Below are 144,179 nucleotides of genomic sequence, written 5' to 3'. Positions count from 1 at the left end.
CTCTCCTGCTCCTACCCCCTTTTCTTTATGAGCTTTTAAACTAGGCATTTTGTTTTCCTCCTCTTCTCACTACACTGACCATACAGTATAGTCGATATAGACAGATGTTAAAGCAGGGAAAATGGAAAATACTGTCACTCTTATGTACCAGGAGCCACTGAATACATTGAGCTTGGGTATAAAATCGCTCCTAATGACCCTGGTCCTGTCCAGTGGGGCTCAGGACCCAGGCAGACACAAAGAGGTCCAAAGCAATCAAATAAAAGTGGCAGCTACAAAGATCTCTGCCTGGAAGGGCTGAGGAAAGCTCCCCAGGGGGAGCGATTCTGAGGGAGAAAATGCTACCCCTTCTCTGCAGCTCAACACTGAGCATCACAGAATTGCATCCAGTTTTCTTTGGGTCGAAGGCAAGAGTCCAGCTAATCACCCAGTGTGATCACCCGAAAGCAAAACTTGGGATTCTTTTGGCTTCTCCTCCAGGGCAATCCCGTGGGAAGCCACGTGCCCTAAAACACTGCTATGAGGGCCTGGGAGTGGAAGGCAGAAGGCTGAGGAGTTGCTCACACCTGGATGGATTTTTTACTTTTCAGCATTGAAACTTCCCCATGTCTGAAATTCCAAGGGAGAATATAGACATCTTAAAGGCTGTGATGGGAGGTTAAATTACAGACACTGCTTCCCCAAGCTTGAATAATCCTGCTGTGAGGTGGGATGACTTCCCTGGCTGACAGAAGCTGAAGGAAAAAATGTCATCATCACTGCAAGCAACACATCCCAGCACTCACATTTCACAGTCCATCCCTCCTCCCTAAACCCAGAAATACTCCTTTCTACAAGTGAGGTGACATCTATTTTTTGTGACGGGTGCTCATCTCTTTTTGTTTCAATTTTCTGTTCATTTCTTTAGTGTTTAGGTTTTTAGTTTTTTTTTAAACTGGTCGATTAAAATATTGTCTGTGTGGTTTATTTCTGAGTTGTGGATTATTTAGTGCTTTACAAATGGTTGTCCTTTTGTGTGTTTTAGAATGGTGATTCCAGCTCTGATAGTGACCTAAGTCTGTCTTCATGTTTTTTCTTAACCACAGCAGTGGCTCTGATGATTCAGCTGGAGTTGGAGAATGTAGCTTAGAGCAGTTCCCCTGTTTCTCCAGAGATGTCTGAGGTGCTTCCACGTGAATCCAAATTCAATACGTACTGGCTCTACTTTGGAAGATCTTATGAATCAGAACTTGGAAATGGACCCTCTTCTGATGTGATGACTTGTGCAGTCATTGCACAGTTCTAGTTCAGAGCTATGAACTGAAAGTTACCAGAAACGTGTTCTTGTTATAGTCCTTTCTGTGAGTTTAGGTTTTGCTATGTAGGACTATATAAGTTCTCCATAGTAATTGAAGGAAAAGGATTATCCATCAGGAACTACATTTCCCAGCTCCCTTGCACCTAGAGAGGATGATATGACCAGTGGTGCGTGAGTGAAGGTGATGTGTTCCACCTTGGGTCCCAGGTTGTCAAGCTTACCTATGTGCCCTCCTCACATTTTCTTCACTCATCTTTGGTGAAGATTGAGAGATTTTCAGGTTATTTGTTATGAAGTTAACACAGCCCGATTACTTGTCTACAGATGGGTCAGTAACATCATTTCACATTTTTCTTCACACACCACCACTACCACATAGAGGATAGACTTTAACATAATCCAGTGTTCAGGAGAGTTATTGGGAGGTTTTCACCAAGTGAGCAGGAAGATGTCTAAGAACATTATACATCTTATGAGAGCAGAAATTGTGTTTATCTCGTTTCCACCATTTTACTAGAGCCTACTATAATGTAGGTGCTGAATAAATATGTATTGTTTGAATGATGCATTAGCCATTAGTTGCTAGGTGGGATAACTACTGAATAACAAACATACCTAAATTTTTAGTGGCAGACCACATTAGAACTTTACTTTTTGCTTATACATCAGTTCAGTGTGGTTCTTTGATGGGCTACTTTCCACGTGGAGATCAGAAGAGCAGCATTTTTGCCCATTCGGGTTCTAGCCTGTCACAGAGGCTTAGAGTCCCACTGCTGCATCTCTTTTTTTTTTTTTGGACAGGGTAACACTTTATTTTGAACTTTCATTATGACTAGAATTTCATTGGGTTGAATATAAAGGAGATATTCAGGAGGACAATTCAGAGCTGGAGGAAGGCAGAGAATTGTAAGCAATGGGGGAAAAATACTTGGATAAGAGATTGGACACATGGATTGGGATCAATAGAATGCTGGTGTCTTCTGGAGTGTTTTTTTTTTTTTTTTTTTGAAGATGTGATAACGCTGTACCTTTAATGGCATAGACTTGAGCTGTCCTGCCCAGGACTCCCTAACAGGGGCTTTTTTTTTTTTTTTTGTGGTACGCGGGCCTCTCACTGTTGCGGCCTCTCCCGTTGCAGAGCACAGGCTCTGGAGGCGCAGGCTCAGCGGCCATGGCTCACGGGCCCAGCCGCTCCACGGCATGTGGGATCTTCCCGGACCGGGGCGCGAACCTGTGTCCCCTGCATCGGCAGGCGGACTCTCAACCACTGCGCCACCAGGGAAGCCCTAACAGGGGCTTTTTATGGCCTAACCCTGACAGACTTCTGAGTCAAGCACAGTAGTTTAGAGTTTTCTGTTGCTTGCCGCCAAGTGCAGCTGTAACATACACTTTCCATCACACGATGCACAGAGCTGCCTCCTCCATCACTTGCTAATCTTGCTGCCAAGGTGATGAGATAAACGAAATCCCCCAGGAGAATGCCAATGTCATGTTGCTTAAGAGTGACACTAATGCTACAAAAGTCTTTGTACAGGTGAACCATTCTAGGACTATCCTGAAGTGTTATTATGAAAACATATTCTGAAAACACAGAAAATACCACACATGAACAAAATAATGTCCAACATGGTTTCTTTCATGGACTATGTAAAAAATCATTTAAAACAAAAAATTCCCATTTTAATTTTTATTTATTTATTTATTTTTTTACTCCTTTCATTTTTTTTTAAAATAGATCTTTATTGGAGTATAACTGCTTCACAATACCGTGTTGGTTTCTGTTGCACAACAAAGCAAATCAGCCACATGCATGCACATGTCCCCATATCCCCTCCCTCTTGAGCCTCCCTCCCACCCTCCCTGTCCCACCCCTCCAGGCGGTCACAAAGCACTGAGCTGATCTCCCTGTGCTATGCGGCTGCTTCCCACCAGCCAACTCTTTTACATCCGGTCGTGTATGTATGTCGATGCCACTCTCACTTCGCCCCAGCTTCCCCCTCCCACCCCATGTCCTCAAGTCCATTCTCTACGTCTACCTCTTTATTCTTGTCCTGCCCCTAGGTCCATCATTACCTTTTTTTTTTTTTTTAAGATTCCATATATACACGTTAGCATAAGGTATTTGTTTTTCTCTTTCTGACTTACTTTACTCTGTATGACAGACTCTAGGTCCATTCACCTCACTACAAATAACTCAATTTCATTTCTTTTTATGGCTGAGTAATATTCCATTGTATATTTGTGCCACCTCTTCTTTATCCATTCATCTTTCGATGGACATTTAGGTTGCTTCCATGTCCTGGGTATTGTAAATAGAGCTGCAATGAACACTGTGGTACATGACTTTTTGAATTATGGTTTTCTCAGGATATATGCCCAGTAGTGGGATTGCTGGGTTGTATGGCTGTTCTAGTTTTAGTTTTTTAAGGAACTTTCATACTGTTTTCCATAGCAGTTGTATCAATTTACATTCCTACCAACAGTGCAGGAGGTTTCCCTTTTCACCACACCCTCTCCAGCATTTATTGTTTCTACATTTTTTGATAATGGCCATGCTGACCGGTGTGAGGTGATACCTCATTGTAGTTTTGATTTGCATTTCTCTAATAATTAGTGATGTTGAGCAGATTTTCATGTGCCTCTTGGCCACCTGTATGTCCTCCTCGGTGAAATGTCTGTTTAGGTCTTCCAGCCATTTTTTAACTGGATTGTTTGTTTTTTGGATATTGAGCTCCTTGAGCTATTTGTAGATTTTGGAGATTTAACCTTTGTCTGGGGCTTCCCTGGTGGCGCAGTGGTTGAGAGTCCACCTGCTGATGCAGGGAACACGGGTTCGTGCCCCGGTCCGGGAAGATCCCACGTGCCGTGGAGCAGCTAGGCCCGTCAGCCAAGGCTGTTGAGCCTGCGCGTCCAGAACCTGTGCTCCACAACGGGAGAGGCCACAACAGTGAGAGGCCCACGTACCGCAAAAACAAAAAAAACCCAAACAACCCAAATCTATGTATTTCTTTCAATGTGTTTTGATTTAATTAAAATGGCTACCTGCAGAATTTTTCAAGGTTTAAGTCTTTCTTCATTCAAAATATCTTAATGGAGTAGCTACTATGTGCAGGGTACTGAGCAAAGGTCTGCGTGAGAGCTGTTACCAAAGGAGAGCCCTTTCAGAGGAAGACCAGGCAAAGATACTGTTAGGACCTCACAAGGAAGATGGCACGTGCCCCGAGACTCCTGAAGTTTTAGTCCTGGGTCTTGTGCTCGGACGCCATTCCTGCTCTGGCCACAGCAAAAGTTGGTAACTAAGCTCTTTCCCACTGATCGCAAGGACTGCCTTAGAAATCTTTACAGAACCCTGCTCCACATCAAACCTATCATTCACTAAGCACAAAAGTTGAAACTTATTTGGAGGCCAGATTCATCAGACCTCCTCATTATTAGGCTCAGTGAAGACACTTATTCATAATTTCAGTACTGATTTAGGCCAAGAATCTGAGTCTCCTGATCTCTGTGCTTTTCCCTGTGAAATGTTACATATTAATAAGTAACAGGTGAATGGTAGTGATATAGGACTTTAGAAGAGGAGAGAAATATGCCTGGAGATTGAGAACCCTTCACAGGTGGTACAGGGCTTGGAAAAATGAGAGGCAGTGAGAAAGCCATGCCAGGACCCAGAAAATGCATGAAAAAAAAGGACTGAGAATAAGGACAGAATTTGGGGGATACACAGGGTATATAGGCACCTACAAGATAAAGCTTCAAGGCTATCAGTAGACTCCCCTAACCTTAAGAAATGTGCTCACTAGCTACTGGTACTTGAAAATCAGCCATTTTAAACTTTGCACATCACCACTTGAAAAACAAATGACCTTGGGAAAAGCAACACATGGAATTCCTTCATTTTACAAGTATTTATTGAGCAATTAGAAAATGCCACATTCTAGGTTAGCTGGGCACTCAATGAAGGGGAAAAAAAGGCTTAGTTCCTGGGAGGCGCTGTGGGGAGGCCGACAGATGTCACAGGCTTTGTGAAGCTCAGGATGAGCATACTCCTCTCCCACCTTCTTTAGAATGGATTGTGCGTTAGGTGTGCATAGAGGAAAGGACATGAGCCTAAGTTGGGGTCAGAGGGCTGAGGGCATGGAAAGCCAAGCTGATACATTTGAACTTTATTTCATAAACCACAGAAAGAAGATAGGACTTGTGAATGGAGTCTCCAGGACCTCTGCTAAGGAAGGAGTCCCCAGAATGATCTTGCCCCAGTCTCTATTTCATTGAGGGACTACTTGACAGACAAGGCAATGGTTTGTCTGAGGCCACCTTGCTAGTGAGTAGGACCCCGGGCCTCTGATTCCTGGGCTTGCTGTACTACATGGTTCACATTAATTCCCAAATGCCTGATGGGTTGGAGCTAGAATTACAATGAGGGGCAATGTGACCTAGACAAAGCTGGTTCCTCACCATCATTGTCTGTTTATTTTATTTGCTTTCTATGTTCCATCACAGCAAACAAGGACTACAGCCAGCATATGGACTAACACGTGAGTGAGCCACAAAGGGACTCTCATCACCCCAAGGTGACACTTCCCTTTGCCTCAGAGAACTGTTCAGTGGGCAGGGTGCTGGGCCTGAGCTTGAAGTGACCCAGCTGGATACAGAAAGATGATGCCATTTGTCATGAACATCAAGATGCTACTCCCTACTAGATGAGGGGATTCTCCTTAGCACAGAGATTCTGTGTTTTTGGTGAAGGTGAAGTTTTTTTTTCTTTTGGCCGTGCAGCCTGGGGGGTCTTAGTTCCCCAACCAGAGATTGAACCTGCAGCCCCTGCAGTAAAAGCGTAGAGGCCTAACCACTGGACTGCCAGGGAGTTCCCAGGGCAGTTCTTGAAGCTGGTTTGAAGGGAGACTTTTGTGCCTGTAGAATGTTATGTTCTTCCATTTCTCCCAGGGCTCTGGCCCCATGGGTCCCCCCATCTAGGGGTGTATCTCCTTCAAGGAGAATAAATTAAAAATAGAGCTTAGTGAAATACCAACCTGAGACCTTCAGGCAAAATTGAGAAATAGCAATGAGACACAAGTATATAGTTAACACAGTTTAATACAATTAAAAATTTCCTCCCTGGAAGAGAAGAGTCAATTACTTTTTTAAGCAGTAGGCGGATTCTGATGCATAAATTCACTGAAGCTAAGTAAGTGTTAGCTTCAGTGAATCAAATGTAGGAAGACCCTGAATGAAGTCAATAGGAAAGGATCACATTGTAATCTTCCAGAACATCGATCAGTGGCTCAAAGATGCAAGAATGGTGATGTGAATGGGGCAATAATGGAGTAGAGGGGAAGAAGGCAGACGGAGGCTTCCTGTTGACTCTGCAGCCATACAGAACCTGCCACCCAGGCCCTTACTTCATCGGAGATTTTGAAAAATGTGGCTGTCCTGAGATCTCTGAAGGTTTCCAGTCAAATCCTCCTGGCACCCTCCACTTTTGACCCTGCATTTTAGATGTTCAATTTAGACACCTCTTACTTCTAGTTTTGCTGCTGAACTCTTCACTCTGCCAATCCTGATAGCTTCTTAAGAAAGCCAGCTTGTGTTTGTTAGAGTTTTGTAAGATCACAGGAGAAAGAGGGCCCATCTCATACTCCCCAGCCCATGACCTGCTCTTCTGAGTGCTTGGCCCATGCAACATCCATCCATTCCACCTACCATCTTGTCTCCAATGAGCTACCCTTCCCAGGAGACAAGGGAACCCACAACTGTGGTAACAAGATGCTGCCTGGCTATAAGAGATAGGATGGTACACTAGATAGAAAGCCAAAGAAATTTTCTTTTCAATAAAGGAGGAAAAATTTACCTTCATTTTCTTCAATGTACAGCATTTACGCTATTTTCCCTACATATTTTCAGGAAAGACCCCTCCTGGGTGATGGTTAGTGACCTCACTCAGTTATTTCTAATCAGTGATTTACCCCAAAAGTAAATTGTTAAACAGATAAAACATTACTTTTCTGTATTGTCTAAATATTTTCAAGCTTCCTTGAAAAGCTGTCATATTTTAAATGGCTGATGGTGTAAGTGAATAAAAGAATAAATGAATGACATAAAGCCAAAGAATTAGTACTTCATCCACCCATTCTTACCTACCACATGGATTTGTAATTAAATACCCAAGGTGTTATTTAAGAAAGCTTTTAAAAGTGAGGTCAGTTTAGTTTTGTTTCAGGAATTTTGTTTGTTTATGTATGTATACATATATGTATTTATACTGAAGTATAGTTGATTTAGAATATCATATTAGTTTCAGGTGTAGAACATACTGATGGTTCAGTATTTTTATGAATTATACTCCATTTAAACCCCTCACTCCCCAGGGAGGATCCCCAAACCTGGGGTATCCCCCTGCTCTTCTGTGTGGGTTCTGACCTGATCGCTTTCTTCCCTCCCTCCCTGATTCCATGTGAATTTTTCTTTACAGCCTTGGCTGTATAGGAGTCTTCCAGTCTCCAGTTTGTTTTCAATGAGAATTGTTCCACTTGTAGACGTATTTTTGATGTGTTCATGAGGGGAGGTGAGCTTAGCGTTGTTCTACTCTGCCATCTTGATTTTTATTTCTCCTGTCTTTTTTCCTCCCCACTTCCAAAAGCACCATGACATGTATGATAAATATGCTCAATATAGAGAAGTCAGTCTCAACAAGAATCGTAGCTAATGTTTTTGTTTTCTGTTTGTCTGTGGTTGTTGTATATTTTTCTGTCAATATTATTTGAGAGCTTAAACCCTTTCAGTACTGACATTTGATCCACACTTCTGGATACCAAAAAAAGAAAAGTTTTCCTTAGTATTTTTTAACCTTGAGGTGCTTTATACAATTCAAATTTTAAATAACTTTTTACTTTAAAAAGCCATCAGAATGTGACAGCTCTGACCTCATATATTGGAGACCATAACCCACCTATGTAATCTATGTCAGTGATGGATTTTCCAAGGTCCTGGGGCTCCTGCTTTACAAGGCTTTGGGTGTCTTCAAAGAGTGGCTCATGAGATGGACCTAAGACCACCATAGCTAATGTCACTGCCATGGGGAACCACTAGAGTTTGGATTTATATGAATGGTTCCCCCTTTATTCCTTCACAATAAAAAGAGTCCCAGTAAGCCTTCACTCAACAAATATTTATTACTTTTTTTTTAATGAACATTTATTCAGAGCCTAGTTTGAGCCAGGCTCTAAGTTCAGCACTGGAGAAATAAGAATAAAAGTAGGGTTTTATAGGATTAATAGGAATTCATGTGGATTGGCTATATATTGACCCTGAATTGAACTACAGTCCTTGGCTAAACTGATGTCATCTGCCAAATTCCAACGTGATGGGTCTTTCTGGAGCTGGCCACTTATTTTTCCTGGTGTGTGAACTCCAGTTGAGTTATAAAAATCTCCATCCTTTGGACATGGGCTCATTCTTCCAGAAGAATGCTGTAGAATCCCAGAAACCTCTCAGCTGAAAACAATTTTTCCTTGAGAGGGCATTATTTCTACAAGATTATCACAATTGCTGTAGTTTTATTCTTTAGAAAGGCAGTGGATCAGTCTTTGTCCTCTTTAAACTTTTAAAGTGATAAAAATCATCTACAATCAGAGCTGTAGATGTCAAGTGAAAGCTTCACAGATAAAAATAGAAAACTTTTCTCCCCCTTCATCTCCAGATCCAAAGAGGCTGAGAAGTCTAGAAGCATCTTATAACCCACATGCACCTTCCATTGCAAAGGAGGTATGATTGCATAAAAAGAATCTGTCTCTTTGAAAATTCACAAAAAATCTATTTCTCTAGAAATGTCCTATGGCATATGTGTTAGGGTGGTCTGCCCTGGGAAGCAAAAGAGGTAAAGGGAGGAAAGGCTGATGAAACAGAGAGCAAAGAATAAGAACTGAAAACATGAAAAGATAATGACAAAAACAAAGAAGGGAAGTAATAGGGTAAATCGGTAACTACGGGGATAAGACAATTTATCCCTGTGACACCTACTATTCCTTGAACTTATTTTTTAATGCGGCAATACTTTAAGTGAGATAAAAAACACTTTAAATCACGTAGTGTGTTAGGCAGCTTCACAGAAGGCTTGCTTTTTGAGAATAAGGTAGCAAAACATTGTGGCAGAGAAAAGCTTTTATGAAAGGTTCCCTTTGTGTTGATTGAGGTTTGCAAATCTGCCCCTAACAGAAGGGTTTGCAATCGAATTATCTGCAATCAACTCACTGAGCCAAGAAATGGTTTCTTATTTCATCCTGATTTTTAAAAATTAAACCTAATGTTTAAACCCCAATCCTAGAATGATCAAATAAAGTTTGTCCATTGGTGACTTAAGGAGCAGAATTCAATAGCTGGGACTCAGCCATTGAGTCCCAGCTACAGTGAGAAATTAAAAAAAAAAAAAAAAAAAAGTCTGGTGGATTGGGTGAGGGATTCATTATTAATTCTAGTGAAAATAGTACTGTTTCCAGAATCGTTTTACAGTAATTTCAAGGAAACTAACTTTTTACAAATGGGTCATAGCACTAGAGACCCACATGTAATAGTTATGAGAACTAATGTGGAATAGGATATCGTTAGGAAATTCAAGCTGAACTTCACTTGGACAGAATGAATGATGCGTGAAAATGCCACAAAGGATGTTAAAGTTTAAAAACCTTTCAAAGATGCTATTTTTAGAAATATGAGAAAACTTGATTCTCCTTTCCCACCCAGGCCAGCACTAACTACTGTCCACTCTGGAGCACACTGGGAGGGTGTGTGCTCTAGTTATCAGCCCTAGTTATCTGGTTGAGATTCATCAAGCCTGTGAGTAACTAAAGGAGGGAATTGCTGCCATGCCCTGGAAGGACCACAAGAAAACCTGTTCACCTTGGTCACATTTTAATGGACACGAAGCCCAGCTGGTGGTCCCAGGGTCTGGGCTAAGGCAACATGTCTTGTTCTCCAGTACCAGCGGGCATCTTAGTCACATGGTTGGCCACATGTAAAGATGTCCAGTCTGATCCAAAGTAATTTACCCAAATCCATCCTTTACACATCTCCTCTTCCAGTCTGCTGACCTGGGGGTGAGGGGAAGCGGTACTGATCATGTTTCCAAGGCTTTATTTTTGCCTCTTGTAGTTTATTTTTCAGTGCCCCCTTCTTTCTTCAATCTTCCCTTTTATTCCTAGGTCCTGATTGTGATCCTTTCCCATCAGTTTCTCTGAATGTCCCCTGGGACATTTTACCTCCAAGGCTCTGGGTGACTCCTGTCAATTGTACCCCAGTCTCTAGATGAGCACATTCAGCCCCTGCCTCCATTTAGATGTGTGGCTTTATAAAGAAAAGAGGGTCTGAGAAATCTGGAGTCACCTTAAAATTATTCTTTTCATCATAGACAAGACAATGACCATGTAGCCTGTAATGCACCCATGAGTGTTCAGATTTGGAAGTTCTCCTGAGTCTGTCATCCTGTGCTCCTACCCACAGCCATGATCTTCTTAGATCTCCCCTGACAAAGTGTCACCTACTGCCCATGTGAAGGCCCCCGAGAGGATGAGGGACTTGCTCTGCATAGTGACACTCGGTGTGTGCAGGGATCTCTGAGATGTGAGTCCCCTCCGGTCCTGCTCTTTTCTGAGCCAGATCTGCCTCCCAGTATGTATCACTCCCTGGCGCTGAGCTGACTTTCCGGAGAGCTTGAGGAAATAAGTTCCAACCCACTTCTGAATAATCACTCTTCCCATATTTGAAAATCATAACAAAATTTCCCCGGTTTTTCAAACATCATTGTAAGTGTAGATTTGTTGTTCTAATGACAGCCTCCTAAAGATACGGGTTTTGTCAATGTTCCTCTTAAGACATTTGTTCCAGAAACAAACATGCTCCTTGTGAAGAGAAGAAGTGAGCAAATATGGCTTTGGCTCAAGACTCTGTATTTCATTTCTCATGGCTAGATTATGCATTGATGAAGGACACAGATCCTGTTTGATTTTATGTATGCATAGGGTTTAACACTGGACTTGACCTAGATTTTTTCTGAATAATTGAATGAATAAATAACAGTAACATTACTCTATTGACTTAATTTGCACTTGCATTTCAGCTAAAATGTGTACATATTTTATATTCATTAGTCCTATTATTTCAGATCTCCTCAACCAAAACTTGGGATATTGATTTCTTGGACCTAAGGTGTGGATATTCCATTTATTATATTACAGTTTATCATTTTAGATTTGATCTAATGGACTGTGTCTTTTGCTTCTGAATTCTTGAACACTTTTCAATGGCTGGACAATTGTGGGCTAGCTACTTCATGGTGTCCCTTTTCCCACCATTCCATTGAAGGAAGGAGGACCTGACACAGGTTATATTGCAGTGTGTTCCTGGGGAGATTTGACAGCTGGAGAACCCTGCATTGTCTTTCATTTTATTAGCCACATCCCCACTCTTGGGAATCCTACCTTTTCCTTATGTTTTCCATGTGCACCTACAAACAACACCTTCTTAAAGGTGAGTTCCAAACTCATTTCTTGGAGTTGCATGGTCATGTAAAGGTAGAAATTTGCTCTATTAGCTACAGCATAACTAGCAAAAGTGAGACCTAATGCAAAAAAGTCATGAGGACCCACAGACCACAAAATTGTGAGCACATTTTCTTTCCTGTGAGCAGGGGATTTAGACTTGTTTATGAAAGAATGTGGTATTGAGAGAGGCCATGATTTTTTTTCCATTTTTATTGAGATATAATTGACATATAACTTCATAATTGTTTAAAGTGTAAAACATAATATTGTATATGGTAATGTATATGTTGTGAAATGATGACTTTGGGGTTTTTTCTTCTCCCTCTCTCCCTCTCATCACTGGCAAGAGCACACGGGCTTCTCTGAAACTCCCAAGGCAGCTGCTGACTTGTATATGCGCCCCTGGTGGCTTACGGACAAGAAAATAGACTAAAACCAAGTGTTGTCCATGGACCAGAGGCATCAGCATCACCTGGGAACTTGGGAGAAATGCAGAAGCATGAGCTCCAGCCCAGACCTGCTGAACCCGAGTCTTGATTCTATCAACATCCACCAGTGATTTCCCTGCCTATAAAACTGAGAAGAAATTAAGCTATAGAAATGGGACCTGGAATAACCCAAGAAACTTAAAAAATACTGATACCTGTGTTCTGCCCCTATACAATTCTGACTTAATTTGTTTGGTCTGTGACCTGGCCAGTGGACTTTTTAAAAAAGAAGTCTCCCCCATGTGCAGCAAAGTTTGAGAACCATTGTCATCCACAGCATAGTTTCTGTAGACCTACACATTACCACAGGGGGTTCCCAAAACTCCTAAAATGCTGAGGGATTGAATCTGTGCTTCCTGGTAGCTTCCTGACATGAAAATGTACCAGTGTTGTGATTCACGATCTTGGCTGCATGTTGGAATCACCTGGGGACCTTAAAAAATACTGATGCCTGGGTCCGACCCATGAAGATGCTGAGCTACTTGGTCCAGGCATGAACACCAGGACTTTTAATGTCCTCCCAGGTGACCATAAGGTGCAGCCAAGACAGGGCCTCCCTGGACCAGATTCTAAAGGCCACAGAGCTCACATCACTTGCCCTGGTCACTCCTCCCTGCCTCCCTCTTACCGATCTCCATCCTCTGCTAAATTTTCACAGGGACTGACATGACAGACTCGAATGAAGAAACTGCTACAGAGACTTTGTCTCCATTTGGAGTAAGTTGGGCGCTCAGTTCATGAGGCCTGACGGAAGGCGTTGGCTGCCAGGCGTGGTTCCCACCAGCTATTTGACTTGTTGGTCATCCTATACATCATGCCCAGATTTCTTTCTTTTATTGACTGTCTCATATCTATACAGTCAGTTCTGTAACTGCAAAACACAACTGGCATATTAACCAAGGAAGAAGCCCTGTCTCGCTCCTGTTTTTCTGCTCTCAGTTAGGCTCTCTAGCTACGATCTGTGCGAGGAGAAGCTGGCAGGTTGTAGGGACTCAGCCTTTGTGTGTTTCACACCAGGTAATTGGTCTCAGATAGCAGCTCCTTCCTTTCCCATGTTGTGTCTAGGGAGCTACATCTACTCACCAGTGATCAGGAAGGAAGGGAATAGCTTCTCCACTCAGTAGATCCCAAAGAGGGCTTAAAAACGTCCTTAACTGAAGGGGTTTGGGGGATTACCCCAAAGGAGTAGAGAGCCGAGGTAAGAGGATGGAGGGTATGGCAATCCATCCAACACCCACTTCTGGGAAATGCACATGAAATAGCTAATACCCTGTAAGCCTCAGAAAGGAGTTATCAGCCATGGACCTCCTTGTTACTTGTTTGTTTTTTTCTTCCCACTTCCTAAACATTTTCCCCTAAACTTTTCCCACACTTTTTCATTCATGTCCCCGTTGTCCATTTTTTCTTTTGGGAACCACCAGATTTACCAAGAACATGAGGAAATCTTAGTCTCCATTTCTCTCTCCTTTTTTTAAAATTTTATTTTATTGAGGTATAGTTGATTAACAATACTGTGTTAGTTTCAGGTGTACAGCAAAGTGATTCAGTTATGCACATAGACATATTCATTCTTTTTCAGATTCCTCTCCCATTTATGTTATTACTGAATATTGAGTACAGTTCCCTGTGCTATACAGTAGGTCCTTGTTGGTTATCTATTTTATGTATAGTAGTGTGTATATGTTAATCCTAGCTCCTAATTTATCCCTTCTCCCCACATATCTCTCTCCTAATGTCCTGTAAGTTTTATAATCTTGGACATTGGTTGTCAGTCCTTTTTCTCCTCTGCCTGGTTGCTATTGCTCTGGTCTTGGTGTCCAAGACTCACACAGCAAAGAGGTTGATCTCAGCTCCCATGCATTCAGGGTGGGGAAGTACAGAAGTGGGTAGGGAAAGAATGAGAAAGTTGTTCTTCTCCAAGAAATGGATGGTTCTCTCCAGGAGTATCTAAATTCAAACACACCACATGACTGCAAAGTTTAATTTCCTTCCTGGATTCTCAAGTCTGGACAACATGAAGAAAAACAAAACAAACCCCAAAAAACCAACCAAACAAAAAACCCAGAACTGTTCCTCATATTAACTTTGACTCTCTTTCTTATGAACTAATAGCTTGGCCTTATAATTCCTAAGAAACCATTTACCACTTTTCCTGAGTTCTATTGAAAAGCATCCCAAATTACCATGACAATGAGATTTTCTAAACCCAAATCACAAATCCCTAAGCCCTGGAAGATGCTCAGTCAACACCACAGAATGTTAGTCATCTAGAATTTCTAACTAAAGGAAGGAATTACGTGCTTCAGATTATTTGGAAATTGTGAGATACTGAGACACAAACGCATCAGACATAAACAGATAACATTGTCAGTTTGGCTTAAAAATGAAACCTCTATTCCAAAATAATAACTGAGAAACTCTGTGTATGTATGTCTGTGCATGTTAAACATTGATACTCAGAAGCTATTTATATCAGTCATAAAACATTTAAAAAATATCAGTAAATGACCTATATCTTTCTTATCTACAATAGAGTTGGGATAAAATCTCAAAATGTAACTATTTTATTTTGAAGTTCTTTTTAGGTTGGTAATATGATTTTGTCCATTAATCCAAGCTTTTGAGACTATATTTCAACTTCTAATTCTAATATTTTGACATAGAACCACACTCCCAGAGTAGAAGAGAAAGAATTTGGCCTCAATTCTTTTCCTAAAAACATGACTCCTGGTTTCCTATTTCTATAATGGGATTTGGAGGGGAAAGTTTGAAAGTTACCATTATTTTCTTCTAGTGATCATATTTTATGTCACAGATATTTGTCAAACCTCCATTACACCATGGCTCCCTTTTTATTCTGTACATAATGAAAAAAAAATCAAGGGAGAATTGACACTTTCCATGAGTTTATCCTGAGGCTGGAATTCATGTACATCATATCAATATTTTAGTAGTACACTGGGTACAGTAAATTCCACAGCTGAGAGCAATGAAAATTGATAATGTTTCTGTTCAAGAGAAAGCTAAATGGGAAAAAATTGCTGTCTCTTTCTTTCTACAAGAAATCCTTTGATTTAATTTACATTCTTTGAGTATGACAATTTGTTTTAAAGGCACATAAGCATTTCCTGAATGACAACATAGACCCATTCAGCCACATTTTTGCTTCCTTCTTCTGGAAACAGGGGGCAAGAAATGAGGAGGCCAGCCTCCAATGAGATAGCACAGGAGTTGGTTCACCCTCCTCACTCCTGGCTGACTCCTTGCTTTCCTCTCCTTCCCTTTTCAGACTCAGTCTAATCCCCACCTTCTTCAAGGAGCCATCACCAGCTCTTCCTTCCCAGTTACTGTCTCTTCAGATAGACTGTAGTCTCTTGAAGTTTAGGGACCTTGTTTCATAATTCTCATACTCTTACAGTGTGTTAGGTACATGGCAAATTCAGTTGACTTTTGCATCCATTGAATCAATAACTCATTCAACACATGTTTGTGGAGAGTCCTCTGAATGTGAGGCATTCCTCTAAGTACAGTGAAGGCAACAGGGGACAGCACACTCACTACACCTTATTTAGTAGAATGGTTGAAACTTCAGGAAGAAGTATCCCTTAGGGAGCTGTAGCAACCAGCAACAGAAGATGTACCATCTCCACTTCTGTCCTCTAAGAACTCTTTACACTCAAGCTTCGCTGGGGGTATAAGTTCAGGCTCACAGAGCAGAAAGGTGCCAAGATGCTGAGACACAGCCTGGCATGTGGGTGTGGTCGTATCAGACCACAGTGGGGCAAGACACACTAGAAATATTGAGATAATTCTCATGGATGGAATCTGACTTTTCATTCTTGTGTCCTTTACATTATGGGTCACGTCGAGGAGGAATCAATCATGCAGGCACCTTGATTTCTCCCCAGTTGTGGTGATCACTCCTCTCCTTTGGCCCCAGTATTCAAATGTCAGCTCTGGGTAATGACAGGTAGAGGATGAGCACCTCTATGTCTTAGAGAAGGGCAACTTTATTAAAGGGGTTTCTAAGAGGCTGAGAGCAATTCTAGGGTTTATTTTTCTCAAAAACTATGACATTATTTACCATTTATCACTTGCAGTGTGCTAGGTATTTGTTTTCATTGTCTCCTCTTTATCACATTGTGGGGAGAAATTCTTACCTTGTAGGGATGGCCAAACAGAAGACATCCAACAATGGGCAGATCAGGTTGACATATATTTATTAGTCATATGTACTCACAGCCCAGGGAGGAGAACACTGCATGTGTGAAAAGTTAAATAGGGGCTGCGCTGAAGAACAGAGTAAACAGACAAGGGCTGTGGAGGCAGGCTTTGTAGTACCAGTGAGACCCGCTGGGACCTGGGACCTGGGCCCCTTGGCTGCAGTGCTTGCACCTGGGTAAACTTCTCCTCCAGCAAGAAAATACAAAGAAACTATGAGGGACTAAAAATAGATTCGTGCACGCACAGTTGGGGCAAATTATGGACAACAAGACACAAAAAGACCAAAAAGACCAACTGCCACTTCTGAAGAGCCGGAAGCAAAAGCAGGGCACTGCGCATGCCCCCTGCACACGACACCACCAAAGGGGGTGGGCAAACCACCTCCGACCTGACACCTGGACCCGCCCCTACTCTCACCCCATATAAGGAATCAGCTCACTCCCTTTGGGGAATGAGCAAGAGAACCTGTTACTTCTTCTCACTCCCTCCTGCTGAAGCAGGGACCCCAGTAAAGCCTGCCTGAATTTCTTGGCTGGCCTCCTCAATTTCTATTGATTAAGGAGGCCAAGAACCCTGGTCGTTATCACCAAGAAGGTGGGGAACCCCTGCTTCCCACAGGAAGAAGTGATTGGCTTGTTGGAATAATTCTGTGGGTTGGCAGGAAACTGAAGCCTGCTATTCAGGTGTAAGCAAGGACCGTGACAGGCTCCATGATAAGGAGAGTTGTTTGGACTGGGGAACTCATCCATGGGAGCAGGGTGGTGGGGAGGGGAATTAGTAGTTAAACCATTCATGCCCCTCCCAATTTCACCAGGTGTCAAAGCAGCACATAATATTGAAACTTACTTATTCTTAGGTCTTATATCTCAGTATAATAGCTTATGAGATATTATAGTAATATCTCATTTAACCTACATAGTAACTCCTGTAGTTACTCTTATTTCTTACTTTACAGTAAAGAACTGAAGTTCATAGAATTTAAGTCACCTCAGGTGACTTCTCAGGAAATGGAAAATCCAAGATTCAAAGCTGGATATTACACTATGGCTATGATATATGCAGTCATACAGCTTTGAGGGATTCTTTGCTAATAAAGAATACCAGGCCATACTTCCAACCAAGAACACATTTTGACACCATGATGTGAATGAGAAAGTGAAGGGGAGATTCTTGATGCTTCTGCCATGTACATCATGTCTTCTCATTGAGCTGAAACCCCAGTGATGGGAAGCCTTTGGATACAGTGAATACCTTGGTCCTTAGCAAAGTGCTAATTATCTTATAAAACCTCCATTCCATTCCCCACGGGTTCAGTGTCCTCTGAGTTTTATGAAGTTTTCAGGCCAATCTCAGGGAGACACTTTAAAATGTAGACACGTGACTTGGAATGATTCTAATCAACTTTATCTGTGGTGAATTTTGGAAATGAGCTAAACATTTACTGATATTCATACCTACAGTTATTTGCTTTTTATATGAGAATCAGATTGAACACAGTAGAGTGGCATTTTGATATTGATGAAAGGTTTACCCAAAGAATTTTACAAAGTAAGGGCATGGCTTTTTTCTATGCACAACACATGCATAGTTTATTTCCCCTTGAAATAAAATGTGTCCTCCAGTCTTAGAATACAGTAGAACTGACCTATTTCTCCCCACTGATCCTGGGGACCATTCACTTATAGCAGTAGGCAGATTCCTTGAAGGCACCTTTTTACTCATCCCTATTGGTGTACTTTTAGGGTTATTTCTTAGGGTTTGTAGTAGTCAGCTATAGTGACATAATACCACATAACAAACAACCAAAAAATCTGTGCCTTAAAGGAGAGTTATGGACTGAATTGTGTCCCCTTAAAATCCATATGTAGAAAACCTAACCCCCAATGTGATGGTATCAAGAGGTAGGGCCTTTGGGACGTAGGATCAGATGAGATCACGAGGGCCAAGCCCTCATGAATGGGATTAGTGCTGTTATAAGAATCCTGAAAGATCCTGGTTCTCTCTGCTTTCTGCTATGTGAGGATACCACGAGAGGATGGCCATCTGTGAACCATGAAGTGGGTTCCCACCCAACACCGACTCTGTCAGCACCTTGATCTTGGACTTCCTGGAGTCCAGAACTGTGAGGAATACCAAACTGTGTTTGTTTTTTAAGGCAACCTGTCCATGGTGCTCTGTTACAGCAGCCTGAACAGATTAAGACAAGGAGGAAACATTTATTTCTCTTGCTTTTAGTTCTGACCGTCAGCAGGGGTGACTCTGCTTTAAGCTACTGGATGATCTGCTTCAGGAAGTTGAGGGAGTCTGCTTCACGGGTCTTTCATCTTCTTTGGGCCAGTGGCTACCTGACGCATGTTTTTCTCATGATGAGTAGCCAGAGCACCGGAGGGTGAGTGCAAGTATTTGATGTCTTTTAAGGCCTAGACTCTAAATCAGCACACTGTTCATTCTTTCCAGAAAGAGGTAGTGCTGGGCACATGGTCGCAGATAAGATATGACGGTAGCATGGTCCGATGTACCACAGGAGTATTTGTTTTCTTCCTGTTGCTTTTTTAAATTATGCCTTCCGAATAATATATTATGTATATGAAAGGCCACTTCAAAGTGTCATTTAGTTGAGGTAGAGCTAAAACTCCAGGAAAAGGAAGATTAAAATCATACAGGACAGGGAGATCAGCTCGGTGCTTTGTGACCGCCTGGAGGGGTGGGATAGGGAGGGTGGGAGGGAGACGCAAAAGGGAGGGGATATGGGAACATATGTATATGTATAACTGATTACATTTGTTATAAAGCAAAAAATAAAAAAAAAATCATACAGGGACTGCTTCATCCCCCAAACCGCTTATTTTTCTTACTTTTGATTTTTTTTAGATGGATCACTAAGTTGTGTTTTGACGATATCTCTCCTGTTTAGGAAAAATGAGAAACTAAATTTACTGCATACTTTCCCAAGGAAAAGAGTGTGTGTTATGGCTAACAGCACCCAATCTGTCATGGAGAAGAGCAATTGGAACGTTAATAAATTGGGATTCAGCTGTACCCACAATGTAATACACTGTAATTGATTATCTTAAAACCTTTTACCTTAACTCCAGCTGTCAACTCTCAAAATGGTTGGCACTTTCTCAGTACTGACAAGTACTGTAATATAGGTGAAAATAAAATATTCCTGTAGTTATTAAATTGTATAGTCTGTTCCTTATGATGGACAAGAGTTATTAAATCCCGGCAGCTTGGTTAAGACATACAAATTGTTAACTTGGATAAAGTCCAATGTCGCTTAATTCACAAAATGTCCAGATAGGCCTCCCCATGACAGGCGGTAGCTAATTTCAAGAGTGACAACACAGGCTTGGAATGACGTCTACTGATACAAGAAGAGGCAGCCTAGCCTCTTCTAGTATGAGAAGACTGTGGTTATGGTCCCTATTCTGCCTAACTAAATCGTGGGACCTGGTGAGTCTCTAAAGGGTGTTGGGTATAAATCCTTATGTAGAGAATGAGGATAATAATTATGTATAAGGTTCTCAGGCTTAAATGAATTAACCCACGTGTTAATTATCATGAGGATGACAAACATGGAGACACGTGTTCGCCTGGCATGGAGCAGTACTGTGAGGCTACCGCTGGAGTCCGATCATGGTAGTGAAATCCCTGCTGTACCTTGGAGAAGTCGTGGTCTCAGTGTGTTAATTGCTCTCTCCATTGTGCTGTTGTGAACTATTATGTGAACCATAATAGTTTCTACTTCAGGGACTTCCCTTGTGGCACAGTGGTTAAGAATCCACCTGCCAATGCAGGGGACATGGGTTTGAGCCCTAGTCCTGGAATATCCCACATGCCTTGGAACAACTAAGCCCCTGTGTCACAACTACTGAGCCCATGTGACACAACTACTGAGGCTGCATCTACAGCCCCTGCTCTGAAACAAGGGAAGCCACTGCAATGAGAAACCCATGCACCTCAAAGTGCCCCCGCTCACCGCAACTAAAGAAAGCCCACGCGCAACAACACAACAACGAAGACCCAATGCAACCATAAATAAATAAATAAATAAATAAATAATTTTTTATAAAAATAGTATTTACTTCAGAAGGTTGCTCTGAAGAGTAACCAAGGAAGGCCAGGAAGTGTTCAGCATGATACCTAGCACATAGTAATTGTTTAATAAATGTTATTAGCTGGAAGTGATAAATTTTCATTACTTTATGGTAGATGTTAAATTTCTGCAACACAAAAGGGTCCCAGGGAGAATTTTCATATATTGAGTCTCAAAAACATTGCACTTAATCTTATTTTTTGGCAACTGGGATTACCTTTATAATAGAGCATTTTTTATTGGCCTTTTAGACTCCATGAGATGCCATTTGAGTGGCATGGGTGAGGTGAAGGTATAGGCATCTCATCCTCTACTCTCCTGAATGAAATATAGAGGTGGCCCAGGTCTCCCAAGAAGCAGGTCCCCACGTGTGTGGGAGGAGCTAAAAAGACAGAGATTCCAGCTGGTGGCAGCTCTCAGGTCAAGGGTTTGTTAGACAAGGAATTTAATAAACTGCATTAGCCGGAGCTCAGTCAGCTCCCTGCAAGGTGGCAAGCAGTTACAGCTCTTGATTTAAAGCCTTCATTAAGAGAGGTCTTCAAAGGAAATGAACTTCATCCTTTTATGACAACCAGAAGGAAAAATGTGAGACCATTTACTCTGCGATGCAGTTGAAATCAAACCTATTTTTGGCTACATCAGGTTGAACATGACAGTGAAATCATGTGGCCCAGCTAGGATCATTAGGCTGGTTTTCTGAGGCCTCTTCATTGATTCCATTATTTTCATGTATAATCATTTGACTTTAGGGTTGGAGCAGGACCCCAGCAGTAACAACTATGATGACGATAGTGACCATGATGACGGTGACCACGATCATCTCCCTAACGTCTCTCCAAGTCACTGAAACTCCACCTCCACTGCCACATCTCTGCCCAATTCATCAGTGTGTTCTACCTGGATCTGGTGCAATAAATACCTGGGCTTCTCATCCGCAATCATCCCACCCACTGCTCCTGACCATTCATTCTGACCACTTCTGCCAGGTATCTTCCAGAAACGCAAAAATTGACTACCCTCTCATCTGGCCTTGAATTCTCCAAAGGATTCCACGAGACGCAGTGGGAGTTTTCAGGACCTTCAAGATGGGAAAGGCAGAAGCCTAGTGGGTTTGGGGGATAGAGGCGAGAGATCATTCTGGAAAACCGGACAGAGGCGGCCAGGAAGGGCCATGTTAGCATTAAGGGACCTGGTCTTGCCATTGTTGAGGGGAAACAGGAAGCCATTACACGCATCTGCACAGCAAGCATAGTCTGTCCCTTTTCTGCATATGTGTACAGACAGAGAGGTCCAGAGCGAAGCTGAAAATATCAACAGGAGTTCTGAGTGGTGGGATTTGGACTACTTTATACTTTTTGCTTCATGTTCTTTAATATTGCTCTCATTTTCTACATGATTGTCTTCTCAGATGTTTAAACACAAGTTATTTTTATTTTGTAAGTGAAATAAACCCTGTGCCCTTTTGGCCATACCACAAGGCAAATTAAAACACCGGCTTAATTGGGCCTCTCTGCTCTTTATGCCTTCACAGCATCTGAATCTGGGGCACAATTCACTGTTTTCTAATGGGCTTCCTGGTGTCTAAGTTTCTTGCCTGTAGAAAAGTCTTTTGAGTCTCTAGCTAATTGGTGCCAGCTGTGTGCACCACTCACCAAAGGTAAGCCAACTCCTGTGACAGTGTCTGTATTGCTCTGTGAAAGGTAAGGGTCTTCATGTATGATACTGGTTGGAGTTTTCAAAGCCCCTCATCAAGATGTGATCATTGAAGTTGTAAACTGAGCCAGTTTACCCTGAAAATGACTGGAAAGGAATTGATAAAAAAAACTTTCCATTTTTAAATGTTTTTTTACTATAATCAATATTTTTTAATTGAACTATAATTGATTTACAATGTTGTGTTAATTGTTGCTGCAAAGTGATTCAGTTACACACACACACACACACACACACACATTCTTTTTTTTATAGTCTTTTCCATTATGGTCTATCATAGGATATTGAACATAGTTCTCTGTGCTATACACTAGGACCTTGTGGTTTATCCAAAAGACTTTCCACTTTTCAGCCCCTGCTCTTAAGGACAACTAGTTTAATGGAGTGGCTGGGATTTTTAACTCTGGGGAAATTTTCTAATGAAGCTTGGACAGGAGGTGGAATTCAGATGTGATTAAACAGGGGACACACAGATGATTATATCATTCTTCCAATTAAGTTGTTTTATCACCTATGGCCATTTTCCCCTTTAAAACTAGTCTTTGTTTTCTGGAAATGAAGCCAGCACAACCTGGTCACATATTCACTCTGTCTCTTGTTCCTGTACATCCACACGAAAGTCCTCATTTCTTAGAGCTGTTATACTTACTTTCCAGCCCTGTGACATGTCCAAAGGACAGAGGTAGATCCATTTCAAAAACCAAATTCTCCCTGAAAACTAAGGGCAACACAGGAAGATCCAGACAGGTGATGGCATACATTGATTGATTGCATGTCTTCAAATTTCTCATAGTGCCTCTCAAGAAAACCTTCAAATTCTCCCTGGGAATCAAGAGTTAATGTGATGTCTTAGCTTGTTAGGGCTGCCATAACCAAGTACCACAGACTGGGTGGCTTAAACAACAGAAGTGTATTTTCTCACAGTGCTGCAAGTCCAAGATCAAGGTGCCAGCATGTTGGTTTCTCCTGAGACTTGTCTCCTTGACTTCAGACGGCGCCTTCTCTCTGCATCTTCATGTGGTCTTTCTCTGCACATGCATCCCTGCTCTCTGTGTGTCCTGATCTCCTCTACTTACAAGGACAACAGTCAGATTGATGAGGGCCCATCCTAAAGACCTCATTTTAACTTAATTATCTCTTTAAAGGCCTATCTCCAAATGCAATCACATTCAGGAAATTCCTTGGTGGGCCAGTGGTTAGGACTCAGCGCTTTCACTGCTGGGCCCGGGTTCAGTCCCTGGTCAGGGAACTAAGATAATGCAAGGCGCATGGCATTGGCAAAAAAAAATAAAAATAAAAAACCCCACAGTCTCGTTCTGAGATACTGGGTGTTAGGACTTCAACATATAACTTTGGAGAGGACACCACTCAGCTGATAACATATGGCATCAGTTGGAAAGCACATAGGGAGGAAAAAAACAATAAAAAAATAAAGCACTAAAATATTACTTGTTGTCTTAAAATAACAGTAACAATGACAATATGACCTACCAACTTTGAGTAGAGATGAATATGGACTTTTTGATACACCAGAAATACAGCTACACGTGGAACACCTCCTACAGAACACCTACTGAATGCTGGCAGAAGACCCCAGACCTCCCAAAAGGCAAGAAACTCCCCACATACCTGGGTAGGGCAAAGCGGGGAGATTCCCGCACAGAGGATCGGTGCCGAGCAGCACTCACCAGCCTGAGAGGCTTGTCTGCTCGCCCACCAGGGCGGGCGGCGCTGGAAGCTGAGGCTCGGGCTTCGGTCAGAGCGCAGGGAGAGGACTGGGGCTGGCGGCGAGAACTCAGCCTGAAGGGGGCTAATGTGCCACAGCTAGCCGGCAGGGAGTCCAGGAAAACTCTGGAGCTGCCGAAGAGGCAAGAGACTTTTTCTTCCCTCTTGGTTTCCTGATGCGTGAGGAGAGGGGATTAAGAGCGCTGCTTAAAGGGGCTCCACAGACGGGCGCGAGTCACGACTGAAAGCGCGGAGCCCAGTGACGGGCGTGGGACGCTGGGACTGCTGCTGCCGCCGCCAAGAAGCCTGTGTGCGAGCGCAGGTCACTGTCCACACCGCCCTTCCGGGAGCCTGTGCAGCCCGCCACTGCCGGGGTCCCGGGATCCAGGGGCGGCTTCCCTGGGAGAACGCACGGCGCGCCTCGGGCTGGTACAACGTCACGCCGACCTCTGCCTCTGCAGGCTCGCCCCGCACTCGTGCCCCTCCCTCCCGCCCGGCCTGAGTGAGCCAGAGTCCCCGAAGAGGCTGCTCCTTTAACCCTGTCCTGTCTGAGCGAAGAACACACGCCCTCCGGCGACCTACACGCAGAGGCGAGGCCAAATCCAAAGCTGAGACCCAGGAGCTGTGAGAACAAAGAAGAGAAAGGGAAACCTCTCCCAGCAGCCTCAGAAGCAGCGGATTAAAGCTCCATAAGCAACTTGATGTACCCTGCATCTGTGGAATACATGAATAGACAACAAATCATTCCAAATTGAGGAGCCAGGAGTCAGTGCTGTGCCTCTGAGGTGGGAGAGCCAACTTCAGGACACTGGTCCACAAGAGACCTCCCAGCTCCACATAATATCAAACGGCAAAAATCTTCCAGAGATCTCCATCTCAACAGCAGCACCCAGCTTCACTCAACGACCAGCAAGCTACAGTGCTGGACACCCTATGCCAAACAACTAGCAAGACAGGAACACAACGCCACCCATTAGCAGAGAGGCGGCCTAAAATCATAAAAAGTCCGCAGACACCCCAAAACACACCACCAGTCGTGGACCTGCCCACCAGAAAGACAAGATCCAGCCTCATCCACCAGAACACAGGCACTAGTCCCCTCCACCAGGAAGCCTACACAACCCACTAAACCAACCTTAGCCACTGGGGACAGACACCAAAAACAACGGGAACTACGAACCTGCAGCCTGCAAAAAGGAGACCCCAAACACAGTAACATAAGCAAAATGAGAAGACAGAAAAACACACAGCAGGAGAAGGAGCAAGATAAAAACCCACCAGACCTAACAAATGAAGAGGTAATAGGCAGTCTACCTGAAAAAGAATTCAGAATAATGATGGTAAAGATGATCCAAGATTCTATTTCCCAGATCCAAAATCTTGGAAATAGAATAGACAAAATGCAAGAAACAGTTAACAAGGACCTAGAAGAACTAAAGATGAACCAAGCATCGATTAAAAACACAATAAATGAAATGAAAAATACTCTAGATGGGATCAATAGCAGAATAACTGAGGCAGAAGAACGGATAAGTGAGGTGGAAGATAAAATAGTGGAAATAACTGCTGCAGAGCAAAATAAAGAAAAAAGAATGAAAAGAACAGAGGACAGTCTCAGAGACCTCTGGGACAACATTAAACGCACCAACATTCGAATTATAGGGGTTCCAGAAGAAGAAGAGAAAAAGAAAGGGATTGAGAAAATATTTGAAGAGATTATAGTTGAAAACTTCCCTAATATGGGAAAGGAAATAGTTAATCAAGTCCAGGAGGCACAGAGAGTCCCATACAGAATAAATCCAAGGAGAAATACGCCAAGACACATATTAATCAAACTGTCAAAAATTAAACACAAAGAACTCATATTAAAAGCAGCAAGGGAAAAACAACAAATAACACACAAGGGAATCCCCATCAGGATAACAGCTGATCTCTCAGCAGAAACTCTACAAGCCAGAAGGGAGTGGCAGGACATAATTAAAGTGATGAAAGAGAAAAACCTGCAACCAAGATTACTCTACCCAGCAAGGATCTCATTCAGATTTGATGGAGAAATTAAAACGTTTACAGACAAGCAAAAGCTGAGAGAGTTCAGCACCACCAAACCAGCTTTACAACAAATGCTAAAGGAACTTCTCTAGGCAAGAAACACAACGAAGGAAAAGACCTACAATAATGAACCCAAAACAATTAAGAAAATGGGAATAGGAACATACATATCGATAATTACCTTAAATGTAAATGGACTAAATGCTCCCACCAAAAGACACAGAGTGGCTGAATGGATACAAAAACAAGACCCATATATATGCTGTCTACAAGAGACCCACTTCAGACCTAGAGACACATACAGACTGAAAGTAAGGGGATGGAAAAAGATATTCCATGCAAATGGAAACCAAAAGAAAGCTGGAGTAGCAATTCTCATATCAGACAAAATAGACTTTAAAATAAAGACTACTAGAAGAGACAAAGAAGGACACTACATAATGATCAAGGGATCGATCCAAGAAGAAGATATAACAATTGTAAATATTTATGCACCCAACATAGGAGCACCTCAATACATAAGGCAAATACTAACAGCCATAAAAGGGGAAATCGACAGTAACACAATCATAGTAGGGGACTTTAACACCCCACTTTCACCAATGGACAGATCTTCCAAAATGAAAATAAATAAGGAAACACAAGCTTTAAATGATACATTAAACAAGATGGACTTAATTGATATTTATAGGACATTCCATCCAAAAACAACAGAATACACATTTTTCTCAAGTGCTCATGGAACATTCTCCAGGATAGATCATATCTTGGGTCACAAATCAAGCCTTGGTAAATTTAAGAAAATTGAAATTGTATCAAGTATCTTTTCTGACCACAATGCTATGAGACTAGATATCAATTACAGGAAAAGAGCTGTAAAAAATACAAACACATGGAGGCTAAACAATACACTACTTAATAACGAAGTGATCACTGAAGAAATCAAAGAGGAAATAAAAAAATACCTAGAAACAAATGACAATGGAGACACGACGACCCAAAACCTATGGGATGCAGCAAAAGCAGTTCTAAGAGAGAAGTTTATAGCAATGCAATCCTACCTTAAGAAACAGGAAACACCTCGAATAAACAACCTGACCTTGCACCTAAAGCAATTAGAGAAAGAAGAACAAAAACATCCCAAAGTTAGCAGAAGGAAAGAAATCATAAAAATCAGATCAGAAATAAATGAAAAAGAAATGAAGGAAACGATAGCAAAGATCAATAAAACTAAAAGCTGGTTCTTTGAGAAGATAAACAAAATTGATAAACCATTAGCCAGACTCATCAAGAAAAGAAGGGAGAAGACTCAAATCAATAGAATTAGAAATGAAAAAAAGGAGAAGTAACAACTGACACTGCAGAAATACAGAAGATCATGAGAGATTACTATAAGCAACTCTATGCCCATAAAATGGACAACCTGGAAGAGATGGACAAATTCTTAGAAATGCACAACCTGCCAAGACTGACTCAGGAAGAAATAGAAAATATGAATAGACCAATCACAAGCACTGAAATTGAAACTGTGATTAAAAATCTTCCATCAAACAAAAGCCCAGGACCAGATGGCTTCACAGGCGAATTCTATCAAACATTTAGAGAAGAGCTAACACCCATCCTTCTCAAACTCTTCCAAACAATATCAGAGGAAGGAACACACCCAAACTCATTCTACGAGGCCACCATCACCTTGATACCAAAACCAGGCAAGGATGTCACAAAGAAAGAAAACTACAGGCCAATATCACTGATGAACATAGATGCAAAAATCCTCAACAAAATACTAGCAAACAGAATCCAACAGCACATTAAAAGGATCATACACCATGATCAAGTGGGGTTTATTCCAGGAATGCAAGGATTCTTCAATATACGCAAATCAATCAATGTGATACACCATATTAACAAGTTGAAGGAGAAAAATCATATGATCATCTCAATAGATGCAGAGAAAGCTTTCGACAAAATTCAACACCCATTTATGATAAAAACCCTGCAGAAAGTAGGCATAGAGGGAACTTTCCTCAACATAATAAAGGCCATATATGACAAACCCACAGCCAACATTGTCCTCAATGGTGAAAAACTGAAACCATTTCCACTAAGATCAGGAACAAGACAAGGCTGCCCACTGTCACCACTCTTATTCAACATAGTTTTGGAAGTTTTAGCCACAGCAATCAGAGAAGAAAAGGAAATAAAAGGAATCCAAATTGGAAAAGAAGAAGTAAAGCTGTCACTGTTTGCAGATGACATGATACTATACATAGAGAATCCTAAAGAAGCTACCAAAAAACTACTAGAGCTAATCAATGAATTTGGTAAAGTAGCAGGATACAAAATTAATGTACAGAAATCTCTGGCATTCCTGTACACTAATGATGAAAAATCTGAAAATGAAATCAAGAAAACACTCCCATTTACCATTGCAACAAAAAGAATAAAATATCTAGGAATAAACCTACCTAAGGAGACAAAAGACCTGTATGCAGAAAATTATAAGACACTGCTGAAAGAAATTAAAGATGATACAAATAGATGGAGAGATATACCATGCTCCTGGATTGGAAGAATCAATATTGTGAAAATGACTCTACTACCCAAAGCAATCTACAGATTCAATGCAATCCCTATCAAACTACCACTGGCATTTTTCACAGAACTAGAACAAAAAATTTCAAAATTTGTTTGGAAAAACAAAAGACTCCGAATAGCCAAAGCAATCTTGAGAACGAAAAACGGAGCTGGAGGAATCAGGCTCCCTGACTTCAGACTATACTACAAAGCTACAGTAATTAAGACAGTCTGGTACTGGCATAAAAACAGAAAGATAGATCAGTGGATCAGGATAGAAAGCCCAGAGATAAACCCACGCACATATGGCCAACTTATCTTTGATAAAGGAGGCAGGAATGTACAGTGGAGGAAGGACAGCCTCTTCAATAAGTGGTGCTGGGAAAACTGGACAGGGACATGTAAAAGTTTGAGATTAGATCATTCCCTAACACCATACACAAAAATAAGCTCAAAATGGATTAAAGACTTAAATGTAAGGCCAGAAACTATCAAACTCTTAGAGGAAAACATAGGTAGAACACTCTATGACATAAATCACAGCAAGATCCTTTTGGACCCACCTCCTAGAGAAATGGAAATAAAAACAAAGATAAACAAATGGGACCTAATGAAACTTCAAAGCTTTTGCACAGCAAAGGAAACCATAAACAAGACCAAAAGACAACCCTTAGAATGGGAGAAAATATTTGCAAATGAAGCAACTGACAAAGGATTAATCTCCAAAATTTATAAACAGCTCATGCAGCTCAATAGCAAAAAAACAAACAACCCAATCCAAAAATGGGCAGAAGACTTAAATAGGCATTTCTCCAAAGAAGATATACAGACTGCCAACAAACACATGAAAGAATGCTCAACATCATTAATCATTAGAGAAATGCAAATCAAAACTACAATGAGATATCATCTCACACCAGTCAGAATGGCCATCATCAAGAAATCTAGAAACAATAAATGCTGGAGAGGGTGTGGAGAAAAGGGAACACTCTTGCACTGCTGGTGGGAATGTGAATTGGTACAGCCACTATGGAGAACAGTATGGAGGTTCCTTAAAAAACTAAAAATAGAACTACCATATGACCCAGCAATCCCACTACTAAGCATATACCCCGAGAAAACCATAATTCCCAAAGAGACATGTACCAAAATGTTCATTGCAGCTCTATTCACAATAGCCCGAAGCTGGAAACAACCTAAGTGTCCATCATCGGATGAATGGATAAAGAAGATGTGGCACATATATACAATGGAATATTACTCAGCCATAAAAATAAATAAAACTGAGCTATTTGTAATGAGGTGGATAGACCTAGAGTCTGTCATACAGAGTGAAGTAAATCAGAAAGAGAAAGACAAATACCGTATGCTAACACATATATACGGAATTAAAAAAAAAATGTCATGAAGAACCTAGGGGTAAAACGGGAATAAAGACACAGACCTACTTGAGAATGGACTTGTGGATATGGGGAGGGCGAAGGGTAAGCTGTGACAAAGCGAAAGAGAGGCATGGACATATATACACTACCAAACGTAAGGTAGATAGATAGTGGGAAGCAGCCGCAGAGCACAGGGAGATCAGCTCGGTGCTTTGTGACCGCCTGGAGGGGTGGGATGGGGAGGGTGGGAGGGAGGGAGATGCAGGAGGGAAGGGATGTGGGAACAGATGTATATGTATGACTGATTCACTTTGTTATAAAGCAGAAACTAATAAAAAAAAATTAAAAAAAAAATTGGTGATTCCATACCCAGCACACACGGAATCTACAAATGGGGACGTGTAAGACAGTTGCCACAGGAAAGGCCACGGGATCAATGGTCTGCAGTCAAATCCCCATTCCTCCAGGCTTTAGGCATAAGGCCTTGAGCAGGTTACAAAAGTGTCTGTACTCCTGACCCTCATTTGTAAAACAGGGATGAACACACAGCTGCAAGTGTTAAGTGAGGTACCACGTAAGGCACGTGGGGACAGAACAGGACCAAAAATCAAAAGGACTTCCGTGAATGTGGGCTAGAATTGTTACTATTATTAAACAGACTTCTGCCTACTTAATTACCCAGTACACCCTGATTCTCACCGAGCTGCATCACACAGATTACAATAACCCCGATGTATTGCCCCTGGGACTTTTCCATTAAGACAGATCCTTCCTCTTCCCTCTGCTTTAGCTTGGGTGGAGGTGCAGAATCCTTGAGCTGAGCCTCCCAGGGCTGCTGGGCACAGGGAAACACTAACTTAAAAAAAAATATATATATATGGACTTTTTTCAAAACCCCCCAAAAGTCAAGTGTTCTCTTGAACCAGATCATTACTCCTCTCCTTGCAAAGGCGCTCATAGTTCATAAATGAGAGGTGGATAGAGCTTCCTGCAAGTCCCAGCTCTCACCTCTTAGCTGGAGACACCTTGGCAGGTCACTTAGCATCTCTAGGTCTCAGTTTCCTCATTTGGAAAGTGATGCTCTCATACCCTGTACCTCCTTCTTTCCAAGGAGGGTGAGAGAATTATATGAACAAAATCCATCTGGGGGCTGTGAGTTTGTGAGGCTTGAACTTATGTTTGATTCTGAATCTTGTTGATTCGGGCAGATGTAGTTTCATAGCAAAGGATGATTGGATATCACACATTTGGGGGACATGAAAGCAAAGGGAAAGAAATGATTAAAAAAATTAGAACTTAAGCAATACACAATAAGAAATGAGTCTAATAGAGAATAGACCGCTGGTTGCCAAGGGGGAGGGGATTGGGGGAGGGATGGAGGGGGAGATTGAGGTTAGCAGATGTCAGCTTTTATACATAGAATGGATAGACAAGGTCCTACTGTAGAGCACAGGGAACTATATTCAATATCATATAATAGAACAAAATGGAAAAGAATATTAAAAAAGAATATATATATATGTACAACTGAATCGATTTGCTGTACAGCAGTAAATAACACAACATTATAAATCAACTATACTTCAATTAAAAAAGAGAAAGAAATGAGTCTAAAACAATCTATACATTTGAGAGAAATGTAAAAGGTGGGAACTAAACATAAATGTTTTCCCTGTTTAATTACATCAAGGGTTTGAGGGGTCTTAAGGAGATACTTAAAATAAAAACATGCAAATAATAAATTAAAACCACTCAGAATAACTGACAACTTACATGTAACAGCAGGTCAAAATAAAGGAAATTAAACTGCAGCTAGATGGATTATGAGATCCTCTATAGTTACTAAATTAGCACGGATTTTCTTTTTTTTTTTTCTCTTAATTTCCTGGCACGTGAGGCAGAAAGGAGAACTTTATTATGGGCTCATATGACACTCACTCTGCATGAGAGGAGAGAAGTTGACTTTTTATGGCAGCAACGTTTTGAGAAGCACAAACTCTGATGACCCAGAGTGGGTCGCATGTTCTGGTGAGGGAGGGGCTGGGTGTTTACCCACCAAGTACCCAGGAGTTGTTGCTTGTGGGCCACTCCTAGAAAGTGGCAGCTCACTGGTGCCTCCAACCTTCTGTGTAAGTGCAAAGTGTCCTGTGGAAGCCAAAGAAAACCCTCTGGTGAATGCCTGCCAGAGCTTCCAGGGCAATTTGCCTGGTGCAGATGAATATGGTAGGACCAAGGGAGACGTGGCTCCACAAAGCAGGGCCTTGAGCACTACCCTGAACACCGTCCCAGCAGCAACCCGGTAACTGAGGGTCATCGTTCCCAGGACTGAGAGCTACACATGCATCTGTCCCACCAAGAACGTGGTTTCCTTTACGCGTCCCTGCGATTTCAGGGCTGGGCGCAGAAGGATGGGTGTGAAGAGGGAATGAACCGATGCGGTTCCCAAGCACAGGCTCTGCTAGCCAGCTGAGTGAAAAAGCTTGTTCCTTTCTTTTGAACCTCCTTTCTCCCTTGTGCCAATTAAGAAAAATCTCTTGCTGTATTCTCCTCCATTTATCCTCATGAAATTTGAAGTGAGACTTCATAAAATGAAAGGATGCAGCATAACTAAACACTGTGGCTAGATGACTAGACCTGGGCTCTACTATTGCACATCAGCTGAGTGATCCTGGGTCATTCTGAGCCTCAGTCTCCTCATCTGTGTCATGGGAGCAATGATAGTATCTACTTGGCAAGGCTGTCGTGAGGGAAGGTACAAACAGAACTTAGTACTATGCCAAGTAAATGATACCTGTAGTGAGGGAAAGGTAAAACTATTTGATGAAGGGTTCTCCTATTTTATAGAAGGTTCTTTATCTGTAACTTACACACAGGGATTCCTCAGTCCATGTTTTAATATGAAGATGAAATGTCTTGTCAATGTCAGTTAAGGTCCATCCTGTTTGTCCCCCCAGAGCCTTGCTTCCAGGTAGCACTTTCCCGAGTTTTCTTCACTTGCTCATTCTCCTCTTGTCACTGCAGCTTGTTTCTCAGAGAGCTAGGGAATCAGCATGATTGTCGGTGAGAATGAAAGACTTTGAGAGCAGACCAGCCTCTTTCCTAGATCTTTCTTCCAGAAGAAATGTGGACAACCCTAAGGAAGCTGGATTTGTGTAAATTAGCACCATCCTACTCCCTATGAGCCACTTTATCTTATTTTTTAAATTTTATGGAGTATAGTTGATGTACAAAGTTGTGTTATTTTCAGGTGTACAGATACAGATATATGTATATAAATGTATACATATACATATATCCATTCTTTTTCAGATTCTTTTCTCATGTAGGTTATCACAGGATATTAAGTAGAGTTCCCTGTGCTATATAGTAGAACCTTGTTGGTTATCTATGAGCCACTTCATTTTAAAATCTATTCAAGAAGCAATGCCATTAGCTCAACAGCTGGCTTGTTCATCTTTAGCCCAACAGCCAGATTTTAGATCACCTTCCATTTTGCAAATGCTCCTCTGAGGAAAAAACATAAATAAAATATAAAAGAAAAAGAGAGAATTTTGGTCCCAACCCCAGAGAAACCCACAATGTATTCATTTCAGGCTTAGCTTTCAAGGTCAGATCCAGAAAACTTTTTTCAGTTGGAAGCTCATACGGCCAGCGGCAAAGAAAGTAAATGCATCGATTCTTTTTTGAAAATAGTGAGCAAAATGCAGGGGATCCATCAGCTAAAGAAAGAGTACGGTTCACAAACTTGATCGACTCAGTTGTCATTAGTGGCAAGTGTAAATGTTTTCACTGAACTTGGGGACAGTCTTGAAAATACATCTAATAATTTCCCCGGAAAACCCAAACCTGGGCTATCTCTAGATCAAATGACTGACAGATAGATTTTGTTTTCATTGCTCCCACTGTCTCTTTTCCTGATGCTTTTGGGACCCAGTTCCCCATATTACCCCAGTGTGCAAGTGGACACACGCACGCATGCACGCACATGTGAGAGCGCAGACTTCTTAAGCGATTTACACCAGCTTCTGGTTCTTTTAATGTTGAGGAAGTTAGAACCATAAAGAGAAATGGATTTCCTTTTACTGTCACTCACCCATGAAACATAGGGCTCTATGTGGCCCTATGAGGGCTCTATGTGGTCTTGTGGCCTCAAGATCATAAATTCCCTGGGTTGGACGGAAAAGGAGTGCCTCCTGCTGTGTCTATGTGACCCACTAATTCATTTGGTGTATTTGGGACCATCCATATAATGAGTTTGGGCAAATGTGGGGTGAGGAATTCAGGTCTTCCTTTTCCCTAAATCCTACTTCACCTATCTGGATTTGGAAAGGGTTGAGGAGGGCATTTGCAAATGTGTGGTAAATGAATTAGCCTCGGGTTCACTTTGTCTGGGTCAGACCCAGCCAACTTGATGAATCTGTGGTACCACTTTGGGAAGCCAGGCTGACAATAGCTCTGGAAACAGAGTAGAACGTCACATAGGGGCAATCACTCCCCTTTTGCCGGCAGGGCTGTACTTGACCACCCTGGGTTTATGCTGTTACTCAAAGAAGCAAATGTTAATCATCTCTCCCTACCCAAGAAGGTGCATCAAGGTCATCTTCTCCATCTCTCCACGGGCAGGAAAGATCATGCACAGCACAGAGCACATTATCCAGGGCCTATTTGTGAAAGGGAAAGTAATCCTTTCATCATATCTTAACATTCATAGATATTCTTTATTACAACTCTGTGGCAATGTAGGAAACTTAAGTGCCTTCCAAATCCTCAGAGAAACTTTCTGATAGCCAATGATGTTTTCACAGTGTGTAATATTATGTTGTTCGGTTTCTTTGAAGACTGGGGAGCAGTTTATCAGGAGAGGCAGCCAGTGTCCTATTAGGGACACTGCACAGGTATTTGGAGATGTGAGCGCTAATCCCCAAGCCTGTAGGGATTTCAGTGTCAACACCTGAGAAATCAGTGGATGAGATCATCTCTAGGACTCTTCCATTCCTGACATTCTAGGAGTTCACCTATCTCTAGTAACGTGAACATTTAATTAAGCAGAATTTTCCACCCTCCAACTGTGCCAGACAAATGAGAGAACTCACTGTATAAGCCAATAAGAAAAACCTACCCACACCCCAGGCTGCCTTATGCTGATGGGTGTCAGAACAAGAATTATTGTGGGTAGTCAAAGAAGGACATGAAAAAGAACAACACGTACATGGCAGACTTTATATATCAGTGCCTTACAATTTGCCAATGCGTTCCTGAAAGTTAAATCTTCCATTACATAACTTTTTATCACTTTCTGAAAAATGTTTGAGTCAGGTTGGCACATTTTATGATTTGCCTTGCTTCAGAGATAAGCACTTTGTCAACAATTAGATTAAAATTCCCAGGTATTTTTTTCATTTAAAAGGTTGAGGTTAGGGAGGGGTAAATTGGGGGTCTGAGATTGGCAGATACACGCGACTATATATAAAACAGATAACCAACAAGGACTTACTGTATGTACAGGGAACTCTATTCAATATTCTGTAATAACCCAAAAGGGAAAAGAATCTGAAAAAGAATAGATACATGTATATGTATAACTGAACCACTTTGCTGTACAACTGAAACTAACACAGCATTGTAAATAAACTATATTCCAATAAAAATTAAAAAAAATACATGAGGGTAACTTTCTCAAGTTTCCCACTGGACATTGAGAACTATTGAGTTATTTATCTCTGTGTTATATATTGATACTTTGTGACAACAACTGCTGAGATAACCATTATTATTCAACAGCTGCAGATGTTTCAACCCATGTTAAATCCTGAGAGGAGGTTCCGAGACAACTGGGCTCCAGTCTAGGACTGTCTGAGACTGGGACTGAGTCCCTGCCCTGTCGCCTCTGCTGGCTGCATTGATGCTGTGATGCCCTTTAAGTGGCCACCTCTGACTGACCAAGATCATACAGAAGGGAGTCTCTAAGCCTGGGTAAGATGAGCTTTGACAGATCTATGAAGGCCTGTGAATAGTCAATCCATTCCTCTGGCAGATGCAAGAGAGAAATAAAAGTATTTCCTGCATATATATGTGGAACCTAGAAAAATGGTACAGATAAACCTGTTTGCAGGGTAGAAATTGAGACATAGATGTAGAGAACAAACGTATGGACACCAAGGGGGGAAAGCGGTGAAGGGTGGTGGTGGTGTTGTGATGAATTGGGAGATTGGGATTGACATATATACACTAACGTGTATAAAATAGATAACTAATAAGAACCTGCTGTATAAAAAAAAAAAAGTATTTCCTGCATACCAAACAAGCTTCCAAGACACTAAGCAAGCTCCTCAGGAAAAGCTTCACATTGTAATTCCCTTAGTTTAAGTTGAATTCTAGGAAGAAATTTGGTTTGGAAAGAGTGTTTGTTCATTCAACAAACTCCATATATTTAATGATAGAAAGTACATTTTCTGACTTGATCTGAGTTACTCCCAACCCTGTACATTGTAAAACTGTGTAACTCAAACCTCTCCTTTTTTTCCTCAATGCATTTTGTTGAGTATAAAGAATAGATGCTTATATATGTATAACTGAATCACTTTGCTGTACACCTGAAACTAACACAACATTGTTAATCAACTACACTCCAATATAAAATAAAAATTTAAAAAAAATAAATAAAGGTTGAAGTTAAAAGAGTGATGCCTAAGGAGAGAGCTGAGCAAAGAAGCTGTTATGTGGAATATTTAGAAGGGAATATGCCATGTGCCTCAGATAATAGTTCGTTTCAAAAACCTTACAGCTCTAAAATAAGTTGCGCTCCATGTAACAATGTAAACATGTGCAAGGGCTTGGAAATTAAAGAGCATGTTGGAATCAAAACCAGAGTGTGCACATTGGGCCTTTTTCTATATAGCCAGCCATGAGCTTGAGGAAGTTCTTTCCACTCCCTGGCATCATTCCTATAGGCTGATGGGAAGAGTATTTCCGTTCAGTTTTGGTCCTGAAGTGGTCTTGTAGCCTGTTATTTGTTTTTTTTTTTTTTAAATAATTAATTTTCTCTTCCAATGGTTTATATATTCCAATTCATGGCAATTTAAAACATTAGGTTTTTTAAAACACTTGCACTTATGGCACTGTTAACTAGAACTATACAGGCAGGGAAAGGGATTAACCTAGGATGCACTTTTAATTCTACGTACGTGGAGAATTACAAACTAAAATGTGGGAATTGAACTTGGCCACATCTGGACAAGACCAGCACTATATGTCAACACATTTCAGAGGTTTTTTCCCTTGACAGGTACTTTCACTCGACTAATGTAATTGAGCAGTAGGAAAATAAGCTCTTATTCCTAAGAATATACAGATTATTTTGGAAGAAGCAACCTGAAATGGATTTTGTGATTTATGAAAGATTTTCTAAAATGAATGTGATTCACACACTCAGATAAACACAATTAATTTATTGACTATTTTAAAAGGTTATCTTAGCAAAGCCTTGATTTTTCTACTCTTTAGGGTGAAAAAAAAGCATATTCTGTTAGTCATCTTTCTATGGTAATACTCACAGAGATGTATTATAAGGTTGTCCTCCAGGGGGTGTTAAATCTTCAGCAAAGCTCCAGTGTTGCTGAAAGGCGTTCAAATCCAGTTAGCACAGGCAGACAATGTGGCTTCCTTCTCACAGGGATGCAGGAGTTCTAGGGCCCACATCCTGAATTTCACATCTCAGGCTTCTACACGAGACCTCATACTTTTTAGTAAGGCTAACGCAGGCATGAAAAGCCGGTGGCCGTGGGGTGCGTGCCATGAGCCCAGCCATACTGCTCTGAATGTCAGGTGGCAAATCTTGGGCTGGCTGATCCTCAGGATTCACACTGCTAAACTTTTCAAGACACTATTGTTATGGATAGAAACCATGGTGCTTTCCAAGGGCAGAAATGTGATTCCTGAAGGCCCAAAGACAACCTCATATGAGCTGGAGAAGGCTATGTCCGTCAAAATGGCAAAGGACCCTTCCTTCCTACTTAATCCCCTCAAAGGGCTATTTTTGCTGTTATTTCTTAATGAAACCATCACTTGGGAGTCTGCAAACCTCTAGGTCTGGCGAACCAGCAACTTGAAGTAGTAGTAAAAGTCTACGACTGCAAAGCATACGGTATAGCAGCTAAGAGGTCCGTTGGTTCTGCAGTTGACTGACTGGGCTTCAATATCTGCAATACTTCTTACAAGCTTATAATACTTCTCTATAATAATTCTCATTCTGAATTAACTACTTAAACTCCTGCGTCTCTGACTTATCATTCACAGAAGACTATCTCATAGGGTAATGGTAGGATTAACCAAGACAACCCAAAGAAAGTGCTTGGTGTATAGTAAGTGTTCCATAAACAGTATTAGTTACTTTTATTCCTGAGTCTAGGGTCGAGTCCCCATGATGTGACTCCAGCCCTGTCTCTCGCTCCCTGTTACATAGACCCCTTCGTCCCCCACACCTCCCTACTTTTATCCCTGTGTTCTGCTTCCTTTACCTTCCTCACCTACAGCATCTGATGAGATGCCACCCAAGTCTCAAGAATGACCTTTAACTGCAGCTTAAACCCGAAGAAACACAATTCCCTCCTCCAAGCACCAAATGAGCTTTCTCCTATCTCTGAACAATATCAGGGACAGACTATCTTGATACACAGGTGTTGGCATTTGTCAAATATATGGAACTGTACACTTAACATGGGTGCATTTTTTAATATGTAAGTTATACCTCAATCAGCCAACCCAGTCAGAACATAATGAGAAGACCTCAGTCTTTGGAGTCAGGGAGACTTGGTTCAAGTTCGAGTTCTGATACTTTCTACTTGGCAGGTCACTGGACTTCTTTCGTGCACTGCTTCCTCCTCTGCAGATGAGGTGGTTGTCACTTTCTCCTCTGGGAGTCAGGGTTTGGAGTCATAGTATACAAATGCCTTGCACCATGCTTGCACACAGTTGATGCTACATGATTATTAAGACCTTCCTTTTTGGCATGGCTATTTCTATGTTGGCCACACACCTCTGTCCACCAGAAGGTAATCTTGAGGACAGAATATGTGCTCCTTTTTTTTCCCCATGTGTCTAGCATAGAGTAGACATAGTGTTTTGCTAAACACACCAACTTTTAGGTAGCAAACACCTAGAGACATCCCAACTTATGCCTCTGCAGGTTGCCACGCTATGTATTATCACTTAAGTTTGCTAAGGCTTAGTATTTTGAAGTCTGACAGATATTTTATTTGGCTGATAACTCAGCTATGGTGCCCCAGTGTACAATAGAACTTAATAACATCTCTCATTGTGATCATTCTTTAGGTTCACAAGAGTTGTTTGTTTCTCTTTAAAGCAATGGAATGACTGTACTGTTTTCTGGACCAATAAGTCACTCTGTTTTTCATGGTTCAAAGTTAGGCTTTTATTTGGTTTCAACTTAAAAAAATAAATTTCATTATTAAATACTGAGATGGATAGAACTAAGGTTCAGAGAAGTAGCTGACTCAGGAATATACCACCAGGAGTACAACTGAGGGGTGGATCACCTAAACAAAAATGATTTATGCTGTTATGTTTGTTAAAAGTTCAACAGTGGCATGATTCAAAAGAAACTGAGATACAAGGTTTCAAATGTTTACAACGGATGAGAGAAGTAAACCACTTATTCTACTGCAATCCCAAACGGATTTCTCTTTCCATGCCAGTCAGTTCGGACACTACACCACTGTACTAATGTCGTCGGGTTCGTCGGCTTTCTTTTGCCTGCTCGGCAGGGATTTCAAGTATTCAAGGTGTCTTCGCGCATCTTCCTGATTTTGCCTCACATAATACACCACGTACGAGATCACCATGGTGAACCAGCCAAACATGGTGACCAGCATGGCATAATCAGTCGTTTTTTTAGGGAGGTTACAAAGGTCAGCGTCATTGGCAGCGTTGAGGAACGGTCTCCCGGCGTGTTCATCCAGCACGGAGGTCTTGCAGATCACATTGTGCGCTGTCTCGTGATTGGACACCATGCCCCTCAGAACTTGCTGGAGTGTACAGTCGCAGTGCCAAGGGTTGTTGGCAATCCTGGCCCTGGCCTTCAAGTTATTGAAAGCGTTTTTGTGCACGCTCTGAATCCGGTTGTCAGACAAGTCCAGAGTCTGCAGAGTTTCAGCGACTCCTTTGAAGGCATGCTCATCGATAAACTCAATGCCATTTTTGGACAGGTTGAGAACTCTTAGTTGATGGAGGTCCTTAAAAATCTCATTGGGGATGGATGTGATCTGATTGGAGTCCAGATACAGTAAGACTGTTTCAGGAGGAAGATCTCTAGGTATTTCCTTGAGATTTGCATTGCTACAGGTGACATTTAAACCCCCAGAGGAAGAACAAAGACAGCCCTTGGGACACATACTGGCGGAATGAAAGCACAGTATCATAAGAACAAAACTTTGTAGGAGGAGACACATGGAGAGGGAACGAGTTAACCACAGGTCCACCAGATTCATGCTGGGATGTCAGCATAATCACAAGCCCATTCTTCATTTATTCCAACAAGCAACTGTGGTAACGTTTCCAGCCCTGTCCACACTGTTGATTTCCTTCTTGTGTGGTTCAAAGGGCTGCAGCTAATACATGTATCTCTTCATTATTCCGGTCCATGCTTGGGTACCTAAAGGAAAGGAAAGCAGATGCAATTAGCTCTTTTGCAAAGGGAGGTACATTGCAATTAAAAGTGCTCTCAGGCATCTGGCATTTTATGTGGGCAGGAGAGTTGGTTATGCAGGTAATTTCCATCAACACCACTGGGAGTTATCTGTGTAATGGGAGTCTCCTGCTCAAATCCCAGGTCCTGGGGGAGAGGACTGTCAATAAATTACATTTCCAAAGGATGTTGACTTGTTGTTCGTTGTGCAGAATTAGAGCAAACAGTCCAGATTTCTCTCATTTCTACTGGCCTTCACCACATCCTGAACCCTTTGTAAATTTTACAGCAATAAGAGTTAATTACCCCTTTGCTTCTTCCTACAATCAAGAGGCATCAAGGCAACTGAGCCCTTCACTTGGGCAGCAGTGAGAAATCATACTGATATTTTACAGTTAATGACCATAGATAACAATATTTTTCATGGCTTTTGAATGGATGCCCAATTTGGAATATTTTCTGTAAAGAAATCTCTTACTTGAACTACGGAACGTATGAGTGCATTCCATCCTTCACAACAAAATGTTGCTAAGGACCTACAGCATGGAATCTCCAAAAGGGTTGCCTCCTTTGTGACCTCTTAAGATTACATTATACCTGGAAGGATGTCCTTAACTGGATTTCCAAAGGATTCTCTCTTTGTTTTCTAAACAATGTATCCCCTCTCCAATAGATCTTTAAATATGACACACACCTCCAAGCCTTTTTTTTTAGTATAAAAAGAGAATCAAGAAATACTAGCCTCTTATATGTAAGTCAAATCATTATGCTGTGCACCATAAACTTATACAGTGCTGTATGCAAATTATATGTCAATGAAACTGGAAAAAAATTATGTAATTAGTAGCCAAAGAAATGCAACTATAAAATGAGATATGAATGTTTTTCTTCTATCGATATAATTTTTTTAAATGCCATCCATATGCTTATAAAAATAGTATAATATAGCATCCTCATTAACACATCTTTTGAGAATATGTTTTGGAAAGAAATTTGGCAATATCTATTGAGAACATTAAATTTTATGTACATGTAATCTCTCTCTCTATATATATATCTTTTGACACTGTAATTTTCTTTCAAGTAATCTATTCTAGGGAAATGTTCTAAAATTAAACAAAAATTTAACCCCCCCCCAAAAGAAATACTAGGCTCTAAGATTTCCTCAATAGCCTATTTTTCCTTCTAATCATATATACACACACACACACACACACACACACATGTATTAGTGTTGGAAAAAGGCCAAAAGTAATTGCAAAACTTTAGTGATATGAGCAAGGTTATGAACTTACCCCAAAATGGAGATAAGAACATAAATGAACATTCAAAACTACTCTCTCATGTAAGTAGGACAGGCATCCTCACAGGTTAGGCAAGTGGATCTTGGACAGATTATGTGACTTGTCCAAGGTCAAATAGCTTGCAGGTGGTAGAGACAGGAATCAAACCAAAGACTTTGTTCTGACTCATTAATCTCACAATTCTTTCCACTACCCCTCTTTCCCAATTCCATCTGCTCCATGAGGGCAAACAGAATCCAGGGACTGCTGTAACTTCTGATGCTGTTACGTTGCTGCTCCATCCCACATTGAGAACCCCATTGGATCCCAGGAAGAGGGCCCTCTGCCTTGTGGAGGGGATCCATGCCTGACTTCCGAGGATTGTCTCTCAGGATCTGAGAAACAAGGAGAACATTCATTCCTCTTACAGCAGTGAGCAACAAATGACTCTCTGCAAACTTGTCTTTTCTAAAGATCCCAGATGGATAAATACAGAGGGAAATGACTCCAAATGTTACCAAACTCACAGAAAGGAAGATTAATGTGAGCTGAAAACATAATGAACTGGGTTGTTCATCATGGAAAAAATAAGATTAGCAACAGCAGAATGCAATGAATGTGCTTTTGGAATCCTGAGTCCCTCCAATGCCAGAGATGCTAGAGATGAACCCCTAGGCATACTAAACCGTGAGTCAACAGCTCATTTCATCTGAAGTGAAAGTTTACCTCCCTTCCATGTTTTCCTTCCTTCAAAACTTCATCACATGGCATTTAGGGACTGTAGTAATTGTCTAGATGGGTGAGAAAAAGCATGAACAGGTGTGGAGGGGAGGGCACTCAGAGAAGAAAGAGTGTGGCAGTAGGACAAGGCAAATGTGGCTGTGAGGAGGACATGAGAAGGACACAGGAGATGGGAGAAATGGGTGTGATTAGAGAAAACAAAGGGAGTCCCTGTCATCAAGCGGCTTCCATCACCTGAGTAGGTGCGACCTGAGTATGTGCTGAAAGAAGGAAAGCCTTCTCTGGAGGACACTCCACATCTCTCCAGAGACTGATTCCAAGTCTATCTGGAGGAAAGTGTTCTCTAATTTAGACCCTAAGTTCTGGGAGGGCAGGGACTTGTTTCTACCTTGTGTAGAGACAATAGTAAACAATTAAGAAGGAAAAAGTACACTGGGTTTGTATTTCAGCTCTAATCCTGATGAGCATTATGCTATCTAAACCTCACTCCCCTTCTCTTCATAGAGAGATTATAAAACATCTAATAACAATGTTGACTTGAGCATTATATGAGATAATCCATGTAAAGCATTTAGCACAATGCCTGATAGATAGTAAGTGCACAATACTTGTCAGCTAGAGTTATTATTATTATTCCAGATACATTCTGAACTCCTAGCATTGTGCCTGGCCTGTATGAAGGGCTAAATAAATATCTATTGTATGAATGAACCAATGAAGTATTGAGCAATCTAGCTGTGGTTTTTCTTCCCTATGGTAATTATTTTTATTACTTCAAACATAAGCACTGGGTCATCAAATGTCTGTTGGTTTTACATGTCAAAATGGTGGTCTCTGGAAAAATCACAAATGCACACTCTTATTTGAAGAATAGAACTTTTCCCCAGTACTCATCTCTAGACTTAATCTATTGTTTCTCCAGAATGATCAGTCCAATGGTCATGGTCACAGACAAGAAATGGTGCAAAGTTTCTTGAGATGAAATCCTTCATGCCCCAAATGGTCCACCTGAACACCAGATGGAATGCCTATTGGGTGTACAAATACTGAATACTCCTCGCATTCAAAGAGGTTGGACTCAAAGTGTTTCATTTTCTCTCTCTGATTCATAAAAAGGGAATAAAATCTTCTGGGACTGGCTGGATCACTGGGTTGCCATGACAGCCTCTAGAGCCTCCACTCTCATCCAGTATAAAGTGACAAAAGTTGCAGGATGTACAGAGCTGAGCCCTTAGATGTCCAAATACATCGAATCAAGGTTATCTTCAGCAGGAAGGACAGAAGAGCTGCCTCTCTACTCTATTGTGCTGAATTACTATTTTCCAAAGGGATTATCAGCTTGGCATTGCCTTAAAGTACTGGAAAGGTAAACAGTGATTCCTAGGAAAGGAAGCCGTGGGGAGATGTGCCTCAGAGTAAAACACCGGGCATTCTGCAGAAATCAGTGATCATCCAGCAGAGGACAGAGCTAAACAGAAGCCTGGAAACCTAAAGCTCCCTCCTGCTCTGTTCATCGTCAGGTCTACCCGCAAACCCAGAGTAGCAAACAAGTCATACTGCTGGTGGAAAAACTGCCTCATTGCTAACTTCAGAATGAGTGGGGGGAACACAGTGAAGGCTTGGGGTCACACTGATGATGCAACAGTGGTGGCAGCAATTCCCGCCTGCCCTCCTGAAAAGGAAGAAGACCCACCAAGAGGACAGCCCAAATTAAACAGCATCTTTTCTACCTCTTGACTCCCCCTTCAAATTTCTCCACTCATTATACTACCCTATCCTCATACCCTCATGCCTTTCAAATACGTCTGGGGCAACCAAGAAGCTACAGGATTTCTGAATGTGTTGTTCAGGTCTGAGCTGAGCCCCCAAAGAGGGCCATTTTACCCCTATATCCATTTCTTGCTCCCATTTCCCTGTCACACGAGTTTCAGAGCTACAGCATTAATGCTGGGATTGGGTGTCTGTCAACCATCAAATACTGTTTCCAGAAGAAAAAAAAATGCACTTGGCAGCCTGCCTGAGAAGACTGTTCTTTCAGTGGCTGATTAAAAACTCTGTCTTGTTTCCTGTTTCTTTCTTCCCATCATTAGGGGATACCCAGGGACACTCAGGGCTTCATGAACTCTTCGGAGATAGCTATATGCCTTGATTCAGAGAGAAATACCAGACACACCAATTTCTTCCAATTACCTTCCATGCAACTCTGCTACCAAACAGAAGGATTTGATTAAAAGGCCAAAAATAGAAAAACAGGAAGGTATTTCAATTTAGGACATAAAATTCAAACCCATAAAAAACCATAAAAGTAAGTACTTAAAATTAAAACTTCAGTATGGCAAATATACAAAGTGAAATGACCAATGTTAAAATAAAAGGCTGATTTCTCTAATATACAAGAACATCTTCCCAGCGGAATAAGAAATGGATCCAATAGAAAAATGGACAGAAAAACAATATATATATAAATGGACAATAAAATATATGAAAAGCTTCTTGATCTCACTGACAGTAAAATGAATTCAAGTCAAAGTACCTCTCATTTTGGTTAAAATTAGGAAGACTATCTAGCGTCAATGAAAGGGTGAAGAACAAAGCACTCTCAGACACTTGATGAGGGAATAAATGGGGCACTCTTTCTGTAGGAGCAATTTAGGAATATCTATTTCAAATTTAAGAACAAGTTAGATTGACTTGTACTGATGTAAATATCTCCAAAGATGACCTCCAAAAACAGCTTGAAAAAGGGTTAATAGAAAAGGGATTATAGTATAATTGCACTTGTGTAAAATTTTTATAAAGAGGAGGTAAATATGCAACCACAGGTATATAATTTATACATTTACATATGCATAAATCATTTCTGAAAGGATGTATAAGAAACTATTAATAGTGGTTAACTCTGAATAGTGGAACTCAGGGGCTGGTAGGGGGAGAAGAGGAAATGTCTTTTTGTTTTATACCCTTCTGTATGGTTTTAACTTCTTAGGGTATAAAGGTGTTTTGTTTGCTTCTGGTTTTGTTTTACAATAAAGATTTAACTGATTTAATACAAAAGGACCAGGGGTTAGATGAAAAAAGCAATCCAAATGTAATGCCTCTGAAAGCAAGTTTTGAGCACATGAGTTAAAACAGTGGTGGCCCAGAGGGACAGGCAAATGAGAAGATGATAAATTTTGAAAAGCTGAACATTTTTCAACAAGAAAGACTGAATATACAAAGGGAAAGTGGTGAGATCCTATATAAAAAGAGAACCCTAACCCACAACCTGCAGCAACCAGCCAGGAAAGTTAAACTATGACCTGTAGTTTGTACCAAAATCATCAGGATTTGATCAATAATTCCAGCTTCCCTGAACTTTGTCCCTGCTTCCAGCATAGGACCAAACCAGGGAAAACCAAATCCGCTCCCATAACCAATCACATAGGATGCTCTGGTTCTATTTTGCCCACCTCTAGCTTGCCCACACCAAGAGCCTCTAATCAGGGCATATTTGAAGGTTTTCTTTTTTTCCACTATAAAGCTTTTACACACCCCTGCCTGCATTTGAAGCTCTGCCAAATGCAGAAGATGGTGGTTGACACCCTTGCTATAGAAAGTGCTGAATAAATAGCCTTTGCTTGTTCTCAGTTGGTCAGTTTTCATTAGTTTCCAAAAGACTAACGTTTGAGTACATGATATTTTCAATGCCACATTTCCAAAATTAGCTTTCCAACCTATTAGAGAAATTATATACCAATTTCTATATTCTCTATCAGCTAAGCATCTGTGGCATATGCCATTAATCTGCATAATTTCTGACCAAAAATTAGGGGAAGTGAATTGGGACCTGAATAATTCAGGTGAATGAACTGCAGAGGTAGTTTTCGCCACTGCTCTTGGAGGCCACGTTTGTATGTACAACGCCTTATTCCACATCTATAACACAGAGCCCTGCCTTGAACTTTAGTCCTACATTTCCATCCACAGCCACCTACTGTAACAGGGAAGAACAAAATCTGGCCCCATGTTGGATCTGTTTCTTTTACTTTGACCTTTGCTTTCCATTGTTTTCTTCTGTCTATAGCTATAGTCATACATAATGGCCTGCCTCAGGGAACCCTGCCCCTCTGCCTGAATGTTAAACCGAAGTGCCTTTGTTCAACTCACAGGGAAACCCCCGGACCCCACCCACCTGTGGATGGCTGCAAAAAAGGAAGAAATTAACACATCCCCTCCCTGAGGCTGGCCAAAACCAGGAGATATTTTGCAAGATTCATGGCCTTTTTACTTTACTTCCTCACCTCCTCCTGCTCTCTGTTCTATAAAAGAAACTGGCATCCAGACCCCGATAAGATGGTACTCTAGGACGCTAGTCTGCCAACTTCTCGGATGCCTGGCTTTCCGAATACAGTCGCTATTCCCTGCCTCAACACCTTGTCTCCTGATTTATTGGCCTGTTGTGCGGCGAGCAGAGCGAGCTCAGACTCAGTAACATCTATCAGCAAAAGATTCCACCGGGGCTTCAAACTGGGCATCCCTAAAAGCAAAATCATGTTCACCCTTCCACCCCACCCAATGACCTCTCTTCTACCACAAACCATATCCCATATGTAGAAAAGCACTAAAAATCCTTAACTTAAGATTTCTGGTTTTTGTTTGTTTGTGACTACAGTAATTTTTTGATTGACTACCTGGTGTTTTTTTGTTCTTTTTCAGCAAAAACTCCTACGTATCTGGGCTCCTCCCTTACCTCTTCTGAGCAGTCCCTCAGAGCTACCTGAGAGGCTGTCTCTCCTGGGCTATAGTCCTCAGTAAGGTCCCCGAATAAAACTTAACTGGAAACTTTTAGGTTGTGGGTTTTTTTTCCAGTTGACACTAATAAACAGCACCTTTTTTTTGAACCCAGCATCTATCCCTCTTTGGGTACTAACAAAGATTAAAGATAAGATTATATCTTGGCTAACATCTGTATTTATTATTCAACATGCTGAAAGTTTTGTTGTTTTTTTTTTTTTTTTTTTGCGGTACGAGGGCCTCTCACTGCTGTGGCCTCTCCCATTGTGGAGCACAGGCTCTGGACGCGCAGGCTCAGCAGCCATGGCTCACGGGCCCAGCCGCTCTGTGGCATGTGGGATCTTCCCGGACCGGGGCATGAACCCGCGTCCCCTGCATCGGCAGGCGGACTCGCAACCACTGCGCCACCAGGGAAGCCCCATGCTGCAAGTTTATAGGAAGGCTGAGTGGGAACCCATCTGTCTCAGTTTCCTTCTGCTTCTCTGTTATTATTTCTCAGTAAGTGCCTAAGGCATTTACAACCATAAGAGCTTTGCAAACTCTTGGCACATAATCTACATAAATGTAGGGTCCCAAAGATGCTCCAGGGTCCAGAGGCAACTTGAAAGCTGCTTTTAGATAGCACTAACTTATGCTGTATTTAGTTGTACTTCTGAGTGGGGTGAATGATTGTTACCATTTTTAAAAAACTTATCCTACTTAACCCTAGCCAATGACTTGGTGGCAAAAGTATAGGATTCAGATCCAAACCCAAGGTCCAGAAATTGGATTCAAAGTCCAGCTTCCTTGAATTCTAGGAATTTACTGACTCAGTTACACACCCATGCCTTAGTTGCCTTAGGACTATGACCAATAATATCCACCTCACTGGTCTCATAATTATAAGGATAAAATAACATAAATATATGTGAAATGTGCTTCAGAAACTGTCAATGACTGTTCAAAGATTATGCTCTATTATGAGTTTTAGTATTTAGTTGTTTTTCTCAAATATCAATCATCATTTTTTTCCAGAGCCTCACATTTATTTTTCTTAAGCATAATCAACTATGAAATAGTTCTCACATCACTTATACAGTTGTCAATGAAAAAATGTTGCTGCCATATCAGTAAACAAAGGATGCTGCAGCTATCACATTACAGCCACCAGATGAGCCCTGAGGGAACTCAGGATAGAAACTGGACGCCTTCCATCAGGCCACCAGCTGCTGCAGCCACCCTCTTCCCCCGACACACACACACTGTGCACCCTGACAAGACTCAGAATGTGAACACACAGGATACTGGTCCCAGAAAGCTGAGGTACATATCAAAGGAATGATTTCAACAAGCCCAGAGTCTTGCATCTTCCCATACATAGAAAAGCACTAAATTCCTTAACTTGAGATGTCTGGTCTTCTTTAATGAACAGTAATCTTTTGGTGTTCCAACTACCTGGTGTTTGTTGCAAAAACTCCTATATATCCTGGCTTCCCCCTGACCTCTTCACAGCAGTCACTCAGAACGATCTGAAAGGCTGTTTCCCAGGCTTAAGACCTTGGTGTTGTCTGCAAATAAAACATAAATCTCAACTTTTAGGTTGTGCTTTTTTTTTTTCAGTAGATACAGTATGTCAAAATATATTTAACCTGAATCTAATCAAGAGGAAACGACCTGACCAATCCAGAACTTGAGACATTTTACAGGGTGACTGATCAGGATTCTTCAAAGAGTGACTGAAGGGAAAAAACAAAAAAACAAACAACAAACACAACCAAAATCATATAAGAACAGGCTGAGGAACTGTTCTAGATTAAAGAAAAAAGAGACGTGGCAACTAAAAATGTTACCAAATTAGTTGCCTGAACCCACACTGGGGTCCTAGCCTGGGCTGAGACCCTTTGTCTCATCCAGGGAGGTTCTTTTTCTGATCAGATTTGCACAGCCAATAACAAAACCAATGCTGAGACTGGAACAGTGCAAGCTTTATTCAATGGCCAAGAATGGAGAAGCAGGAACTTAGTTCGCAAGTCAACGTCTCCTGTATATTTGGAGTCAGCAAATATATAGGAGATTCACAGTAAAGGGAGAGGTTTGGAAAGAGTGGGAAGAATATTTGTGAGTTATCTGAGAACAGGAGTGTGGTTAGGACCTGAGGCAACACTCCTTTTCAGTCCTTATATGGGCTTTTCTGGCTGTTGTCATGGCAACTGTCAACTGTCATGGTGATGGTGGGAGTGTCATTTAGCTAATATAATGAGCATATAATGAGGCTCAAGACCCACTGGAAGTCAAATTCTCTGCCATCTTGGGTCCAGTAGGTTCCAACCAGTTCTTGTTTTTTCTTCTTTGCAGCTTTCTCCTTAAACTTAAGTAAGAGTAATTGGTTTCCATTCAAGGGAGGGGCAGGGGTATGATTCTGGGGCAACAACCTTGGTAACAAAGGTGTTGTGAGAGATTGACTTCTGGATTTAAAAAAAATGCTAGAAAAGGCATTATTGGAATGACTGGGAGAAATTTTGCATAAAAACAATGTTAGCTATTATTGTATCAAATTTAAATTTATTTGGTTTTATCATGATATAAGTAGAAAGGAGAGAGTCCTTGTTCTTAGAAGGTACAAGATTTGGGGGTCAAGAGTCAAGACGACTGCAACTTTCACATAGTCCAGCAAAAACAAAACTATATTTATATGTAGAAAGAAAAAGACAAAAGTGGCAAAAGATTAACAATTGGTAAATGGAAAGTGATGGGATGAACCTGTTCATTGTACCAATTTTTCAACTTATCTGAAAGTTTTGAATTTTTTCAAATGAAAATTTGGAGGGGAGATTCTATGTTTTTAAAATAAACAACAACAAAAAGGAACTTCAAGAGGAGAAGAAACCCCTTCCTGGTAAAGTAGGAGAATCTTAGGAATGCTAATCAGAGTTTGACTTATCTCCTCAGAGATACACAAAATGGAAACCCAAGGTGAAAGGAGCAGCAATTCTTTAAAACTGCATTTCATGAATATCAAGACTAGAAAAAGGAGGGTACACTGACATAAGACTCATGTGTCAGGTGGACCTAGTTTTAACTGGGCAGCATGAAGATCATGGCTTGGCTCCTTACTAATTATGTAACCTCTCTATCCCACAGTTTTCTCAAATGAACATGGGGGTAATAATAGTTCGTACCACAAAGGGGTTTCATGAGGATTAATTTAGATAACGTATTACTCAGCCATAAAAAGGAACAAAATATTGTCATTTGCAGAGACGTGGATGGACCTAGAGATTGTCATACAAAGTGACGTAAGTCAGAAAGAGAAAAACAAATACCATATGGTATTGCTTCTATGTGGAACCTAGAAAAATGGTACAGATTAACTTACTTGCAAAGCAGAAATACAGACACAGTTGTAGAGAACAAACTTACAGATACCAAGGGGGGAAGGGTGGGTGGGATGAACTGGGAGATTGGGATTGACATATATACACTATTGATACCATGTATAAAAGAGATAACTAATGAGAACCTACTGTACAGCACAGGGAACTCTATTCAGTGCTCTGTGGTAACCTAAATGGGAAGGAAATCCAAAAAGGGGGGGATATATGTATATGTATAACTGATTCACTTTGCTGTACAGCAGGAACTAGAACAACATTGTAAAGCAGCTATACTCCAATAAAAATTAAAAACAAAAAACTTAAAGCTTCGGTTGCATGAAAAACTCTCAGCAAGAGTTACTGTTACCACCACTTCTGCTACTACTACTGTTATTGTTATCATCATTTTATATCTTGTCTTCCCTCTGCTAGGGCAATGTGGAGGCTACAAGTGTTACCCTCCCCTTAATGCAATGAAGAGAATAATTCTGATGGTAGCTAACATTTCTACTACATGCAAGGCACTGAACCAAAGGCTTTACTTTAAAAATAAAGAGTAATTTTGCCCCAGGGTGGATCATACCTGGAGTCTCCCCCTATCTACTTTGAATAATTTAGATGATGAGATTTGGGACTTTAAAGCTGATGCTATTTAGATGAGATTTTGGATTCTGAATTGATGCTATAATGGGTTGAGACTTTGGGGAAAGTTGGAGTAGAATAAATATATTTTGCATGGGGTTGAATATAAATCTTTAGGGGCCATAAGGTAGGTTGTAGTTGGCTAAAAGATGCCCCCCAAATATCTAGGTCCTAATTCCTAGAACCCATGAATGTTACTTTTAGGAAAAAGAGACTTTGCAGATGGGACTGAGTTAGGGATCTTGAGATGGAGAGATTATCCTGAATAATATTTGTGACCCTCTAAGTAGGAGGCAGAGGGACAGTTGACACAGAAGAGGAGAAGGCATGATGTCTACTGAGTTAGAGCTTGGAGTGATGTGGCTACAAGTCAAGGAATGCTGGCCACCACCAGAAGCTAGAAACATCAGGGAATGGATTCTTCCCTAGAGCCTTTGGAGGAGATATGGCCCTGCCAACAGACTGATTTAGGTCCAGAAAGACTGACTCAAAATTATGGCCTCCAGAATTATAATAGACACGTGCTTTTTTTAAACCACAAAGTTGTTGGTAATTTGTTCAGAAACCATAGGAAACCAATACAGTAGAGTAAGTAGGAAACAGAACTCGAAGTCCATTCTATCTGACTCCCCATTACACTGGGTTAAGGACTTTTGCTGCAACTAAGTACCTGGCTTAGCTCTGAGTTTCCAGGTCGCCAGAGGAAGATAAATAATGTCGTTACAAAATGGTAATTATCTAATACAGTGAAGGATGACTGGCTATTGGCAGAGATAAACTTTTTCAAATTCTAGGATTTTTAGAAGGTCCTGTGAAAGGGTTACCATACAGCATAAGGGATAATATTTTTTTAATTTCACCTTATGCTTGAAGCTAAAGAGGCCCCAGTGAATGGGGTTATATGTTAAATCTAACAGCTAATTATAATTTTGTTAGATATTTTGGGGTTTTGTCCCCATTTTTGTTCTCATAAACAATGTGGAATTGGAAAGAATGTTTTGCATCAACGCATTTATCTCTTTTGGATAAATTCCTAGAGGTGAAATTAATAGGGTTAAAGGATTCTCAACTTGTCATCTGAATTCAGTTCATGGTCTACGTAATTGAAAGGGCCATTGCATAACATAATGAGCAATGTCTTTAAAATGACAACAAAAAGTTGGTTACAGCTGTCCAATGTGTGTTGCATCTGTGTCTACAGCATCAAAAACAAACCATGCAGAGCTGTCCAGTGGGGAAGGTAGCAGCTCCAGGAGGCTAAGTTGCCTTCTCCTCATTTAGCCATCATTGATCTTGGTCATAAAGATACCTAATGGGACCAGTGGCACAGTCATTTTGCTCCCTGGTAAGAGCCCAGCCCACCACATAAACAGGATACTATTTCTTGGTCAAAAAATGTGTATTAAAAAAAACCTGCTTATTTACAGCTCCTATAATATTTTCTTGGCAATAGTACACTATTTTTCTATGATATGGTACCCTGCATTGGTTTGTTTTCCATTAAACACATAACTGCAAAGATATATGTATAATATTGTTTCTTCATTGAGGCACTGTTTGTTAAAGCAAAAATATATAAATATATACATAAATAAATGAATAAATAAAAAACCTACAAGGAACCTAAAAATCCATCACACAAAGGCTGATTAAATAAATATGATACATCAATACAAAACAAAGAAACAATCTACAAATCCTGATAAAAATGATGCCAAATAAGGTACAAACTTCCAGTTATAAAAAATAAATCCTGGAGTGTATAACATGGTGATTATAGTTAATAACACTGCATTATACATTGAAAAGTTGCTAAGAGAATAGATCTTAAAAGTTCTCTTCCCAAGAAAAAATATTGTGTCACTATTTGCAGATGACATGATACTATATATAGAAAACCCTAAAGTCTCCACCAAAGAACTGTTGCAGGATACAAGATTAACATAGAGAAATCTGTTGTATTTCTATACACTAAAAATGAACTAGCAGAAAGAGAAAGCAAGAAAACAAACCAGTTTAAAATTGCATCAAAAAGAATAAAACACCCAGGAATAAACTTAACCAAGGAGGTTATAGACCTTTACTCTGATGAAGGAAATTGAAGATGACACAAAGAAATGGAAAGATATCCTGTGTTAATGGATTGCAAGAATTAATATTGTTAAAATATCCATGTTAACCAAATCAATCTACATATTTACTGAAATCCCTATCAAAATACCCATGACACTTTTCACTGAACTAGAACAAATGGTCTTAAAATTCCTATAGAGCCACAAAAGACCCTGAATAGCCAAAGCAATCTTGAGAAAAAAGAACAAAGCTGGAGGTATCATGCTGCCTGACTTCAGCCTATACTATAAAGCTACAGCAATCAAAACACTATGGTACTGGCACAAAAATGGACACGTAGCTCAGTAGAACAGAGTAGAGAGCCCAGAAATAAACCCATGTGCCTATGGTCAACTAATCTACATCAAAGGAGGCAAGAAGATACAATGAAGAAAAGACAGTCTCTTCAATAAGTGGTGCTGGGAAACTGGACAGCTACATGTAAAAAATGAGATTAGAACATTTTCTCACAGGATAAACAAACAAACAAAAAAACCCCAAATGGATTAAAGACCTAAATGTAAGACCAGAAACCATAAAAATCCTAGAAGAGAACATAGAAAGAACACTCTTTGACATAAACTGTAGCCATATATATATATATATATATATATATATATATATATATATATATATTTTGGATCTGTCTCCTAAGGCAAAAGGAATAAAAACAAAAGTAAACAAATGAGACCTAATCAAACTTAAAAGCATTTGCACAGTGAAGGAAACCATTAACAAAATGAGAAGAAAACCTACTAAACTGGAGAAGATATTTGCAAATGATATAACCATTAAGGGGTAAATGTTCAACACATAAAAACAGCTCATACAACTCAACATCAAAAAAGCAAACAACTCAATTAAAACAGGGAAGACTTGAATAGACATTTTGCCAAAGAAGATACATAGATGGCCAACAGGCACATGAAAAGATGCTCAACACCAGGGAAATGCAAATCAAAACCACAGTGAGATATCAACTCACACCTGTCAGAATAGCTGTTGTTAAAAAATAAATAATAAATGTTGGCAAGGACTTAGAGAAGAGAAATCTTAGTACATTGTTGGTGGGAATGTAAATTGGTGCAGTCACTATGGAAAACAGTATGGAGGTTCCTCATATAACTAAAAATAGAACTACCATATGGTAGTGGAATCTTCCAGCAATTCCACTCCTGGGTATATATCCGAAGAAAAGGAAAACACTAATTTGAAAGGCTACATGCACCCCAGTGTTCACAGCAGCATTATTTAAATAGCCAAGATATGGAAACAACCTACATGTCCATCAAAACTTGCATAAAGGATGGATAAATAAAATGTGGTATATGTATAGACAGTGGAATATTATTCAGCCACAAAAAAGAATGAAATCTTGCCTTTTCCAACAACATAGATGGACCTGGAGGGTATTATGCGTAGTGAAGTAAGTCAGAGAGAGACAAATACTGTGTGTTTTCACTTGTATGTGAAATCTAAAAAATTAAAACAAACAAATGAGTATAATAAAACAGAAACAGTGTCACAGATACAGAAAACAAACTGTTAACAGTGGGGAGAGGGGTGGGGGAAGAGGCAAAATAGGGAAAGGGGATTAAGAGGTAACAAACTACTAGGTATTAAACAAAATAAGATACAATGATGTAATGGACAGCACAGGGAATATAGCCAATATATTATAATAACTTTGCATGGAGTATTATCTATTAAAATATAGAATCACTACATTATATACCTGAAACTAATATAATACTGTAAATCAACTACTTGTTACTATATGTGATGATGGATGTTAACTAGACTTGTAACAATTTTTTGCAATATATACAACTATCAAATCAATGTTGTATACCTGAAATAATGTTACACATCACTTACATATATTTTTTTAATTTATTTATTTAATTTATTTATTTTTGGCTGCGTTGGGTCTTCGTTGCTGTGTGCAGGCTTTCTCTAGTTGCAGCGAGCCGGGGCTACTCTTCTTTGTGGTGCATGGGCTTCTCATTGTGGTGGCTTCTCTTGTTGAGATCGGGCTCTAGGCACGCAGGCTTCAGCAGTTGTAGCACCTGGGCTCAGTAGTTGTGGTTCACAGGCTCTAGAGTGCAGGCTCAGTAGTCGTGGTGCAGGGGCTTTTAGTTGCTCCGCGGCATGTGGGATCTCCCCGAACCAGGGATCGAACCTGTGTCCCCTCCATTGGCAGGTGGATTCGTAACCACTGTGCCACCAGAGAAGCCCCCATCAATTATATTTTAATAAAAGTTTTCAAAGATATATTAAGTGAAAAATGTACATATATGATCTCATCTGTGTAAAACAAAACAGAAGGATACACACACACACACACTTGTTTAGTTAAAATGTTATGGAAGAACATATACAAAATGGATAATAGTCTTATCTTTAGAGTATGGTTCTGGAGCAGATGGTATGGAGAATTTTTACTTTTTATCTTATTCTCTTCTCTGCTATTGCAATTTTTGCCATGAGCATGAGGATAATAATAACTAGGTAATAAAAAAAGGGATTGGCCTGTAGGTACTGACTGATAAGCTATTTTCTCTTAGGAGCTACAGGGACTACAAAAGTATGTAAGACATGGTGTCTCTTCTGACCAGCTGAGTCATCCTAAAAAGTCACTTAAACTTTCTGAATCTCAGCAAAGGCTACAGGACACACTGTAGGCCTGAAGTTAGATAAAACCAGGGTCAACTTTCAGTTTTGGTACCAGCTGGGGGATCTTGAGCAAACAGAGTAACTGCTCGGAGTCTCAGTTTCCCCAACTATCAATAAGAATAATACCTATTTCACGGGTTTCTGATGTGGTTCTAATAGTGCCTCTCTCACAGCAGATGCTTGACAAAATACTATTGACTCCAAACATACCTTCAAAGGGATCAGAATCAAGGTCAGATTTCCCAAGGGTTCTATGGAATACTAGGCATCTGTGAGTGGCACCAAATAAATGAATATTCTGCAGTTATGGAAGTCTGAGAAATGGACTCATTGAGAATTACAATGGTCATCAGCCTACGTAAGATTCTGAGAAATTACAGCAAAGTAACCTGTTAACTCAGAATTTCCCAAACATACCTGGTCACCCTACCAAAGGTCTCCCATGTCCCGTAGTTTTTATAGTATAACCACCCACAGAATATGATAATTGGTATATTCAGATCTAATTAAAGAACATTTAACACTACCTCTACTGCTGCTATTACTCTTACTTTCCCCAAATATTCTGAAGGAATATAGGTGACAAGTTTTGCAAATGAGAATTCTATTTGCACTTGATCCTTCTCAAGCCAAATAATATTACCATACAGAAACACCCACCACCACCAAATACTTATTGCAGGAAGAGATGAAAAAATTAATAATCCATAGCAATCACAAAGGATCATTTTGTTTAATGAACGAAATGCCCCTTGATTAAAACATTCATGCCTAGAAATAGACTGCAACAAATGGGCTATTATTATGTTTGAATTTTCTCCTCTCCTATTTCCTCATCCTCAGGCACCACTTTCATTTTTGAAAAAATCACTAATAACATGACCCTTAAAGGCCTTGAAAACCTTACAGAGTGGTAATTCAAAGAAAGGGCTTTGGAGTTAGGCATACCTAAGCTTGTCAAACTTTGACATTCAACAACTTATTAGATACTAATTAATGCTAGTAACTTACTACTTATTAGTTTTACGATTTTTAGGGTATGTTACTTAGCTCTGAACCTCAGCTTCTCCATCTATAAAATGGGCATAATGCTACTCATTTTTCATGGAAAATGTTCTTTAATTAATCTGAATTTAGCAAATATCATATTCTGTGGGTGGTTATGCTATAAAAACTACAGGGCAAGGGAGACCTTTGGCAGGGGGACCAGGTATGTTTGGGAAATTCTGAGTTAACGGGTTACTTTGCTGTGGATTGTTTTCAAAAATGGCTCCCACGATCCCCTGCCTTGTATTGTTCCTGCTTTTTCGCCGGGTAACCTGCAAGCTCCTCCCACCAAGAGGTGGGGTCTGTTTCCCCACCCCTCGGATCTAGGCTGGCCTTGGGCTTTGCTTTGACCATAGATGAGGGAGAAGTTACGTTATGCCAGTTCTAAGCCTAGGCCTTTTCAGGAGTCAGTACACGCTCTGGCCTTTGCTCGTGGGCTCTCCCCAGCCACCGTAGGGGCAGTCCCTGGCTAGCCTACTGGCTAATGAGTGATCCTGTGAAGGAGAGGCCCGCTGTCCCAGCCTAGAGCCAAGACACACTCCCAGCATGTGAGAAAGCCCAGCCAGACCGTCAGAGCCACCTCCCTGACCTGCGGCTGACCACAGACCCATGGGCAAACCCAGCTAAGACCAGAGGGCCACCCAGGTGCTCATGAACTTGTAAGCAATAAATGCCATCGAGTCCGGGGACACCGTTATGTCGCAAAAGCTAGCTGATACACATGACCATTTTAACCGTTTAAAAAGCTAACCTATTTATGTTAATCATCACAAGGCCTGATTGATGTTTAACAGATTTATACCAACAACTGTTAGAAGAGTAAACTTCTTAAAGTCTCATAGAAACCTCATTCAAGAATGCTGTGATGGCTCAGTGCTGAAGGACATTAGTGGTTACATTATCAGTAGAAACCAAATTATTTAATTCTGTGTGCTGACCGTGATCATCAATAACGTTCCAAATTGTTATGGGATCCTCCCAGTAGCCCAGGAGAACCGATACCTAGATGAAAGATATCCATCCAATGCCAGGGTCAGATCTGAATAACACATCTAAATACTGTTTGCTCCCATATCCCTGGTGCCTATGGCTCAGTGGCCAGCATGAAGTCAGTGCTCTGTGTGCAGCCCGACAGCGACGAGCAGGGGCTCAGGAGTCAGACTGTTTGAGACGGAACCCCAGCTCTGTCCAGGACGTCGCCTGACTCAGTCTCCTCATTTGTAAATGAGGATAAAAGCAATAGTTACTTCTATTTGTAGAGAGGATCGAGATTATTTAGGCAAAGCAATTAAAATAGTACCTGGAACAAAGTCAGTGCACAATAAATGTTCGTTATTTCTCTTTGTTGAGTGATTTCTGCTTGAAACCTACTCTTGGAGAAGGAGCCTGTATGGTAGTTCTGGGCATTTGTGTTATAGCCATCCCAACGCTTGCCGGTTCTGCCAGGCTTCAGAAACTAGCATGCAGACACAGAGACAGATACCAAAGAGATAGCTACAGGGAAACCCAAGTTTCTAGAGATTCAGTGAAGAATTTAAATGTCATGTTTTAACAGTCGTGATGAAACAGAACTGAAATAAATAATGTTTTATTAATTTAGGAGCTACTGCCAGCGTATAGTTACTCTGAGATTCTCATCTATTGTTTGTCTGTAAAAGGTTCCCATCAAATGAAACCTGCTCTCCATCACAGACACCTGAAGGGAGAACCCCGAGGGACTGTTTTCTTCAATTTCAGGTTGGCCATTCACCCATCAGCAAGCCTGCCCAGACCTGTGACTTCACATAAATTGTCACCGAATAATCCAGGCTGATAAACTGGGTCTGACACCTGAACCCTGATTTCAATTTAAGGTGAACAGAGAACTCGTTTGTATTCAGATTATCCTTCCTTCTAGAACCTCATAATTTTTCCTTTCCAGAATGACTGTCTGTCAAACCAAGTAGAATTGCTAACCCTCCAATCTGTTAGCAAAAACCAAGTGGCGTATAAATCATCCTTAATCTTCATGTGATTTGCCTTTGATTTCAGACTTAGAGTCTTCATTCTGTTAAGTACTCTACTTTCAAATTTCATCTTCTCAGTGATCACATGGGGGATCATGCAATATGTAACTTTTCCTCATTAATTTTATCCTGTGATACATGTTTTTCAAAAAACTTAAGTCCTCTAATGTGTAGCACAGGGAACTCTACTCAGTACTCTGTAATAACCTACGTGGGAAAAGAATCTGAAAAAGAATAAATATATGAATATGTATAATTAAATTACTTTGCTGTACACCTGAAACTAACACAACATTGTGAATCAACTATACTCCAATATAAAATTAAAAATTTTTTAAATAAATAAATATGCTAATCTGCATTAAAAAAAAACTTAAGTCTTCCTTAAAGAAGAAGATAGAATGGAAAAAACAACCAATATCAGTAAAGTCATACAAAGAACTTGCTTGGATATTACTGATGACAATTTAATTCTAACAGAAAGATCATCAGACAGGCCGCCTCCTGCTTATGAAATTACACCAATGGGTTAATGAAGCAGTGCTTTTTAAATCAGTGGGTTGGATCTAGTCTAGAATTGTTCTTATCTCTTCCTGTTCTCCACCTGAGTCCTTTATCTTCTCAGTTAAACATAGGTTTCTTCCCCAAAACTTCCTTTTACGTAAGGAAACTCAACAAAACAAAAAACGGAAATCAGAACTGAGATCTCCATACTACGTAGTTCACCAAAGTTCCATAGGGAAATGTAGGGCCCTGTGTTGGCTTGGTTTTTCCTCTGGGAATCACCCAGAAAAATTAACAGCCATCCAGGGACTTAGTTTTTGTCAACAGCAAACCAAACGAAAACTTTCCAAACTCATTTAATTGTCTGCAGGATGCAGTAAGACTTCCCCATCTCCTCGCTCAGACATAAGATGCCAATGTAAATGAAATGGAATTTGTGTTCTCCATCCTAGCATTCACTCTATCTTGGGGAGCCAACCAGCCAGGTAACATAAGTAAAAAACGTAAGAATCAGTCCAGGCGAAGATAAGAAAGTCAAGCAGAGAAGAGAAAGGCACTCCCAGAAAAAGATAACAAATTCCCATTTTGTCTCCTCTAAATGCTTTCACAATTAAAAAAATGTAAACTGTCACAATATTAAGCTGCAGTCACAAACTTCATTGCCTATAGGACGGTTTCAGGAATTGTGACCAAACCGCTATTGCATTAAACCAAGTTTTATACATATTCAGCTGAAATAATGATTGGTCAGGTGACAGTGTGTTCTTTTTACCCCACCTGAGGCTTTTTGCTTTGCATAGGGTCTCCGGATGTGAGAATGGGAGGGACGTGAGTCTGGGCTGGTCTCCCAACTCCCTGACGTAGAAACAGTTGATCTAAGCATGAGGGGGACACCTCTCCCCCACCTCCACATACCAAGCACTTCTTTCCTTTTTACCCTTTCCACCTCAGCAATTCCTAAAGTAACAGGTGGGAGGGTGGACAGGGTAGAGCAAATGCCCAGGTGAGGGTGGGTATGTGCATCCCCAGGGCTGTCTTGGGGCCAATGACACAGCAGGTGCTCAGGACCTCTTTGCTCAGTGAAGGGCTGAATGGCTGAAAACAAAGCGGAAGTTTCTCCAGAACCTAAGAGCCTGATGGGGTGCAGACTTCCCCTGCTTTCATCTAGATGGCAACCCATGTGGAAACGCAGGAAGAGAGAGAGCACCATTAAGTGTGAGCCGCTTCTCTTGCAGTCGGGCTCAAAAGGAAAACAGGTAGCTTTTCACACTGAGGAAAGGGAGAAGACAGCGACCAATTCAAGAAAACCAGCCTCTAACACATATATATGGAATCTAAAAAAAAAAAAAGGTGCTGAGGAACTTAGAGGCAGGACAGGAATAAAGACGCAGACGTAGAGAAGGAACTTGAGGAGATGGGGAGGGGGAAGGGCAAGCTGGGACCAAGTGAGAGAGTGGCATGGACATATATACACTACCAAATGTAAAATAGGTAGCTAGTGGGAAGCAGCCGCATAGCACAGGGAGATCAGCTCGGTGCTTTGTGACCACCTAGAGGGGTGGGATAGGGAGGGTGGGAGGGAGGGAGATGCAAGAGGGAAGAGATATTGGGATATATGTATATGTATAACTGATTCACTTTGTTATAAAGCAGAAACTAACACACCATTGTAAAGCAATTATACTCCAATAAAGATGTTAAAAAAAAAAAAAGAAAATCAGCATCTAGCAAGATCAGGAGGACGACAACCAGGCATGGCCACAGTCGCAGGAGGTCGGGTCCTGGGAGGGCTCACTGTGTTTAACACATCGAGGTGGGGCCCAGTCTCCCAGACACACTGTCATCAAGCCTGTGACATTGGCCTGGCCTATGAGTTTCAGAAACACAGAGTCAAAACACAAAGGTAAAATATTTATGGGGAAGCAGTGGCAGACAGAGACTGAATCTGTACCAACAGTACTTTTCACTTTAAATTTGCAGCATTTCCCTCTTTGCCTGTGCCGTGTCTCATCTAATCAGCGACCCTGAGGGAGATGAAGGGTCTATGAGTCTACGAGGCCTCCTTGTGCTCAGCGGCAGGGAATTCCCCAGAATCAAGGCAACCTTGGCAGGACTGAGACACCGAGTTCTCTCCAGCTGCAGAAATAGATGGCACTCATCCCGTGATGGGGAGACCGAGGCTGTGACCACAGGAAGAGCTGACTCTTCTAGTATCCACGTAGTAGATTCTTATCTCTTTGGGGATCCAGGTAGATCTGTTCCAGCAGATCAGCAATTATATATGGCAGGGGCTGTGCTTGCCTTTCTGTAGGTAGAGTAGGAGAGAGTGATTGAAAAGTCTACTCTAAGCAGTGATGATTGGGGTGGTTTAGAAAAGGTCATTATTCTCTGCTGATGCTGGCAGATATTCCCTGATGAGACTTGACTTTTTCCCCAGCACAATAAAGCAGCAAGCACCCTTCCTTCTGTGATCCTTTACTTAAAACGTATGTCTGTGGAAACAACCTAAATGTCCATCAACAGATGAATGGATAAAGAAGATGTGGTGCATATATACAATGGAATATTACTCAGCCATAAAAAAGAATGAAATAATGCCATTTGCAGCAACATGGATGGACCTAGAGATGATCATACTAACTGAAGTAAGTCAGACCAAGACAAATACCATATGATATCACTTATATGTGGAATCTAAAATATGACACAAATGAACCTATCTACAAAAACAGAAATAGAATAATGGACATAGAGAACAGACTGGTGGTTGCCAAGGGGAAGGGGGGTGGGGGAGGGATGGAGTGGGAGGTTGGGATTAGCAGATGCAAACTATTATATACAGAATGGATAAACAACAAGGTCCTACTGTATAGCACAGAGAACTATATTCAATACCCTGTGATGAATCGTAACGGAAAACAATATATATATAAAAGAATGTATATATGTGTATATATATATATATATATATATATGTATAACTGGATCACTTTGCTATACATGAGTAATTAACACAACATTGTAAATCAACGATACTTCAATAAAAAATAAAATAAAATAAATAAAACGTATGTCTGTTATCCTCTGCAGGGGAGAATTACTCTTATCTGCTGACTTGAGAAGAGCAGATGCCTGGGTGTCTGTATGTGGACATATTTTTAAAGACCTCTTTCCTCTTAATCTATCACAAAACTTCCATGTTATGTCTTCCCAGGTGACCTGGGGTACCTGAGCCTCTTTCTGTGATGACCAGGATGGAGGCTTCAATGAGGTGTCTCTATAGTGTTAACACCCTGACAGGCATCCTTCCCGAGATGGCTTTGGGAATGTCTCGTTGTTTGGAGGCTCTGCTCCGTGGCCACAAGGTGATACCCCTGCGGGAGGGTATAGGAGCCAAGGGCTAATGTTTGATTAGTCAGACTCTGGATTCTCTCAACCCCCGTTCTCTCTTTCATCTACCTCCTGGGTCCCAGGTCATTTTTCACCCCTTATTATCACCAGCACCAGAGGGAAGGCAGAGGAAATGAAAGAAGATGAAATTCAAATGAATCAATTCCACTGCTTGTTAGCAGCTCAGCTCGCAAGTATACAAGGGGGAGGAGGCTGCAGCTCTTCTGTGGGTTCCCATCCCATTCTCGTGCTATTCCCGTCCCCCTTGCTGCCAGGCAATATTGAGTGGGAAGGATGGTGATGATCTGTGGGATGACAGAAGAAAGGCAGGGGGAACGCCCACTCCAAAAGCAACTTCTTCAAAGAAAAGGGAAAGGGTGTCACACAGAGTAGGCTGAATTTTATTAAACAAGCTCATGTTTGGACTCATCTTATCCCCTCCGAGCTAGAGGAAAAGGGATGCTGAGACCATATTGAGAATAATTATAATACAGAAGATGCATGGATTGTCATAGCGACAAAAAGAAAGTATTCTGAAAAGATTATGGCAAGGACCGCAAAAGCAGAAACAAGTAAGGACTGTATGAACACCTTAAAGGATAATGAAAGGAAAGCAAAACACAGTAAGACCTTTAAACCTGCTATCACCCACACAGGTAGAATGGTCGGAGAGGGCTGGGAACGTCCTCTTCTCTCTGAGCTTATGTAAGAGGAAGGGATTGGACTCTGGTTCCCAATGTCCTGTCCTGCTCTGCCGTGGACCCTGTGATGTGCCACCCACACAGCCCTGCAATGGAAGGCTTGTCTCAGCTACTGGGATGCCAATGGACAGGTTCCCCTTTGGGAACTCTATCCATGGCAGAGTGACTTTGCCTTCCAGGAAGAGCCTACATCCAATGACTGACCAATGTAGGAGAGAAAGTCCTGGCCGCGGTGGCCCAATCTGGGACAGCTCTGAGCAGCTACGGGGCTGGCTGAGGCTGCTGAAGGGCCTGCATCACAGTTACACTTCTTCCTCTCTCCAGCCCATCCCATCTCACCCACAAATGTTGAGCCCAAAGGTACTTCTTAATAAACCTCTTGGGTATAGAGGCCCATTTCCAGAGTCTTCTCCCCTGAAAGCTCAACAAGTGATCATCCTGCCTGGGATGTACAGCTGATCACTTTTTTCTGAGCTAAAAGATTTCCTTTTGGTTATGATATTGGTGTATACAGGAGAAGCTATAAAGCACATAAAACAAGAAATATAAGTTGGGGAGATGGGGGATGCAGGAGAGAAAAAGGCTATGCATGAGTGAAATGGAAACAGGATAATGAGATTGGCCTTCAAATTGAAAATTAAAAGAAGCATGTGAAGTGACCCTAAGGAACAGGAAGCAGTAAGAAGTCACAGCTATGTCATTCAGCAAATGTTATGGCACCCAGATCAGGTCCAAGCTTTGCAGGGGACAGCGAAGGGGTCAAGTGTGGCGTTCACCTGGTGAGGGCAAGGGGTAGAGTCTGTGTGGCTCCTACACCACAGCTGAGTCCATTAATGGGAAAGTGACCATTTGGGGCCAAACGTAAGAACATGGTACTTTCTATTTGGGGGAAGTTTTGGCAATACAACCATAAGAGAATGTTTACCACCAGATAAAGATGTCATAACAGAGAGACTGGACTAAATTATCAGTAAATCTGGACATACTTCCCCACCAAATGGCATTAGACACAGTCTTTAGACCCTACGTCTGAGGGGGGTAAGGCAGGAAACAGGTCAATGAATGGGGATGCATGAAACCATGGTCTTCTTGAATTGCACTACAGGAAGTTTTAATCAATTGAACAGCAATTAAGATATGGCCAAAAACCAGAATAGTATGTAGCTATTTTTAAAGACAAGATGAATACACACACATATATGCACAAACATACACACAGAAATATATATATATGTATATATATATATATATATATATAAAGTCTACCACATCTTAATATTAAAAGAAAAAAGCCAGTTGTATTCCATTTAATAGGTAAATACATATATGGCATCAGGTACTCCATCTGATAATTTCACAATCACTAACATTTAACATGCATCATCACCTCTGGAGGAATTTACAATTGCTGTCCCCATTTTCCAGGTGAAGAAATTGATGCCCAGAGACGTTAATTTGCCCAAGATCACAGAGTTAGTAACTGGTTAAGGTAGTATTTGGACTGGTGTAGAATTCACGCTAGCTCCTTCTTTGTCTGTGTGTGTGTGTGTGTGTGTGTGCGCTCTGTCTCTCTCTTATCCCCGGATTGACGCTGGCCCTTGCAAAGAGGAAGTATAGTGACTCCGCCTGACAGCTGTATGATATTCTAGGCTTTACCATGTGCCTTGATGGAGGTGTGTTGTCATTACAGTGCTTCAGAAAATCGTCAGCACTCCTTGAGGGAGGGGGAGGGCTACACGTCCCCACCCTCTTTGCAGTTAGTTGTGGCCCTGTGATCACTTTGGTGAATGAATTCTGAGCAGAACTTCGGTGAGAATTAAGGACGCTTTTAATCCCCTCCTCTATCTTCCTGGGTCAATAAGTAACTGAGAAAAGCAGATCCTGTCACTGATACATACTGGACACATAGCATGAATGAGAAATAAACTTTTGTCCTTCTTATTTATTTATTTATTTATTTGCTGCACCACGTGGCTTGTGGGATCTTAGTTCCCTGACCAGGGATTGAACCTGCGCCCCCGGCAATGAAAGCTCAGAGTTCTAACCACTGGACTGCCAGGGAATTCCCCAACTTTTGTCCTTTTAAGCCTCTGAGATCTGGGGATCATTTATTAATACAGCGTTACCAAGCCCATCCTCACCATTGTAAATTGCTTAGCCTCCTTCTACAGATAAAGAAACTAAGGTTCAGAGAAGCTTAATGATTTGTCCATGGACACAGGCTAGTAAGTTGAGAAGCCCTTTGACAAGCAGAGACTCAGGAGAGGAATCATTTTAGGAAGCGCGCGCACACACACACACACACACACACACACACACACACTCCAGCAAAGTCAAGAAGGCAAAAGAGTACATTTGAGCCACTGTAAATATTCCAGTGTGGGGAATGGAGAGCTGCTGACAGGGAAAATCAGAGTTCTGAATTCCACATGAATATCAAGTTCATTCTGAACTAGATATGTTTATAGTAAGTCAGTAAGAAAGCTGGAGCAAAGGACTGGAAATTGTCAGAAAAGAGATAGAAAACTGTCAACACGGATGCAGCATACATCATGCTCAAGGCCAGGACACCATCAAGATTTTCCTACCAACTCACACAATTCCTGACACTGCCTGGTCTTTTTTTTTTTTAATTTATTTATCATTTATTTTTGGCTGTGTTGGGTCTTCATTTCTGTGCGAGGGTTTTCTCTAGTTGTGGCGAACGGGGGCCTCTCACTATCGCGGCCTCTCCTGTTGTGAAGCACAGGCTCCGCGGACGCACAGGCTCAGCGGCCATGGCTCATGGGCCTAGTTGCTCTGCGGCATGTGGGATCCTCCCAGTCCAGGGCTCGAACCCGTGTCCCCTGCATTGGCAGGTGTATTCTCAACCACTGTGCCACCAGGGAAGCCCACTGCCTGGTCTTTTAAAAGGCACGTAGAATGATTCTCTGACTTGATGCCATGGGAACCAGCTCCACTGACCAGTTCCAAGCAATCTGCTTTCACCTTTGGTTCCTTGGCCACTATCAGAAAATGCAAAGCCTTCACAGAGAGGGGTGGAACTTTCCCAACTTTATTTTTTAAAAGGTTGGCGGGAGCTCCCAAGGGAATTGTTCATCCAGCCATGATCTCTCCGAATAACTTAGGCAAACTGTCTATATTGGCTGATTCACCAGCAGAAATGGGACAAGGCCTCGGCAGGAGCTTCAGCTAGAAGGATCCTGAGAAAATACTGAGAGGAAAAAGCCATGTGGGCAGAGGATCAGCCTCTGTCAGACTTCACCATGCCTGACACTCAGAAAACAGCCCAAAGAGCTGGCACCAAGATTCGTAGGGCAAAGTGTCATAAGGTAAGAACAGAGGTTTATTCCCCAGAAATTCTGTTGCAGGTATTTTAGGAAAAGTGAGCATCCCAACTCTGTAAAATAAGCAGTAGGATACAAAATGGAAGCCTGAGTGCCTTCTCTCTTGGCCCAGAAGAACTGATGACCACTGGGCTGGACAGGGTGATAGAAGCAACTGGCTTGGAGTAGGCAGGATTTTATGAATGTAGTCTGGGATGCATTCACTGCTTCAACAGGCAGAAACCTCTGGCTCCGATGAGTCCACATAGCCACAGCCCGTCCACGTTGGATCAGACCTTTGAAAATGGCTGTGCTTTCATTCCTGATCTGCATTCTACAAACCCTGGGGGGAGCCCCGCCAGGAACCTCCCTGCTCCTTGGGGATCCAACCCCCGGAATACTCTTTGTCACTCCCCTTCTTCATGTTTCTAGATCTTGCTAGAGCTTCTGCTGGGTCCCCAGGAACTGAGGTGCTGCAAGTGCTCAAATCTGGCTTTGCCAGTGGTTAGAGAGTCCAGCTGCTGCCTATGCTGCAACTTACCCAACAGACGAGATGGCTGTGATGCTAATGTCACCCTGTGTCAAGCCAGTGTCTGCCATGCCGCTATTATAGGTGTGGCCTGAACTGCTGTCCCCTTCCTGGATGGGCCAAGAGAAGCTTCAGAGCCTCCTGAGTTTCCCTTTCCCAGATCTTGATCTTTCCAAACCTCCCCCCATTTTCCAAAGGTGCAGCTGACCCCTCAGCATGCCTAGGAACTAAACATGACGAGAATATAAAAGATCTCCCGAACTGAGTTGCCCAGGTTGAACTGGTATAAACAAAAAATGCAGCCAGAATTGTTGTAGTGTGCTGCTCTTCGTACATGCTGCAGAAAGCCTGCGTAGAGAAACACGGGGTGTCAATTAGGAAGTCTCAGATTTTGCACTGTTTGGGGTAAACACAATGGAAAAGGGAAATAGGAAATAATTGATGTAGAAGGAGGAAAAACAGCAAGCTTTTGATGCTGACATGCTGCGGGTGGATACCACGTGCAACTGCAATGGAAGGGGAGACCCACCCCACTGGGGTAATGATGCCCCCGGTGTGAGTGTCCTGAGTGGGGGCAGTGCACGGGCCCAGGGGTACTTTAGAGTGAACGATGCCACCACCAAAGGGGGTGTCTGCTTTTTCTCCAGGCTGGGGACTCTCTTTCCAGAGGTACTTGGCCAGGAAGCGTATTTTCCCATCTCAAGGACAGGACTTCCTGGGGGAAAATAAATAGCTCTTCCTCACCCCCAGGAAAAAAAAGCAAAAGGACATTTAGTCATGCAGAAAACCAGGTGACGAGAGAGCAACCAAAGAAGTTCTCTTCTGCAGGTGACATGTGGGTAGGCACTGCGAGGGGAGCAAAGGAGAAAGAGAATGTATTTAGAGTCCGTAAGGGAAAGGTGGTGATACCCGGATACAGGGAACGTCCAGAGGGATCTAAATTCTAGGTAGCATGTGAGAAAAACAAAATGAACACAAAATAAATGGCTTGAACAAAGAGGGAGGAGTGGTTACAAAACTTTTGCCAAGTCCCGAGTGAGAAGGGATTCGGTATTAGCTGTATAACTTGGCTATGCTGTAAAATGGGTGTGGTTAACTGCTAAATCTGGTAAACACACTGCACAGACTGGTTTATTAAATGAATCATTTTGTTTACATTTTCAAGAGCCTTTGCCCATTTCAGAAATACTTTTGTTTATACCAGGTTGGTCAGCCATCTGGTTTCTACTCTAGTATCAGACAGTGATTGACATTAATGATAATATAGTGATGACAATGATGATTATAATTGTGGTGGCTGACAGTTATTTAGCCGTTACTTTGGGCCAGATGCTCTATACACATTGCATCATCCTATCCCACCCTCAGAGCTACCCAGAGAGGTGGGAACCACTGTCTTCCCTTTCATAGATGAAGGAATGAAAGCTCAGAAAAGCTTGCTTGAGTCAGTGGCACAGCCTCGATTTTGACCCATATCTGCCAATTCATAAACTTGGGTTCATCAACATTATGGAATATCATCTCTTGCTGAGTGGAATTGATGCAGTTTACATCTATTCTTGCCTATTAGATTGTGAGGAAGAGAGATTTCACGTGCTACCATATTCTCATAAGTGCATTTAATTCAGCCTTCGTTTTCAAATTTCTTTCCCTGTTATAACTACATATTCAATATTACATGTTTTTAACCATAAAATCAACACCTATAATTATGTTTGTTAACAAAATTTACTGTGATCTCAGATTACCTGTCGAAAAGAACTTCCATAAACACAAAAGAACAATAAAAAGAACAAGTAAATGCCAATGAGAACAGAAACTATATATTAATATCTCACCTTCCAATCTTTCCCTGCTTCTTTCTCACTCCCTTAAAAGCTGTTTTTTTAAAAGCCTGATCTAGACCACAGTATTTAAATTGTCTTGTGTAGCACGTAAGTGACAAAAACACATTTTTGAGAGAACAAAAGAACAGATTTTCTCTTATCTGTCCAATGTTACCTCTGGGTTTTAGCTTCCAAAAGAAAACTCGATGATTAATAATGAAGTAGGAAAGGTAAAGTCATCTTTCTAGATTAGGATACTTGTCTGAAATTGTTGGAAATCTGTGTTTTGAGATATGCAAAAATAGGTTATCTCTCTGGGCTGGAACATACTTTGATTCTTTTGATCACAGTGAAATAAAAGTTCTTGGAGACCAAGAGGGAGAAGCCGGCTATAGTTTCCTCTACCAAATGCAAAGCCCAAAGAATATTTGCATATTACCCATAGGCTTTTGGCAGGCATTCGCTTTGAAGGTGTAAAAGGTCAATTGTTTGAACAGCTCTGAGCTGTGGAGTAGAAACTGCACTTTTGAGTTGGGGTGAGAGAGGCTTAAGGAAACTACAGAAGTACCTTATGTGAGTGTGACATTTCTGGGATAACTTTCCAGCAAACGGATAAAATGCAAAATCCTACGTCCCAGACCCATTGGGAAATTTACAATCTCTGCCCATGGCATTAGACCTCGTCCGGGAGAAATTCCCATCAGAACTTCTTTTTATTTATTTGAGAAATAAAGACATAGTCAATCCCTAAATTAAGAAGACATACATTTCAAAATGCAACTTAGCAGGATTCCTAAACATAGAAACTTCAAAAAGAGCATTTATGCATGTCATTTTTTTCTCCATGAGGAAAAGTTCTTGAAACTTTGGGACAGTAGCCACAATTTACTGATACCTTTGGACTCATATAAGAAGAAAAAAAAATTGAAATAGCAAGAACCAGGAGATTCAGATTCCTATGGAAACAACCTAAGGCTCCCCCATCAATTTCAGTTAATACTAAAGCTCTGTGCATCCCCTTCTCAATTTAAAAAAATGGACAATTTAAGTATATTTGACATTTCTTCCATAAAATAATAAAGCAGAATAAAAGGAGTGTTCTGGGGTGCTATTTCAGATAGAAGAGTTGGTCGAAGCCTCTCCAAGGAGGTAACTTCTGGGCAGAGAAATGATTTATGAAGCTGGTGGGGGGAACAGTGTTCCAGGCAGAAGGAACAGCATGTGCTAAGACCCTGAGACACCCTCAGCTTCTTTGAGAAGAGTGAGAAGCCCAGTGTGGCTGAAGCCAGGTGGGCAGGGGCAGGGTAGTAGTGAGAGGTTTAGGGAGGTCAGGAGGGGCCAGACCACGGATGTCCTCACAGAACATGGAGGGGGCTGGGGTTTATCTTAAGCATGATAAAAAGCCATTGGAGGATTTTACACAGAGAAGCAAAATGGTCTGATTTATTCATTAGAAAAGTCACGCTGGCTGTTGTGATCGCACAAAGGCCACCACCTGCCATCATCTCTCCTACAAAAACCTACAATACCACAGAATGTCCATCCTTGAGGACTTTGTGCCTTCCTGTTCAGATGTTTGATGACTGAATGCATATGCCAATGAATGGTTCTAGTGGTCCAGATTCTGGCTACCCAAGGCCAAGAATCCAATGTTATCCCATATTCATTAAAATCTTTTCTCATCAAATCTATTTGGACTTATTATAGGCCAGCAGACATGTTGTCAACAGAAAGTCCACCCAAATATTTATGGAAGAGGAATTCTAGTTTTCACTTTGTTTCTAATGGGGAGATAAGAAAAATATACATTTTTCTCATGACCAATCAGTGATGGAGTGAGAATGAGAATCCATGCTCCCTGACCCCTAGACTAGTGTCTTTCCTAGTCTACTCTGACACCTTACCCAGCTCCTACTTTATACCGTGATTCTGAGTGGCAAACATTTCTGTTCTACACGTGAATCCAGGGCAGTGCCTACAATGAAGCCTAGACCGCCACCTTCCAAAACCACGCTTCTAGCCCACTGTTCACAGCAGTGTACAATTTGGAAATGAAGCAGACCAAGGACTGACATAGGGTTGCTACATTTTGCCTAGCCAGTCACCACCATTATTTCCTAAAAGTGACATGTTCACCATGAAAATGAGAAGGGGAACACTTAAGAGTAAGAGCTTAGCCTTTCCTAAGAAACAACCATGAAAGCATTTTATATCACTCTATTTTTTAAAATATAAATTATATTTTTGAATTTAAATGCAGAAAAATTAAAATAACTTTCCTGTATGCTTTGTATATAATTATTAATTGTCAATCTCAGTACCTGTAGATATGTACATATAATATATATACATATATATTCAACAAGGTAAGGAAAAATATTCCATTTAACTTTATTTTTATCCTTACCATTATCAAACCTCCAGTTTCATTTCTGTTTGGCAAAAATGGAAACAACCCTCACTGGGGCTTCTTCACACAGCTTGGACTATTCTGGGCAAACAAAGAAGTTGAGGATTAACTGTTTCCATGCCACTAGCTGCTTTTCTGACCATCTCTGTCTCTGGAGCACCAGGAAGGCAGTGGGTAGTTGGCAGATTGTGTATCTGGCTGAAGATGGCAAATGCTGAAAGAAGCATTTGCAAATGCTGAAATGTGGTACCCAGAGCCACTGCAAAGACCCAAGGCTGAGGGCCCCAAACAGACTCACAGCCCCACCAGTCTGTCAGCTGCAAGTTATTGATCATGGTATCACATTGCAGACCTGACTGTGAGAATCTCTGGCTTTGTTTCCAGGTTATACCTGAAAGTCTCCATTTATTTTAAGAAAATGACACAAGTTTCTACCTGAATGGTATCTACCAACCTATTACTTATATGCAATAGAAATCAGGGAAGAGCTCTGTACATAAGACATTCTCCTACAGTACACAAAAAACATACACAAAACACCATTAAAGAGAAGGATTCTTGTCTTTTCTGCTTGTGGTACCTCAGGGTGTTTCCAGTTATTTCAAGTCAAGTCATGAAACATCAACACAGTAGCCAATATAAAACTACTCTGAACCCATTTAAATTCTATTTAAGCACATGCTATTTGAGATATATTCAGGAGGGCCAATGAATAGGAATCAGTCCATGTTGACACTCAGGTCAAACCTGGTGACTCTTCACTGAGAAAGAAAATATGGAAGGAGCAGATAAGAAAGGAGCAAATTTGAGTTCATTTTTTAAAATTGCTCAGTTAGAAGTACTTGTGGGACTTCCAGGTTGTGAGGTCTGGTACGCATTTATAAATCCACCTAGTTATCTAAAAATGTTTATTATATATATTTACTGAATGTCAAACTCTGTGCAAAGTATTTGGATAAGAAAGAACATGGGCTCTGCTTCCACAATGAACCTGGATTTTAACAGCAATAATTTCTGAGGTAACTGATAGCATGTTTTTATTCTTTGAGAAAACTTGTTTTCAAATATACCATTCATTTGGAAATTTTAAAGAGCATCCTTCTTTCTTTTTTTATGAGAAAACAGAAATAGAAGCCAAGTGCTGTAATTTGCATAATCCCATATTTTACTTTTCTTCTTTTGATCTAGCTACATTAGTCAAGAGCTTACATTTTATTTTGGTCCATTTAATTCCATCTTAATATTTTTCATTCATCAGTACGTGTGTTTGCTTTTGTCCTGTGACAGCATGACAACATATATTGACCAAATGTGCATAATTAACCTATTGAATTGGAGATATTTAAAATCCCACAGACTTCAGAAAAATCTCCATCAATTAACTTTGGGATATGTTAAACGTCCTAGCCACATTTCTGACGGTGCTGCACCATTAATTCAAAAACTAACTCAACGTAACCTCTCCTGTAAAATGCAGAGTATGCTTGCTCTAAAAATTCAAGTGGTTTATGTGACTTCTCTCAAATCATGGAGTTGACTTCGTTCAGAACCCCCTCATCAGCAGATCTATTTGTTTCTTTGTTATTTATTATTACTTGTTATGTACCATCTACAGAAGGCCAGGGGATGAGACTGGGTCTCCTGCAGTCTGTTTAGCTTTCTGATGTGGTGCACAACCCAGGAACAAGGAATTCAGAAGAGTAAAGTGGAGAAGGGTGAGTGTCACTCACCAAGTCAGGTGGCTGTGTTTAGAAAACGCCTTTGGCACTAGCAGAGTTCATCCACCTTTATATCTGAAATCAGGCGGGAAACACTCCATAGGGAAGGCATTGTACTACAGGACACAGAAAACATACATCCAAGCTAGAAAATGACGAGAGGAGGATTCTTGTCCTTTCTGCTTGGGAAATCCCAGGATGTTTCCAATTATTTCAAGTCAAGTCATGGGACATCAACACAAGAGCCTATATAAACTACTCTGAATCCATTTTAAATTGTATTTGAGCACATGGTCTCCTATAAATAGTCAGGAGGGACGATGGGTAGAACTTGGTCTAGACTGACACCCAGGTGTCAGACCTGGTGACTCTTCACTAAGAAGGTTGAGAAGTATGCTATCCAAGGACTGAAACAGGGATGGGAACGTTCTCAGGGAGATGGTGGCCAAGACCTCACAGGGCCTATGACACCATAGAAGGAAGAGCAGCCAGAGAGATGCAAACCAGGAAGAAAGACTGAGGGCGCTGCTCCCACCCACCCCACACTGGAGGACCAGGACCACTGGGTTCTTCTCTCTGCTGTGTTACAGCCTGGAATCAGGTATGGAACAGGCAAGCACTCATTAGTAGGTCTGAGTATCCACCCCACGCCATGGAGCTGCCCCATTTCCTAAGACTGCCCCCCTCCTTTTTTTTTTTTTTGGAAATAGGAACACACTGTCCTTTATTTGTGTTTCTCAGAATACTGTACAAAGGGAGTAAAAATCCTATTCACACTTTGCTTAGAAAGATTTTGAGGTCAAAGTTCCTTATGATACGTGGGGCAGGGTTTGGGGGGACCAGGACGCAGAAAACAGGGCCAGTGACGCCACCACCGCTGCTGCCACCGCTCCCTCAGTGCCCTAGCACCCACACCTTCTCAGAAGTAACATGGACCCCAGTCAGGCTGGGGAGGGGAGAAGGCAGCTCCTTCCCGCCCCTGCAGGTCACTCCCTGCGCCTGCCGCTGTTCCGCTTGAGAAGGACCATGCGGGAATCTGCAGCCCACCAAACCCGTTTGGAAGTGGCCTGATGGCCCGAAAGGTGCATGCCATACAAGAGGCCCCGCCCCGGCGCAGTCTGCACAAGGAGCTTACCAGGTGGTTACCGGGTGGTTTTAGGTGGTTTCCTAAAACCACCCCAAGTAGCTGAGAAAAACCTTAACAGAAGGAGACTTTCATTGTACTTTGGCTGAAATCTGGTGTCAAGTTTTCCTCCCCATCTACAAATTCCACAAGTCCCCTTCCATGTAGATGGGCTTTCATCTCTCACAGGTACATCTAAAGACACAGCACTGCTGTTACTGCTTGAAATGAAAACCTTAGCCTAAGAGAAATAAAAGACAGTGTAAGCTCAGTTTTAGACAATTCACATTCTTTTTTTTGGTTTTTTTTTTAAAGTTATGACTTCTAGGAAAAAAATGAAAGCAACCTATGAACACTGATTTTTTTTTTTTGATTTGATATATGTGCAGAAATGATGGCTCACCACCACAACACACCTTTGTTTGGACAATTCAGGAGTGATCGCTAAGGTTTTTTTCACATGGCAACATTAACAGATGCTGAGGCTAGAATTGGAATCTCAAGTGCTATGAGGCTGGGTGAGTGGACCTTTTGGACAGTGAGTAACTAGCCCACCTCCCACCCAGCATCCTTACCTCACCTCACCTCAAGTGCAGCTAGCTATTCTCCCAATACCACACTGAATGCTTTATGTGGATTGTTGCTTTCCACTCTCCTAACCTAATGAGGTAGTTACTATGATTATCTCTATTTTATGCTCAGGGAAACTGAGACACAAAGAGGTCAAATAACTTGCCCAAGGTCATATAGTTAGCTACTATGGCTGGGAATCCATACCCGGACTTATGATCTCCTTCTACAATGAAGAAACTAATTTAAAAAAACCTAAAAATAGAGCTACTGTATAATCCAGAAATCCGACTCTTGGGCATATATCTGGAGAAAACCATGGTTTGAAAGAATACATGCACCCCAATGTTCATTGCAGCACTATTCACAATAGCCAAGACATGTAAACAACCTCAGTGTCCAACAACAGAAGAGTGGGTAAATAAAGCATGGTATGTATATACAATGGAATATTACTTAGCCATAAAAAAGGACAAAATAATGCCACTTCAGCAACATGGATGGACCTAGAGATTATCATACTAAGTGAAGTGAGTCAGAGAAAGACAAATACCATATGATATCTCTTATATGTAGAAACTAAAGAAAAAAAAAGATACAAATGAACTTACAAAACAGAAACAGACTCACTTATGGTTACCAGGGGGAAAAGGGGAGGGGGAGAGATAAATTGGGAGTTTGGGATTAACAAATACACACTACTACATATAAAATAGATAAACAACAAGGACATACTGTATAGCACAAGGAACACTGCTCAATATTCTGTAATAAACTAAATGGGAAAAGAATTTGAAAAAGAATAGATATATGTATATGTATAACAGAATCACTTCACTGTACACCTGCGGCTAGCACAACATTGTAAATCAACTACAGTCCAATATAAAATAAAAATTTAAAAAAAAACACTCAATAGGGCTTCCCTGGTGGCACAGTGGTTGAGGGTCCGCCTGCCGATGCAGGGGATGCGGGTTCGTGCCCCGGTCCGGGAGGATCCCGCATGCCACGGAGCAGCTGGGCCCGTGGGCGATGGCCACTGGGCCTGCGCGTCCAGAGCCTGTGCTCCGCAACGGGAGAGGCCACAACAGTGAGAGGCCCGTGTACCGCAAAAAAAAAAACACTCAATAAAATAAAATAAATGGCTTTTGCCTTTAGTTTTCTCAAAAAATCTTTGATGCAGTAATAATTCCTGATATTTTTATAGCACATGTGATATTTCATGACCCAAACAACCTGGGAATAATATTAGCTCCATTTTATAGGTTAAAAAGCTCAAAGCTCAGGGACTTCCCTGGCGGTCCAGTGGCTAAGACTCCATATTTCCTATGCAGGGGGCATCCCAGGTTTGATCCCTGGTCAAGGAACTAAGATCCCACATATACCACGGGGCCAAAAAAAAAAAAAAAAGCTCAGAAAGAAGAAACAAAACTTCAAGACTTCAGAATAATAACAGAATGAAAATTCCCTGTATCATCCACTGTGCCCTTCTAGCAAGTAGGAAGGAGGGGATGGGCCTCAAAAGCAAATCCCTTGAGTTATTTTGAGTAACACACTGTGTCTCCACATTCTAGGAGACTGCTTCCCATCTCTAAATGCTGAAAGTAAAAGGGATGAAATGATTTCTCCTTGGAGCTGAGTATACTCCAGGAAATGTCCATCATTCTCTAAACCACCCTCACTTCTCCTGTGATGAAAGCAATGAACAGCACATGCAGGATAAAAATGAATGGGACAAAGGAGAGAAATGATACGGATGAGGCTCTAAACTGATAGAAAACTCAGGCACAGAGAGGATCAGGGATATTAACTCAAGTAATTTACAAAGAGAAAGCTAAGCAGGGTGTAGAGGGGGTAAAGAGCATTTTATAAGCTTTAAAAAATGTGCTTAGGGATGTTCAAGATGGTAGAGGAGTAAGACGTGGAGATCACCTTCCTCCCCACAAATACATCAGAAATACATCTACACGTGGAACAACTCCTACAGAACACCTACTGAACGCTGGCAGAAGACCTCAGGCTTCCCAAAAGGCAAGAAACTCCCCACGTATCTGGCCATGTGGCTGACAGGGTCTTGGTGCTCTGACCAGGGGTCAGGCCTCAGCTCTTCAGTTCAGGACATTGGACCACCCAAGGCCTCCCAGCCATACACAATATCAATCAGCAAGAGCTCTCGCAGAGATCTCCATCTCAATGCTAAGATCCAGCTCCACACAATGACCAGTAAGCTACAGTGCTGGACACCCCATGCCAAACAATTAGCAAGACAGGAACACAACCCCACCCATTAGCAGAGAGGCTGCCTAAAATCACACTAAGTTCACAGACACACCAAAACATACCACCAGACATGGTCCTGCCCACCAGAAAGACAACATCCAGCCTCATCCACCAGAACACAGGCACCAGTCCCCTCCACCTGGAAGCCTACACAACCCACTGAACCAAGCTTACCCACTGGGGGCAGACACCAAAAACAATGGGAACTACAAACCTGCAGCCTGAAAAAAGGACATCCCAAACACAGTAAGTTAAGCAAAACGAAAAGACAGAGAAATATGCAACAGATGAAGGAGCCAGGTAAAAACCCAGCAGACCAAACAGAAGAAGAGGAAATAGACAGTCTACTTGAAAAAGAATTCAGAGTAATGATAGTAAACATGGTTCGAAATCTTGGAAATAAAATGGAGAAAACACAAGAAACGTTTAACAAGGAGCTAGGAGAACTAAAGAGAAAACAAACAATGATGAACAACAGAATAAGTGAAATTTAAAATTCTCTAGAAGGAATCAATAGCAGAATAACAGGGGCAGAAGAAAGGATAAGTGACCTGGAAGATAAAATAGTGGAAACAACTACCACAGAGCAGAATAAAGAAAAAAGAATGAAAAGAATTAAGGACAGTCTCAGTGAACTCTGGGACAACATTAAACACACCAACAGTCAAATTATAGGGGTCCCATAAGAAGAAGAGAAAAACAAAGAGACTGAGAAAATATTTGAAGAGATTATAGTTCAAAACTTCCCTAATATGGGAAAAGAAATAGTCAATCAAGTCCAGGAAGCACAGAGAGTCTCATACAGGATAAATCCAAGGAGAAACATACCAAAACACATATTAATTAAACTATTCAAAAATTAAATATGAAGAAAAAATGTTAAAAGCAGCAAGGGGAAAGCAACAAATGACATACAAGGGAATCCCCATAGGGTTAACAGCTATTCTTTCAGCAGAAACTCTGCAAGCCAGAAGGGAGTGGCAGGATATATTTAAAGTGATGAAAGGGAAGAACCTACAACCAAGATTATTCTACCCAGCAAGGATCTCACTCAGATTCGATGGAGATATTAAAACCTTTTCAGACAGGCAAAAGCTAAGAGAATTCAGCACCAACAAACCAGCTTTACAACAAATGCTAAAGGAACTTCTCTAGGTAGGAAACACAAGAGAAGGGAAAGACCTACAATAACAAACCTAAGACAATTAAGAAAATGGTAATAGGAACATATATATCAATAATCACCTTAAATGTAAATGGATTAAATGCTGCAAACGAAAAGACATAGACTGGCTGAATGGATACAAAAATAAGACCTGTATATAGCCTGTTTGCAAGAGACCCACTTCAGACCTAGGGACACATAGAGACTGAAAGTGAGGGGATAGAAAAAGATATTCCATGCAAATGGAAATCAAAAGAAAGCTGGAGTAGCAATTCTCATATGAGACAAAATAGATTTGAAAATAAAGACTATTACAAGAGACAAACAATGACACTACATAATGATTAAGGGATCAATCCAAGAAGAAGATATAACAATTGTAAATATTTATGCACCCAACATAGGAGCACCTCAATACAAAAGGCAAATGCTAACAGCCATAAAAGGGGAAATCAACAGTAACCCAATAACAGTAGGGGACTTTAACACCCCACTTCCACCAATGGACACATCAACCAAAATGAAAATAAGTAAGGAAACACAAGCTTTAAATGGTACATTAAACAATGTGGACTTAAGTGATATTTATATGACATTCCATCCAAAAACAACAGAATACACTTTCTTCTCAAGTGCTCATGGAACATTCTCCAGGATAGATCATATCTTGGGTCACAAATCAAGCATTGTTAAATTTAAGAAAATTGAAATCATATCAAGTATCTTTTCTGACCACAATGCTATGAGACTAGATATCAATTACAGGAAAAAATGTAAAAAATACGAGTACATGAGGGCTAAACAATAAACTACTAAATAACCAAGAGCTCACTGAAGAAATCAAACAGGAAATCAAAAATACATAGAAACAAATGACAATGAAAAGAGGATGACCCAAAACTTGTGGGATGCACTTTAAGAGGGAAGTTTAAAGCAATATGATCCTACCTCAAGAAACAAGAAACAGCTCAAATATACAACTTAACCTTAAACCTAAAACAATCAGAGAAAGAAGAACAAAAAATCTCCAAAGTTAGGGCTTCTCTGGTGGCGCAGTGGTTGAGAGTTCACCTGATGATGCAGGCGACATGGGTTCCTGCCACGGTCCGGGAAGATCCCACATGCTGTGGAGCGGCTGCGCCTGTGAGCCATGGCCACTGAGCCTGCACGTCCAGAGCCTGTGCTCCACAACGGGAGAGACCACAGCAGTGAGAAGCCCGCGTACAGAAAAAAAAAAAAATCTCCAAAGTTAACAGAAGGAAAGAAATCATAAAGATCAGTTCAGAAATAAATGAAAAAGAAATGAAGGAAATGATAGCAAAGATCAATAAAACTAAAAGCTCATTCTTTGAAAAGATAAACAAAATTGATAAACCATTAGCCAGACTCATCAAGAAAAAAAGGGTGAAGACTCAAATCAACAGAATTAGAAATGAAAAAAAAAAGTAACAACTGACACTGCAGAAATACAAAGAATCATGAGAGATTACTACAAACAACTCTATGCCAATAAAATGGACAACCTGGAAGAAACTGACAAATTCTTAGAAAAGCCCAACCTTCTGAGACTGAACCAGGAAGAAGCAGAAAATATAAACAGGCGAATCACAAGCACTGAAATTGAAACTGTGATTTAAAATCTTCCAACAAACAAAAGCCCAGGACCAGATGGCTTCACAGGTGAATTCTATCAAACATTTAGAGAAGAGCTAACACCTTTCCTTCTCAAACTCTTCCAAAATATAGCAGAGGGAGGAACACTCCCCAACTCATTCTACGAGGCCACCATCAACCTGATACGAAAACCAGACAAAGATGTCACGAAAAAAGAAAACTACAGGCCAATATCACTGATGAATATGGATGCAAAAATCCTCAACAAAATACTAGCAAACAGGGCTTCCCTGGTGGCGCAGTGGTTGAGAGTCCGCCTGCCGATGCAGGGGACACAGGTTCATGCCCCGGTCTGGGAAGATCCCACATGCCGCGGAGCGGCTGGGCCCGTGAGCCATGGCCGCTGAGCCTGCGCATCTGGAGCCTGTGCTCTGCATCGGGAGAGGCCACAACAGTGAGAGGCCCACGTACCACACACACACACACATACACAAAAAATACTAGCAAACAGAAGCCAAAAGCACATTAAAAGGATCATACACTATGATCAAGTGGGGTTTATCCCAGGAATGCAAGGATTCTTCAATATATGCAAAACGATCAATGTGATACACAATATTAACAAATTGAAGGAGAAAAATCATATGATAATCTCAATAGATGCAGATAAAGCTTTCAACAAAATTCAACACGAATTTATGATAAAAACTCTCCAGAAAGTGGGCACAGAGGGAACTTACCTCAATATAATAAAGGCCATATATGACAAACCCACAGCCAACATCATTTGCAATGGTGAAAAACTGAAAGCATTTCCTCTAAGATTAGGAACAAGACAAGGTTGTCCACTCTCACCACTATTATTCAACATACTTTTGGAAGTTTTAGCAACAGAAATCAGTGAAGAAAAAGAAATAAAAGGATTCCAACTAGGAAAAGAAGAAGTAAAACTGCCACTGTTTACAGATGACATGATATTCTACATAGAGAATCCTAAAAAAGATGCTACTAGAAAACTACCAGAGCTAATCCATGAATTTGGTAAAGTAGCAGGATGCAAAATTAATTCACAGAAATCTCTTGCATTCCTATACACTAATGATGAAAAATCTGAAAGAGAAATTAAGGAAACACTCCCATTTATCACTGCAACAAAAAGAATAACAATACGTAGGAATAAGCATAGCTAAGGAAACAAAAGAGCTGTATGGAGAAAAGTATAAGACACTGATGAAGGAAATTAAAGATGACAGAAAGAGATGGAGAGATATACCATGCTCTTGGATTGGCAGAATCAATATTGTGAAATTGACTATATTACCCAAAGCAATCTACAGATTCAATGCAAACTACCTATCAAACTACCAATGGCATTTTTCACAGAAGTGGAACAAAAAATTTCACAATTTGTATGGAAACACAAATGACCCCAAATAGTTAAAGCAATCTTGAGAAAGAAAAATGGAGCTGGAGGAATCAGACTCCCTGAACTCAGACTATACTACAAAGCTACAGTAATCAAGACAGTATGGTACTGGCACAAAAACAGAAGTATAGATCAATGGAACAGGATAGAAATCCCAGAGATAAACCCACACACATGTGGTCACCTTATCTTTGATAAAGGAGGCAAAAATAGACAATGTAGAAAAGACTGCCTCTTCAATAAGTGGTGCTGGGAAAACTGGACAGCTACATGTAAAAGAATGAAATTAGAACACTCCCTAACACCTTACACAAAAATAAACTCAAAATGGATTAAAGACCTAAATGTAAGGCCAGACACTATAAAACTCTTAGAAGAAAAAAGAGGCAGAACACTCTATGACGTAAATCACAATAAGATCATTTTTGACCCACCTCCTAGAGAAATGGAAATAAAAACAAAAATAAATAAATGGGACCTAATGAAACTTATAAGCTTTTGCACACAAAGGAAACCATAAACAAGATGAACAGACAACCCTCAGAATGGGAGAAAATATTTGCAAACAAAACAGCTGATAAGAGATTAATCTCCAAAATATACAAGCAGCTCATGCAGCTCAATATCAAAAAAACAAACAACCCAATCCAAAAATGGGCAGAATATCTAAATAGACATTTCTCCAAGCAAGATATACAGATTGCCAACCAACACATGAAAGGATGCTCAACATCACTAATCATTAGGGAAATATAAATCAAAACTACAATGAAACTAAAAATAGAACTACCATACGACCCAGCAATCCCACTACTGGGCATATACCCTGAGAAAACCATAATTCAAAAAGAGTCATGTACCACAATGTTCATTGCAGCACTATTTACAATAGCCAGGACATGGAAGCAACCTAGGTGTCTATCGACAGATGAATGGATAAAGAAGATGTGACACATATATACAATGGAATATTACTCAGCCATAAAAAGAAATGAAATTGAGTTATTTGTAGTGACATGGATGGACCTAGAGTCTGTCATACAGAGTGAAGTAAGTCAGAAAGAGAAAAACAAATACCATATGCTAACACATATATATGGAATCTTATAAAAAAAGAAAGGTTCTGAAGAACCTAGAGGCAGGACAGGAATAAAGACGCAGATGTAGAGAATGGACTTGAGGACATGGGGAGAGGGAAGGGCAAGCTGGGACGAAGTAGGAGCGTGGCATGGACATATATACACTACCAAATGAAAAACAGATAGCTGGTGGGAAGCAGCCGCATAGCACAGGGAGATCAGCTCGGTGCTTTGTGACCACCTAGAGGGGTGGGATGTGGAGGGTGGGAGTGAGACGCAAGAGGGAAGAGATATGGAGATCTATGTATATGTATAGCTGATTCACTTTGTTGTACAGCAGAAACTAACACACCCTTGTAAAGCAATTATACTCCAATAAAGATGTTTTTAAAAAATGTGCTTAAAGTTGGAATTTACTGGAGTGGATGAGGAGAGCTTTATCTTTCACCTGGGGGCCAGTTTCCACCCCTAAGTAACAGAACTGAACCAAACCAAACTAAAACGAACTAAACTAAAATAATTGGCTGGGAAGGGGTATCTTTTAACACAGCCTGCTTATGGAAAACTCAGTAAATCATCTTTCACCATCAACTGTATGATTTAAAGTAAGAGTCAACTTTGGAGAAAGAAAAGTAATGAAGTGTGAGATAGTTTTTTCTTTAGAATGGCAAATAGGAAACCCCCTTCATTTTCCAAGTTACTGGTTTGCTCTCTTCAAATAGGACAGATTGTACTAAGAGAGTAAATCTTGAGACTACATTTCAAGTAAGTAGCAAAGGTTGAGGTTCAGCCATAGTATCCTTGGGGTCACCGTGGGGCAAAAAGGTAAAAATCATCATCTCCGTATTTTAAAAGTAATGGTATATTTATATGACATTTTTGCTTTGATAATCAAATCTTTCATTTTCTGGATTTAGCTAAGCCAGTTAAAGTTAATCCAACTGTGGAAGAAGGATCACCCAACAATGTGAGCAATTTGCTCCCTCTTAATGAAAGGATCTAAATGGGAAAATCAAAGGCAAACGAGGTGTCCTGGGCACATGTGACCAGCGTGGGCTGAAGTATGACATGGTGGAAAGAGCAATGACTCTGCACTCCTTCCCTCATCGCATTTTTGTTTTCACCTTTATAAGCACAAGAACCCCCTTGGAACATCAGCACATCTGTGGCCCATAAAACCGTTGAAGTTATTTAATATTCATTGACTGAAAGAAATAACCAATGGCAACAAGCTACTCTAAATTCAGTGGGGCTTGTGAATGCATTTGCATGTATTAATCTCAATGAATAGCATATTTGTATGTTTACCCAATGGTTGAACATGTGTGCAACATACTAAGTTGTTCAATCTACAGACAATGTTTGATAAGCATGTGGATTTGAAGACCCTTATAAAATAATCAATGGCTCCCCAGGATTTTCAGCTGCCAGACGAGAACTACTGAAACCTTCTCTGCTACTAAAGACTCCATGGTCTAAAAATAGACTTTGGAAGGTATTCTAGCATGTTATCCTGCAAAAATTTGCAGCCTATATGCATTAATAAAGAACCGGAATATCACACGCTGAAATGAACAACATTCACTGCTGACTAGAATAGTTTAGGGAGGTTTATTTGCTTTGCTGTGTTTTCCAAATTCTCAGGAATAATTATTCATCCCTTTTGTAGTAAAAACAAACAACAAAAAAGCAAAACAAAGAAACAACAAAAGGGCTCCATGCCACTTGATCAGAAAGGCCCCAGCAGTAGTCTGTAAACTTAACAAAAGAGAGATAAGAGTCACAGATGTAGGAAAGAAACTTATGGTTACTGGCGGCGGGGGAGAGATAAACTTGGAGGTTGTGATTAACATATACATACTACTATATATAAAATATCAATAGATAACTAATAAGGACCTACTCTATAGCACAGGGAACTCTGCTCAATATTATGTAACAACCTAAATGGGAAAAGAATTTGAAAAAGAATAGATACATGTATATGCATAACTGAATCACTTTGCTGTACACCTGAAACTAACACATGTTTTAATCAACTATACTCCAATACAAATTAAAAAAAAAACAAAAACTCAGATTCTTGGAAAATGTCCCTAATATCTGCTCCCAGTCGTCCAGGGGACCCATTTCTACAAAGTGACATAGGAAATTATGGAAACTGTAATGTTCCTTCTACCATCATGACATATTCCACAAAAACTAAGTTTCTGGCAAGCACAACTACCTTGTCGTTGCACAAGTAATCCTATCACGCTTCTGCTTAAGTCCTTCACCCCATTAACTTTTAAGGTAACACCATGGTCCCCCAAACTGCCTGATTCTGTCCTACTAACCGCTCTAGCCTCATACCTAACCACTCTGTTGAGTAACCAACCCTGGATCTGTCAGAACTGCCTTACTTGCTACTTCTTGGAAGAGGATGTGCTCTGGATCAAGGCTCCCCAGTTCTCCTACCAGAGCTCCTTTTTGCAGGGAGAAAGAAAGCCATCTCGCATTCTGAGGACACACTACAAAGACAGCAAATACATTTTCTTTAGGATTTAACTGCAACCCAGATATGTTCCCATCATCTAGTTATTGGAAAACTACAGGTCCAAAACACTGTTTATGCAAAAATTGAGAGGTCCAAAACAATGTGGAGTCCAAAGACCCAACATGGATGGCGCACTGAGAACTGTTAGTAAACCAATCATCTGCGTCTATATGTGCATGAGGGGTTGAACAGCGTTGCCAAGTGTGGTAGCGACAATTTATCTCCCAGTTTCCAGTCTCATCTTCATCTTTGGTGACAGATATTCCCTTTTGCCAGGCACAAGACCCCCACCATGAAAATCATACACCCCAGCCTCCTTTGTGCTGGGGAGTGCCCATGTGACTAGGTTTTGGTTAAGGGGCTACAAAGAGGCAGCAACATGCTGTACTTCCAGAAAGTCTTCTTATAAGACAGAAGACCCACCCTCTTCTTGCTCCAAAACCTATTACATGGAATGTGGAGGTGATGACCAGAGTTTTATCTGCCCCTCTGGATCCTGAGGATGTGGCCACACTCTGAGGATGACAGAACAGTGAGCCAGGAGGAGCTGAGTAATAAGTAATTTCTGTAGCTTCTATTCCAGGTCTGGATTGCCTACATTGTTCCTAGGTGAGAAAAGAATAAACATTTTCCTTCTTCAAGTCTCTGTATTTGCAGGCCAATTTTTTTCAGGTCTTTTTACTTGCAGCCAAACCTAATTGTATAGAATATATGGAGCTTTGCTTGACACCAGGCATTTTAGGAGAATATAGAATTAAAACCCTAAATTAACTTAATAATGCACTACGTTAAGTTAGTGGATACAAGTGTTAGTGATCCTTAAGAAATCACTTAGAAGGTTAGCATCCTCAGCAAATCTCCCAGGGGCTGAAAGGCCATGGGACTGGGTATACCTGTCTAAACCAAGGCTTTTTTCTTTTTGTTGGAAGGGAGCCTTTAGTAGCAGTGAAAAAAATCACAGAGGGAGAATTCCCAGAATTCAAGGAGCCCAGGCATTGTTACAAAACAGTTCATTCTTAGTTTTAAATGTTGTTGCTGGCAAAAGTTATTAGTGATACCTCTTTTCTTTTCCATTTTTACAATTTTTTAATTGAAGTGTAATTAACATATAACATTATATTAGCTTCAGGGATAAAACATAATGACTCAATATTTGTATATTGCTGCACTATTTTTTATTTTATTTATTTAACTATCTATCTATCTATCTATCTATCTATTTATTTAGTGGCCACACCATGCAGGATCTTAGTTTCCCTGACCAGGAATCAAACCTGCACCCCCTGCTGGAAGCACAGGGTCTTAACCATTGGACCACCAGGGAAGTCCCAGCTGCATGCACTGTTTTTAAAGGTCAGATGTAGACTATTATATCCATAGCAAAGTTCTGTAAGGTTATATGAGAAAAAGTTAGCGGATGTTAACTCTGGTTAACTCCTCTGTTTGGGACTAGGGACTTTCAATTTCCTTTCTACGGTAGTGAAACCTCTTTTCAGCTGAAATTCCTATCTTTGATGAAAATGTTGCAGTCGATATATTTCTATTAGTATAGCAATTTCCACCCTATGAAATAGCTCATCAGTGATCCTCAAAGCTGTCAAGGTCATGAAACACAAGGGAGGCCTGAGATATCATCACAGACCAGAAGAGAGGGTGGCAGGGAAGCAGAAGATAATCTGGATCCTGGATTGGACTCTGGAAAAGAAAAGCACATCAGTGGAAAATAGGCGGCCTCCGAAAAATGTCTGGAGTGTGGTTGAGAGCAATGCACCAATATCTGTAACTGGGACAAACAAACCAAACTAACATAAGATGTGAACAACAGGGGAAACGGGTGATGGCACACAGAACTCTCTGTTCTATCTTTATAACTTTGTGTATGTCTAAAATCATTCTAATTTTTAAATTTTTATTTAAAAAATTAGCAATATTTACTGCTAAATAGTCAGGAGGATTGGTTGAGATAATAGTTATAAGGGCTTGTAGAAGGAATACAATAAGTGTTCATGTACTTCCTCTCAAGTAAACCCTTAAAATCACACCAACCCTTCTGTTATTAGATAAATTCTTTTTTTGTTGTTTGTTTTTTTTTTAAATTGGGTCTGTTTTAGTAGAAGAGCATATGATCCCAAGACAGAGTCTCACACTCCCTCAAAGCGAACTCTTTGCCCTAAAATAGTTTTGAGATGATATTTTCATAAACTAAATATTTATCATTATCCTGTATCATTCAAAAATATGGTTTACTATGACCTATGGGGTTGAGTCCATATCTGTCCAGTAGTACGTGAAATTATGCATACATGCATACCTACTTGAACATTTTTCTTAGCTCAATTCCTATCTCATGGTAAGACTCAGAATTGGTTAACTTCCTCTCAGACTCAGCAGACAATCACCCAATAACTACTCTGATAGAATGCCAGTTGGTACTCACTCCCCCCTCCCTCCTACCTGATATAAGGAACTTCATTTGTTTTCGCCCATGGATAAAATATTGGATCAGTTGTAAAGTCATCTAATTGGGACAAGATAAACCACTTATTTCATCATTTAACTGAACTTATCAGATACATTCTTTGACATGTACTTCTGTCTTGGCTGAACAACTTACTCTCTTGTCATAAACTTTCACGAATTTGAAGATGGGTTGTATGTTTTCCAGCCCTTTTCTTCTCCACCATGACTAAGCTATTTGTTCTCAGCTTTTCCTCATACACTTCCCTGAGGGCTTCTCTCTGTAGTCTTTCAAATTTCCACACAGAGACTAGATTTAGGATCCACATCATGTGTCTTTTTTTTTTTTTATCGTTTGTTTATTTATTTATTTATTTATTTATGGCTGCGTTAGGTCTTCGTTGCTGTGTGCAGGCTTTCTCTAGTTGCAGCAAGCAGGGGCTACTCTTCATTGCGGCGCATGGGCTTCTCATTGTGGTGGCTTCTCTTGTTGCAGAGCACAGGCTCTAGGCACGCAGGCTCAGTAGTTGTGGCTCACAGGCTCTAGAGCACAGGATCAGCAGTTGTGGAGCATGGGCTTAGTTGCTCCGTGGCATGTGGGATCTTCCCAGACGAGGGCTCAAACCTGTGGTCCCCTGAACTGGCAGGCAGATTCTTAACCACTGCACCACCAAGGAAGTCCCATAAGAAGTGTCCTAAGGACAAAGTTCCTTTTCTCCATGGGTATCCCCTCTCCCTTCCCTCCCTTCTGGTCCATGAAGATGTGGCCACACTCTAGGCATGACAGAATAAGTTTTACACTGAGTAGGTTCTCAGTATGTGTCTGTGAACTTGATTTAAATTACTGAACACCAAGTATAATGAAAGGACCGTTTCATGATTTTTTAATGATTTATTATCTTTGCAAGCATTCCAGCATGATGTCAGATTTAATTATGACACAAAACACTTAGCTCTTTCATATTTATATCAAAGCACCAAGTTAAACAGGTTTTCCAGTACATGAGCTCCTCTTATGAACATTAGGTGACTCTGGGAGCTCCATGAACTCTTTCAATCAACCAGGAGGAAAAGGCAATGGAAACTCTCTTAGTAAAATAAAAACATACCTTAAGGTTTGACCATAATTCCCACAACTGCCAAAAAATTCCTCCCTATTTCCAAAGAATGTCTGGCAAATCAACAACTTTCTTTTACTCTAGGTTCTTTCTTGCTCATTTATCAATTTTGGTATCTGGTTATTTATTTCTTTCACTGTACATATTTTTATGATTTATTGTCTCAACTCTCTTTTCTGTACTTATCAGGACTGAACTCTACCTTTCTCTAATAACAACATTTTGAAATTTTGGTCAATTATAATAAAAGAACACACAAAGTTTCAGCTGGAAAGAAAAACATGTCAATAAGACAAAGCAAAGGTGCCTCCAGGAAATATTTTTAGCAGAACTGAATGAGGAAGGATAAAAGATGACCAAAGGTGGTAAAAAGAAATAGTTTAGTAAGTGTGATTTTTAATCATGGCAAAGTGAAGTTTGGTTTGAATTTGGATACTCAGCTGAGTCAGTCCTGCAAATTGGGACCTGAGTTACTTGGATTATAAATGGGGGCAGCATCTCTCTGCTCTCGAGAGCTCAAATCCTCTTGGACATTAGTCAGACACCACCCCCAGAAGCAGGTGCTGGTGATGCTCTACCCTTGTCTCTGTGGATCCCTTGATGACCGCTTCTGGTGTGTTTCACTCCCAAGAGCCTGAACGCATACACTTATTGTAGGATGACCCTTGGGTTGCTGTAAACTTAAATTAGTGCTCCTCAAAGTGTGATCCACAGACAAGCAGTAGCGACATCACAGGGGAACTCGTTAGAAATGCAAACGTGGATCCCACCCAAACCTGCTGAATCAGAAACACTAGGAGTGGGGTTGCTAAGTGTAAGGCCAGACACTATAAAACTCTTGGAGGAAAACATAGGCAGAACACTCTCTGACATAAATTGCAGCAATATCTTTTTGGACACACCTCCTAGATTAATGAAAATAAAAACAAAAATAAACAAATGGGACTTAATGAAATTTAAAACCTTTTACACAGCAAAGGAAACCATAAACAAGACAAAAAGACAACCTTCAGAATGAGAGAAAATATTTGCAACTGAAGCAACTGACAAGGGATTAATCTCCAAAATACACAAACAGCTCATGCAGCTCAATATTAAAAAGAACAAACAACCCGGGCTTCCCTGGTGGCGCAGTGGTTGAGAGTCCGCCTAATGATGCAGGGGACACGGGTTTGTGCCCCGGTCCAGGAAGATCCCACATGCCGCGGAGTGGCTGGGCCCGTGAGCCATGGCCGCTGAGCCTGCGCATCCGTAGCCTGTGCTCCGCAACAGGAGAGGCCACAACAGTGAGAGGCCCACGTACCACAAAAAAAAAAAAAAAGAACAAACAACCCAATCACAAAATGGGCAGAAGACCTAAATAGATATTTCTCCAAAGAAGACATACAGGTGGCCAAGAATCACATGAAAAGCTGCTCAACATCACTAATTATTAGAGAAATGCAAATCAAAACAACAATGAGGTATCACCTCACACTGGTTAGAATGGGCATCATCAGAAAATCTACAAACGACAAATGCTGGAGAGGGTGTGGAGAAAAGGGAACTCTCTTGCACTGTTGGTGGGAATGTACATTGATACAGCCACTATGTAGAACAGTATGGAGGTTCCTTAAAAACCTAAATATAGAATTATCATATGACCCAGCAATCCCACTACTGGGCATATAGCCAGAGAAAACCATAATTTTAAAAGACACATGCACCCCAGTGTTCATTGCAGCACTATTTACAATAGCCAGGTCATGGAAGCAACCTAAATGTCCATCAACAGACGAATGAATAAAGATGTGGTACATATATACAATGGAATATTACTCAGCCATAAAAAGGAACAAAATTGGGTCATTTGTAGAGACGTGGATGCATCTAGAGACTGTCATACGGAGTGAAGTAAGTCAGGAAGAGAAAAACAAATATCGTATATTAATGCATGTATGTGGAATCTAGAAAAATGGTACAGATGGACCGGTTTACAGGGCAGAAATTGAGACACAGATGTAGAGAACAAATGTATGGACACCAAGGGGGGAAAGTGGTGGGGGGGGTGGGATGAACTGGGAGATTGGGATTGACATGTATACACTAATATGTATAAAATAGAGAACTAACAAGAATATGCTGTATAAAAAATAAATAAATTAAATTAAATTTTTAAAAAGTACTCATTAGGAAGTGACCACTGGGCTGGAAAACAAGGACCAGGCACGCAAAAAAAAAAAAAAAAAAAAAGAAGAAGAAGAGATATTGACTGGAGGATGGAGTGGAGGTGGGAGATGGTAGAGGTGAAGATCGTCAGCAAGCAGTAGGAGACAGAGGGGAAGCTGCAATTTCACTCACACCTGATGTTGATGGCACAGGTTCTGGGCTTGAAATAAAGAGACTGTACTACTGTACTCTTTACAGCACTGTACAGTAAAGTACACAAAAGCACAACCACTTGTAGAGGATGCACACATGTGACAATATACACCAGACATGTGAACTAACTCACGTGATTGGACATGCGAACTCACGTTCACATCTTTGAAAGTTCACAACTTGAAGGTTCGTATTAGGGGATCTACTGTATAGCATCACTGAGGAGCTGGATGGCAGAGAAATTTCAGAGGGGGCCTGGCCTTGCCAGGGCATAGTGGGAGTGGGAGGAAGTTCAGGGGTGAATGGGGGCCCTTTAAGGGGACATAGTGGCAGAAGCTATTAATCTGTACTAATGCATTTCAATATTTCAGCAATTGGTATGTTGGTACCATGTCTATCAGATGACAATCAGTCTTAGCAAACAAGAAGGTTTTCCTTGTATTAAACTCCATAAGTCCCAGTATGTGGGGCATGATTAGGGCATGGTGGAGAGTCTAAGAACAGTAATGAATTAAATTGACTACAGTGACGTATATAAAAAAGATAGGACAGGCTAACTTTAAGAGCTAGAAGAAAGGACTTAATTATCTAATTCAAGAGATGGATAAAGGAAGACTTTCAAGAAAAGACCTGAAATGTTTATTTCTTTCAAGGTGAGGGGAGTATGACTGTTTGCTGCGACAGACAAGGGATTGCTGGGGAGATATGTTAAGGACAATAGCATTTCTCAGAAGAGCCACAGGATCCTCAGATAATTACCAGAAGTTTCTGAGGGGGTCACAAAGACAGCACCTGTAACCCCATGAACATAGCGATCAGCACAATTTATCTGAGCAGGACAATTACCCTCTCACCATTCTGAACCTTTCTGCACTTTCCTGACCTTCCAGGCTTTCAAAAGAACTGAAATGTCTGAGACCCACTGTGGACTTTGATCTTGAGGCTGAGGAATCTAAGAATATCAGGAAATGAAGTGTAAGAAATTGATGGTGGCTGCATCAACCAGGTGAAACCGAGTAGGACCCTGTGGGGCTCCTGGGCACAAAAGCCTTTCTGTGTCCCTCATTTCTTGTTTGCAGGAAATAGGCTTCATTCAGCCTCCATGACCTTCCCTGAGTTCCAAAGGGCAGGTTCAAACAGTTGCTGATCAGGGAAGGCAGAGGATGCAGAGACAAGGGAGGAGCAGTCAAGACACAATAGTGCAGCCTTGGGGCAGGGTCCTGGTTCCCCCTCAAGGGATACACATAACAATATCTTTGAGCTGTTTTGCAGATACTGAAACACCCACCAGGTAGGAGAAGTTAAAGGTATGCTGCACACAGGCATGTAGACCCCAGACCTGTTGGAACAAGGTTGATGATGCTGACTCCCGATGACCTCCCCACCAACCAATCAGAAGAGTGTCCACTAGCTGATTACACCCTTTTTGAACCATTACTATAAAACTCCTCACTACCCCCTCCAAGTTGGGACACACAGTTTTGAGAGCACTCTCAAAGGGGGCACACCTGTGGCCCCCTTTTCCTGGCAAAGCAATAAAGCTCTTCTTTTCTACTTCACCCAAACCTCTGTCTCTGAGATTCAATTCATCAGGGTATAAGGGCCAGATGTAGCTTCACAAGTTCCAACTCTAACGACTGTCACAGGTTTGGCACACGCAGGGCTCGGGTGACCACTGCCATAAATGCCACAGCATCAGTGTTTACAGAGACATTCATGGCAGCAGTGTGTATGACAGCAATCACCAGGGGAAGCATAAATGTTTACAAAGTTGGCTAGATAATCAACAACACATCGTTCAGGGTGATGTTACACAACCATTAAAATTGTTATAAAAACTTTGCAATAATGTATTTATATATATAAATAAAAGGAAAGATATAAAATTGCCTGTATAGTATGATCACAAATAAAAACAAAAAACCACCTTAAGTCATAAAAATCACCAAAATATTAACAGTATTTAGGGGTGAGGATTGAGATTTTGAGTGTCATTTCTTCGTCCTCCTATTTATTAGTATTTTCCCAATTTACTTTAAATAACCATGTAATAACAAAATGAATTCAAAACAGTAGTGTGCTTTGGATGAAGTGTAGGCACTTATACTAGTTCTGTGGGTAGTAAGTGTAGTCTTCAGAGAGGAATTACCCTTTTGGCTCCATAGTAGAAGCTATAACATTTCACATGCTGTTCGCACAAGACCTTCCCCTAAACAAGGGCCAATATATAGGTGGGTATGTGTGTGTGTGTGTGTGTGTGTGTGTGTGTGTGTGTATAGTGAGGGGATTTCAATTAAAGATGCACACAGCTCTGGGGTCAGCATTTCTATGGGTTTGTTTGAAAGACACTCATAATCCATTCAGGTTGTTTTTGAAATTGTTCAAAGGTCTAAGAAGATTTATTGGAGCTGTTAGGATCCCACATGCATTAATGGTAGGTCAAAGCTAAATTCATATCAAAATTAACTTTTTTTTTTGGAGAGAAGAATAAGCTCCCAGGAGTAAGAAGCATTTTAAAATTTTTCTTGGAGTATAGTTGGTTTACAATGTTGTGTTAGTTTCAGGTGTACAGCAAAGTGACTCAGTTATACACAGTTATACACATACATATATTCATTCATTCATTCTTTTTCAGATTCTTTTCCAAAATTAACTCATCTTAACAATTTTGTTTTTTAAGAAATATATGATATGTCACACACCACAAAGTCCTGAGGTCAGTACTACTATCATTGCCCTTGTATGGATGAGGAAACAGACACTTAGGCAAGATAAGTGACTCACTCAGGGTCACACAGCTAAGAAATGGAGCTGCATACTCTCTGACCTCAAGGTCTGCCTCTTTGACCACACTCTATATTGTCTGCATATTTTGATGCCAGAAATACACACCTAGATATCCTGGAAGTCACTGGTCCTCACAGACCATCCTTCTCTATCAATGTTTGCTCTAGAACAATACCGGAGAAGACAAGCAACGCTCTGGAAGACACACACATATTAACTACTGGAGTTGCTTATACCAGCCACTCCAGAAACCTAAATGAACCCTATCTTAGGAGCCACAGTTAAAAGAAAATGATGATGCAATTGTCTGACATTTCTTCTTTTATTAAATCAGCTTTAAAATGTTACCTATTTGCATGCATAAAACTCACTGCATCTTTGTTCTGGTTTGAATTTGCTAATTTATTTAAGAGAGCTAATTGTATCCAGCTCTAATATTTACTCTGAAAGACTTATCATGATCTGTTGCCTAAAAGGAAACAGATTCTGACTGGCTAAAATGAATGAAATAGAATCAAGTTCTGGTTTAAACTTTACTTGCTTTCGTGGGGGAAGGATAAATTGGAAGTTTGGGATTGACATATACATACTACTATATTTAAAACAGATAACCAACAAGGACCTACTGTATAGCACAGGGAACTCTACTCAATATTCTGTAAGAACCTAAATGGGAAAAAATTTGAAAAAGAATAGATATATGTATATGTATAACTGAATCACTTTGCTGTACACCTGAAACTAACACAACAATGTTAATCAACTATACTCCAACATAAAATAAAAATTTTAAAAATAAAATAAAATAATTTACTCCCATGGATTTCTGACAAAAAGAAAAGGAAATTCATCTCTAATTATAATTTTCATAATTTAATAATTAGGAGGCACTTCCATGACCTGCATCCAGGAGCCAGAGACATAGAAATCCTGGCCCCAGCAACACAAGCAAATCCCCATCATCCTTCCTTCTCACAGTTCCATATTTTCATAAGTCCCCTGAACTCTTGGGCTGAGGGGGATGTAATAATACAATGATGAGGGAAACCCTATATTAATTTCTAATAAGATTCAGAGGGAGAAAAATGTGTGCATCTGGAACATTAAAACTACAAGAAAAGTGAGGGTTTTTGAAGAATGATAACTATGCTGGGATGAGACAAGGTAACCAAAAAATCATGATCCACATCCAAGTGCAAGTTCTAGGGTGAAATTGATTTCATCACAAAACACCTTTCCAAATAAAGAAGTAAATGCAAGAGGCATTGGAAAATCATTTCAATCCAGATGGGTTAACACTTAGGAGAAGTACCTCCAGGGAATAATATGACAAAATAGGAATGAATGAAATCAGCTGATAGGCCATCAACTGGTTTTAAGCCTCTACAGAATAGTCTATTTTCAGAAAACCTAAGAAAACAAATCCAAAATATTTTTGTTGTTGTTGTTTTTTGTTTAAGGGTCCCGGCAAAACTAGTTCTTCCAAGGAAGCAGCAGAAATATAAAAATAGAGACTAAAGAAACGTAAGTTGGCTATTTACACAATACCATTCAAAATATAACAATAGTAATCAAATGCATCCATCTAATCTTTGAATCTGTCTGTACAGTTGTTTATAACTTATAACATGTCACGTGCATTGTCTTATTTCAACTTCCCAACAGTCCTGAGAGGTTCCCAGGGCATCATGAGGACAGAGAGACTAGAGAGCTTATTCAAGGGCAAGTACAAATGGCAGAGTCTGAACTTGAACTCACATGTCCTCACGGTATGTGAGTCCAGGAAAAGCATGATAAGAGACAGCCTACCCAGATTCAAAACCTGAACACTGGTGATTTGGAGAATGTACTTAACCTTTCTGTGGCTCAACTTCTTTATCTATAGATAATAGATAATAGAACCTACTTCATAAGGTTGCTGTCAGAATGAAATGAGTTGATATTTGCAAAGTGCTCGGCACCCAGGAAGCACCATACATGGGGCTGTTATTAATAGAGTACTGGTATCTGGTTCCACCTCCTCTTTTAAACATACAAATATATTTGTAAAGTCATGTTCCCAACATTTATTTTTGGATATCCCCAAACTCCCAATGTCTGTGCAAAATCATTAGCAAGTTAGCATCTGAGCCCAACCCAGATCCTTAATTTCCTGTGATCCTGATACATCCCTGCTTTTATAGTTAAGGATATCTTCTGCCGGGTAATTAGTAGTAGTGACGCCCATACCATCACTCAGATGGAATGGGATGTTACCTTCCTGTTCACTGTCAGTGTAAATGCAATCTTAGAATTGGAGCTGCCTAACTTATGCAAATTCACAATGACCCAGAGGAGGAACTCTGTAAAATATTGTAGATTGAAAAGACATAAAAGATCCCACTTTCCTCCTGATTGCAATTTCTTATCTGTTTCTACAAGTGCAGCCTGGATATTACTCCTTATTACAGAAACTACATCATCTGAAAATATGTATGAAGAACGAGGCCTTGGTACGAATGGGCCCTTCCTCAACAACTCTTCCGCCTCCTCAAAGTGTGGTAGCTGGACCAACAGCATCCCTGGGGAGCTTCTTGGAAAAGCCAAACCCCTGGTCCCACTTCAGGTCGAATGTATCAGGATCTTCATGGTAAGAAAATCCCAGGTGATTCCTGTGCCCATGAAAGTTTGAGAAGCACAGAGTTCCCTCTCTGCAAGTGCTTTATTTGCAATTTCTCTTTTCTTGGAGGGGCCATTTACAGAATGACATGCTGCTAGTTGTTCCGTGGGTGGATAAAGTCAAGATTAGCCTAAGTTGGATCATCAGTGCTACACTTCGGCAACCATTCTAGAACTAAAGGCAGCCAGTCCCTTCCCGATTTTCTCTACTGTCTCTTGTTACTTATTAAAGCTTGAAAAAAGCAGATGCAGCCTCACCTGCAACAACCCAGAAAAATGGAAGAGTGAATCATCCCACGCTACGATTAGCAGAGCAAGCTCTGCCTGTCGGTTCATGGCTGACTGAGCCCAGAAGTGAATGAGAAGGCAGGCCAGACGATCATCTCTCTGCACGACTCGGCTCAGAAGGCAACCTGGAAGGAAATCAGCGCCTTGGCTGGAATTAAGAAGTTTCAAGAGACTCCAACAAGAGAAATAAAAGAGAGAAAGGAAGAAAACAATGAATCACTCTAATTCTGGAACCACTCAATGCAGAAAGAAAGTATGAGCCTGTTTAAGTGACTATTATCATATTCAGAGAAGTGACTTAGCAGATAAGAAGGTTGGAATGTGATCAGTCAGGATAAACCCTCCCTTCAAAGACAGAATGGCAGCAGGGAGAGCTTCACATTACTGCCAGTGCCACTAACTATTACTGTGCTGGCCCCTTGGTCACTTTGTCTTTGGCCAGATAGTCTATTTGAAACTTCAGGGGCTTCCCTGGTGGCACAATGGTTAAGAATATGCCTGCCAATGCAGGGGACACGGGTTCGAGCCCTGGTCCGGGAAGATCCCACATGCCGCGGAGCAACTAAGCCTGCGTGCCACAACTACTAAGCCTGTGTTCTAGATCCCGTGAGCCCCAGCTACTGAGCCTGCATGCCACAACTACTGAAGCCCACGCACCTAGAGCCCATGCTCCACAACAAGAGAAGCCACCGCAATGAGAACACTGTGCGCCGCAATGAAGAGTAGCCCCCGCTCGCTGCAACTAAAGTCCGCACACAGCAATGAAGACCCAACGCAGCCATAAATAAATAAATAAATAAATAAATAAATAAGAAACTTGAATGTATCAGTCCCAAACTCCCAATTTATCCCCCTACACACCACATTCCCCCTTTGGTAACCATAAGTTTGTTTTCTAAGTCTGTGAGTCTGTTTCTGTTTTATAAATAAGTTCATTTGTATCATTTTTTAATTTTTTAACTTAGATTCCCACTACTATATTCAAAATAGATAACCAACAAGGATCTACTGTACAGCACAGGGAACTCTACTCAATATTCTGTAATCACCTAAATGGGAAAAGAATTTGAAAAAGAATAGATACATGTATATGTAAAACTGAATCTCTTTGCTGTACACCTGAAACTAACACAACACTGTTAATCAACTGTACTCCAATATATAAAAAAAAACAAAAAAGACACACTATTTACTTTTGACTTGTTTATAAAAAGAAAAAAAGAAAGAAACTTGGATGTAATTCAGTGAGTATCAATTGGGCAGAGACTATACACACCTTGCATGATGGTAATTTCAAACATGGAGGTGATTCAGGCTGTTCCCTCAGAAGTTTATTGTCACTCATGGTGTGTGCTGAGACATCTATTTTGATTTTTTGAAAAAAATATTATTTTGTGCATAAATATCCTACTTCATTCAGTCAAGAGGAGAGGATAAAGCAGGGAGTTTGGGTTCAGAAAGCACTCTCCAAGTAAAATAGTCCCCAGTGATATCAAAAACAAAAATTTGACATTTAATGACTTTCAAACACTTTTGCACAGGCTTCTGATTTGTATATGCTCTGGATCCCTATAAAGAAGGTAAGGTGAGTGCTTTTCCTTCTAACTTAACAGAAAAGGCTTCCCAGCTCAGAGACCTCAAATGAGTGAGTCATGCTTGCATGGCCACGGAGTAGTGGAAAAAGGAATATCAACTTGGATTCCATGTCCCAGTCTAGAACTCTGTCTACTCTCCCATGCTAAGTCTTAAGTTGCTTATAAAGCGTGCCCACATATCTTATTTAATTCTAATTTCGATCTTAAATTATCCTATGGAGTAGAAAGCAGCAGGGGATGGTGATTCTGATTTTTAGATGAAAAACTTATCAAGTGGCTCTACAATGGGTCATCAGGACTGAAACCTCAATCTTTGGATTCCTGACTGGGGAGACTTCTTCTTCTTCCCTGGTATGAACACTCTCTAAAATCTATTTCCTCTTCTTCTTGCATACCTGGCTTGACTATATTTCACAGCCTTCTTTGCAATTAGCGATAGCCATGCAACTGAATTCTAGCCAGTGAAATGGGAGTGCTAGGCATGTATGCCTCTTCCAAAGCTTGGTCCGTAGAAGTCTCCCAGGTACACACCTCTAAGCCTGCTCTGTTCCTGGCTGAGTGCATTGGAGACAACAGTGACAAACTTGGAAGCTATGTATTGATGATAACAGTGCCATAGTCCCTCTCGGTCCCTGAATGCGTGGAGCAAAGTCCCCTTCCCACCTCACCACCAGCCTCATATTGCCCTCAAATTGGACAATCACGTGATTAAGAAATAAACTTTCACTGTGTTGAGTCATGACATGTTGTGGTGGATCAGTTATGGATTTTCTTGGCTGTGATACACAAGCTGTAGTGAATGCCAGCTCAGTGGGGCGGCAGCTCCATGCCTTCTGCTCTACTTCAGAGACTATCAAATCCATCCCTGCTGTGATTCTTCAGGGCATTCAGGGATCCGAGCAAGCAGGCAGAGCCATTTGGAGGCAGTGTAGAGAAGCAGAAGAGACCAGGCTTTGTGAACACACCTCAGTTTGAAGTCCTGCTCTATCATTTATGAGCGACACAAATCCTGGCTGCTCCCGTAGCCTCTCTGAGTCTTGGTTTCCTCATCTGTCACAGAGCGATACTAAACAGCAATAATGTTATGGTGAATTTTAAGCGATGTCATGACTTAAGTGACATGCTCGGCACAGACCCTGGTACATAAAGGATATTCGGTCACCAGTAGGCATTATTCATCTTCAGCTTGTGCACTGCTGAGCTTTTCTGTCCCCACAACACCAGTAGAATTGTAGCTGAGGGTAATATATGTGGTTAATAGTGGAGAAGTAGAGACTGCAGCTCTTCATTTGTTATTCTAAAGAGGACGCAGCTACCAAAGACAGTTAAGACTATTAAAAAGGTAAAAGTGGGCTTCCCTGGTGGCGCAGTGGTTGAGAGTCCGCCTGCAGATGCAGGGGACACGGGTTCGTGCCCCGGTCCAGGAAGATCCCACATGCCGCGGAGCAGCTGGGCCCGTGAGCCATGGCCGCTGAGCCTGCGCGTCCGGAGCCTGTGCTCCGCAACGGGAGAGGACACAACAGTGAGAGGCCTGCGTACCGCCAAAAAAAAAAAAAAACAAATGTAAAGGTAAGTGCTGTTGATGCCACTAGGACAGATGAGTTAGTGAAACGAGCAGAAGCGTATTTGTCTCCAGTACTACCGGCTTCCACTGATAATTCTAGGTCACCCTGCCAAGTAAGATGTACAATCAGCAAAATGGCTTAGTCACGTCATCGTGGGGGGCTGTGGATTGGATTTTACTAACAGTCTACGTAATCAAAGCAGCATGTAAGCCAAATACAGACATGATTACACCTCTCAGAGTCCTTAAGAGAACTCCAGAGGGTTAGAGAGAATTACATCTCCTTATCTCTTGGCCACTGACTTTAAAGATAGGGTCATAATATTTGTTCTATGACTGCAGGCTTATTTCTTTCCTTACTTTCTTTGGCAAGTCATTTCAAAACTTTACTCTGGAAAATTCCCATTTACCCCAGTGCTTCGTGACCATCTCTCACGCACATACGGACACAACAATCTTCCCATTGCTTCAAACCTAATCCAACCATCACCAAAATAAAATGTGCCCATATAAAACAAGAGCCATGCAGTACACGGTTTTCAAATTCCATGACATTTCCAATTCTTATGTTGCTCCATATTGCATTTTAAAAATGACACTCTCTAAATCCAAGTATGTTGCGTTAAATTACATGTTACCAGTTCAGTTCATTCACAGCGAGAACAAGTACATTCTTGCTGGGATTATCCAACCATTGGGAGCTGCCCTTTCTGCAGGCAGAATAAAAGGGGATGATTAGTTCTGAAAGCACTTGCAGAGATTTGCTGTTGTGATTTTTACCATGTTTCTCAGCCAACCCCTTGTAGGTATCTCAGCATTCAAGCTGACACACTGCAGACTCTGCATTCTCTGGGGCAACACTGACGATATGCCCATCGCCCCGGGCAGAGTCAACAAGGGTCACTGGCCAAAGCCTGGGTGTGTCTGTCCCTGAGCTGTCTCGCTCCCAGCCCCTCCCCTCCATCCTCACTGTCACCACCCCACTCCATTCTATTCCATCTTTAAGACCACTTGCAAATCTCCTCTTGCGAAGAGTTAAAGGTGTTAAAGACAAGAATCATTGGCAGGTGATGGTATCTAACATGAAACAACTTAATTTTTACGGTACTGGTTCCTAAGGTTAAACTTCTATGTATGAATAGTGATACCAGTTTTCCACTAAGATGGTATCAGCCGGGCATCCAAGCCCCTTTTCAGCATATTCTGATGCTCCCTGACATTCTCCCCTGCTCTTCCCTGACACTTCCATGCTCTAGCCAACAGGAACTTCACACCGGCCCACTACCTGCTTTCTTATTTCTGTTTTTGCCCAGGTTGTAACTTCCACCTAGCATCTCCTCCTTACTCCCTGCCAAAGAAGCCTTTGCTATTTCTCTTTGAAGTACTCCTTGAGCTATCTGCATTTCTCATAAGCATTATTACACCTTACCTTATTTTAGAGCCATGTATCAGAACCACCTGGGAGATATTTTTAACTACTGATGCCTTAGCTCCAGCCTTAGAAATCCTGGTTTCTAGAGTAGAGCTCAGGCCTTGGAGGACTGTAGAACCTCTGCAGGAGACTCCAGTCTGCAGCAAAGTTTGAGAACCATTGCTATAGACACTGGTGATCTTCTCCAGGCCCCTGCAACCAGATGGTCAGTCTCATATTTGCTCACCTTGGCTTGGATGGAATGGCTGAGAAAGGCTTGAGCATTCATTTCAGTGTCCTGAACCCATCTGGGCCTGGGCTTGCTAAGTCCACCCTGGTCTTGTTCCAGGACACCCAAATCTCTGATGGCTTTTCAATCATGACTCTATTACCTTATTGTACACGTTATTAAAAACAGACCACCAGGAACAGGAAGGCAGCACAATTCAGCCAAGAATTGGACTGCTTCCACATCTAGGAAAAGTATCATGCAGGCTATTTTAGGTTGTTAATTAAACATGGAATAAACAATAGCCATCTGGTGCCACCAAGTATGGACACTAAAATTTTTTTTCTCTGATTTCCACATGATATAATTCACCTCTATAAACTAAATGCTACCGATTAGAGAAAGCATTGTTTTTAATATTGCGTCTCTCAGTATGGCTGTGCCTAACTCCCTCATGGCATACAGGTGGGGATAGTCTGTTCTCCAGAAGAAACAGTTCAGAATAAGTTTAAATGGGTGCCATTATAAGTCATGGTAAAATCTAACACCTGGCCATGAGTTGTAACCAGAGAAATGATTTAAGAGCCTAAAATACCCAACATGATCAAGAGCTCTCACCATCTCTGCCAGACTTCAGGTTATCTTACTGTTGTTTAAAAGACACTGTCAGCGTTTTTTCTGTGAGTTCTTCTGACAGTTTACAGGGTTTGTTTTATACTCCATCTCCCTCAGCCCCCCAGGTTCTGAAATCAGTGAGAAATGGCATGTCTGTTTCTCCTAAAACATTATTAATGACAGACCAAGGTCTGCAACATCTGAACTCACATGTATATCCAAGTGCATCTTTGAGAATATGTTAAATCATTCTTTGCCATTTTCGTTACTCTGCCTGTAGAAAAATGACAGACATTCCAGATTTCAAGGAGAAACTGTCCAGATAGAGATTGTGGCTAGTACAAGTCAGCCGAGCTAAATGTCAGGGAGATGCAAGTCATTTTCCTTTCATTAATTCCCACGAATATCTTCTCCTCCCCTCATTCTTCTCTGTCCCCACCTATGTTCCATGTTTTGTATTCAGTCTTTTAGGCCCCTTTGTTCTCTCTTCCTTAGAATCTTCTCTGATACCTCCTTCATTCTTTAATCTCACAAGCTCAGCCTCTGGTTTGGGGGAGACCTCTCCCTAAGTGTGAATCTACCAGGGACACTCTCACCCCTTCAGTTCATCCTTGGCCCTGGTGATGTCTTGCTTGTACTGGTAGCCGTGGAAACAACTCCGTCTGGAAACAGATCCTAGCACATTAAAGATAGAAGCATATGCCATAATAAAAGCAGGAGTGCATACGGACAATGACTGGAAAGGAAAAGACCCAGAAAAAATGGAAAATCTTTTGTAGTGCTGTGTGTAGATGCTTTGTTTACTTTCCCAGATGTTGTTATCACTTTGTTAGTAGAATTTTCAACTCTGGAATTAAAAACGGCATGCACTTTTTAAAAAAGTGACTTATCTCTAAAACATTTATGGAGTGTTAAAAAAAAATAGCAGGGCTCTAGGGTGAGGAATTCAAAGAGTGAGACAGAAAATAATGAGAACTTTTGCAGAGGCAGACTTCACTTAGTACATGGATGTTTGAAAATGGCCCGTTTTCCTTGCGCACAATGACTCTCTGGAATAAAGGCTTCCTTACACATCCTTCCCCAGAGGACCGTCTTCTGTATTCTTGCAGGATTGGAGCCGACACCGCTCTCCCACCTCTCTGAAGCCTTGCATTACGCTCCCCGGCTCTGCTGTGCTCTTCCTTTTGCTTCTCTCTTCCGCCCCACTTCCCAGCTGTGCGGTGATGCGGTGACACCTAACACTTCACAGTGGCATATGCTGGCGGGAGCCGGTGCCAGAGCAGCAGAGGCTGAGAGATGGAGAGGGTCCTGCGAACGGCCGGGCTCTGCTTCACGGGCCCCAGCTTCTCTTCCTTCCCGGTCCCTGGTTCTGGAGACGTGGGGACGGGGCAGGCCCAGATGACCACGTTGGTGGTGTCATTTTCTCATCTATACAATGGCTTTTTGAGAATTCATTGAGCTAAGACATTTTAAAGGGTCTAATTTAAGTGCACTGTCAATATGTGGTCATTTTTACTATACCGCCACCTTCCGAGTTAAACCTAACAGGTTAAACAGATGCGGAGGGAAGCTGAGGCAATTTTCCACCTACCTCAAGAAAACCACTTCTTTAAGATTGGCAAAAGGTACTTCTGGAACCCGTCTGAAGGTCTGTTCATTCTCCCCACTTCAGATGGGCTCCGGAGAGAAGAAACTAAACGAAAGGCCTCTGTGGGTTTATTCTGACACTTGTCTCATTCGTTCATTTATTCATTCACTCAGCAAATATGGATTGCGCATCGACCACACGCCAGACCATCTGACAGGCGCCTGGGATACTGCATCGATAAAACAAATTTCCTGACCCTATGGAACCTGAGACTAGCAGAGGAGACAATACTAACAAGCGGACACACACACACACACACTCATGTATAATATATCAGGAGGTGATAAGTGCTATGGAGAAAAACTCACTGGGGTAAGAATGCTAGAGATCGGGCAGGAGAGGGTCGAGGAGTGAGCACATCTTGCAGATGCTGGATAGAAAAAGCCTCTCTGACATTTGTGTAGAGCCTTCTCTGGAGACCTCTTTGGAAACTGTTCTCAGTAAAAGGAGCACAACTGATACACAGAAATTCTTACTCTATAGTTCTCTCAGAGTAATTCGTTTTTAACATACCCCTCCTCTAACTGAAAAAGTGATTTTCAGTGATAATCATGAAATGTGCCCTCACCAAACGAAATCACATACGTGAAGTATCCAAACGATCAACACAAATAAAAATGAAAAATGGCCTCAGAGAATGACAGAATGCATGTAACTCAAGGTTTATTCATTTTTATAATCATTGTGTTCTTGTGGTTTATTCCAAAGCTACTATTTAAATGCAAGAATATCAAAGGTTCTGGAGACCTGAGCTGTGCCTGAAGCAGGAGAAAGGTCCCAGAATGGGTGTGTCCTGGGACACACGGGATGATTGCGAGCGGTCTGCATAGCCGGGACTTCTCCCCTGGAATTAACTTCCATGTAGACGACAGCGTTTATTAAATAATAATAACAATGTGCTAATGTGGAGCTTATGTATATTATTAAAATTAAACAGTAACCACACAACACATATTTTGGGGAAGAAAGAGTATTTTATCACTGACATTATTTAGATACGCTAGTGTTTGGTGATGATAAGAAACAAAACAACTGAGTCCATTTCACATTAGTTTTAAATTCTCTATGTGCCTGCTATTATTACCTGCCCCCAGGATGTGCCACTCCCATTGCCCCCCTAGAGATGCCACCGATGGGCTGAGATGGGTGACCCCTCTCTCCTCGTTTCCAGATCGAGCAGGATCCCTTCTTCCAAATATGATTCACACTTTCCTTCATGGACCTTTCAGAACCTGGAATACAGCAGCCCGCATCCTGCAAGTAAAGTGATCTGACATGGCTGCTGAAGCTCAACAGAAAAGCTCATTGGACTCCTTCAAAATGGAAGCCACCCAGCCTTCCTGTTTATTAGAAAGAGTATTACCTCACTTTTGAGAACAAATAACAGATATTACTGAATACTTATAATGTGTAAGTTGGTGAGATAGGCAGTGAACGGGGGTACCTAAAGTTATGAGACGTGGTCTGGGACCCTAAGACATATAGTCTTGGACACAGCTTATGAAAGGCAAAAAACATAGAGCAAATAAAGTCAAGAGATAGAAGTTTATTTAAAAGGAGGGATGACTTTAATCAGGGGTGGGGAAGGAAAACTTCTGCATTAGTGTTTGACCCAGGTCTCAAAAGGATGCAATGGCTTTGGATAAGTAAAGAGGAAGAGGAGAGAGAAGATGCAGAGTGTGTTACGGAGTTAAACGACAGTTTGGATGACGGTCCAACGTGAGATGCACCATGAATATATATCAGGAGGGTAAAATAGGGCCACGGGGGCCTCGCATGCCGGGTTTAGGGATCTGACATTATAGACAACGGAGTCACCAAATGCTTTAAGCAAAGAGGTAACCCACTCAAAGTGGTATTTAAAAAAAAAAAACAAATCTGGTGGAAATATAAAGTAAGAACTGAGCTGAGGAAGGGGGTAAAGAAGGAGCACATTTGGATACATAAAGGCAAAAAGTGACAAAGCCCCAAACTGAGGAAATTCTCCTTCAAATAGAATGGAAACATATGACATTAGACAAGGGATCAAACATCACAAATTCAAACTCAGAGTCTGAATTTATTTTTAATTTGGAGACCATGAAGATAAGGGTATGGGGAAAATAGTCCCACAACTGGCATCTAGGAAAGTTCCTTTTGACTTGTTGATGCAGTATTCTGAATTAAAGATGAAATGTTCTGACCTAAAGGTTCCCGAAGAAGCAATACAGAGAAGTCTGAGGAACAAAGAATTTTCTTTGAGCGTTAGAGCTCAAATGTTAGTATCTCCACAAAAGCCAGTAAAAAGCTTTCCATCCTCCAAAACAAGCAAACAAGCAAAAGAATCACTTGCATAGTGTTCAGGAACATTCTCTCTGGTGGTTGGCCTCCCCCAATCAACTTGGCCTTGAGTCAGATGATGTGAAACCCTTAGTCCCTTAGGAATTTAGGATCTACCTCTGTTTCTAATTCTTTCCTTGAAAACATACGTAACTTCAGTTGAAAAAAGAGGTGTGTTTTAATTCTCTGAATGAGTCGTATTTCAGAGCTGTTTTAATTTGTGATGGCTTCTGTGCTAATTAATTCAACTCTCCCCTTTAAAGCTCCATATAAGAACCCTTAAGTTCTCTATAAGAGAAAAGTGCCCCATTCTTATTTATGAGTTGACTTAAGGGAGGAATGTAAATTTAAGAGTTGATAAAGTCACTATATTTATCTTTATTACAGATAATTTGCTGATTTTAAGGCATAGTCCATGTTAGAAATTTGGTGTTGCCATGACCATGACCTTCAATGCCCCTGGAGTCTCTTAGCTTCTCATGAACACTAGCAGTCTACCTGTCTAATGGTATAATGTTTGTAAGACAAAATCTGTAAACTGTAATAGTCTTAGCCTCTGCTTAGTAGGAGATGAAATTGTGGTTCTTGTCAAGCAAGTTTAAAGGTTCAAGTATTTATTTCTAGATACTGATAAAAAATTTAGTCACTTCTCCTATGCTCAGTATTTATTACAGATAAGTTAGGCTCAGGATGTTGTTAAAATGAAGTTCAATTCTAAGAACAGATATTGTCCATTCTTCAAGTTTACTCATTGTATAGGGAAAATCGATGAAAGTGTTCAAAGGGTACAAACTTCCAGTTATAAGATGAAAACATTCTGGGGATGTAACGTACAGCTGCTGACTATAGTTAACAATACTATACTGTATATTTAGAAGTTGCTAAGACAGTAGATCTTAAAAGTTCTCAAAAAAATGTTTATAACTATATGAAGTGATGAATGTGTTAAAGAAACTTGCTGTGGTAATCGTTTCACAATGTGTACATATATTGAATCATTATAATGTACACCTTAAACTTACACAATGTTATATGTCAGTTATATCTCAATAAAGCTAGGGAAATTTTTGCTTAAAAAAGAAATTTCGTGTTGCATTGTTCATTCTAATTAAAAATTAAAAAGAAAATAATTAAAATACTTTTGCATCAAGCCTCAATATCCTTGTGCTATATACTTTTTTTTTTCCAGTAGATATGGACATTTATGTGAGGAGCTTGACAAAGCTGGGGGTTTGACAAAGAAACTGCATGTCCCAGGAGGTGGACAAGATCTGGTCCTCTGGGGAGGGGAGAGGAACAGAGTGGATGTGCAATTTCCTTTTCTGACCCAGTTTACCAAAATCTTTACACTTCAATAAAGAGGGAGACTATCCATCTTGAGAGCCACAGATAAAGTAAATTTTTTCCCAAATTCAAGGTTTGTTTTCATTTTCTTAAACTAGGGATTCCAATTTCCACTGAAACTTGAATCCCTTTTCATTTCCTGGAAAACCTGAGAGGGAGTGGAGAGAGGAAAAGGCACAGGACCCTTGCATATTGTGTCTACAACGAGGTGGCCAAGAGGGCTTTGGCCATCCAAAATCAGTGCTGTCCACTGCCTGACCCAGTCTCTCTCAGGATGATTGTCATACTTCCAGAAAAACACATCTTTCTAAACATGAATCATGGACTGAGATTTCTGAAACCCCCTTCTTTTCGTTCCACAATTTAAATGAAGCTCTTTCAAAGCCAAAATACTACATCTTTTTTTTTTTAAACATCTTTATTGGGGTATAATTGCTTTACAGTGGTGCGTTAGCTTCTGCTGTATAAAAAAGTGAATCAGCTATTCGTATACATATATCCCCATATCTCCTCTCTCTTGCGTCTCCCTGACACCCTCCCTATCCCACCCCTCCAGGTGGTCACAAAGCACTGAGCTGATCTCCCTGTGTTATGAGGCTGCTTTGCACTAGCTTTCTACTTTACATTTGGTAGTGTATATATGTCCATGCCACTCTCTCACTTTGTCTCAAGGTGGATGGACCTAGAGTCTGTCATACAGAGTGAAGTAAGTCAGAAAGAGAAAAACAAATACCGTATGCTAACACATATATATGGAATCTAAATACTACATCTTGATTGAAGCCTGAAAAGGTTATAAATGGTAAAGGTTGAAAATTTTCCACAAAGGTAGGTAGATGGGTAAAAAAAGTCCTTACACTGCACCCAGGCAGGATGTGCTTAGAGGCTCATGATCAGCGCTGCCCTCCTGGATCACAGCACTGCTGTCTTGAAGGAACACAAGGAAAAAGGGCTGTGCTCACCTCTGAGCTGAAATCTGTGCATTTGTCTCCTCCTCCCCAAACCAGGCACAGGATGCCGTGATCTTGAAGCCAAACTTGGCACAGGGAAGCTGTGTGGAGCTTGAATGCTGGGCATCACTGCAATGCTGCAGGCTCTGCGTGCTCTCCGGCACCGAAGCTGCACCTGGGAATGGTTTGCTGATGACCAATTTCCAAGCCGGAGAATTTTTCCTCTTGCTTCAAATTCCTCCGAGTTTCATTTGAAACTCCTGCTAATGAGATGTATCAGGAGTTAAGGCATGTGTCAGAAATGCCAGATCTTTACAGAAAATGCTGCAAGAATATGAAGAGTATGCCTTAGTTTGGGGCAATGGGAAAGGGGTGCTTCCATGGGAGGGAAGATTGAACGATGTGTTATTTGCATAGAGTTTTATAACTTCTAAAGTCCTCTCGGAAACCTCGTACCATCTGACCTTCAGACCGGCTCCACAAGGCTCCTCCACCTCGCAAGGATTCCCCCATAACTCCCTTGCAACTAATATTTAGTGAGCAACTAGTATATGCCAGGGGCTGGTGCACCCACAGTAGTCAAGGCCACTGCTCCCACAGAGCTCAGGGTGGAAAGATCATCAAAATCAGCAGAGGAAGCATCAAGATAACTTAGGAGAGGGAGAGAAGCCATAAAGAAAACCCATCAGGGTAATGTGTCGGTGCGATCGAGGATGGGAGCTGCTCTGAATGGTGACGTCTGAGCTGAGAGCTAAGTATGAGAAGCAGCCACGGGTGAGCTGAAGGGGGGACCCAGGGAGCAGCATCAAGTGAAAACTCAGCAGGTTTGGAGCAGGAACATGCTCAGCATCTCCTACAAACAGAACGAAGACCAGCAGACTGGCCAGGGCTGAGCGGGTGGATGGTGAAAGGTGGGTGGGAGTGTGAGCCACCAGGCATAAAGAAACAAGACGGGGGGAAGGAGGAAAGCAGGTTCATGTCTGCTGAGTGTTTACTCTGGGCCAGGCCTCGAGCCAAGCTCACAGTTGTAAGTGGAGGGGCTGGACCTCGGACGAGGCTCTCGGACTCTAGATCCTTTATGTGTTGTGCTATGGCCCACACCCTGCCATCCGGAAGGCCAGCTCTGGTTCACCTAGGCGGAAACCGGAACTAAAGGAACACAGATATCTTGAATCCTACGTAGGATCTTTTTTACCTGCCAGCCTATCTCCTGAGTGATTTTATATGAGGGACATAATTTTGGCCTGAATTTTAAAAATTGGAATTGCTCTAATGCTTAGGAATACTGTCTTCACTTCCTGTCCTTGGCGGCCTCCGGGCTAGAGAATCAGCTGACTAGTTCTATGCTCCGGGATAAATTCAAGCACTGCAGATAGAATATAATTACTGAAAAGGTGGTTGAAAGGGAAAAAATCAAACATATTTAATGCTTCCAGGAAATGAATCTCAATGGATCTTGCTTGGTGCTACGAGGAGCATGTCATAGAGCTCTTTCCTCCACCCTCCCTTACGCAAGTTTGAATAATCTCTCTGTCACTGCTTTTACATGAACTTGAATTGCTTTAGAAACCTGTCATAGTGAATTAGCAAAAGCAGATAGTAATTCAGAGGGGTGCCAGTGCGGCGTTCCTGAAAACTGCTGGTTGGAAGACTTCCTGCAGCATTATTCGGGGACAATAACTCACTTTCATCACCATGTGTCAGTGTGAGCAAATGATGGGCTTTCTGTGGTTTTTAGATTTAACTTTCTTAAAAGTCCATCATAGGGCTTCCCTGGTGGCGCAGTGGTTGAGAGTCCGCCTGCCGATGCAGGAGACGTGGGTTCGTGACCCGGTCTGGGAAGATCCCACATGCCGCGGAGCGGCTGGGCCCGTGAGCCATGGCCGCTGAGCCTGCGCGTCCGGAGCCTGTGCTCCGCAACGGGAGAGGCCACAACAGTGAGAGGCCCACGTACCGCAAAAAAAAAAAGAAAAAAAAATAAATAAAAGTCCATCATAAAGATGAAAAGTGCACGGAGAACATCCGCCTTCATCAAACAAGAGAACGAGGAAACGCGCACACCCTGCAGTCACTTGGCATGGATAAACCAGACGCACAGACCCCATGGCAGCCCTGCAGGCACTCAGGTTTCAGAATATCCTTGACTTTGACACCAAGGGCAAACTTGAAGGCTGGCGGAATGAGGAGTCAATAACAGAGACATGTAAAGTAAAACATTCTTCCTCGTGAGCTTGATGATGGGTCACCTCCTCGGAGAAGCCTTCACGTCATGACTATGCTGTCGCACCTGCCTCATCACTCTCTGTCCTGTTACCTTCATGATTTTCTTTTTCTTTACAAGACTTAGCAATTTTTGAAATCACCCAGTCCATCTCATTCCTTGCTTAGCTACTTCTATCCCTCCCACCCAGAGAACAATTTCCACGAGAAGCAGGATCTCAAAGGTCTTCCATGAGTCCCGAGGAACAATGCCTGGAGCATGGAAGTCCTTGACGAGTATTTAGTGAAGGACTTCTGAATTCACAAAATTCTTATTATACCAGAGGCTATTCTGTACGTAATAGTGTTGTTTGATCAGCGGTCATAGTAAAGCCTGTGCAAACTAGAATCTAGGCAGTCACCGTGAACCACCCTTGGCTCTGCTGATCAGAGACCAACTATGTCTAACGGTTACCTGGAGGAGGGAATCTTAGCTGTGGAGCAGCTGTAGGTCTATGCACTGTGGAAGCACGTTCCTTAGTGAAACTGTGCACAAGCCCCTGTTTCCTTGTCTTTTGAAGTAAAAGGCTGAATCGAGAGTTAATGATGGGAAACGTGGAGATGGAGAAACAAAGAATAGCTGTTGGGCTGGGGAACTGGTAACGCTTTAGACTATAAATCCGCCACATAAGAGAGTCACCCAACTCCCAGTTCCCTGAAAGCTACAGATAAAGGCCTGACACACCTTCCTAAGTTGTTTGTACAGGAAGCAGAACCCACCAGATGAAAACTGCTGACTGCAAGAACAGAGACCCCAGACTGGTTGAAACCAGAAGGTCAATGATTCTTGAAACTTCACCTTGATGCAAACCAGTCTGAGAACTGGGCACAAGCTAATCATGCACCTACAGCCCCCTCCCTCCCACTGCCTTTAAAACCCCTTCCATGAAAGCCACTGGGGAGCTCAGGTCTTTTGAACAAGAGCTGCCTGTTCTCCTTGCTTGGTGCCTGCAATAAATGCTGTACTTTCTTCACCACAGCCTGGTGTCAGTAGGTTGGATTTACTGTGTGCGGGTGAGTGGACCCAAGTTTGGCTTGGTAACAGTAGTAAGCTCGAGAAACTGTTATCCACATTCTCAACACTTACGTCTTGATCTACTTGATGAAAGTCTTTGATTATTGCTGAGATTTCTCTACTTCACAAAGTCTAATAGTTTCTGCAACTTTTTATTTTGAAAAAAATTTAAGTCTGAATCTATGAAAAGGGTACAAGAATTGCACAATGGGCACTCTGGATGAACCAACTGTTAATTTTCTGTCACACTTGCTTTCCCTCTCCTTGCACATATGTGAGTGTGTATGTGTGAAGGTATGCATGCATGTGTGTCTATGTATATGGGCAGGTATGTCTATGTTTATGTATGTGCATAAGTGTGGCTTTGTGTGTTTGTATCTGTGTGTATTTGGGCATGCATGTCTACATGTCTATGTCTACGTATGTGCATAAGTGTGTCTTTGTGTGTATGTATCTGTGTGTATATGGGCATGTATGTCTGCATGTCTATGTCTGTACGTACACATGTGTGTTTTTTGTGTGTATGTATCTGTGTGTGTATATGGGCATTATGTATGCATGTGGGTATATGTGAATGTATGTATATTTTGGCTTGAACTACTTGAGAGTTAGTTGTAGACATTAATGTACTTCATCCCTCAGTACTTCACCATGAGTCCCCTAAGACCAAGAATAGTCCCCTATATGACAATGATCACACTTGGGAAATTTAAAATCGATAACTCTATTCTTGTCTAATAAGCAGTTGATTTTCAAATTTCCCTAAGCGTCCCAACATGTCCTTTATAACTTCCTATTTTTTGATCCAGGGTCCAATAAAGGATCACGCATTATATTTAGTTGTCAAACCTCTAGTTTCCTTTAGTCTAGAATGGTCCCCAAGCCATGGCTTTCTTTTTGTTTGTTTTGGAGAGGGGTGGTGTTTCTGACATTGCCATTTTTGTAGAGTACAGGGTCAGTCGTTTTACAGAATTTCCCATCATTTTAATTTGCCTGATTCTTTCCCTTAGTTAAATCCAGGTTAAAATCTAACATTTTAAGTACCTAACATGACCAATATAAAGTAGATATTAAAAGCTCAGGTCCCCAGAAGGAATTTTTAGGCTGAAATACCAAACCCATGAAAAATAAAAACACTTCCGACACAGGTATCAGGATCAGGGATTACCTGATAAGACCATCTCCTTTTCTGAATTTGTTAAAAGCCTCATTAATATGATTAAGTTAATGTTACTCACATGTTAGTCACTCACATCCTACCTTCAAGAATTTTGCTACAGGGTTTCCCTGGTGGCACAGTGGTTAAGAATCCGCCTGTCAATGCAGGGGACACAGGTTCGAGCCCTGGTCTGGGAAGATCCCACATGCTGTGGAACAACTAAGCCCATGCACCACAACTACTGAGCCTGCACTCTAGAGCCCGTGAGCCACAACTACTGAGCCTGCGTGCCACAACTACTGAAGCCTGGGTGCCTAGAGCCTGTGCTCTGCAACAAGAGAAGCCACTGCAATGAGAAGCCCACACACCGAAACCAAGAGCAGCCCCTGCTCACCACAACTAGAGGAGGCCCGTGCACAGCAACGAAGACCCAACGCAGCCAAAAATAAATTAATTAATTAATTAAAAAATTTTTAAAAAAAGAATTTTGTTACATCCAAGTTTTTCCTGCATTAGCATTTATGCAATCTTTTTAAAATTCAATTTACTTATTTAAGCTCTTTCTTAGCCTATGAAATAATACCAATATAAATGGTTTTGCTATACTTGCTCAATTTTTCTATATTATCAAAGTATACATAAATACCATCTGTGCATATCTAAACCCACCTCCCATTGCACACTTGGGGAATCACTGAGCAGAGTAGGATCAAACTGCTCTGTGTGCACACGCGTGTGGACAGAATTTGCCCAAAAGGCTTTCTCAAGGACTAAGGAAACAAGAGGGGGCCAGGTTGCCAGGCCAAGCCAGGGACCACATTCAAACCAATGACAAGACCTGCAGCTCCTGAGAGACACAGCTGCTGTCCCTTGACACCAAATGGATTGCTTCTCTGTTCATTTCCCAACCCCTCAGCAGGTGAGATTGAAAACGGGGCCAGGAAAACATTACGTGAGCAAATGCTGACACTGATGGAATCGCTGTGTCCTCCAGAATATCACTCTTTGTGGCCTGTAAAATACCTGGATTGCATCACATGATTCCTACGTTTCACACCCTCTACGTTTCCCAGACAAGGAGCTCAAGACCCTGAGGTGACTAGTGGGTTGTCCAGGGTCACACTGGGAGTTGGTGGTAAACCAGGACCTTCATCCACAGCTTCAGATGCCCAGGCCAGTTCATTCCATCCCCCGGAATTCCCCATGCAGCTCCCTGAGCCTATATAGCTATTTATATATAAAACCATACACGCCATATACATATATAAAACCGTATTTATACACATATATATAGAACACACATATACACATACACATGCGCACACACACTTACACTGTGTAAAACCACATTCTGGCTTCCTGAGTGCCTGGTGAATGCTCTTTCACCACAAATGCGTCCAGTCCCAAAGAGAAGGGCGTTCCCCAAACCTCAACCCTTGTCATCTTTGCTACTCACCAAAGAGCCTTCTCTCCCTGTGTCCCTGCATACATGAACCACGCGGCCTGGAAGGCTTTCAGGAACTCTGCCTATCCTAAAAGATACATTCCTGCCAATGTATAATCATACCATAGAAGGCAGCTTTAGACCTGCAGAAAATTACTCTAGGGCTGGACCTGACACCTCCCTTCCCCCTCAGCTGTGATCCTGAGGAACAGAGGCCTGGCCAGCTCAGGGCTGGATACCAGCAGCTGGTGGATCTCCACTGACCCAGGACATCCTCAGGGCCTCTCCCCTCTTTCATCCCCACATCCACTTGGTTGGTTCTGTGGCATCTGCCTCCTTAGTATCTCTCCCTCACCCTCCCTTCTCATCCCCGCTGATACACCTTGATGCAGGCCCTCCCTCACCTCCCCCGACACTGTTATGAGGTCTCCTCCCCGTATCCTGGTCACATTGCCTGCTCATCAAGACACCCTCCTCGCCAATGGCTCTCAAAACATGGTCCAGGGACTCCTGGGGGGTTCCTGAGGCCCTTCCCAGGGATCGATGAGGATAAGACTCCTTCCATAATTCTGTAGATATGACTTGACTCCAGTTATGATATAGATTGTTTCCATAATACCACAGACACGACACTAAAGACATGGCTTGTCTTTTCTACTCCACCTATCACAAGTGGACTGGGGTTTTGCCAAGGCTTTCTGCCATGGGCTATCACAACAGAAGGAACACAGAAGCAGGTGTGGGAATTAGGTATTAATGTGATGTGCAGAAACGTACCATGATGCCACTCTCCTCACTGAATGTTTGTTTTGGAAAATAAATTATTTTTCACAAAAAATTGCTTTTATGTTAACACAAAATGTGCTTACTATTGTTATTTTTAATAAATTAGTAAACTTTTTTTAAATTTCTCAGTATTAACTTCTAATTTAGCATATTTGGTAAATATGGATAATATAACCCATGTAAACAAAAACTCTTTGGGATCCTCCATCATGGTTGAGACTCTAAAATGTTTCTAATGCCAGAAATTTGAGAACCACTGCCTGAGTTATTCTCATAAAGAAAATTCATTTATCAGGTCACACCTCCAATGTATAAGCCATTGCTATCAAGAGGTAAAGTCCTTATGGATTTAGCAGGGCCCTCAAGGCTGGACATCCCACCCATCACCCCACTCCCTCTTGCATGGAGCCAGCACAGGTGTCCCAAGGAGCTGCAGTGGCTTTGTATTGGGTTGACTTTGCTTTGTTTGGCCTTGTTCTCCAGAGTTCCTTTGCCTGTGGGTTTCAAGTGAAGGTCAACCACAGCAGAAATCTGTGTGAACCACGGCAGCAGAAGTGAAGCCACAGCATCAGACTGGACAGCTCTGTGGCATGTGCAGTTGGGGCATATTATGGACAACAAGATACAAAAAGACCAAAACCCACCCCCCCCAAAAGCCAACTGCCACTTCTGAAGAGCCGGAAGAAAAGCAGGGCACTGCGCATGCCCCCTGCACACGACACCACCAAAGGGGTGGGCAGACCACCTAAGGTACCCCTCCGACCTGACCCCTGGCCAAACCCCTACCCTCACCCCCATGTAATGAACAAGCTCACCACCCCCACCCCCATCCCGGGTAAGCGAGCAAGGGAACATGTTGCTTGTTCTTTCTTACTCCCTCTGGCAGCCACAGGGGCCCCAATAAAGCCTTGCCTGGATTTCTTGTCTGGCCTCTGATCAATTTCTACTGATTAAGGAGGCCAAGAACCCTGGTTGGTAGCAGGTCTCTGAAGCCCTTTTGAAGCCATTCTCATCAACTCCCGACCCAGGTGCATATATGACTCTTGTCTTCTTCGTGTCCCCAAGGTGCCTGGCACATATATGTGGCGCTCCACCTGTAGTGCTTTATGACCTCAGTTTTCCATAAATCTGCCTCTCCCTCCTATGTCTACAAGTTCTCTGCAGTCAGAGACAGGATCTCACGATCTATATTTTTCTTCCCCAGTCCCTGGAACAAATGCATATTCGTTAAATAACCCTAACACAGGGGAGGTAGAATAAATATGGCAAGTGGGTTTCTAAAGGTCAGACATCGGGGAAGGGTGAATGAGAAAGGATGGAATTGAAGAATTCCAAATTTCTAAGCGGGAAGGTCTGCATAAGGTTTGTTTGTTTGTTCATTTACATCTTTATCAGAGTATAATTGCTTTACACTGTTGTGTTAGTTGCTGCTGTATAACAAAGTGAATCAGCTTTGTGTATACATATATCCCCATATCCCCTCCCTCTTGTATCTCCCTCCCACCCTCCCTATTCCAACCCTCTAGGTGGTCATAATGCATAAGGTTTAAAGTCTTTAAATGTTAGTAGGCATAAGAATGACTTGGGGAGCTTGTTAAAAATGTCAATTCCTAGTGTCACACCTTCAGATATTCTGATTTAGCTGGTTTGGGGCAAGGCCTACAACTCTTCAGTTTAAGGAGACACAGGGTCTTCTGCTGAAGAGGGTCCTCAGAACACACCTTATGAACCACTAGCAAAAAGAATACGTGGGAGGAGGGATGCTTAGGTCAGCAGTTCTTAAATTAAGCTGTTCTGAGTCACTTGGTGGGGGAAGGTAGGGAGAGCAAGGAAGACTTGATAAAAATGCAGTTTCCTGGGCTCCACCCCAATTTTTCAGAATCAGAATCAGAGGTACTGGACATCCAGTGGGGCTCAGAGTTAGAAAACTGTACTCTCAGTCTTGAGAACCTGGGGCAGAGGCATGAGCTTCCTGTCTCCAGCTAATCACCTACCCTGATCCCTGAACCTTCCTTCTAGGAGGCAGAAGCCATAGGATGCCCCTGGATGGAGGGATCAATAGCCCTAAGAAAAGGCCCTTTGGGGAGGGGATCATATGAAAGATTCTAAAGAAAAGATCAGGAGCTTCTGGAAAAATACTGGATTAACAAAAAGACTAATAGGACTGATTCACAGAAAGGACAGACAACTGCAAAGACAAGCCTCTCTCCATAATTTTGCCAATGAGTTTTGACTATCGGCTTGGTGCCTATGGATTTCTCTCCAGTGGTATCCCATACAGTTGTTTTTTTTTAATTTTTATTGGAGTATAGTTAATTTACAATGTTGTATTAGTTTCCAGTGTACAGCAAAGTGACTCAGTTATACATGTACATATATCCACTTTTTTTAGATTCTTTTCCCATATAGGCCATTATAGAGTATTGAGTAGAGTTCCCTGTGCTCTACAGTAGGTCCTACTGTATATATAGCCCCATACAGTCTTGACCTGCACCATCCAGTACGGTAACCAGCAGTCACATGTGGCCACTCAGCCCTGGAAATGGGGCCTGCAAGACTGAGAAGCTAAAGGTTGAATTTTAATGATTTATTTAAAGTTTAAAAACTAATTATCGGGGCTTCCCTGGTGGTGCAGTGGTTGAGAATCTGCCTGCCAATGCAGGGGACACGGGTTCGAGCCCTGGTCTGGGAAGATCCCACATGCCACGGAACAACGGGGCCCGTGAGCCACAATTACTGAGCCTGCGCATCTGGAGCCTGTGCTCCGCAATAAGAGAGGCCGCGATACTGAGAGGCCTGCACACCGCGATGAAGAGTGGCCCCCACTTGCTACAACTAGAGAAAGCCCTCACACAGAAACAAAGACCCAGCACAGCCATAAATAAATAAATAAATAAATAGAATAAAAACTAATACTCATTCAGTTATTGGAAAACGTTTAAGTATATTTGCTACAAGTTGGATACATAAATCTGATTTTTCAACAGTACATTTTATGAAATCTAAACATAGGTCAAGTGTTTCTGATGAAAATTCAGTGTCCAAAGTGCAATGTGCTGTGGGTATAAAATACACACGAGATTTCAAAGACTCGGTGTGGAAAACATTTAATAAATTTTAATTTTGTTTTAAGTTTAAATGATACTTTTGGAGATACTGGGTTAAGTAAAATATATTATTCAAACTAATTTCACCTTTTTCTTTTTATATGTGTAGTGTAGCTACTTGAAAGCTGAAATTGCATAGGTAGCTAGCATTATGCTTCTGCTGGACAGTGCAGTTCTAGTCACGACTGTATAAACTGTGACACTGAATATTGTCACTAAATATTTTGAAACCGTCTTGGAACGTTACTCTATAGAGTGAAGTGCGTGTATAAAGTTGTCACCCCAGAGGACCAAAGGCTGACTCCAAAGATGTTATTATTTTAGAAACACAGCCTTTTCTGGATCTCATCCCTACCCCACCTCCATCTGTGATGGAGCAGCCTTCAGGGTAGCTGGCGAGTCCCCTCTGAAAAGAAGCCTTGGGATTTTCAAGTCCCAACCTGGTGTCTACACACCTTGATCACCCTCTGCATTCAACAGCCTTACTTCAAACAACTTTGGCTTATTTCAAACCACCCCAAAACAGTTTAAGAATTAACAGTGATGAAAATATTCAAAATATTATACTTCCCGCTCTCAAAGAAGACCCAACACTATTTTAGATCAAATCAATGGCCTGTCTCTCTGAAGGGACCAGTTATGAGGCCAGCCACGCTCCTTAGCCATGTTTGTTAAATAAACTACCAAACAGAAAATGACACTCTTTTATAATCCCTTCTAATGGGTCTCATCCATCTGAAAACTGCTTTGTTTGTTATCAGGTGTTTACTCACACCTTGAGACAGAGGTTTTTAACTCAGGTCCATGCCCTACCCCTCCTTATATTGTGGCCCTACCTAGAATACAAGGAATCCACAACCGTGGAAGGTCTTTTCTGATTTTTTTTCTCCACTGATCTCCAACGGGAATTTAGCACTTCCTTCAAATTTCAAGGCAAGCAACAAACTACATTAGTATTATCGGTACCTGTGACATGAGCAGTAAAAAAATCACACCTTTTTTCCACATGACAACACAGTTGTTCCAGAAATCCTGAAATATCGTTTATGTGCATGATAACTTTATGGTAGTTAATTCTTCCTGACTATAGCCCCTCATACTATACAGAGGTAACTCTTAGTCAATTTCTAATCTGGTCATCGTTCAGCTACAAAACAGGGAAGGTGCATTCTCCACCTAGCGACCAGACAACTAGGATGCTTTATAGTCTTACGTATCTACACTTGCTTGTCCTTCATGAATACGTGGGAAGAAATCAGCCATTTAAATTATTTGTTGGAGTTTCGCAAAACGGGACCGTTCAAATGAGAATTTTTAATCCTTCATAAGTTAACACTGCCTTTTGAAATATGAGAGGCATGTGGGCTGCAAGTCTATAACAGGCAAGTTCAGACACATCTGATGGTTAAGCTAACTATTAAAGTGTGTTATTTAAAGTAATTTTTAAAATATTGTTGACAGATTGGGCAGTGATATAGGTCATGCATACATTTGTAAGCTCTGTGAAAATCAGTGTGTTTGTGTACTTTTTTTGTTCTTTGGAATCCTACATATTTTTTACATTTAAAAATATTTTTTACATTTTATTTAAACAAATTAAAAATATTAATTTTAATATTAATATTTATTAATATTTTACATTTTATTTAAACAAATATTAATTTGTTTAAGTAAAATTTTAAAAAAATAAGAAGAGATACATAGGTTTCACTAGACTGCCAAAAGGATACATAGCAGGAAAAATGGTTAAAACCCCCTGACCTAAGCATTACATTATTAATCCAGGACTCTGAATATCCATGTGTTTTTTAACTAGAGGCACCTGTATCTAGTAGAATCCACAAAGTTACCTAGCACCCGTCAGGTAACACTCACACTGCCTACTCCACCCACAAGTGAGTAGCAGAGAGTCTCTCTGTATTTCTGTCTCTATTCTTGTCAGCACACAGATAAGGTGGAGAAAGGAACATTGCTTCTTAAAGAAGTAATGGTGCACAGCTTCACCTGAGAAAGCCCTGGAAGCTGATGATGATTTAGAGTTTTTGGAGCTTGGGAGGCAAACAGTAACTACCTAGTAACTCAATAAAATGCCATAAATTTTCCTGAGAAACCAGTTGGCTCTTCCACCTTCAATATGAAATGTGAATTAAAATTTTACCTGTTATTTCCAAAGCTATTTCCCTCCATCCATCGAGTACAACACAAATGTATATTTAGAAACGGCACAGCCCTTGCCAATTAAAAAGAAAGTTATGCGGGATAGTAGTAAAACCAGGCTAGGCAGAAGACAGTGACACGTATGGGAGACCCACGTGTCTCAGCACTGTTGTCCCAACATTTAGAAAACACCCCTGGCATGAAAACAACGCTGTCGCTTTTAGAAATTTTATTGTTTTTTTTTTTTTTAAACACCAAAACCAAGATTCAGCCACAATTTAACACTGTCAATACTTATTCTTCATTATACAACTGGCACGCCAACTGTTACCTAAGCACGTCAGACTCTTCAAATCCCACACCCACACATTCTTAACTCATCTGCACCCAGATATGAAGAAAGATGAATCGCATCTTAAGGAAACAGTATTTCCATTCTCAAATTGCAAAACCCATAGAGCAAAGTCCTCCTCATGTCTGAAGGATCTCTCAGAGGAACAAGAAAGACCCCGAAAGCCATGATTTTGTCAGAAAAAAATCACTTCCTTCTATGGCAACCTGCCTATTGGGTATTTAAAATAAAAAAGGACCTCACAAGTCCTTTCCAATGTTGAGGTTCTATGATTCATTTATAAAGAAATGACTTTTCTTTGTTATTTTACTAAAATTAAGTTAATTATGGTTTTTTGGTAGGCCAGCAGCTCAACTCAGCATCTCTTTACGGAGAATTGCTCCAGGACACCCTATGTGGGGTGAACTAGTAAAAAGTTCAGGGTGTTAACAGCTTCTTCTCTAGAAGAATTTATGTTTCCTTCATCTCCAAACCACAGTTGCAGGAAATTTCCAACACTCAAATTAACTGTTTTCTAAATGTTTGTTTATAAATTGGACATTTCCCACTCCATTCATTAGTGTTCACTCATTCTTTCATTCAACAAGAAGTTACTGAGTGCCTACTAAGTGCCAGGCTGATGGTAAGCATCAGATACCATGGTATGAAAAAGGCACATCTTTGCCCAGATATGTTTCACAAGGTGGCTAGGTGCCAGGCTAAGTTATAGTAACCTCCTATATTAGTCATCTCAGGCTGCCTGTTAATTTTGTTATAAATTCCATAGACCGGGGGCAACAGGAATTTATTTCTCTCAGTTCTAGTGACTGGAGTCCAAGATCAAGGTGCCAGCATGGTTGGGGTCTGATGAGGGCCCTCTCCTTGGGTTACAGAAGGTCATGCTCTTGCTGTATCCTGATGTGGCCTTTCCTGGGTGTGTGTGCCTGGAAAAGAGGAAGCAAGCTCTCCAGTGGTGTCTGGCCTTACCCTCCTGACCTGACCCAAACCTAATCACCTCCCAAAGGCCCCATCTCTAAACACCATCACATTAGGGGTTAGGCCTTCAACACCTCCTTCACAGCAAATGTGCTATTTGACCCATAATGTTAACTCAATAAACTTAAGTGTTTCAAATCCACCTCAGAAGAGTAGGACCTTGGTTTCTCTGGGGTTTGGTTCCTGAAGTGGTTGGTATGGCACAGGACCCCAGACACCAGCAGGGGGTGAGAGCTACAGCAGCACCAGACACCTCAGTCCTGAGGGCCCAGGGGGCTTAGGGCTTGGAAGCAAGTGAGACAGACTCCGAGGCTCAGATCAGCTCCTGGAGCAGAAGTGGTAGGAGCTCTACAGTGTAGGCCAGAATCCAGATCTGATGTGCTTTTTTTTTTTTTTTTTTTGCAGTACGCGGGCCTCTCACTGCTGTGGCCTCTCCTGTTGCAGAGCAACAGGCTCCGGATGCGCAGGCTCAGCGGCCATGGCTCACGGGCCCAGCCGCTCTGTGGCACGTGGGATCTTCCCGGACCAGGGCATGAACCCACGTCCCCTGCATCAGCAGGCGGACTCTCAACCACTGCGCCACCAGGGAAGCCCTCTGATGTGCTTTTGTAAGTCAGGTGTCCTTACTCCAAAGCCTGCCTGCAACTCCAAAGCTTCTCGTGATCAAGTTCAATCAGGCAATACAAGGAAACAAATACAGATAACCCCAAATCAGAATAACACCAGGATTCAATGTATTATAATCACAAAGCTGCAATTACAGAGTGCTTTTCATCAGGCCTGATGAAGCAGGCTGCTGGCCTAGCCACCTCTCTACTTCACGGAAGCCGGCATCCACCAAGCTCCCTCAACTAGAAATAATTCCACTCTTCTAAGGTTTGACCATTTTCTTAAAACCTGCTCGATCAAAGCCAGCCTGGAATGGAAAGCACTCAAAAGAGGGGAAATTTCGGGCTTCCCTGGTGGCGCAGTGGTTAAGAATCTGCCTGCCAATGCAGGGAACACGGGTTCGAGCCCTGGTCTGGGAAGATCCCACATGCCGCGGAGCAGCTAGGCCCATGCGCCACAACTACTGAGCCTGCGCGTCTGGAGCTTGTGCTCCACAACAAGAGAGGCCGCGACAGTGAGAGGCCCGCGCACTGTGGTGAAGAGTGGCCCCCGCTCGCCGCAACAAGAGAAAGCCCACGCACAGAAATGAAGACTGAACACAGCCAAATAAATAAATAAAATTTTTTTTAAAAAAAAGAGGAGAAATTTCACAAATGTAAGTGCAGATCTTGACAGGACCCTGACTAACACCTAGCATGGCTGACTGCTTCTCAGAGAATCTCCCCCGCCTCGAAGGAACAATCAACATACCCCACATAGAAGTTGAGTGCACCTTTTCCCCAGGATCTTAAATCCAAGCAGAAGCAATCAATCGCTCTCAGCTGGATCTGTGACATCCAGCCTTCCAAAATGGAATGTCAAGCTCCTTGTGATGTTTTTAACAGAACGAAGGGGAAAAAAAAATACTCCTACATTTCTCTTCCCCCATCTATTGTTAAAATTAAAAAGGCAGGTAAGGCTATCCGGGTATCTTTGGGTGACTGTGATCAGGCTTGGGCTCTACTGAGTGGACATCTTTGCCACAGTCCATGGGGTCTGGGAAAAATTCTAACATGTGTCGGGTTCTTTGCAAGGGCTTTTATCTCCATAAGCCAAAAGGTTCTTTGTGGCAAGGCCTTTTGGCAGAAAACCAGGGCTCTGAGACCTTGAGGCACTCTCACCTGTGGGCCACACAGCGCCCATTCGAAGTCAGGTATTCAACTGCAGACCTTATCCTGGCACAGCTTGAGGACCTAGAATCCCATTCTCCCACAGGAGACTGGATATAGCCTCTGGATAGGCTTCGTTTTGTTAATTTTGTTTATTTTTTGATTGAATGCGTTCTGCCATTAACCATTACCATTACGAGCTTTCACATACAAATCTGGATGTCTGACATTTTTTTGGCAAATCGGAAGCTCAGACCCGCACCGCTGCAGGCAACAGAAAGGCAGAGCTAAGAGGAGACCGCAGCTGACTTCCCGGTGGGTGTTACCATAACCCAGATATGATCAGAGCCCCTCTCCCTCCACGCTCTCACGCTCAGCTACACAGAGACTTAACAGACCACGTGGTTCCCTCGGGTGTGCAGGTGCTCACGTGACTCTGTTCCTCCTGAGATGCCTCTGTCCGTCTGGCCAGTTTGGTGGGTTTTTGCCATCTGTCTCTCAGGATTCAGTTTAAATGCCGCTGGCTCCATGAAGTCCATTCTGATATGCCTGGAAGAACTAACCAGGCTTTGCTCAAGGCTCTTAAACCTTGTCTTGTGCTTGTTTTGTTGAACCTCTCTTCCTACGTGCAATATTCAGTGCCAGGTACAGAGCAAGCGATCTATGATGTTGTGATCAATACTAGAAACAAAGACTTTTTTGTGTGTGTGGTATGCAGGCCTCTCACTGTTGTGGCCTCTCCCATTGCGGAGCACAGGCTCAGGACACGCAGGCTCAGCGGCCATGGCTCACAGGCCCAGCTGCTCCGCGGCATGTGGGATCTTTCCGGACCGGGGCACGAACCCGTGTCCCCTGCATCAGCAGGCGGACTCTCAACCACTGCACCACCAGGGAAGCCCGAAACAAAGACTTTTAAATAGTACTTATCATGTACTATTCACAGTACCTTAGACGTATTAACTCATTTAAGCCTCACAACGACCAATGATTATATCCATTTTACGTAAAGAAAACTGAGGCATGTTAAAAGTTAGGAAGTTCTGCCAGATTCACTCACTCAACTATGAAGGGGCAGAATAGGGATGAGAACGGAGTCTGGCAACCTCTGGATGAGAAGGTGGAGGGACACTTAGAAGGAAGGGAGGGAGGGAAAGAAGAAGGGAAAGCGAGAGAGAAGGAAAGAAAGACAGATGAGCCGTCGGCAGTCCGGAAGAGCAGATGGAGAGATGGGAAAGAGAAGCTTTTGTGGCAGGAAGTGCAAGTCTTTGGGCGAGGCAGGGGCAGTGGTGTGTGCCAGTCAAGTTTTAACAAGAGACTCTCTGGGAACACAGCACTGCTTTATAATGCTTGTCAGTTTCTGTGGTGTAGATGCCCCTGCCATAGCTGATTTCAGGCTGCCAGGTGGCATCACCAAGGGCAGAGTTTCAGAGAAGAAGTGAGAAGCCTTGTCACTGCTAACTAGTACGAACACACCAGGGCGTAGGTGTGCCCAGGAAAATGACAGATGGAGAGACAGGCAGGACCAGGTGACGAAGGACCTATTCAACCATCATAAGGATGTAATCCTCCTGGAGACGACCAGGAGTAATTGAAAAGTGTTTAGCAGGGAGTGACATGATTACATGGTTATAAAGAGTTAGACACAGATGAACACAGTCAAAATTTTAGGAACTCATCTTCCCTCCATCTTTCCTGAGCAATTATTATTGTTGCAAAAGGAAACTTATCAGTTGGTCCACTCCTTTCCTACTCTACCCCTTTGCCTCCTGGTACTCTTCCCACCCCCATCCCCTCACTCTAGTCACAGACCCTAAGGATGGCGGAGTGTCTCCATCTGTCATCGTTGGATCTGTGGTATGTAAGGTCTGGAAGCCCTAAGCAAGAAAGTGAGCCTGGACCTGCTTAAAGAGGAAGGCCAGCGAATGGAGTATAAATAAAACAATGCCCTTGCAGACCACTGCACTGGAAGGGGCTTTAGAAACCATCTAGCTTCCAAGCGTCCTCTGTCTGAGGAAGGGGCGCAGAGGGCAGTCATCCTAACCAGCCCATCACCACCAAGCTGGTTAGGGCCAAAGCTGGTTGCCTGGCTCCTGATCAAATACTCTACATGCACATAAAGACAAGGCTCCTGAGATGCTGCATCCCCCCTGCAGAGTCAAAGGCTTTCTTAGAAGAGACTTTTTTTCTACTAAGCAGGTTCCACTTCACCAGTCGGTACAGACAGACGCAGGGCAATCCCCAGGCTCAGGGACCTGCTGTCATCTTCCCCCAGCACAGGACAGTATGAGCCACGTGCTTAGGGAACACTCCGTGACCTCAGTCCGTCTCCGTCACTCGAGGCCTTATGATCCAGTTTAAGAATTCTCCAGATCCTGGCCTCTTCCCATGGGTCTCCATCCACCTGCCCGCACCGAGGCCACTTCCTGATAAGTAAGAAGTGGGTAGGGACAGGAAGAGAACCTTGAAAAGCCATTGTGGCAGCTCTGCTTTGAAAAAAAAAAAAACGTTGGGAGAAGTTGAAACTGTGGGCTGAAATGCACTGTAGTCTAATAATTCAACCTCACTTCAGGAGAAATTGGCCGAGGCTTCAGGACATGAAGCCAAGGCAGCCAGTGGGAAATGAAATGCAGGCCAGTGTTCACCCAGCCAGGAGCCAGAAGCTGCGGCTGCTCCAAGGAAGCCCATTTTCCAGTTCTCACAAAGGCATCCCATCGTCCAGCTGTGGCCCTGACATGTGGCTTCTTTCACCTAGAGTTGTTCTCCACTTCCCAATGCCCATCAGTATCTACAAGGATGACCCCTAGGAATAGGGCAGATGATGCCAATTCCTTGGGCCAGAGAAGTGAAAACTGATCTGGGAAGAGAGACCCCAAGGAGGTCTCCACAGCTGAGGGACCCTGTGCTACAATTTGCCCAGGCCCATCCCAGTTCACACCCACTTCTTAGAGGAACAACTATACTCCCTTTCATTCTCAGAAGTATCCCGGTCATGAATGATATGGTCACCCCAGTCGCAGAGCTCCAAGGCATCTATCAACAGGATTCAAGCAATCCAGGAACCCGAAGGGGACAATAGTCATGAATTCGTTTACTAATGTTGAACTACAATTTAGCGTTTCACTCTATTATAAATGCAGGCCACAAACCTTAAGCACAGTACCGGGACCGGTGATGTTGCCACCCAAACATACAGATGGGATGTTTTCCTATCACGGTGCAGGTCTACAGTCACCCACAGCAGCATTATGCTCATCCCACTGGTCCACCATCAGATCTTGTTGTGCGTACACTAGTAGGTCACAATGGTTTATACAGCTTGTGTTATAATCTTATGTATTGCCATTTATATATCTAAACACATCATTCTAGGATCCCTAAATGACCCTAGACTGCCAAAGGGCACCATGGCATAAATAAGATTAAGAGCCCTTGGCCTGGTGATGGAGAAGCCACATTAACCAAGGACAGGGAGTGTGGGAAAGACAGCCTGCCCTCTGGCTGAGGTCTCAGCTTGCCTTTGGGTTGATCTAGACCTTGAGGAATTATTTAGGTGCATTATTAATAACCTGTACACCTCTTCTTCAGGCCTTTATCACACCCATTAGCTTTCTTCATCTTCTCTTATTTTTATGCCCTTTTTCTTATCCTTTAGATTTGGCTTTTACCAAGTATCTCTCAGTCTTCCTGTATTAACCGCTGGGCCCCCTTCCTTTGGGTGGCCCATTTCCCCTGATGCTTGCCCCTCCTACCCCCTTTCTCTCCTACCCGCCCCCCCTCCACTGCTTCTCTGTGGCCTCTCTCCTGGGCCTCCTGACCTGGCTGGCTCTCACCCATCCCTCTCTCATGAGTTTTGTAGCAGATGCTTTGAGCACCAAGAGTCTACATTATACCTTTCATTAGGGAAGGGTATTAATTTTGTTGGTAGGAAGGGTTTTTGAGAAGCAACTAAAAAACGGACCGACCACCCAAATAAATGACTACAAAACACTCCATGGCAGGAGATGACGCGACTTTGCCAACCCAAGCTTAAATATAATCTGTAGGAAGAATGGAAAACATTCCTGCTTGGTAATTGCTCATGACCAGATGTCTAGGGAAGGTCAGCAAGCTGGACCAGGATCCTTCTCAGAGCATAAATTCCCAGTGTAGCCAAGGAAGGGATACTGCTTAGTCACTGCTACCAGGGTGAGCCCTCTGTATGCAGGCCTATGCAAGGACTGCTTTTCTAGACCAGAACTGAGGTTAAAAAACTAGAGGGGAAGCCAGGACCTTTGCGCTTTAGTTCTGGACAAATATACAAGTGCCCTGTGCCTTCTTCCTGCTACTACCAGGGGAAATATTTGTCCAGCTGTCTCTGCCAGCAAGGTACTGATTATTTACATGCAGAATGAAAATTCTATCAGTGACCTAAAAAGAAAAAAAAAAAGAAGAGAAGGAAACCAATCTAAATTTGTATTATTCCATGCTTGAGAATGACTCACAATATTTTATTTTTTATATTTGTTTTCCATTTTACTTCTAATAAAAGGCACAGGGCTCCCCTGGTGACACAGTGGTTAAGAATCTGCCTGCCAATGCAGGGGACACGGGTTCCATCCCTGGTCCGGGAAGATCCCACATGATGCAGAGCAACTAAGTCCGTGCTCCACAACTACTGAGCCCACGTGCCTAGAGCCCGTGCTCCGCAACAAGAGAAGCCACCACAATGAGAAGCCCGTGCATCGCAACGAAGAGTAGCCCCCGCTCGCCACAACTAGAGAAGGCCCGTGTGCAGAAACGAAGACCCAGCACAGCCAAAAATAAATAAATTAAATAAATTTGTTAAAAAGGCATAAATCCTTTTTCAAAAAGTGTCTTAAATCCTTTTTCAAAAACGGTCACTGGACAAGTATTAACATAAAAAGCAGCTCAGAGAGCTTAGGAGAAATTGAAACCATAAATTTTATAAACTTATCTATCTGTTAATTTATCCTCTGAAGGAGAAAAATCTTGGTTTTATCCAGGTGGTTCTTTTTCAATATGTATTCTTTTCTTTTCTTTTTTTAATGAATTATACAGCCCTTACTCTTAGCTTATTCACTTTGGGAAAATATGTTCCAGGACGGTCAGCTCTTGAGAAGGTTGCAGACTTCATTCTTATATCAAATGGTCATTTCGTATGTCATGTTGTGATGTATTAATTCACCAGGTTTTTACAAAGCACAGGTAGGTAGATACTAGTATGGCAGGTACAAGGGCTGCCATCATGGTTCCCAATCACTTGTAGAATAAAGCTCATGGAAGCCACAATCTGAAGATAAAATACTAACTCTATTAATCCTATGGGTTATTCAAATCTAAACATAGATTAAGATATTATGTTTTAATTTAAAATAAAATCCATGAGGGAATAGCTTCTCAGGTTCTACTTGCTTATGTTTTCTTTTTCTTTTCTTCCCCCTGCTGTCCTCTTCAAATTCCACAGATCCTTATTATTTGGCTTCTCTTGTTATTAAAAATTGGTCAAGTTCAGATGCTCTGGTTCTTGCTTCTCTTTTATTTTTAAGTATCTCACCAAAACCAAAAATTTTATCAATGCTTCTAACTGTGTATTGCATACAAATATTTATTCATTGTGTTCTGAATTAAAAGGTTTCTTTTTTTTAATAACCTTTTCCCAGAGCCTGTTGCTTAATAATAATTGTTATTCTGTCAGCAAACTTGTGTTTATATGATCTAAGATAAATACACCCCTAACCAATTGCCCCATTAGAAGTGTTATGTGGGCCACACAGGAATGTGTAAGTAAGTAAGTAGAGGGGGTATGGACCACACACGTGGGATAAGGATACAGCTAACTCCCTGACACCCCTGAAAAGCTAGGAATTGGAAACCAGGATGTCTGCCCAGGTGCAGAAGAATTCTTTTTCCTGAGGTTCCCAAAAAAGAAACCATTTCTCTGGGATGTTGTCACACCTGATTTCAACACTACATCTTTTATTCTCTAACACCGCAGTAATCCAACTAAAGCCGTATCCCCACCTTCAGAAGATCACCCTTCTGGGATGATCTGAGGTTCAGGGCTCTCCCTGAGGACTGGGGCATCTGTGCATATTTTCTCCTCCTTACATAAAAACAGTATGCGTTTCTAATGAATTCTCTAGAAAGTGAATGCTTCCCCTGAGATAACTGAGGACACTGGGATTCAGATCAGTCAACCCAACATGGATGGCGGACTGAGGAGGTGGGTAGGAGGGGAAGGGGGGAAGGACAGCATCTCTCAGTGCAGGCTCTCCGGGGTCATCTCTGCCACCCCAAGGCCCTTCATCAGCCAAGCCTCCTTTCCATCCCGAGGGCCTCTGCCCTGGTTTAGCACAGCATCAGGGATGGGAATCTTGTTCCAGGTGACATAAAAGGCACCAAATTTCCACCCTGCGCCTGTAACTCTTAGCTACCGCCCACCTCCCAAACACACACACACAATGTGACTCTGAGAAACAGGCTTTCCCAATCCCCCTCTCTGTTTACTGACTTTTTGTTGGTTCAGCTCCAGGGGAAGAACATCCTAGTATTGTAGCTACAGAGAAAAGACATGGGATGCTCTTAGAAATCAGAATTCTGTCCTACAAGAATGCCTAGGGGCATATAGAATCCCTAAACTGCTAGAGAAAGTCCCCTTTGTTAAAGGGACTCAGGGAGTGAGAAAAGGACAAAGCATTATTTTCCCCTTTCTGAGCCTCAAGTATGTCCACTAGAAAGACGTGATTTTGCCTCAAATTGACATCGGCCTAAAGTTTAACCCAATGGTCAGAAATCCCGAAGAAATAACGCCAAATCATCTCATTGCATGCAAAAGGATTTTTCCCTCTGAGGTCCAACATTTTCTTATTTTCACAAATAATTGGGTTTGGGGAAGGACAGAGCCACTGAACTTGACAGAAGGCCTTGGCTAAAATGGTTGAGAATCCATTAAATTTTATTTAGAATCATCCAAAGGGTTGCATGGTTAGTTAATTTTTTTATTGGAAGGCTTAGCAATAGCATACTGCAATGTTTGACAAAAGACACATTTGTGGTGGTTTATCTACTATATGATAGCAGCTTTTTCTGGTTATGTAGATGGAGGCATTTATGAGAAATTAGCAAATCGGTCTACTTTTTAAATAAACAAGCGTTTCCATAATTAAATTTTCATGAATTAATTTTAAGATGCTGAAAAACAGCCACAGTGAACCTAATCTATACATGCATAAACAGAGCTTACTTTGACCATGGGTCAGAAGACAGTGGTTCTAGTACTAGTGGTACTGGAAACACACGGTGTGGCCTTGACCACATCAAGAAGGCCCCTCCTGGCTTCTGGATTGGGAAGGGTGATATCTGAGCCGACTCTAATATTCTGTGATTCAATCACTAGAAAGGGACTCATTTGCAGAATACTGTGTCTACAGTGTGTGCCCCTAGAGCAGAGCCCTGCTCACATTCGGATTCCCCTTCCATTTCTCCTCACGTTTACAAAGGCAATGTCCTCCAAAAGATTCAGAAAAGAAATCCAGTGCCAGCAGCCAATTCCCTAAATCTGCTTCCGGTGCCAGGATCCCATCCTCTGGAGGTGCGCCCCATGGGGCTCTGAGGGGGGATATGCACCATCCGTCTCCCCAGGGTCACAGCTACAGAGTCCTCCAGTGCAAGGATGGCACTGCCAGCATGGCCTGGGGTTTGAGTAGAAAACGGGGGGCCTCACCCATGCTTCCCTGGGACAAAGGTTCTTTGGTACCAAATGGGGTTCAAAGAAGGGGACACACCAGTGTTCTCTACCCACAAGCCTAACCAGTCCCACCACTAACTGGCTGGGTGACAATGAGCAAAGAAATTCATTTCTCCATGGCTTAGTTTCCCCACCAATAAAATGGGAGTAATAACTACCTTCCAGGGTTGTTGTGAGGATTAGTGCCCATGAATGAAATCTTTAGAGCCTGGCACAGAGTAAATGCGAGTGCTGATGGTTATTATTACTACCTGTCGCCCCAGAATAGCTCAGCAACCTAAAAAAAAACAAAAAACAAAAAACACCTTGGTGTGGATTTTAAGTCTTCCTTCAAGAGTTGCCAAGGGACACCTTCCAATCTGTTTCTACAGGCAAAGCAAGTGACCCGAGCACAAAACCAGGCGACAAGCACCCAGAAAGAAACAGGTCCTGGGGTGTCCAAAGCTCAGTGGTGCCGAGTGAGGGACTTAATTCTGGGATCCTACCTCAGTTATCCAGGGAATTCGGAGGAGGCCAACGCTCTATCCCCCTCGACGCCTGGCCCGGGAGGGTGTGGAGTTTGCGCTCAGCAGGTGCACCCCAGCCTGTTCCGAGGGCATCCCCTGTCCGCTGCCTGGGACTCTGGAGCTTGCTGTGGGGAGACAGGGAGCTCGCGGCTGCAGAGGGGGCCGGATGGGAGTGACCGAACTCAGGATTCCTCCGGAGCCCTGGCCAGTCGACGTCTCTTCCGGAAGGGTCTGGCCAGGGCGTAGGGCCCAGAAAAGGGGACTGCGCTGAGCTCTGCTTTCTCCCAGCTCGGGTCCGGAGAGCAGAAGATGTCCGCAGGGCAACCGCAGAGCCTGTGGTGCCCCTCAAAGCCTGCACGTGGGAGAGCTGCACAGGCAGGACCGGAGGGATTTACGGGGCTCCTGACCTACGCAACCTCCAAATTCGCCTCCTATGGAGCCGGGAGGAACCAACCGGGAATTGATTTCTCAGTCCAAGGCGCCACTTTGAGAGAGGCGTGCACCTCCTCAGAGAGAGAAGGGTTAAATGAGGTGCCTCCAGGCCTTTGACAGCCCGGGGTGTTCCCCGCCAGCATCAGTGGATCCCAGGGACTGCCCTTGCCTCGCCACAGCAGTCTAGGCCCCCTTCCAGATTGCTAGGGTGCAAAGGAGGAAAGCGCCTCGCCTTTCCGCATCCGCCAAAGCGTCTGCAACAACCAGAGGATCTACCTGGGGGGCTGAGAGGTGGGCAGACGCACCTCTGCCTGGGGCCCCGGGTCTGGGAACCAGGCCTCCCCTCACCCGATGCCCACACTCCTTAGCCCAGCGCCATGCGTTTCGCAGCACGCCCTCCCGTGCCGCGCTCCCGAGCCTCCCGGGCGTCTGGGGCTCCCCGGGTCCCTCTCTCCGCCCAGGTGCGAGGTGGGGAGGGGCGGGAGAGGGGGCGGGGGCTCCCACTGCAGCCTCCGCCCCCTGCGCTGTCCTCCAACCAGTTGGGACCGAGGTCTACTCGCCAGGCGCTGGGATTCTCCCCAACCCACCACCCAAGCCTGCCGCCGGAGTTCCGGAATCCCCTTCCCACCCTGCGGCCGTGGAAACATCCCTAACTCCCCGGCGCGGGGCAGGGAGGGTGGGCGTGGGAAGTGGAAGGGTGTGGAAGCCGGTGTCGGAGAAAGGAGGGGACACGGGGGTCCTCTTCGAGCAGGGAAAAGCTCCCCTGGTCCCTGATCTGACCACTCAGTCACCGCCCAAGACGCCAACGTACACAGAATCGGGAGGTCTGTTTCTCCCGGGGAGAAAGGTCGCCCCATCCCAGGCACCCAGAAGGCTGCCTTCCCAAGGCCGCCGGGGCCCGGCATTCCAGGGCTCGGGTCTGCCCCTCTGCGTTTCTCAGGTATCAACCCCTCCGCTATCTGTCTGTACGCACCCGCCCCCCACCCCCACCCCAGCTCAAATTCCTTTTCCTCCACGTCTGAAGGCGGCTCGGGGCCGGCCCCTCGCCCCCTTTAGCAGAGCCTTTTGGTCCCACCCTCAACCAGATCCGTCCCCATCCTCAGCTTCCTCCCCCGCCTCACCAGCACCCTGTCCCTCCCCTAACCACTTACTTCACCCACCCGCAGCTGCACTTGCCTTCCCACGGCGCACAGCCTCGAGCCACTCCAGGGGGTTCATTCCCGAGCTGGAGGTGGCAAATGGAAGAGCGGGCCGACCCCCGCCGCGCCGGACGGAGCCCCAGGGGCGGGGGCAGCCTTCCCCCACGTCCCACCTATACTACCTCTCCATCTCCGCTCCCACTCAACCCCTACAGGCAGGATCAGCCCCGCTGGGTCCCAAACCCTCGCCTCTCTAGCGGGAGCTGCAGGGAGCGAAAAGTCGACGGGCAAGAACGCACGGAGAAACAGGCAGATGCCTGGGGCGAGGGGAGGCTCGGGGTGGGGTGGGGGGAGGAGTGGGGGAAGGGCGCAAGCGAGAACTGGACGCGCAACTTGTACCGCACTGGCTGAGCAGCACGCAGGGAGGGGGCACAAAAGTTTGCAGACTGTTGCACTGCAGCCAGCGGCACGCGAGCAAAGAGGGTAGACCACCTACCCCCGCCCCCAACTCGCCAGGAGGGGATCTCTCCAAGGACCTGCGCCAGGGAACCGGGATGGGGGGGGTGGCTGGACAAGGCTCAGAAATGGGGTGATAATTGTCCTCTACCGGTGCCGGGAGGGATGGCCTAGGCGCCCGGGCCGAGGGGACGATGCCGCGCTTCGCGAAAAGCAACAGGCGGCTGCACCTTACCTTGCGCCGGTCCGCGGCCAGGGTGGCTGCTCCATCCTCGCACCGCAGGGAGCACTGCCAGACCCGCAGCAGCCGCCGTCCCCACACGACTGCCAGCGGGGCTGCCGGCCTCGGACCCGGCCGGCCGGGTGGGCTGGTTCTCCCGCGGCGGCTGCGGCGTTGGTGCGCGGGACGCGGGCGGTGCGTGGCTGGGCCGCTGTCCTCCGGCGCCTCCGCCGAGAGAGGGTGCGGCCCCGGGCGGCCGCGCCGGGAGGCACCGCTGGGCTCTCGCCGCTGCGGCGGCCGCTGCAGACCCTGCTCCGGGCCCGGAGCCTCGCCGGAGGAGGAGACAAAGCCGGGAGGGGGCGAAGCGCCGCTCGCCCAGAAACGCTCGGCTCAGTCGCTAGAGGGGAATCGCCTCCAGACCCGGGCCGGGGAGGAGGGAGGAGGGGACTGCAAAAGCTGCAGGGGACGAACGTGACCGCCGGAGCCAGCCTCGGCGGCGCGGGCGCCGCTCTCCCGCCTCCCGGGCGGTGGTCCGGGATGGAGAGAGAGGGCGGGGGCTGGGCAATTGATGCGGGGGGAGGGAGCTGAGGTGGGAGTGTTCGCTCGGCCCGCCGCCTTCGCCGCTCTCCCTACCCCCCGGCCCCCCCGCCCCCCGGCAGAGCTCCACTCTCTGGGTACTCCGGGCCGATGCTTTCTCCTGCTTTTCTAACTCTGGAGATCGGAGATGAACCGAGCTGGCAGAGGATGCATAATGTGCTGATAGGGGGATGGTCCTCTAACGGGGAAAAAGGCTGATGCATGAAATCCTTTGGACAAACCATTGCTTACCGGGTGCTAAGTATTGCACTAGGCGATTTTGCGGTAGGGTGAATAAAGTGGGATACCCCCGCCCCGAAGACTACAAGATCAGACCCCGGAATGGTCCCCTGCAGCTCCTGAAGCCCAAAGTTTTGGGACTGAGTCCTGGACCCTGAGCCCTACCCCCAATCAATCCAGTTTCCCAAAGCAGAGGAGGTGTGAGAAATTTCAATTTTTCCTTCCTCTTCCAGGATGAGTTTGAACGTGCAGCCGAAATGGAGTCTATATGTCCCCGAAGAAAGTGTGTGTAAGATTAAAGCAAATTATTGGTTTTCATAATGTTATTGTTTCATGATTTCAATTGTTTATCAGATCTACACCAAAAGAAGAAGAAGAAAAAAAAAAAAGGTCCAGAGGACCCGGCCTTGCCACTGTCTACAGATACAACCTTCTTTTCCACCCCTATCCTCATCCCCTCACCAAGTAGAATTAATCTTTCCCTCCTCTTTGCTGTCAGTTGTATTTGCCAATCATTTGCAGAATTTACATATTTATAGATTTTTTATAGATTTCTATTGCTTCACTGACCTGCATTATTATTTTTTTTTCCACTGCAACATCCAGCAACATTTTATATCTAGTGGGTAACGTACTCAAGGAAAGTTTAACCAGCGGAAGGTCACTTTCTCCTTCAAACACAGCTAAATCCCAATGTCTCTAAAATTAAAGGGACCCAGCGATGAAATTTTTCAGAGTTTGGGTGGAAGAGAAGACACAGAAAGTTAAACTCACAGCCCCTATGACCTAGAAATGTAACACTATTTAATTCATTTTTGTTTCTAAACAATCTTCTTCTCCCACTGACCACTCTATCTCTGTTTGTGGAATTTCCAAAGGCAAAGAAAACCAAGCTGTTGCACAACTGCATACGGCAAGTGGTATGTACTCAGTTGCCAAAACCTAGAGCAAACCCATTCCAGGTGGAGAAGGACCAGAAAATCTTTAGCATTTTGTGACCTGTGTCAAGTATGTTGGAATCCTGCCGAGATTTCCTCATTTCCCCATGAGTCTCTCTTATTCTGGATGCAATTTTGAACTGTTAGAGCAGTATTTCATTGCTGACTGTTTGTGCTTTGTGGTTTAGGGATATTTTAAATCATTCTTTTCTGTCTCCACTTTCTATGAATTATAGGACAGATACCCCAAACCAGGTACGCACTGTGAAAAAGGTCCATAATGTGTAGGAGATTAGAAAAAAAAAAAAAAAAAAAAAGACTCCTAAGATATTTTCTATTTCTAAGATGATACTGAGACTGGAAAGGTTGTAGTTTTGTTTATTTGTGTTTTTTTGTTTTGTTTTAAATGAATTCACAGATAAATAAATGGCAGGTGTGTAATTTGGTATAGTTTTTCTGAAGGGAAATTTTACTATTGAAAGCATAAAATGATTGTATGTCATTGTCCTGATGACTCTATTTCTAGAAATTCATCCTCAGGAAGTAATTAAGGATGAACAACAAGATTTATCTACAAGGGTATTTATTGCTGTTGTTTATACTGATACTAGTAGAAAATTAAAAACAAACAAAACCAAACTCAAATGTCTTAACAAGAGAAATGGTGAAATATTTTGAAGAACTATAAATGGAGTATTAGACATTCAACTGTTGTTGTAGTGGATAGGTGAATATTGTCAGCAATGATGGTTACAATACAATTTTAATTGAAAAAATCAGATGCAGGGATGAGAGAATAGTGACAATTAAAATCTGGAATGGACAGATCTCAGTTTAGAGTCAGACATTTCAACGTGCCAGCTGTGACCGTGACCTCCAATAATTGGGTTGATGTTATTTATCTCATAGTGTTGTGCTTTAAATGAAATAGTATTTATGAAGAACTTAGTGCAGTGCCTAGGGCATAGTAAAATCTCCATATGTTTTTCTTTGGCAATCGTTAAATGTTTAAAAATGAGTTTAAAGTATACTACATTTTTTATTACATCTATATGTATTAGGCCCCTGTCTAGAGTAATATGCACTCCAGTATTAAGAGGAATAAACTGTTTTTATCCCTGTTAATACTGGGATTATGGGTTTCTTTGTAAAAATGTATGTAGTAATCAGAAGCAGTGGAATTAGTTTTCTCTTAATTAAAACAAACAATTTCTAACTATTGACACAGGAAATCTCTATACTAGGATGCTTTCTGCTCTAGATGATTCATGTAATCAACAAGACTTGCTGACTCTTGGTATCGCCTATGCTATAAAAAGAATAAATGACAAGGCATGGAGTTTGTCACCTTCCATAGAAACTTAGATTTGTTTTGTAGCAACTAGGAGTCAAGTCCCAGCTCAGCAAAATATGCTGCTTAATGTGAAGAGCTGACTGGTTGCTGCCCCTGCCTTATCTTGAGAGCCAATAAAAAAAGCAGAGGAGAGGGAAGGGATCAGAAGCTATATTCGTAACTTTTGATTAGTGAATCAGAGAAGAAAGCCTGGCACTGAAGGGCCATGAGAGTCTGTGACCTTCACATCTGCAATAGTGGGCCCTCTGGGTTGGAGGTGGAGCTTTCGTAAAACTTGCCTGTGTATATTACAAATGTTACAGAAATACAGAGGTAAACATCATTTACTGGTGTTTTCAGTTTAACTCGTTTAGAGATAGTCTCATTGCCTCTCCCCCACTGACTGATGGGAGTTGATGGGTAGAGAGTCTACACAGCTCCTCTGCTGTTATGACTCTAAGGCACGTTCCACACTGTCTCCCAGAGGCCCTCAGCATCACTGTGCCCCAATTATCTGCAACGCTAACTTGCTCAAAAGTGAAGCCTTTATTGGCTTCCTTGTTTCACTTTCCTAGACCTCTAATAGAACTTTCCAAATAAACTGAACTCTCACTTTTATCTCAAGGGTCTGCTTCTGGGGTAACCTAAGTCATCTCTCTGGCCCCTACTGATCCCTAGAGGAGAAGGTCAAATTACCGACTTGATGAATTTGAAGAAAGAAACTGAGCCTTATCCATTACATTCCCCCCTTTTGGTGATGGTAAATCCATAGGCCATGCGTGTTTGGACTGCCCTCTGCCATGTGTTTGAGGACTTGCCCTCAAGGAAAGGTCTTTAATTAGCATCTGGGTGGATAAGTGAATTTAATTCAAGAGTGATATATTAGGACACCCTCCAGGTCCTTATAGATCTAAAATCATGTTCTCCAATCAGCTTTGTTAGCAATACAGTAGACATTTTGATTCTACGTTTGATTCTAGATTAGGTCCACATGATTCATAAAAGCCAAAAGGTGGAAACAACCCAAATATACATCAAGTGACAAATAGACAAAATATGTTATATCCATACAGTGGAATATTATTTGGCCATTAAAAGAAATAAAGTACTTGTACATGCTACTGCATGGATGGGCCTTGAAAACATTATGGTAAGTGAAAGAATCCAGTCACAGAAGACTACATATTGTATAATCATATTCATATGAAATGTCCAGGAGACCTACCGGGACATAAAACAGATTAGTGGTTGCTTAGGGTTGGGGTGGAGGATGTGGAAGGAAAGTGATAGCTAAAAAGTATGGAGTTGGGCTTCCCTGGTGGTGCAGTGGTTGAGAGTCTGCCTGCCGATGCAGGGGACACGGGTTCGTGCCCCAGTCCGGGAAGATCCCACATGCCGCGGAGCGGCTAGGCCTGTGAGCCACGGCCACTGAGCCTGCGTGTCCGGAGCCTGTGCTCCGCAACGGGAGAGGCCACAACAGTGAGAGGCCCACGTACCGCCAAAAAAAAAAAAAAAAAAAGTATGGGGTTTCTTTTTGAGGTCATGAAAATGTTCTAAAATTGACTCTAGTGGTGGTTACCCATATCTGTTAATGTACTAAAAAAACCATTGAACAGTACACTTTAAACGGGTGAATTATATGGTATGTGAGTTACATCTCAATAAACCTGTCAAAGTTAGGTCCACCTGGTGATGCTAAATGTTAAGATTAGGGGAAGCTGGGTAAAAGGTCTATGAGAATGCTCTGGATTAAACTTGCAACTCTTCTGTAAATATGAAATGATTGCAGAATAATTTTTTTAAGTGGGTCTAAACTTGAGAAGGTCCAAACTTGGGGAGGTTCAAAACCTTTCTGACTCAGTTTTTCTGCTTATAAGGGACAACATTTTCTAATAATCCTCTCATATGGCGGTTTTAAGAATTAATTGAGATAGTGTATATGACATCAAGAGATAGTGTATATGACATCAATGTATTTGGCAAATAGCCTCTCTCTCTTTAACTAAAATAATAGGGACCTAGGTGCATAGGACAGAATCATCACTGTGTCTCAGGTATCCCATTTGCTCCTAAGATCTCCCTTATCTTCCATGTCCCCCTGTTACTTTTCTGCTCTAAGATTTGGCCTCACAAGGTGTGGTCAGAGTTCCAGCAGTGAGGTTAATCATTTTATGACTACAGTTTAATAGACTGCAATGAGCCAGCTCAGTTTGCAATGCCAGAGATTTGGGGGGGAAAAAGCAGGATGACCTTAACAATAGATGCCCACTGTGGCCCTCCTTAGCAATTAGTTGTAGCTATTTTTGTTATTAGCTGGATTTTATGAAAATGGGATCATTCCAGCAGACCCACATGTGAGGCTCTAGTGGCTGATGCAGGCTTTCTTTTCTCCTTCTGGAGCTCTCATGGAAGCCAGCACAATATTTCTGCTAGTTGGTCTGGAGTCGGTGCTGTATCTAATTATGGGGTTGATTTCCTTCTTTTGTATTAAAGTTTTCTCCACCCACTGGGGGTGTTAGGGATTTGACAGGGAAGCTTTTCCTATTGTCCCTGTTTCTTTGCAAGAAGCCAGGGGTGTAGGGGAAATGCCCTTGTTGGGTTGGAGGCTGAGGTTTCAGTCCTCTCTCTAAAACTCAAGGGACAAAGGGAGTCACAGTCAAGTCAATTAATCCCCTAGGCTTCAGTGATTTCCTCTGGAAAATGAGAGGATTGGCCTAAGTCATCTGCAAAGTTCCTCTCAGGCCTGACGTTCTCCAAAAAAACAAGTATTTTCCTGAAGTTCATTGACAAGTAGTTGCCATACACCAGAGGAGTGCTGAGATGTTGTTAGCTAATATTATCTCTCATCTGTTTGCAGCGTCTCGATGGGAACTCATCCCTGGGAGCAACTTGGTGTTCCGGTGTCTGCTCTGAGAAAAGGCTTAGAGAACACAGGAAGAGGGAATCGTGGAGACAGTCGGTCCCTCCGACGTGGCCAGGGATGGTGCTGTTGTGATGCTGAAACAGACACACAGAAACCAGCGGCAGGCTGGTCTCGGTACCTGGAAGATGAGCATTACATAAGTGCAATTTTACTTTCTGTGTTCATCTTTGCTGAGGTAATTGCCTTCATTCTATTTTCGGTGTGTTTTTGGCAATGCTGCATGGTCTACTGACAGTGGTTCAATAAAAATAGAGATCATACCCAAGAGGAAAAGTGCAATATTCACACATGGCCAATGTTCTGCTTCTGTGAGCGGTGGTATTCAATTCCTTAAGAGTTAAGTGGGGAGAGGCGTTTGCTAGAGAGTTTGACCAGGAATCAAGCCTGAGTTACAGTTGCAGGCTCCTGGATATGTCTGGCACACAACTTTGTACCCAAGAAGTCATGCAGCAATTCCAGCAAGGGGGGGTCTCTTCAGAATGAAAGGATCTGGAAGGCATATTCTTCTCTTGCATAGGCATCACCTCACAGAGCCGAGGGTACCTCCCACATAGCCCTCTAATGGTCCACACCACGCTATCAGGCGCCCTCTGCTGCTGTCTTGATTCGGAACATGGTCACTTCTCACTTGAACTCTGAACTCCCTCCTGAAAGGCTCTCTCCCCCTCCCTCCCTTCTCAGCACAGCAACTGGAGTGACCCTCTAGCCTGCAGATGTGACTGTGACATGCCATGCTCAAAATTCTTCAGTGGTTCATGATAAAAGTCTTCACTTCCCAGACAGCCTCCAAATTCATTATCTGCTGCTTCTTTCATTAGCCTCACCTTCTACCACTCCCCCTTCTTCTAGGTCCAGCCAAGCTTAGCGGCTCACAGTTCTGTCAAATGCCCCACACCCATGTGCCTCTCACTGGGATCCTGCCTGGCATCTCCTCTTCTTTTTTTTTTTTTTTCTAATATAATCTTTATTGGATTATAATTGCTTTACAATAGTGTGTTAGTTTTCTGCTGTACAACAAAGTGAATCAGCTATACATATACATATATCCCTATATCTCCTCTCTCTTGTGTCTCCCTCCCACCCTCCACATCCCACCCCTCTAGGGGGTCACAAAGCACTGAGCTGATCTCCCTGTGCTATGCAGCTGCTTCCCACTAACTATCTATTTTATACATGGTAGTGTATACATGTCCATGCCACTCTCTCAATTCATCCCACCCTCCCCTTCCCACCCTGTGTCCACAATACAAACAGCTCATGCAGCTCAATATCAAAAAAACAAACAACCCAATCCAAAAATGGGTAGAAGACCTAAATAAGCGTTTCTCCAAAGAAGACATACAGATGGCCAACAAACACATGAAAAGATGCTCTATATCACTAATCATTTGGGAAATGGCATCTCCACTTCTGCAGCCAGGTTCTCCTTGCTTTTAGGTTTCTGTCACCAACACCCTCCCCAAATTCTCTTTCCTAACCCATCAGGAAGACCTAAGGACTATTTCCTCCCCATTGTCAGTGCTCCATGGACATGTTTTCAATATGGCAATCATCAAACTAACATGGCCATGGAGAACACATGTGATCACCTAAAGTCTGGAGTCATGTGTTGGATCTTTAAGCCCCTAGCACCAAACTTGATAAGAGGTGTTAAATAAGCTCCTAAGAAAGAAAATGGAAAGAGCATTTCCTAGGCACCTAAGATATGACAGGCTCCATGTTGGATTTGGTAGGGGAGAGAGGGGCTGTGAGGGACAGGAAGGGAAAGGAAGGAGTCTATGACCCACATCTGGAAGAATAATAAAAGCAATGAGAGGCTGGGCAGAGACATCAATAAACAAAAAACATGCGTATTGAAAAGTCAGTAAGCTGAACAGTCCTCCAGTCTTGGGTAGAACTTAATCAATCGTGGAAGGGAAGGCAAACTAGGAGTAATGTTAAGGAAATACGAACTTTGACTCCAAATGACTTTGAGCCCCTCAGCGAGTGGAAAGACCCTGGAGTCTTCACTGGAGCCTCCTGGCATATTTGAAGATGACCTTGATAATTAAGCACCTAGCATATGGAGTAGATCAGAAAATGTAGATGTTCCAAATCAGAGGAATTCAAATAATCACTTTTCATGATCTGCAGAGATATTGAAAGGAATTCTTAAGTAGATGACTTTATACCCAAAGAATTTAATCGTTGGTCCTAGCAACCATTGGTCTCTAGCAATACTAAAGAGAATTAGTATTCTCTTTAACATCGAAGATATTGACTTTTTTTTTTTTTTTTTTTTTTTTTTTGGCTATGCTGCGTGGCTTGCGGGATCTCAGTTCCCTGACCAGGGACTGAACCTGAGCCACGGCAGTGAAAGCTCAGAATCCTAACCACTAGGCCACCAGGGATTGCCCCCCACCCACCCAAAGACATTGACCTTTAATGGAGAGTGTTGGGAGAGCTGGCGGGACAAGCAGTAGAGAGGAAATTTCAATGAGACTTGAAGACTATACTATACTATGGAGTTAATATTTTAATATTAACATTTATCATGAAGGATATGAGGAACGATTAAAGAATTTTGAACAAGGTATATGACAGTCGCATTTGCATGCTAGAAGTCTCTGACTCTCTATGCAGGATGGAGAGAGGTGTACATGGAGGGATGGGGTAGTGAGGTCATTTAGGACTCGATTACAGTCCTCTAGGTGAGAAAGGTTAGTGTTCTGAATGCAGACAACAGAAAGGGAGGGGAGGCGTGCACCTGTAGAGAGAGATGGCTCTGACATAATCTAAGTGACACGTGATAGGATGGATGGCAATCTTCCCTTCCCTGTGCCAGCTCAGTGGGGTATTCCTAGCCCTGCAAGATTTCCATGACCAAGAGAACGCCAGCCCCACTGATGAATGCAGTTGACTGCCCAACAGAATGACCATTCTCCTCCCCGCCATTCTGCCATCAGAGCCCGTATCTCACTGTAGCGGCTGAACACTTGCAGCCAGAGTCTGGCCTCTGAGCACCAGTACTGAATTAAATCTCAGAGACAGAGTTTTGGGTGAAGTAGAAAAGAAGAGCTTTATTGCTTTGCCAGGCAAAGGGGGACACAGCAGGCAAATACTCCCAAAACTGTGTGTTTCAACCTGGAGGGGTAGTGAGGAGTTTTATAGTAATGGTTCAAATAAAATGATGTGATCAGCTGGTAGACATTCTTCTGATTGGTTAGTGGGGAGGTAAGTGGGAGTCGGCATCATCAACCTTCTGGTTACATCTCAGTCTGGGGTTTACATGCCTGTGGGCAGCATACCTTTAACTTCTCCCACCTAGTAGGGGTTTCAGTATCTGCAAAACAGCTCAAAGATACTGTTACATGTACCCCTTGAGGGGGAACCAGGGCCCTGCCCCAAGGCTGCACTATTGTGTCTTGTCTTCTCCTCCCTTGTCTCTGCATCCCCCCCCCCTTCCCTGAGTAGCAACTGTTTGAACTTTCCCTTTGGAACTCAGGGAAGGTCACGGAGGCTGAAGCCTATTCCCTACAAACAAGAAACGGGTGACACAGAAAGGCTTCCATGCCCAGGAACCCCACAGGGTCCTGCTCGGTTTCAGACTCACTTTCCCAGCAGCCTTTGCAGTGAAGGATGGGCATCAGACATGATTTCAGTCAATGGAAACTAAGGGGAAGCTTGGTGCCAAGAATTTTTTAGTAAAGGCCTTTC

General features: G+C 42.3%; 1 protein-coding gene across 1 annotated transcript; it reads right to left on the bottom strand.

Moving 5' to 3' along the window:
* Window positions 1-39,666: 39,666 nt before the first annotated feature.
* Window positions 39,667-134,680, bottom strand: LRRC3B (leucine rich repeat containing 3B). Its single transcript, XM_081234215.1, has 2 exons — window positions 134,489-134,680; window positions 39,667-40,755 (listed from the first exon to the last, which is right to left on the bottom strand). Exon 2 carries the CDS (start codon window positions 40,589-40,591, stop codon window positions 39,812-39,814), a length of 780 nt encoding a protein of 259 aa, XP_081090341.1. The 5' UTR covers window positions 40,592-40,755; window positions 134,489-134,680; the 3' UTR covers window positions 39,667-39,811.
* Between the last annotated feature and the right edge of the window lie 9,499 nt (window positions 134,681-144,179).

Source organism: Mesoplodon bidens, assembly GCF_964165515.1.
Source record: "Mesoplodon bidens genome assembly, chromosome: 5".
In the NCBI taxonomy this organism is placed as follows: Eukaryota; Metazoa; Chordata; class Mammalia; order Artiodactyla; family Ziphiidae; genus Mesoplodon; species Mesoplodon bidens.
This window is presented reverse-complemented; position numbering and strand designations above follow the sequence as displayed.

Coding starts and splice junctions, on each gene's coding strand:
- LRRC3B (XM_081234215.1), bottom strand. CDS start 40,591: ATGAATCTGGTGGACCTGTGGTTAACTCGTTCCCTCTCCATGTGTCTC.